Here is a 144,179-nt window from a genome sequence, read left to right as displayed (position 1 = left end):
GGGAGATATGTAATCATTTTTCTGAATAATTTTTAATAGGATTGACTGTCCAGTATTCTATGCTTTCTAATTATATATTCTTTAAAGTTGTGTAATATTTTTATAGATGTTTAATATCAACATCCCAAGTAAGAGAACACTGTAATTTTCATTCTTTATATTTCTACATAGGATTAACTCATTTTTTCCCCAATTGTTATATCTAAATATTTTGTGCCTTAAACTGACTTATACAGAGTTAAATATAAACCTTTTCCTTATTTAAGAGATATTACATAGTTCTGTAACATTCCAGTAGCGCTCAAGTCATCTTTCATCTGGTTACTTCAAGTGTGTATACTGTTTCTTTAAATTTTCTGATACAAATAAAGGTGTGTGCAGGTTACACTTCATGCAGTAAACAAGTGAGCATGCTCACAAAATGCGTCTGCGTTGTAACCTGTCACACTCCAGATGATTTTACCCTGTGTACTTGACTGGCTATTGAGCCAATTCTGTGCTTTTAAATTTATGCCATAATACAGGATTGACTTTTACTAACGTGAGTCTGAGTGCTGTTGGCTGCGGTGCGCCTCTCCTGGATTGGTGTTTGTATACTTTGGCATAGTGAACAGACTTGCCTTGGCTACATAGCAGCACAGCTGACTTTCCTTTTACACCCATTCTCCTTTAAACAGTGGCGGGAGACCGGAGTCTCCGCCTTTCTAATTACACAGCATCTGAGGTACAGAGCACTCCTGGACCACAGTCTACTTGTGTATTTTTATAATAAGGAGTGGTTGGAGGATCAGAGCCCAAAAATGGTTCAGGTCACAGGTCCAGGCAGCTATCTGTGAGAGGATCAAGGTCACGATCCAGGGTCAGCAATCTGTAGGTAACAGAGAAACAGAAGCACCACATGGCTAGTATTGTATGAATAGGAGATGGTGATGAGATATCTATATGTGGTCAATTACACTCACATTTGATGGCGCACCCCTATTGGTGCAAATGGAAAAGATTGGGATCAAAACAGTCACCCAGCAGACTGACCTCCGGTGTTGGTACAGCATTCTGTAGGTGATGTGAAAAAGACAGACACGCCAATATGGCCTAGTACTCTATGATAACAGGATATAGGAAATAAAGGTTGCACTCACTTGTGGTTAAAGGGACACTCAATCAAAATTAAACTTTCATTATTTAGATAGAGCATGCTATTTTAAACAACATTCCAATTTACTTCCATTAACAAAATGTGCAAAGTCTTCTTTTTATTTAAACTTTTTGAGCCATCAGCTCCTACTGAGCAGGGTGGCATTTTGAGCCCTCCCCCCACCCCCTTTGACATGTACAATTTTTGACCAAGTGACTAAAACGTATATGCACTTTATTCTTAAGTGTCTATTTAACCATAAGCTGTGGTACTCATACCATTATATCTGGTTAAATGCAGGATTTAGTCTTGTTGGTATATATTTCAAAATTAAGTCAGCTGTAGTGTAAACTGAACAGTGTTAAGTTAACCTGTCTAATTTCAAACACTGAGCAATCTTAGTCTGAGAGTATAACATTTTATGCAGATGTAAAAATCGTAGATAAAATGCCTCCTTGCATCTGGAAAGTCCTTGCATAAAGGGGCAGTAAACTGGAATGTAATATATATATATATATATATATATATATATATATATATATATATATATATATATATATATATATATATATATATATATATAAAAAGCACAGAAAAAAAATATATACACACTCATAGAGACACAAACCAAAGCACAAAGACAAACACAGACACCCACAGAAACACTCACAGGAGGAAACATTTATGCACCTTGCATCCCCTAAATCAACAGTCTGTGACATGCATGATAAAAAAAATTGTACATTAATGATCTAGGTAGATGACTAGATGAAGAAAAGTACTTTTAAAAGGTTGACATATGTTTGTTTTTTTCCCCCATTTTCCCCAACCAAGAGCACCACTTCAAATACAGTGTACTAATGTTCCCATCTGTCAGCTGTACTTATGGATTTTTTGTACTCTATATGGTCTTGGTGGAACCATAAGCTGTGGTACTCATACTGAGCATGTGCAAGAATAAGTGTGTATGCATTTCTGAATGGCTGATTGCTGTCACATGGTACAGGGGGAGTGGAAAAAGACATAACTTTTAAAATTGTCAGAAAAAAAAATCTACTAATTTGAAGTTTAGACTAAGTGCTATTGCATTGTCTTTTTATCTTGCATTTGTTGATTATGCAAATCTACTGTGTTGACTGGTCCTTTAAGCACCCCTTCTTGGTGCAGATGTAGCAGACTGGGATAAAACAGTCATCCAGCAGACTGGCCTCCGGTATAACAGGATACTTATTCAGCTCAAGAGTAGAGTTCAAAAAAATGGATGTGAGATAAAAATGTAGGAGTGGAAGCAAGTGGTAAGTATAAAAACTTACTTTATTAAAATAAATTAAAACAAGCAACACATTTCTCAGCTGTTAGATAGCTGATGAAACACCATCACCATCTCCCATTAATACAATACTAGGCCATGTGGCGCTTCTGTTTCTCTATGTTACCTAAAGAGCTTTTATATTGGGGTAGAGGGTGCTGTGTATAAAGTTTAATAGCAGACAAGAAACAAGAGCGGTGGAGAGAACAACTCTTGCAAAGAATACACTGATAGCACTCGAGGGTTTAAGATAGTTTAAAGGGACACTGAACCCAATTTTTTTCCTTTGTGATTCAGATAGAGCTTGCAATTTTAAGCAACTTTCTAATTTACTCCTATTATCATTTTTTATTCGTTCTCTTGCTATCTTTATTTGAAAAAGAAGGCATATAAGCTTTTTTTATTAGTTCAGGACTCTGGACAGTACTTTTTTATTGGTGGATGAATTTATCCACCAATCAGCAAGAACAACCCAGGTTGTTCACCAAAAATGGGCCGGCATCTAAACTTGCATTCTTGCATTTCAAATAAAGATATCAAGAGACTGAAGAACATTTGATAATAGGAGTAAATTAGAAAGTTGCTTAAAATGTCTGAATAACAAAAGAAAAAAAATGGGTTCAGTGTCCCTTTAAGAAAGCTGATGAGAGAATACATTGTACATCAAGTGTGAGAAATATGGGGTTGTGGTGCATGCCATTAAAACTTAACTTATATTAAGTAAAATAAAATAAAGATAGTATTCATTAAAAACACTCTTAGGTACTTAAAGGCAGAAAATATGTAACAACCACAGAAATAGTTGTCAAATGTAATTATGAAATAAATTGTCAGCCGATTTAAATATTGCCAACACACCGTGTGTGTAGCTAGTAACTGGAGATTCCAATATTAGTTAATGCACTTATACTAGCCCTTAGCTTCTGTCATTAACCAGATATGTATCCATTATATCATATGTTGAATTGTGGTTTAGCTTTAAATTAATAGTAGAAGCTCAGGGTTAATTTATATAGTAAAGATGAAAGCACTTGGGGTTAATAAACTTTAAATGATGAGACCGTATAAAATAATGATACCCGGTACACACTATTAAATAATAGTATGAGAGATATCCATATTAGTTAATGTACTTGTAGTAGCCCTTATCTTCTGTTATTAAACCACATGTAGCCATAATAACGTTTGCTAGATCATAGCTTTATTTGCATATATGGTATGGAGAGGGTTCAGGGCTTATATATATTATATTATTAGGATAAAAAGATAGGGGTGGTTAAAGGGACAGTTCACCCAAAACTTTTCTCACATTTAAATTGTTTCCAATGATCCATTTTACCTGCTGGAGTGTATTAAGTTGTTTAAAAGTAGCTCTTTTATCCCTAATTTGGCCTTTGGAATAGCCGATTTAGCTTCTGGTTTCCCGATCTATACTGAAAGTTTTGATACTGGAGTCTCAGCTATTAAATAGCCTAAGTAAACACAGCCAGCAGAAAAAAATAAACTCACAGTGGGGTGCAGGATAGTTAAAAGGACACTGAACCCATTTTTTTCTTTCATGATTCATATATAGAGCATGCAATTTTAAGCAACTTTCTATTTTACTCCTATTATCAAATTGTCTTCATTCTCTTGCTATCTTTATTTGAAAAGCAAGAATGTAAGTTTACAAGCCGGACCATTTTTGGTTAACAACCTGAGTTGTCCTTGCTGATTGTACAGCACCAATTAACAAGTGATGTCCAGGGTACTGAACCAAAAATTGGCTGGTTCCTTAGCTTAGATGCCTTCTTTTTCAAATAAACGAAGAAAAATTGATAATAGGAGTAAATTAGAAAGTTGCTTAAAATTGCATACTCTATCTGAATCATGAAAGAAAAAATAATTGGGTTTAGTGTCCCTTTAAGTAATAAAATTATAATTTTCCATTGTTCTCTCTATGTATTGAGCTTTAGTTTTCTGGAGAAATATAAGATAAGGAAGCAAGTGTGTGTGCACAAAATGATAACATAAGATCTGATATTACCTGAAGCTCAACCCATTGTAATAGGCTGTGGAATAAAAGCACAAAACCAGCTAATTCATATACACAAATAAACCTGAAAATCCAATTTCTCATACATTTTATACTATGCAGCTGGTATAACAGGTCATTGAAAATACATTAATATAAAAACAATTTTACAGTGTACTGTCCCTTTAAAAAGGTTTAGATTAATGCTTTTACCAACTAGGGTTGTCGAATAATGAAGCCGTTTAATATAGCATGATTGCCCACTTAGCATGGGAACTCTAGTATATCCTATTATGAGTATATTGTTACTGTTGCAGGTTCCGTAATTGTATTGGAAAAACAAAAGAAGGGCGACTCCTAGTGCAGACAAAAGTGATATTCAGGACCCCATATCAGAAACCCAAGGTATAAGGGTACTCACATTTAGCAGCGCACCCAGTGGTGCAAATCACACAAACTGGACTATTATAGTGGCCCAGTGCACATAATCAGCTGACTCCCAGGTATATAGACTCCGATGTTAATAAGGCAGGTATTTGTATCAAAGACACTCAAAAAAAAGTGCTTGGAATAAAATATGCTTTATATTTAAAAAATTGTACAGTTCATACAATAAAAAAATTAAAACAAACAGTATTATTCGCTACGCGTTTCTCGGCATCTACCATGCCATTTCCACAGGCTTATAATACTGAGAGCACTTAGAGTCTCCTATATACCCATCCACTACCAATTATAGATCAGAGACCTCCCTCTTACACAGGTGACTAAATTGCAATCCCTATTCATAACCTGAGAGGTTAGTAGGGATATTGTAAGATCATACAATATCTGACTTGTTTTCATACACATTGTAACCAATATAGTGAATTAACAAAAGAACACTATTTAGCAAAAAATAAGAATAATAACCCGGTAAACATTTGATAAGATAATAACCTATTGACGAATAACCAACTCCTAGTCATTGTAGCCTACATTCATTTTAAGCATTGTTACCTAAAATACAAATAACAAAGTGGACTATTGTCTATGATAGTATTGTGACAGTGTAAATAGTGATGTCCCGAACTGTTCGCCCGCGAACGGTACACGGCGAACATAGTATGTTCGTGTTCGAGGCTGTGGGCGAACACATGCAATGTTCGATCCGCCCCCTATGTGTCATCATTGAGGAAACTTTGACCCTGTATGTCACAGCCTTCTGACACATTAGAGCCAATCAACATCAGACACTCCCTCACAGACCCTCTCAGCTCCTTGGAAGCTGCCATTTTAGACTCATAACGACCTTGCTTTCTTAGTGAGAGGACGTGTTGTTTTTGTGCTGCTGACATTATAGGGAAATAGATAGCTAGGCTAGTGTATTTAGTGTCCACTACAGTCCAGGACTCATCTCATCTCTGCTGCAAGGACAGCACCCCAAAAAGCCGTTTTTTTTTTTTTTTTTCGTATTTTTATTAGCATTTGCCTGTCTTTCAGCCTGTGTGTAAGGCTCACAGCATATGCTGTAATTACTGCCACCACTGATATCTGCCTAACAACATTAGTTTAAATTTAACCAACCAAAATTTTTAATAATTTTGCTAGTGTAATTTATTTTCATTTTCTATCAGGCCTGTGTCACACAGCATATACTCTGGTTCATTGCTCTGTGCCAGCCACCAGTGTTAATATCCGTTTATAACATTATTTTAAATTTAAAAAAAAAAATTAAATCATTTTGCTAGTGTAATCTAATTACATTTTCTATCAGGCCTGTGTCTGTCAGGCTCACACAGCATTAATATACTTCATTTTTTTCAGTCTTTTGGTTAATTGCTCTGTGCCAGGCAGCCACCACTCATATCTTCTTCACCTTATTTTAAATTTAAAAAAAAAACGTTTACATTTTTTTGTTAGTGTAATCTAATATCATTTTCTATCAGGCCTGTGTGTTTTGCTGACATACAGAGCATACTGTGTTTACTTGCTGCCCTCCTTAGTCTATGAGCCACGACTCATATGTGTTTAACCTTTTTTTAATTCCCCCCCCAAAAAAAAAATTTAAATCATTTTTCTAGTGTAATCTAATTTTATTTTCTATCAGGCGTGTGTGTATCTGACTTACAGAGCCTACTGTTTTTAATAGCTGCCCTTCCAAGGCTATCAGCCACGACTTATATGTGCTTAACCTTTTTCTTTAAATTCCCCAAAAAATCTTTAAATCATTATGCTAGTGTAATCTAATTTTATTTTCTATCAGGCCTGTGTCTAACTGTCTATCTGACTTACACAGCATACTGTTGTTAATTGCTGCCCTAAGTAGCAGCCAGCCAGTGCGACCACTCATATGTGCAGTGCACTTCTTAACATTATTTTAATATTAAAATATAAAATTTTAAATTATTTTGCTAGTGTAATCTAACTTAATTTTCTATCAGGCCTGTGTTTTTCTCACTTACACAGCATACTGTGTTAAATTGCTGCCCTACCTACCAGTCACGACTCATATCGGCCAGCTTGTGTGCCAGGCCCAACTAGCCAATTAGTGCCACCAATCATAGTTGTTGTAACAGTATTGAAAACATTGTGAATCATCACTTTTTTTACTGTGAATCTGCAGTCTAGTAGTGCCATTGAATTGCAGTTCTCTCCTGTCTGCCAGCCTGTGTGCCAGGCCCAACTAGCCAATTAGTGCCACCAATCATAGTTGTTGTAACAGTATTGTTAATCTTTAAAATTACAAATTGTTTGCTTGTGATTCATCAGTTTGCTCGTGCCATTGAATTGCACTTTCCTCCTGCCTGCCAGTGTGTTTTCCAGGCCCAACTAGCCAATTAGTGCCACCAATCATAATTCTTGTAACAGTATATAAAAAATTTAAAATCATAATTTTTTTGACTGCAAATATTCAGTCTCCTAGTGCCATTGAATTGCAGTTTCCTCCTGCCTGCCAGCCTGCCAGCCTGTGTGCCAGGCCCAAACTAGCCAATTAGTGCCACCAATCATAGTTGTTGTAACAGTATTGTTAATATTTAAAATTAAACATTGTTCGATTGTGATTCATCATTTGGCTTGTTGCATTGAATTGCACTTTCCTCCTGCCTGCCAGCCTGTGTGCCAGGCCAAACTAGCCAATTAGTGCCACCAATCATATTTCTTGTAACAGTATATAAAAAAAATTAAATCATAATTTTTTTGACTGCAAATCTTCAGTCTCCTAGTGCCATTGAATTGCAGTTTCCTCCTGCCTGGCAGCATGTGTGCCAGTCCCAACTAGCCAATTAGTGCCACCAATTTTAGTTGTTTAAACAGTATTGAAAAAATTGTAAATCATCACTTTTTTTACTGTGATTCTGTAGTCTAGTAGTGCCACTGAATTGCAGTTCCCTCCTGCCTGCCAGCCTGTGTGCCAGGCCGACTTGCCAACTAGTTACACCAATCATATTTGTTGTCACGGTATTGTTATTATTTAAAATAAAAAATTATTTGATTGTTATTCTGAATTCTCAGTTTTCTCGTGCCATTTAATTGCATTTCCCTCCTGCCTGTGTGCCAGGCCCAACTAGCCAATTAGTGCCAGCAATCATATTTATTTTAACAGTCTTGCAAAAATTGTCAATCATCACTGTTTTGACTGTCAATCTGCAGTCTACTAGTGTCCTTGAATTGCATTTTTCTCCTGCCTGCCAGCCTGTGTTCCAGGCCGACTTGCCAACTAGTTACACCAATCTTATTTGTTGTCACAGTATTGTTAATAATTAAAAATAAAAAAATTTGGATTGTTATTCTGAATCCTTAGTTTCCTCGTGCCATTGAATTGCACTTTCCTTCTGCCTGCCAGCCTGTGTGCCAGGCCGACTTGCCAACTATTTACACCAATCATATTTGTTGTCACAGTATTGTTAATAATTAAAATTTAAAAATTTCAGGCTATAAGGTAAACACAACCAAATCTGAGATCTTATGGATATATAAAAATAAAGATAGTAGGAGTCAATACGACCTAAAGGAGGTCGAGAGTTTCAGATATCTTGGAATTATATTACATAGAGATCCAAATAGCTGGTACAGACTCAATTTTACTCCTTTTTTTACAAATATTAAAGCCAAGCTACAACGTTGGGCACTGTTCCCAATTTCTCTCTCAGCTAAAATCACAATGATAAAAAATATTTTGTTCCCTCAGATACTATTTGTAATGAACAATCTCCCTTTATTTATTAAAGCAAAAGATATTAAATTATTTAATCAGGCTTGTGTTAAGTTTTTTTGGAATAAGTCGAGACAGATGATTTCGATTAAAAAGTTATCTCAGCAGAAGGAGCATGGTGGTTTAGCTTTTCCAGATATTAAGTCATATAATTGAGCTATTTTTGCTCATTATGGGGTAGACTGGCTACATACCGTGGAGGCACTGACGAATATAAGTTTAGAAGAGACTCTTATATACCCGTTTTCATGCAAAACTATTTTACACTGCCCCAGTGTGCAGCTACCAACCAGTATAAAAATGTGTACCAGTATTTATAATGTAGTTAAAGCCTGGCAACTCTTATGTTCTCGGCTTAAGATTAACTTTCATATATCATCCTTTCTATTGATTAGAGGAAATCCTGAGTTCCTACCTGGATGTCTTTGTAAGCCATTCAGAGAATGGGATAATAAAGGACTCTCTAAGATAATACAGCTCTTAGATGAGCAAGCTAATATAAGAACTTTTGAAAGCATTGCCAATGAATTTAACCTTTCCAACAAGCATTTCTTTGCTTACTTACAGATACGTAATTTTTTAAATAAGAAATTACAGCTAGGAAATTGGTCAGAATGCTTTGCAGAAATTGGAGGGTATATAAAGCTATATAAACAAGGAAAACACTCTATTTCACTCTTATATAATATCTTACTGGCTAAGCAGGGTCAATTACACTCTGAACAATATATCTTGTATTGGTCGAGATACTTTGAAGAAATTAATTATGATTTAATTAAAAAGAGTATTAAATGGTTGGTGGAAGCGCCCTTCCGTTTCTCCTGGCACGAATCTCATTTAAAACTACTCAATAAAGCATATATCTCACCGAAAAGACTGGCTCTCTGGTCACAGGATACTATGGGCCTTTGTTATAAATGTTCTCTGCCTAGGGCAGATTTGTTACATTGCTTCTGGTATTGTCCAAAAGTGCGGCAATTCTGGCAGAAAGTTAATTTCTGGCTAAATAAATTCTATCCTGAGCACTTTATCTTTGATCCAAAAATTATCTTTTTCTTAAGTGTAGGAGGTCATAATGCTGACCTGATTATTACGATCATATTAATTGTCCGCAATCTATTATTAAGAAGCTGGAAACATAGGAAACCTCCCTCTTTCAGTATATTTTTGGAAGCTGTAAAACAACAGATTATTTTTGATCAATATAATACCTCAAAATTGTATAACAAACAAATTCAAAGATTCTTTAATAAATTTATGGATTATGGATTAAAATTATCCAGACATATCCTCTTACCATACAATATATCCTTACTAAAGCGTTTCATAAATCAGAGTTCTTTGAAGGTCTAATTTTGAGGGAAATATTCCCAGTAGCTTGGTATTGAAAGATATGGTTCTTTTAGGGTTGTCGGGCATGCAGCAGGGGAGTGGTAAAATATTTTTTTTTTTATTTTTTTTTCTCTTTTCTTTATATGTTTGTCGCACCAGATAAACTGCAGTATAGATATAGTTCTATTCCTTATTGTTTGGATAAGCACTTGTGTAAACAAGATTATGTGCTCTGTTTCATGTGCTGTCACCAGAATATTTCTTTGTCATGTATGTCTTTTGATCTAATCTGTGCGGTGCACAACATGAGCGAGTGTGCTCTACTTTAATTTTTCTTTCTGCCGAAAACTAAATAAACTGTTTAAAAAAAAAAAAAAAAATTTGCTTGTTATTCTGAATCCTCAGTTTGCTCGTGCCATTGAATTGCACTTTCCTCCTGCCTGCCAGCCTGTGTGCCAGGCCCAACTAGCCAATTAGTGACAGCAATCATATATATTTTAACAGTATTGCAAAAATTGTCAATCATCACTGTTTTGACTGTCAATCTGCAGTCTACTAGTGTCCTTGAATTGCATTTTCCTCCTGCCTGCCAGCCTGTGTGCCAGGCTGACTTGCCAACTAGTTACACCAATCTTATTTGTTGTCACAGTATTGTTAATAATTATAATAAAAAAAAAATGATTGTTGTTCTGAATCCTGTTTGCTCGTGCCATTGAATTGCACTTTCCTCCTGCCTGCCAGCCTGTGTGCCAGGCCGTCTTGCCAACTATTTACACCAATCATAATTGTCACAGTATTGTTACTAATTAAAATTAAAAAAATTTTGATTGTTGTTCTGAATCCTCAGTTTTCTCGTGCCATTGAATTGCACTTTCCTCCTGCCTGCCAGCCTGTGTGCCAGGCCCAACTAGCCAATTAGTGCCAGCAATCATATTTGTTGTCACAGTATTGTTATTAATTAAAATTAAAAAAAATTTGATTGTTGTTCTGAATCCTCAGTTTGCTCGTGCCATTGAATTGCACTTTCCTCCTGCCTGCCAGCCTGTGTGCCAGGCCCAACTAGCCAATTAGTGCCAACAATCATATTTATTTTAACAGTATTGCAAAAATTGTCAATCATCACTGTTTTGACTGTCAATCTGCAGTCTACTAGTGTCCTTGAATTGCATTTTCCTCCTGCCTGCCAGCCTGTGTGCCAGGCCGACTTGCCAACTAGTTACACCAATCTTATTTGTTGTCACAGTATTGTTAATAATTATAATAAAAATTTTTTTGATTGTTATTCTGAATCCTCCGTTTGCTCGTGCCATTGAATTGCACTTTCCTCCTGCCTGCCAGCCTGTGTGCCAGGCCGCCTTGCCAACTATTTACACCAATCATAATTGTTGTCACAGTATTGTTACTAATTAAAAAAAATTTGATTGTTGTTCTGAATCCTCAGTTTTCTCGTGCCATTGAATTGCACTTTCCTCCTGCCTGCCAGCCTGTGTGCCAGGCCCAACTAGCCAATTAGTGCCAGCAATCATATTTGTTGTCACAGTATTGTTATTAATTAAAATTAAAAAAAATTTGATTGTTGTTCTGAATCCTCAGTTTGCTCGTGCCATTGAATTGCACTTTCCTCCTGCCTGCCAGCCTGTGTGCCGGGCCGACTTGCCAACTATTTACACCAATCATATTTGTTGTCACAGTATTGTTAATAAATGCTGTCTTGCCTGTTGAGGGACCCTCGTATTAAAAAGCTGAAGGAGAACGACCTGTACTGGGTGTCCACGCTCCTCGACCCCCGGTATAAGCATAAAGTGCCTGAAATGTTACCAAATTCCCGCAAGTCGGAAAGGATGGAGCATTTTAAGAATAAATTAAAAAATATGCTTTACACAGCGTATAAGGGTGATGTCACAGCACAACGGGAATGTAACAGGGGAAGAGATGAAATTAATCCTCCTCCTCCCACGACCACAGCGGCAAGGACAGGACGCTTTCCTGACGTCTTGTTGATTGAGGACATGCGTACCTTTTTAACTCCCATGCATCCCCAGAGCCTTTCGGGATCCAGTCTCAGAGAAAGACTAAACCGACAGGTAGCAGACTACCTAGCATTAACTGCGGATCTCGACACTCTCAGGAGCAATGGACCCCTTGACTACTGGGTGTGCAGGCTTGACTTGTGGCCTGAGCTATCCCAATTTGCAATGGAACTTCTGGCCTGCCCCGCTTCAAGTGTCCTGTCCGAAAGGACCTTCAGTGCAGCAGGAGGTTTTGTCACTGAGAAGAGAAGTCGCCTAGGTCAAAAAAGCCTTGACTATCTCACTTTTATAAAAATGAATGAGGGACTGACATTGGGCGATACATTTGAGTAAAAAAGGCCTGATGATGAGATGAGCTGGCTTGGACTACAACTGGTATACAGGCTGGCCTTTTTTTTTTCTTATAAAGCCGGATGACTTGCTTGACTTATCCGCCAACAACTAGTGTTCAAGCCACAAGCTTTTAGGGCACTTTCTAAATGTTTTACAAACATCAATTTTTCTGGCCGCTGCTACAGCAGTTGCTACAACAATACCCAAATTTTTCAGTCATTTGTACATTCCTAATTTTTCTGGACCCTGTTATAAAAAGGCTGAAGGAGAAAGAAGTGTACTGGGTGTCCAATCAATGTTTTTTTCTATTTCCCAGTTGCCAAAATTTATCTCTGGGTTTCTAAAATCAATGCTGTACCTGTACTCTATTGTTCAAAAGGATGCCATATGTTCTCTTTCCTGCTGGTGTTTTGTTTGAGGGTCCTGGACCCTCTTATAAAAAGGCCTAAGGAGAAAGAAGTGTACTGGGTGTCCATCCAATAATTTTTAGATTCAAATTCCCGGTTGCAACAAATTATCTCCGGGTTTCTAAAATAAATGCTTTACCTGTACTCTATTGTTCAAAAGGATGCCATATGTCCTCTTTCCTGCTGGTGTTTTGTTTGAGGGTCATGGACACTCTTATAAAAAGGCTTAAGGAGAAAGAAGCATACTGGGTGTCCATCCAATCATTTTTTTTATTCAAATTCCTGGTTGCAACAAATTATCTCCGGGTTTCTAAAATCAATGCTTTACCTGTACTCTATTGTTCAAAAGGATGCCATATGTCCTCTTTCCTGCTGGTGTTTCATATGAGGGTCCTGGAAGGAGAAAGAAGTGTACTGGGTGTCCTGTTCAATCAATGTTTTTTTATATTTCACGTTTCCTAACAATTATTTCTGGGTTTCTAAAATCAATGCCTTACCTGTAATCTATTGTTCAAAAGGATGCCATATGTCCTCTTTCATGCTGTTAATTTGGTTAAGGGTCCTGGACCCTCTTCTAAAAAGGCCTAAGGGTAAAGCAGTGTACTGGGTGTCCAATCAATGTTTTTTTTTTATTTCCCTGTTCATAAAAATTATCTCAGGGATTCGATAATCAATGCCTTACCTGTAATCTATTGTTCAAAAGGATGCCATATGTCCTCTTTCCTGCTGTTGTTTCTGTTGAGGGTCCTGGAGCCTCTTATAAAAAGGCCTAAGGAGAAAGAAGTGTACTGGGTGTCCTGTCCAATGTTTTTTTCTATTTCACGTTTCCTAAAAATTATCTCCGGGTTTCTAAAATCAATGCTTTACCTGTACTCTATTGTTCAAAAGGATGCCATATGTCCTCTTTCCTGCTGCTGTTTTTGTTGAGGGTCCTGGACCCTCTTCTAAAAATGCCTAATGATAAAGAAGTGTAAAAGGCCTAAGGATAAAGAAGTGTACTGGGTGTCCAATCAATGTTTTTTTCTATTTCCCGGTTGCAACAAATTATCTCAGGGTTTCTAAAATCAATGCATTACCTGTAATCTATTGTTCCAAAGGATGCCATATGTCCTCTTTCCTGCTGCTGTTTTTGTTGAGGGTCCTGGAGCCTCTTATAAAAAGGCCTAAGGATAAAGAAGTGTACTGGGTGTCTAATCAATGTTTATTTCTATTTCCCGGTTGCAAAAAATTATCTCTGGGTTTCTATAATCAATGCCTTACCTGTAATCTATTGTTCAAAAGGATGCCATATGTCCTCTTTCCTGCTGCTGTTTTTGTTGAGGGTCCTGGAGCCTCTTATAAAAAGGCCTAAGGATAAAGAAGTGTACTGGGTGTCCAATCAATGTTTTTTTTCTATTTCCCGGTTGCAACAAATTATCTCAGGGTTTCTAAAATCAATGCCTTACCTCACCTGTACTCTATTGTTCAAAAGGATGCCATATGTCCTCTTTCCTTTTTTTTTTTTGTTGGTATTTTTGTTTATTTTAGAACATTTAATGTACTTATAGGTTCACTAAGATTATGACTTTGCACACTGCCATTTTCCATGCAGCATTTTGACATGTCGTGTGATATGAATACAAGAATGTTATGTTTTGAATCTGCTGAGCATAATAATAATAATAAAAAAATATAATTTAACTTGAGTTACTAACTGAAGCATGATTTACAATAGGGGTTAGATCTATAAGTAGCAGCATAAAAAATATTAAATCTGCTTCATCAAGAAGGTTAGGCTTAGAAGTGAAGGGGTTAAACACTGATAAAGTATTCCTTTAGGGGCGCAAAGAGATGGCTACCGGAACACTCCAGGAACTTCCCAAGAGTCGCTGTCTTGTGTTTCGGGTGATGTTGGAGACATCTGTGTAGTGTACAGGGAAACCAAAAATCCTCTATTCTCTGTGCACCACAGGACGTCCTCCTTGTCATCCATAAGCACAGCAAAATGCTGGCATTTCCCTTGCTTCAAGAAGTTCAGTTTTTGTGGTGATAGTACAGACTTTACTAAACTTTGATTTCCTACTATACTCAAGACAATCTTGCGGTTCAAGCTTATGACTTGCTGTGGAAAACAGTGGCCTGTCCATACCAGGAAGATTTAGCCAGAAGTAACAAGCTCTTCTTGCAGGTGACACATGTTTAGTGTCAATCATCAAAGGGGTTGCGTGCAGAATATGGCAGATGGCCCTCTTCTTCACATGTTTGTCCAGAGCCACAACATTTTCAAACAGCCAGAAGAAAGGTTGGTTATCACCAGCCTTAAGTCGCGCTTCATTTACCAAATGCTGAAATTCAAAAAATAGACAAACAGTGTCTTGAAAAAGACCTTTGGGATATGGATTCACCAGAGCAAGGTCATTGCAAGGCCTTCCCACGATTCCCCTTCACATTATTATTGTCCCACTCCCTTGTACTCCTATGCCCAGCTCCCTGCTGTTGTTTTTGTTGAGGGTCCGGGACCCTCTTATAAAAAGGCTGAAGTAGAAAGAAGTGTACTGGGTGACCACTGACCAATCATTTTTTTGGTTCCAATTCACGGTTGCAACAAATTATCTCCGGGTTTATAAAATCAATGCCTTACCTGTCATCTATTGTTCAAAAGGATGCCATATATCCTCTTTCCTGCTGTTGTTTCTGTTGAGGGTCCGGGACCCTCTTTTAAAAAGGTCTAAGGATAAAGAAGTGTACTGGGTGTCCAATCAATGTTTTTTTTGCTATTTCCATGTTCATAAAAATTATCTCAGGGATTCTAAAATCAATGCCTTACCTGTAATCAATTGTTCAAAAGGATGCCATATGTCCTCTTTCCTGCTGGTGTTTTGGTTGAGGGTCCTGGACCCTCTTCTAAAAACTTAAAAAGGCAAAAGGATAAAGAAGTGTACTGGGTGTCCAAGCAATGTTTTTTTTTTATCTCCCAGTTGCAAAAAATTATCTCTGGGTTTCTAAAATCAATGCCTTACCTGTAATCTATTGCTCAAAAGGATGCCATATGTCCTCTTTCCTGCTGTTGTTTCTGTTGAGGGTCCGGGACCCTCTTATAAAAAGAGCCTATGGATAAAGAAGTGTACTGGGTGTCCAATCAATGTTTTTTTATATTTCCCTGTTCATAAAAATTATCTCAGGGATTCTAAAATCAATGCCTTACCTGTAATCAATTGTTCAAAAGGATGTCCTCTTTCATGCTGGTGTTTCGGTTGAGGGTCCTGGACCCTCTTATAAAAACTTAAAAAGGCAAAAGGATAAAGAAGTGTACTGGATGGCCAATCAATGTTTTTTTCTATTTCCCTGTTCATAAAAATTATCTCAGTGTATCTAAAATCAATGCCTTACCTGTAATCTATTGTTCAAAAGGATGCCATATGTCCTCTTTCATGCTGTTGATTCGGTTAAGGGTCCTGGACCCTCTTCTAAAAAGGCCTAAGGGTAAAGCAGTGTACTGGGTGTCCAATCAATGTTTTTTTTTATTTCCCTGTTCATAAAAATTATCTCAGGGATTCGATAATCAATGCCTTACCTGTAATCTATTGTTCAAAAGGATGCCATATGTCCTCTTTCCTGCTGTTGTTACTGTTGAGGGTCCTGGAGCCTCTTATAAAAAGGCCTAAGGAGAAAGAAGTGTACTGGGTGTCCTGTCCAATCAATTTTTTTTCTATTTCCCGTTTGCAACAAATTATCTCTAGGTTTATAAAATCAATGCCTTACCTGTAATCTATTGTTCAAAAGGATGCCAATGCCATATGTCCTCTTTCCTGCTGTTGTTTTGTTTGAGGGTCCTGGACCCTCTTTTAAAAAGGCCTAAGGATAAAGAAGTGTACTGGGTGTCCAATCAATGTTTTTTTCTATTTCCCTGTTCATAAAAATGATCTCAGGGATTCTAAAATCAATGCCTTACCTGTAATCTATTGTTCAAAAGGATGCCATATGTCCTCTTTCATGCTGTTGTTTTTGTTGAGGGTCATGGACCCTCTTTTAAAAAGGCCTAAGGATAAAGAAGTTTACTGGGTGTCCAATCAATGTTTTTTTCTATTTCCCAGTTGGCAAATTTTATCTCTGGGTTTCTAAAATCAATGCTGTACCTGTACTCTATTGTTCAAAAGGATGCCATATGTCCTCTTTCATGCTGGTGTTTCGGTTGAGGGTCCTGGACCCTCTTATAAAAACTTAAAAAGGCAAAAGGATAAAGAAGTGTACTGGGTGTCCAATCAATGTTTTTTTCTATTTCCCTGTTCATAAAAATTATCTCAGGGATTCTAAAATCAATGCCTTACCTGTAATCTATTGTTCAAAAGGATGCCATATGTCCTCTTTCCTGCTGTTGTTTTTGTTGAGGGTCCGGGACCCTCTTCTAAAAAGGCCGAAGGAGAACGACCTGTACTGTACTGGGTGTCCAATCATGTTTTTGTTTTCAATTTCACGGTTCTTAATAAATATCTCTGTGTAACTAAAATCAATGCCATACCTGTACTCTATTGTTCAAAAGGATGGCATATGTGGTGTTTCATTCTGTTGTGGCTGTTGAGAGTCGTGGCCGTGGGACAGCGTATAAAACGGCTGAAGGAGAACAACCTGTACTGCCTTGCTGCTCCTTTTAGGCAGGCTAGCTCTTTGCATACATGCCCACAGACTCTGTAACGCATGCCTCTTTTAGGGAGAGGTGCAGCCATAATGCAGGGTCAGAACCTCTGCCTGCAACTGTTATACTCGATTTCGCGAAAGGAAGTAACCTTACCATGGTTCCCTGCACGCACGTCTTGTTGTTAGATTTTGGTGAGGGTAATCATGATGGCCATGTAGACCACCCCCGAGAGGCATGGTAGTAAGGGATGAGATGAAAGTGCTAAGAATAATACTACTTGAAACAACCGAGTTAGCCATGGGTGTTAATCCAAGACCGCTTGGCTTTTTTTTGGTTTGGGTGCGGCTAATCATGCAGGCCATATAGAGCTGCCACCATTCGGTGTTGTATCAGGTATTAAACTAATAAGAACAGTACTACCAAAATACAGCCAATGAAGGGCCTATGAAGACTGAGCCAAGGTTGGATTGTAGTATTTTGTTAGGCTAATCATGATGGCCATGTAGACCACCCCCAAGAGGCCTGGAAGTAACAGGGATGAAAGTGCTAAGAATAGTACTAATTGAAACAACCGAGTTAGCCATGGGTGTTAGTCCAAGACCGCTTGGCTTTTTTTGGGGTTTGGGTGCGGCTAATCATGAAGGCCAGATAGACCTGCCACCATTCGCTGTTGTAACAGGTATTAAACTGCTAAGAACAGTACTACTTAACAAAACCTAGTTGCCATGGGTCCCAGAGCATATGTTTTGTTATTATATTTTGTAAGGGTAATCATGCAGGCCATATAGACCTCCCCCAATAGGGTGAGTAACAGGTATTGAAATGCTAAGAACAGTACTACTTAACACAAAGTTACCATGGGTCCCAGAGCATATGTCTTATTATTATATTTTGTTCAGTTAATCATGCAGGCCATATAGACCTCCCCCGATAGGGTGAGTAACAGGTATTAAAATGCTAAGAACAGTACTAATTAACACAAGCTAGTTACCATGGGTCCCACACCGCGTGTCTTGTTGTTATACTTTGTCAGGGTAATCATGCAGGCCATATAGACCTCCCCCGACAGGGTGTAACAGGTATTAAAATGCTAAGAACAGTACTACTTAACACAACCTAGTTACCATGGGTCCCAGACCCAGAGCAGATGTCTTATTATTATATTTTGTATGGGTAATCATGCAGGCCATATAGACCTCCCCCGACAGGGTGTAACAGGTATTAAAATGCTAAGAAGAGTAATACTTAACACAACCTAGTTAGCATGGGTCCCAGACCGCATGTTTTGTTATTATATTTTGTAAGGGTAATCATGCAGGCCATATAGATCTCCACCGATAGTGTGAGTAACAGCTATTAAAATGCTAAGGACATTACTACTTAACACAACATAGTTACCATGGGTCCAAGACCCACAGCAGATGTCTTATTATTATATTTTGTATGGGTAATCATCCAGGCCGTATAGACCTCCCCAAATAGGGGGAGTTACAGAGATTAACCCCTTAATGACCACAGCACTTTTCCATTTTCTGTCCGTTTGGGACCAAGGCTATTTTTACATTTTTGCGGTGTTTGTGTTTAGCTGTAATTTTCCTCTTGCTCATTTACTGTACCCACACATATTATATACCGTTTCTCTCGCCATTAAATGGACTTTCCAAAGATACCATTATTTTCATCATCTTATAATTTATTATAAAAAAAATTATAAAATATGAGAAAAAAATGGAAAAAAACATACTTTTTCTAACTTTGACCCCCAAAATCTGTTACACATCTACAACCACTAAAAAACACCCATGCTAAATATTTTCTAAATTTTGTCCTGATTTTAGAAATACCCAAGGTTTACACGTTCTTTGCTTTTTTTTTGCAAGTTATAGAGCCATAAATACAAGTAGCACTTTGCTATTTCCAAACCATTTTATTCAAGATTAGCGCTAGTTACATTGGGACACTGATATCTTTCAGGAATCCCTGAATATCCCTTGACATGTATATATTTTTTTTTAGAAGACATCCCAAAGTATTGATCTAGGCCAATTTTGGTATATTTCATGCCACCATTTCACCGCCAAATGCGATCAAATACAAAAAATTGTTCACTTTTTCACAAACTTTCGGTTTCTCACTGAAATTATTTACAAACAGCTTGTGCAATTATGGCATAAATGGTTGTAAATTTTTCTCTGGGATCCCCTTTTTTCAGAAATAGCAGACATATATGGCTTTGGCATTGCTTTTTGGTAATTAGAAAGCCGCTAAATGCTGCTGCGCACCACACGTGTATTATGCCCAGCAGTGCAGGGGTTAATTAGGGAGCTTGTAGGGAGGTTGTAGGGTTAATTTTAGCTTTAGTCTAGTGTAGCAGACAACCCAAAGTATTGATCTAGGCCCATTTTGGTATAGTGCATGCCCCCATTTCACCGCCAAATGCGATCAAATAAAAAAAAAGTTCCCTTTTTCACAAACTTTTTGTTTCTCACTGAAATTATTTACAAACAGCTTGTGCAATTATGGCATAAATGGTTGTAATTTTTTCTCTGTGATCCCCTTTGTTCAGAAATAGCAGACACATATGGCTTTGGCGTTACTTTTTGGTACTTAGGCCGCTAAATGCGCATCACACGCATTATGGGTAGCAGTGAAGGGGTTAATTAGGTAGCTTGTAGGGAGCTTGCAGGGTTAATTTTAGCTTTAGTGTAGAGCTTAGCCTCCCACCTGAAACATCAGACCCCCTGATCCCTCCCAAACAGCTCTCTTCCCTCCCCCACCCCACAATTGTCCCCGCCATCTTAAGTACTGGCAGAAACTCTGCCAGTACTAAAATAAAAGCTATATTTGGGCTTTTTTTGTTTTGTTAAAAAGGCATATTTACATATGCTGCTCTGTAGGACCCCCCTTTAGCCCCCAACCTGACTGATCCCCCACCAAACAGCTCTCTAACTCTCCCCTCTGTCTTAATGGCCGCCATCTTGGGTACTGGCAGCTACCCAGTTTAGAATAAAATTGCTGATATTTTTTTAATCTTTCCCCTTTTCTGTAGTGTAGCTCCCTGCCCCACCAAAGACCAACCCCCCACCCCCTCCTAGATATGTTCGATTTATATTTTTTTAAATTAAAATACCCCTTATTCAAACTTTTTAAAACTTATATTTTCTGTAGTGTAGCGTTCCCACCCGCTCCCGCCCCGTGCACGTGCCCGCCCGCCGCCCCCCGTGCATGCGCGCGCGCGCGCCCCCATCGGCCCTGCCCCCGATCCCGCCCCCCTCTACATTACCCGGCCCATCGATGGCCGCCCACCCGCCTCCCAAGTCGGCTCCCACCCACCAACGATACCGGCCATCGATGTCCGGTGCAGAGAGGGCCACAGAGTGGCTCTCTCTGCATCGGATGGCCATCTAGAGTTATTGCAGGATGCCTCCATATCGAGGCATCACTGCAATAACCGGAAAGCAGCTGGAAGTGAGCAGGATCGCTTCCAGCTGCTTTCCACACCGAGGACGTGCAGGGTACGTTCTCAGGCGTTAACTGCCTTTTTTTTGAGGACGTACCCTGCAGGTCCTCGGTCGTTAAGGGGTTAAAGTGCTAAGAATGGTACTACTTAAAACACAACCTAGTTAACATGGGTCCCAGACCGCATGTCTTATTATTATATTTTTTCAGGGTAATCAGGCAGGCCATATAGACCTCCCCCGATAGGGGGGGTAACAGGGATTAAAGTGCTAAGAAAAGTACTAATTAACACAAGCTAGTAACCATGGGTCCAACACCATGTGTCTTGTTGTTATACTTTGTCAGGGTAATCATGCAGGCCATATAGACCTCCCTTGATAGGGGGAGTAACAGGGATTACAGTTCTAAGAATAGTACTACTTAAACACAACCTAGTTACCATGGGTCCCAGACCAGATGTTTTCCTGTTATACTTTGTCAGGCTAATCATGCAGGCCATATAGAACTCCAACAAAAGGGGAGGTAAGAGGGATTAAAGTGATAAGGAAAGTTTTACTTAACACAACAAAATTACCATGGGTCCCAGACCGCGTGTCTTGTTGTTATACTTTGTCAGGGTAATCGTAACCGCCATATAGACCTCCACCAATAGGGGGAGTTACAGGGCTGAAAGTGCTAAGAATAGTACTACTTAACACAACCTAGTTACCATGGGTCCAAGTTTAATTATTATACTTTATCAGGGTAATTATATATCTAACAAATCTATCTATTTCTCTTCTATCGATTCTATCTAACTATCAATCTATGTATATCTATCTATCCTATCTATCGATCTTTCTTCTGTCCGGACTGTTTTGAGACAGCCACTTGTGTTTTTGACAAATTTGAAGTAGGAGGACAGAACAATCATCTTCTTCCATCTCCCGGTTCCAAAAATGAAGGCCATATAGACCTCCCCCGATAGGGGGAGTAACAGGTTGTAGTAAACTGTTAAGAATAGTACTACTTAACACACCATCGGTCACAGACCGCATGTCTTATTGTTATACTCTGTCAGGGAAATTATATATATTTCAAATCGATTTATCTATCAAATCGATCGAAGTATCAAACGTATCTATCAAATGTAGATTGCATCTATTGATCGATGTACTTCGTATCTATCAAATGTATATTGCATCTATTGATCGATGTAATTCGTATCTATCAAATGTTTATTGCATCTATTGATCTATGTACAGTGTATCGATCATATGCAGAAAAGGAAAAAGACAGAGAGCGCAACCCACACTAAGAGTAATACAGCTTTAATAGTCCAACATACAACGTTGAAGTGAATACAGTACAATGTTTAAAATATAAATAAGCACAATCACCACTCCTCCGTTTCAGTCACCGGCATCTGTTGTGTCAAGATGGTAACAAACTTCCACGCTCCTTCATCCGGCTTCCGGAAAGCCTCAGGACGTCGTGTAAGAGAGAAAGAGACCACTGCAGTATGTCCGGGCGTCGTCGGGCTTGTGGTGTGCAAGAAACTGACAAAAAATTAATTTTAGTCATGTTATTATTGTGAATTTTTAACCCAATTGTAATATGTTTTATCTATTTATTTGTGTATTTGCCATTAGTGACGATAAATTCTTCATACCGGTCTACTCCTTAATGGGCGCGCCAACCCTGGGTTTTTACTTAAACAAGACTGCTTTATTACAAGAACATTATATTAACTCTTGAGAAAGTCAGGCCGGTGCCTGACGAAACGCGTAGAGGTTGTCAGTTCCTTGCACACCACAAGCCCGACGACGCCCGGACATACTACAGTGGTCTCTTTCTCTCTTACACGATGTCCTGAGGCTTTCCGGAAGCCGGATGAAGGAGCGTGGAAGTTTGTTACCATCTTGACACAACAGATGCCGGTGACTGAAATGGAGGAGTGGTGATTGTGCATATTTATATTTTAAACATTGTACGTGTATTCACTTCAACGTTGTATGTTGGACTATTAAAGCTGTATTACTCTTAGAATGGGTTGTGCTCTCTGTCTTTTTCCTTTTCTACAGTGCCTTTGAGAATCAGGAGCACAGCCCTGATCGTTACATGAGAGGAGCACCCTCAGGTCCCAACATCATTTGGGAAGTATAGCATTCAGCAATATCTTATACACACTCTAACACTTTGGGGTGATAAACAGCACAAGTGGTTGTATCTAATATTATTGGTGTATATGTACATGGTACATTTGGTGTTTATACCACATTCACGTTTTATCCACTGAGTATGTACATATGATCTATTGAGCAATGTGTTTATGACTTTTTAAAATACTTGGCTATATGAAATTGATTCATCTATACAGAATTATTTTTATTTATTATTTTTTTATTTTATTTCTGAATAGTCACTCATACACACGGTAAGAAGCGCAGCTTGAGTTATTGTTTTTGTTTATCAATCATATGTATATTGCATCGATTGAGCTATGTAATCTATGTATCTATCTATCTATCAAATCTATCTCGTGGTTGTGCAAGTGGACTGTTTGCGGTTGATTGCGGTGCGTTACACTTGGAGTTTGCTCTGTCACTGTGAAACGGCCGTAACCCTTACATTACCTGATAGATACGACATCATAACTGATGTTTTAAAGCACGTTATTGCAAACAATTTGGGAATGTTAGGTGATTTAGGCCCTTTATGGGTTAAAAGCAGACTTTGCATAAACTATGTAATTTTCCATGGGAGTTTTGCCAGGGATCCCCCTCCAGCATGCCACAGTCCCGGTGTTAGTCCCCTTGAAACAACTTTTCCATCACTATTGTGGCCAGAAAGAGTCCTTGTAGGTTTTAAAGTTCGCCTGCCTATTGGATTCAATGGCGGTTCGCGAACAATACCGGAAGTTCGAGTCCGCCGTTCGCGAATCGAAATTTTTAAGTTCGCGACATCACTAAGTGTGAACCATTAATATTACATTAATTTAAAACCTACGTTACAAAGCAGGTGTTTAATGTGTATACCAAATGCTATACGGACATTAAAAGAAAAACAAAAAAATGTGTATAAAAAATATATGCTACGTGAGCATGGAATAAAATTTTAAACAGAATGCAATAATCAAACCTACGATTCTATCTTTAAACAAATTTATCATAGATAATAAAGGGAATACAAGGCAGTGTGCGAGAGCATGTGATAAATACGGATTAATAATAATGTGAATATCAAGTAAGTTATTAATAGGAACGATCTCTAGTGGTGTGATTTTCATAACACATTTCATAGTACCATGTACTAAAGTATGATGTCTGGAAGTACTATATTTATCTAAGATGTTCAGACCATCTTTGTTGTACCTCCCTGCAGGTGTGACCAATGTATTGTAGCCCACATAATCAGGATATACAATAAACTACAAAGGATGAGTTGCAAGTAATTTTTTGTGTCAGTTGGAATGTTTCCCCAAAGCTAAATTATGTAATAGATGTGGACTCAATTGTTATGTATTGGCACATATGGCATTGACTATGCTGACATCTAAAAGTCCCAATTTTGAGTGTGTTGTATATATTATGTGGTGTCCCATAGGTCGTTTTTTAATAATTCAAACCACATTTACACATTACAACCTTACTGGGGGCCAATCTTTCTTTTAGAGTGGGTGCCCTCCTAAAGGTACAAGTAGGTTTCTTTTCCAAGATTTGTTTGAATATGGGGTCTCTTAGTAATAGGTGCCAATGTTTTGAAAGAATTTCTTTTATTTCTCTATGGCTATTAGACATGTGCGGTTCGTTTCGGATTAATTCGGAAATTCGGTAAATTCGGTAAATTCGGAGATTCGGATCGATTCGGATTTCCGAATTAAAATACTTCCGAATCTACCGAATGATTCCGAAATAGCTGCCGTATCTCCGAATAAATAAGATTCGGCATTTCCCCATAGGAAACAATGGGAGTTTCGGCTGAAAAAAAACTAACACCGCAGCCCCATTGTTTCCTATGGGGAAACACTAAGTCTGCACCTAACACCCTAACATGTACCCCGAGTCTCTAAACACCCCTAATCTAACACTTATTAACCCCTAATCTGCCGCCCCCGCTATCGCTGACACCTGCATTATTTTATTAACCCCTAATTTGCCGACCGAATATCGCCGCCACCTACATTATAGCTATTAACCCCTAATCTGCTGTCCCTAACACCGCCGACCCCTACATTATAGTTATTAACCCCTAATCTGCCTCCCCCAACGTCGCCGCAATCTAACTACAAGTATTAACCCCTAATCTGCCGACCCGATATCGCCGCCGCCTACATTATAGCTATTAACCCCTAATCTGGTGTCCCTAACACCGCCGACCCCTACATTATAGTTATTAACCCCTAATCTGCCTCCCCCAACGTCGCCGCAATCTAACTATAAGTATTAACCCCTAATCTGCCGACCCGATATCGCCGCCACCTACATTATAGCTATTAACCCCTAATCTGCTGTCCCTAACACCGCCGACCCCTACATTATAGTTATTAACCCCTAATCTGCCTCCCCCAACGTCGCCGCAATCTAACTACAAGTATTAACCCCTAATCTGTCGACCCGATATCGCCGCCACCTACATTATAGCTATTAACCCCTAATCTGCTGTCCCTAACACCGCCGACCCCTACATTATAGTTATTAACCCCTAATCTGCCTCCCCCCAACGTCGCCGCAATCTAACTACAAGTATTAACCCCTAATCTGCCGACCGCAAATCGCCGCCACTATAATAAATGTATTAACCCCTAAACCGCCGCACTCCCGCCTCGCAAACACTATAATACATTTTATTAACCCCTAATCTGCCCTCCCTAACATCGCCGCCACCTACCTACAATTATTAACCCCTAATCTCCCGCCCCCATCGTCGCCGCTACTATAATAAGGTTATTAACCCCTAAACCTAAGTCTAACCCTAACCCTAACACCCCCTAACTTAAATATAATTTAAATAAAACGAAATAAGTTTACTATAGTTAAATAAATGAATCCTATTTAAAACTAAAGACTTACCTGTAAAATAAACCCTAAGATAGCTGCAATATAACTAATAGTTACTTTGTAGCTATTTTAGGATTTATTTTTATTTTACAGGCAACTTTGTATTTATTTTAACTAGGTACAATAGTTATTAAATAGTTAATAACTATTTAATAACTACCTAGCTAAAATAAATACAAATTTACCTGTAAAATAAATCCTAACCTAAGTTACACTAACACCTAACACTACACTATCATTAAATTAACTAAATAAATGAATCATATTTAAAACAAAATACTTACCTGTAAAATAAACCCTATTATAGCTGCAATATAACTAATAGTTGCATTGTAGCTATTTTAGCATTTATATTTATTTTACAGACAACTTTGTATTTATTTTAACTAGGTACAATAGCTATTACATAGTTATTGACTAATTAATAGCTACCTAGTTAAAATAATTACAAAATTACCTGTAAAATAAATCCTAACCTAAGTTACAATTAAACCTAACACTACACTGTCATTAAATAAATTAACTACAAGTACCTACAATTATCTACAATTAAATAAACTAAAGTACAAACCCCCCCCCACTAAATTACAAAAAAAAACAAACACTAAATTACAAAAAATAAAAAAATATTACAAGAATTTTAAACTAATTACACCTAATCTAAGCCCCCTAATAAAATAACAAAGCCCCCCAAAATAAAAAAAAATGCCCTACCCTATACTAAATTACAAAAGTTAACAGCTCTATTACCTTACCAGCCCTGAACAGGGCCCTTTGCGGGGCATGCCCCAAAGAAAACAGCTCTTTTGCCTGTAAAAAAAAAAACACAATCCCCCCCCCCACATTACAACCCACCACCCACATACCCCTACTCTAACCCAAACCCCCCTTAAATAAACCTAACACTACCCCCCTGAAGATCTCCCTACCTTGAGTCGTGTTCACCCAGCCGGGCCGAAGTCTTCATCCGATGGGGCAGAAGAGGACATCCAGACCGGCAGAAGTCTTCATCCAAGCGGGGCAAGAAGAGGTCTTCCATCCATCATACAAGTACCAAAATACAAACAAACACTAAATTACCAAAAATAATAAAATATTACAATAATTTTAAACTAATTACACCTAATCTAAGCCCCCTACTAGCTATTAATATAGCTTCAATATAACTAATAGTTACATTGTAGCTATTTTAGGATTTATATGTATTTTACAGGCAACTTTGTATTTATTTTAACTAGGTACAATAGTTATTAAATAGTTAATAACTATTTAATAACTACCTAGCTAAAATAAATACAAATTTACCTGTAAAATAAATCATAACCTAAGTTACAATTACACCTAACACTACACTATCATTAAATTAACTAAATAAATGAATCCTATATAAAACTAAAGACTTACCTGTAAAATAAACCCTAATATAGCTGCAATATAACTAATAGTTACATTGTAGCTATTTTAGCATTTATATTTATTGTACAGGCAACTTTGTATTCATTTTAACTAGGTTCAATAGCTATTAAATAGATATTGACTATTTAATAGCTACCTAGTTAAAATAATTACAAAATTACCTGTAAAATAAATCCTAACCTAAGTTACAATTAAACCTAACACTACACTATCATTAAATAAATTAATTACAAGTACCTACAATTAAATGCAATTAAAAAAACTAAACTAAAGTACAAACCCCCCCCCACTAAATTACAAAAAATAAAAAAATATTACAAGAATTTTAAACTAATTACACCTAATCTAAGCCCCCTAATAAAATAACAAAGCCCCCCAAAATAAAAAAAATGCCCTAACCTATACTAAATTACAAAAGTTAACAGCTCTATTACCTTACCAGCCCTGAACAGGGCCCTTTGCGGGGCATGCCCCAAAGAAAACAGCTCTTTTGCCTGTAAAAAAAAAACACAATCCCTCCCCCCACATTACAACCCACCACCCACATACCCCTACTCTAACCCAAACCCCCCTTAAATAAACCTAACACTACCCCCCTGAAGATCTCCCTACCTTGAGTCGTGTTCACCCAGCCGGGCCAAAGTCTTCATCCGATGGGGCAGAAGAGGACATCCAGACTGGCAGAAGTCTTCATCCAAGCGGGGCAAGAAGAGGTCTTCCATCCTTCAGAAAAGTACAAAAAAACAAACAAACACTAAATTAGCAAAAATAATAAAATATTACAATAATTTTAAACTAATTACACCTAATCTAAGCCCCCTACTAGCTATTAATATAGCTACAATATAACTAATAGTTACATTGTAGCTATTTTAGGATTTATATTTATTTTACAGGCAACTTTGTATTTATTTTAACTAGGTACAATAGCTATTAAATAGTTAATAACTACCTAGCTAAAATAAATACAAATTTACCTGTAAAATAAACCCTAACCTAAGTTACAATTACACCTAACACTAAACTGTCATTAAATTAACTAAATAAATTAATCCTATATAAAACTAAATACTTACCTGTAAAATAAACCCTAATATAGCTACAATATAACTAATAGTTACATTGTAGCTATTTTAGCATTTATATTTATTTTACAGGCAACTTTGTATTTATTTTAACTAGGTACAATAGCTATTAAATAGTTATTGACTAATTAATAGCTACCTAGTTAAAATAATTACAAAATTACCTGTAAAATAAATCCTAACCTAAGTTACTATTAAACCTAACTCTACACTATCATTAAATAAATTAACTACAAGTACCTACAATTAAATACAATGAAATAAACTAAACTAAAGTACAAAAAAAACAAACACTAAATTACAAAAAATAAAAAAAATTACAAGAATTTTAAACTAATTACACCTAATCTAAGCCCCCTAATAAAATAACAAAGCCCCCCAAAATAAAAAAATGCCCTACCCTATACTAAATTACAAAAGTAATCAGCTCTATTACCTTACCAGCCCTGAACAGGGCCTTTTGCGGGGGCATGCCCCATAGAAAACAGCTCTTTTGCCTGTAAAAAAAAACACAATACCCCCCCCCCCCCCACATTACAACCCACCACCCACATACCCCTACTCTAACCCAAACCCCCCTTAAATAAACCTAACACTACCCCCTTGAAGATCTCTCTACCGTGTCTTCACCCAGCGGGCCGAAGTCTTCATCCGATCGGGCAGAAGAGGACATCCAGACCGGCAGAAGTCTTCATCCAAGCGGGGCAAGAAGAGGTCTTCCATCCATCAGAAGTCTTGATCCAGGCGGCATCTTCTCTGTTCATCCATCCGGAGCGGAGCGGCAGCATCCTGAAGACATCCCACGCAGAGCATCCTCTTCTTTCTTGATCCGACGACTAGGTGACTGTACCTTTAAGTGACGTCATCCAAGATGGCGTCCCTTGAATTCCGATTGGCTGATAGGATTCTATCAGCCAATCGGAATTAAGGTAGGAAAAATCTGATTGGCTGATTTAATCAGCCAATCAGATTCAAGTTCAATCCGATTGGCTGATGGAATCAGCCAATCAGATTGACCTCGCATTCTATTGGCTGTTCCGATCAGCCAATAGAATGCGAGCTCAATCTGATTGGCTGATTGGATCAGCCAATCGGATTGAACTTGAATCTGATTGGCTGATTGAATCAGCCAATCAGATTTTTCATACCTTAATTCCGATTGGCTGATAGAATCCTATCAGCCAATCGGAATTCAAGGGACGCCATCTTGGATGACGTCACTTAAAGGTACAGTCACCTAGTCGTCGGATCAAGAAAGAAGAGGATGCTCTGCGTGGGATGTCTTCAGGATGCTGCCGCTCCGCTCCGGATGGATGAACAGAGAAGATGCCGCCTGGATCAAGACTTCTGATGGATGGAAGACCTCTTCTTGCCCCGCTTGGATGAAGACTTCTGCCGGTCTGGATGTCCTCTTCTGCCCGATCGGATGAAGACTTCGGCCCGCTGGGTGAAGACACGGTAGAGAGATCTTCAGGGGGGTAGTGTTAGGTTTATTTAAGGGGGGTTTGGGTTAGAGTAGGGGTATGTGGGTGGTGGGTTGTAATGTGGGGGGGGGTATTGTGTTTTTTTTTACAGGCAAAAGAGCTGTTTTCTATGGGGCATGCCCCCGCAAAAGGCCCTGTTCAGGGCTGGTAAGGTAATAGAGCTGATTACTTTTGTAATTTAGTATAGGGTAGGGCATTTTTTTATTTTGGGGGGCTTTGTTATTTTATTAGGGGGCTTAGATTAGGTGTAATTAGTTTAAAATTCTTGTAATTTTTTTTATTTTTTGTAATTTAGTGTTTGTTTTTTTTGTACTTTAGTTTAGTTTATTTCATTGTATTTAATTGTAGGTACTTGTAGTTAATTTATTTAATGATAGTGTAGAGTTAGGTTTAATAGTAACTTAGGTTAGGATTTATTTTACAGGTAATTTTGTAATTATTTTAACTAGGTAGCTATTAATTAGTCAATAACTATTTAATAGCTTTTGTACCTAGTTAAAATAAATACAAAGTTGCCTGTAAAATAAATATAAATGCTAAAATAGCTACAATGTAACTATTAGTTATATTGTAGCTATATTAGAGTTTATTTTACAGGTAAGTATTTAGTTTTATATAGGATTAATTTATTTAGTTAATTTAATGACAGTGTAGTGTTAGGTGTAATTGTAACTTAGGTTAGGGTTTATTTTACAGGTAAATTTGTATTTATTTTAGCTAGGTAGTTATTAACTATTTAATAGCTATTGTACCTAGTTAAAATAAATACAAAGTTGCCTGTAAAATAAATATAAATCCTAAAATAGCTACAATGTAACTATTAGTTATATTGTAGCTATATTAATAGCTAGTAGGGGGCTTAGATTAGGTGTAATTAGTTTAAAATTATTGCAATATTTTATTATTTTTGCTAATTTAGTGTTTGTTTTTTTGTACTTTTCTGATGGATGGAAGATCTCTTCTTGCCCCGCTTGGATGAAGACTTCTGCCAGTCTGGATGTCCTCTTCTGCCCCATCGGATGAAGACTTCGGCCCGGCTGGGTGAACACGACTCAAGGTAGGGAGATCTTCAGGGGGGTAGTGTTAGGTTTATTTAAGGGGGGTTTGGGTTAGAGTAGGGGTATGTGGGTGGTGGGTTGTAATGTGGGGGGGGGGGTTGTGTTTTTTTTTACAGGCAAAAGAGCTGTTTTCTTTGGGGCATGCCCCGCAAAAGGCCCTGTTCAGGGCTGTTAAGGTAATAGAGCTGTTAACTTTTGTAATTTAGTATAGGGTAGGGCATTTTTTTTATTTTGGGGGGCTTTGTTATTTTATTAGGGGGCTTAGATTAGGTGTAATTAGTTTAAAATTCTTGTAATATTTTTTTATTTTTTGTAATTTAGTGGGGGGGGGGGTTGTACTTTAGTTTAGTTTTTTAATTGTATTTAATTGTAGGTACTTGTAGTTAATTTATTTAATGATAGTGTAGTGTTAGGTTTAATTGTAACTTAGGTTAGGATTTATTTTACAGGTAATTTTGTAATTATTTTAACTAGGTAGCTATTAAACAGTAAATATCTATTTAATAGCTATTGTACCTAGTTAAAATAAATACAAAGTTGCCTGTACAATAAATATAAATGCTAAAATAGCTACAATGTAACTATTAGTTATATTGCAGCTATATTAGGGTTTATTTTACAGGTAAGTCTTTAGTTTTATATAGGATTCATTTATTTAGTTAATTTAATGATAGTGTAGTGTTAGGTGTAATTGTAACTTAGGTTATGATTTATTTTACAGGTAAATTTGTATTTATTTTAGCTAGGTAGTTATTAAATAGTTATTAACTATTTAATAGCTATTGTACCTAGTTAAAATAAATACAAAGTTGCCTGTAAAATAAATATAAGTCCTAAAATAGCTACAATGTAACTATTAGTTATATTGAAGCTATATTAATAGCTAGTAGGGGGCTTAGATTAGGTGTAATTAGTTTAAAATTATTGTAATATTTTATTATTTTTTGTAATTTAGTGTTTGTTTGTATTTTGGTACTTGTATGATGGATGGAAGACCTCTTCTTGCCCCGCTTGGATGAAGACTTCTGCCGGTCTGGATGTCCTCTTCTGCCCCATCGGATGAAGACTTCGGCCCGGCTGGGTGAACACGACTCAAGGTAGGGAGATCTTCAGGGGGGTAGTGTTAGGTTTATTTAAGGGGGGTTTGGGTTAGAGTAGGGGTATGTGGGTGGTGGGTTGTAATGTGGGGGGGGGATTGTGTTTTTTTTTTTACAGGCAAAAGAGCTGTTTTCTTTGGGGCATTCCCCGCAAAGGGCCCTGTTCAGGGCTGGTAAGGTAATAGAGCTGTTAACTTTTGTAATTTAGTATAGGGTAGGGCATTTTTTTTATTTTGGGGGGCTTTATTTTATTAGGGGGCTTAGATTAGGTGTAATTAGTTTAAAATTCTTGTAATATTTTTTTATTTTTTGTAATTTAGTGTTTGTTTTTTTTTGTAATTTAGTGGGGGGGTTTTGTACTTTAGTTTATTTAATTGTAGATAATTGTAGGTACTTGTAGTTAATTAGGTTTAATTGTAACTTAGGTTAGGATTTATTTTACAGGTAATTTTGTAATTATTTTAACTAGGTAGCTATTAATTAGTCAATAACTATTTAATAGCTTTTGTACCTAGTTAAAATAAATACAAAGTTGCCTGTAAAATAAATATAAATGCTAAAATAGCTACAATGTAACTATTAGTTATATTGCAGCTATATTAGGGTTTATTTTACAGGTAAGTATTTTGTTTTAAATATGATTCATTTATTTAGTTAATTTAATGATAGTGTAGTGTTAGGTGTTAGTGTAACTTAGGTTAGGATTTATTTTACAGGTAAATTTGTATTTTTTTTAGCTAGGTAGTTATTAAATAGTTATTAACTATTTAATAACTATTGTACCTAGTTAAAATAAATACAAAGTTGCCTGTAAAATAAATATAAATGCTAAGATAGCTACAATGTAACTATTAGTTATATTGCAGCTATCTTAGGGTTTATTTTACAGGTAAGTCTTTAGTTTTAAATAGGATTCATTTATTTAACTATAGTAAACTTATTTCGTTTTATTTAAATTATATTTAAGTTAGGGGGTGTTAGGGTTAGGGTTAGACTTAGGTTTAGGGGTTAATAACCTTATTATAGTAGCGGCGACGATGGGGGCGGGAGATTAGGGGTTAATAATTGTAGGTAGGTGGCGGCGATGTTAGGGAGGGCAGATTAGGGGTTAATAAAATGTATTATAGTGTTTGCGAGGCGGGAGTGCGGCGGTTTAGGGGTTAATACATTTATTATAGTGGCGGCGATTTGCGGTCGGCAGATTAGGGGTTAATACTTGTAGTTAGATTGCGGCGACGTTGGGGGGAGGCAGATTAGGGGTTAATAACTATAATGTAGGGGTCGGCGTTGTTAGGGACAGCAGATTAGGGGTTAATAGCTATAATGTAGGCGGCGGCGATATCGGGTCGGCAGATTAGGGGTTAATACTTGTAGTTAGATTGCGGCGACGTTGGGGGGAGGCAGATTAGGGGTTAATAACTATAATGTAGGGGTCGGCAGTGTTAGGGACAGCAGATTAGGGGTTAATAGCTATAATGTAGGCGGCGGCGATATCGGGTCGGCAGATTAGGGGTTAATACTTATAGTTAGATTGCGGCGACGTTGGGGGAGGCAGATTAGGGGTTAATAACTATAATGTAGGGGTCGGCGGTGTTAGGGACAGCAGATTAGGGGTTAATAGCTATAATGTAGGCGGCGGCGATATCGGGTCGGCAGATTAGGGGTTAATACTTGTAGTTAGATTGCGGCGACGTTGGGGGGAGGCAGATTAGGGGTTAATAACTATAATGTAGGGGTCGGCGGTGTTAGGGACAGCAGATTAGGGGTTAATAGCTATAATGTAGGCGGCGGCGATATCGGGTCGGCAGATTAGGGGTTAATACTTATAGTTAGATTGCGGCGACGTTGGGGGAGGCAGATTAGGGGTTAATAACTATAATGTAGGGGTCGGCGGTGTTAGGGACAGCAGATTAGGGGTTAATAGCTATAATGTAGGTGGCGGCGATATCGGGTCGGCAGATTAGGGGTTAATACTTATAGTTAGATTGCGGCGACGTTGGGGGAGGCAGATTAGGGGTTAATAACTATAATGTAGGGGTCGGCGGTGTTAGGGACAGCAGATTAGGGGTTAATAGCTATAATGTAGGCGGCGGCGATATTCGGTCGGCAGATTAGGGGTTAAATAATGTTATTATAGGGTTTGCGATGTGGGGGGGCCTCGGTTTAGTGGTTCATAGGTAGTTTATGGGTGTTAGTGACTTAGTGTACTAAATGGGTGTTAGTGTAGTAAAAACATATGGAATTTCGGAACGGAATAGAACCGAATTCAGCCGAATCCGAATAAATCCGAAACGAATTTATTCGGATCCGAATAAATCCGAAACGAATTTATTCAAATTTTGCCGAATCAGATTCGATCCGAAACGAAATTCTAAAAGTCCGAATCGATCCGAACCGAAAACGAACCGAATTTTTTAGCGGTGCACATGTCTATTTAATTGTAGGTACTTGTAGTTAATTTATTTAATGATAGTGTAGTGTTAGGTTTAATAGTAACTTAGGTTAGGATTTATTTTACAGGTAATTTTGTAATTATTTTAACTAGGTAGCTATTAATTAGTCAATAACTATTTAATAGCTATTGTACCTAGTTAAAATAAATACAAAGTTGCCTGTAAAATAAATATAAATGCTAAAATAGCTACAATGTAACTATTAGTTATATTGTAGCTATATTAGGGTTTATTTTACAGGTAAGTATTTAGTTTTATATAGGATTAATTTATTTAGTTAATTTAATGACAGTGTAGTGTTAGGTGTAATTGTAACTTAGGTTAGGGTTTATTTTACAGGTAAATTTGTATTTATTTTAGCTAGGTAGTTATTAACTATTTAATAGCTATTGTACCTAGTTAAAATAAATACAAAGTTGCCTGTAAAATAAATATAAATCCTAAAATAGCTACAATGTAACTATTAGTTATATTGTAGCTATATTAATAGCTAGTAGGGGGCTTAGATTAGGTGTAATTAGTTTAAAATTATTGCAATATTTTATTATTTTTGCTAATTTAGTGTTTGTTTGTTTTTTTGTACTTTTCTGATGGATGGAAGACCTCTTCTTGCCCCGCTTGGATGAAGACTTCTGCCAGTCTGGATGTCCTCTTCTGCCCCATCGGATGAAGACTTTGGCCCGGCTGGGTGAACACGACTCAAGGTAGGGAGATCTTCAGGGGGGTAGTGTTAGGTTTATTTAAGGGGGGTTTGGGTTAGAGTAGGGGTATGTGGGTGGTGGGTTGTAATGTGGGGGGGGGGGTTGTGTTTTTTTTTACAGGCAAAAGAGCTGTTTTCTTTGGGGCATGCCCCGCAAAAGGCCCTGTTCAGGGCTGGTAAGGTAATAGAGCTGTTAACTTTTGTAATTTAGTATAGGGTAGGGCATTTTTTTTATTTTGGGGGGCTTTGTTATTTTATTAGGGGGCTTAGATTAGGTGTAATTAGTTTAAAATTCTTGTAATATTTTTTTATTTTTTGTAATTTAGTGGGGGGGGGGGGGTTGTACTTTAGTTTAGTTTTTTAATTGTATTTAATTGTAGGTACTTGTAGTTAATTTATTTAATGATAGTGTAGTGTTAGGTTTAATTGTAACTTAGGTTAGGATTTATTTTACAGGTAATTTTGTAATTATTTTAACTAGGTAGCTATTAAACAGTAAATATCTATTTAATAGCTATTGTACCTAGTTAAAATAAATACAAAGTTGCCTGTACAATAAATATAAATGCTAAAATAGCTACAATGTAACTATTAGTTATATTGCAGCTATATTAGGGTTTATTTTACAGGTAAGTCTTTAGTTTTATATAGGATTCATTTATTTAGTTAATTTAATGATAGTGTAGTGTTAGGTGTAATTGTAACTTAGGTTATGATTTATTTTACAGGTAAATTTGTATTTATTTTAGCTAGGTAGTTATTAAATAGTTATTAACTATTTAATAGCTATTGTACCTAGTTAAAATAAATACAAAGTTGCCTGTAAAATAAATATAAATCCTAAAATAGCTACAATGTAACTATTAGTTATATTGAAGCTATATTAATAGCTAGTAGGGGGCTTAGATTAGGTGTAATTAGTTTAAAATTATTGTAATATTTTATTATTTTTTGTAATTTAGTGTTTGTTTTTTTTTGTAATTTAGTGGGGGGGTTTTGTACTTTAGTTTATTTAATTGTAGATAATTGTAGGTACTTGTAGTTAATTAGGTTTAATTGTAACTTAGGTTAGGGTTTATTTTACAGGTAATTTTGTAATTATTTTAACTAGGTAGCTATTAATTAGTCAATAACTATTTAATAGCTTTTGTACCTAGTTAAAATAAATACAAAGTTGCCTGTAAAATAAATATAAATGCTAAAATAGCTACAATGTAACTATTAGTTATATTGCAGCTATATTAGGGTTTATTTTACAGGTAAGTATTTTGTTTTAAATATGATTCATTTATTTAGTTAATTTAATGATAGTGTAGTGTTAGGTGTTAGTGTAACTTAGGTTAGGATTTATTTTACAGGTAAATTTGTATTTATTTTAGCTAGGTAGTTATTAAATAGTTATTAACTATTTAATAACTATTGTACCTAGTTAAAATGAATACAAAGTTGCCTGTAAAATAAAAATAAATCCTAAAATAGCTACAAAGTAACTATTAGTTATATTGCAGCTATCTTAGGGTTTATTTTACAGGTAAGTCTTTAGTTTTAAATAGGATTCATTTATTTAACTATAGTAAACTTATTTCGTTTTATTTAAATTATATTTAAGTTAGGGGGTGTTAGGGTTAGGGTTAGACTTAGGTTTAGGGGTTAATAACCTTATTATAGTAGCGGCGACGATGGGGGCGGGAGATTAGGGGTTAATAATTGTAGGTAGGTGGCGGCGATGTTAGGGAGGGCAGATTAGGGGTTAATAAAATTTATTATAGTGTTTGCGAGGCGGGAGTGCGGCGGTTTAGGGGTTAATACATTTATTATAGTGGCGGCGATTTGCGGTCGGCAGATTAGGGGTTAATACTTGTAGTTAGATTGCGGCGACGTTGGGGGGAGGCAGATTAGGGGTTAATAACTATAATGTAGGGGTCGGCGGTGTTAGGGACAGCAGATTAGGGGTTAATAGCTATAATGTAGGCGGCGGCGATATCGGGTCGGCAGATTAGGGGTTAATACTTGTAGTTAGATTGCGGCGACGTTGGGGGGAGGCAGATTAGGGGTTAATAACTATAATGTAGGGGTCGGCGGTGTTAGGGACAGCAGATTAGGGGTTAATAGCTATAATGTAGGCGGCGATATCGGGTCGGCAGATTAGGGGTTAATACTTATAGTTAGATTGCGGCGACGTTGGGGGAGGCAGATTAGGGGTTAATAACTATAATGTAGGGGTCGGCGGTGTTAGGGACAGCAGATTAGGGGTTAATAGCTATAATGTAGGCGGCGGCGATATCCGATCGGCAGATTAGGGGTTAAATAATGTTATTATAGGGTTTGCGATGTGGGGGGGCCTCGGTTTAGTGGTTCATAGGTAGTTTATGGGTGTTAGTGACTTAGTGTACTAAATGGGTGTTAGTGTAGTAAAAACATACCGAATTTCGGAACGGAATAGAACCGAATTCAGCCGAATCCGAATAAATCCGAAACGAATTTATTCGGATCCGAATAAATCCGAAACAAATTTATTCAAATTTTGCCGAATCAGATTCGATCCAAAACGAAATTCTAAAAGTCCGAATCGATCTGAACCGAAAACGAACCGAATTTTTTAGCGGTGCACATGTCTAATGGCTATTATTATATCTAGTTGTGAATGTAGTTTCATATTGTGAACTACACAGAGATTTATTTTTTGTGACAAAGCTTCTCCATCCAGGGAGCGTGCCCTTAAGAAACCAGATTCAATGATTGCATCTGGGTAATGTTTTTCCTTAAATCTATTTCTCAGAATATGGCTTTGTGTGTCATAAGTCTCTAAATCTGTGCAGTTTCTACGTATTCGTCTAAACTGACTATAAGGGATATTTAACTTCCAACTTGAATAATGGTTATATAAAAATCAAGGAAATTGTTGCTGTCTACTGACTTAAAAGGTGCATGATCGTATACTATAGGTCTCATCTCACATTAGGGATACATCTAAGAAGTCTATTCTATCTTTTTGGACATTCTATGTAAATTGGATACCCATATCATTCTCATTGATGACCTCTTTGAAGGTTTCCAAGGATTCTGGTGGGCCCTTCCATATGAATAACAAATCATCAATGTAACGGCCATAGTAGACCAGATTTGTCACCCATCTTGCGTTGTAAATGAACCTGTCTTCAAATACCCTCATAAACAGGTTCGCAAACCTGGGTGCAAATCTGGTCCCCATGGTCGTTCCCTTGATTTGGATGTAGTATTCCTCCAAGAATTTGAAATAATTTATATCAGCTTATGAGCCTGGATATGGTGTTTAATTAAAGCCTCTCATGAATATAACCCAGTTGTGACTAGTTATGCCTCAAGATACCCGAGTCTAAGTTAGTCTAATGATTAGAAGTGCAAGTAACGGGATCTCCTAGTTAAATTATTCTGATCAGCTAAAATAAAAGTGTGTAGTTGAGGCAAAGCATTCTTATAGTTAGTAAGAAATCTGCCTTAAAGGGACAGTCTACACCAGAATTTTTATTGTTTTAAAAGATAGATAATCCCTTTATTACACATTCCCCAGTTTTGCATAACCAACACAGTTATAATAATATAACATTTAACCTCTGTGATTATCTTGTATCTATGCCTCTGCAAACTGCCCCTTTATTTCAGTTCTTTTGACAGACTTGCAGTTTAGCCAATCAGTGCCTGCTCCCAGTTCTATTACAATTTATCAAAAATAAATTAAATTATAATAAAGTCATATTTGCCTTTCACATCGTCTGAGCTAAAAAGGAGCATTGCACATAAATTTTAAAATTCAATGCTGCTTCGGTATTATTAAGGCTCACTGATTACGTGCAAATATATACCTGCCTTATTCTCACTCTTAGAAAGGGTCTCCCAGTGGCTAGATGCTATATTGCAGCCCCTGGTAGGGAAACTTACCAGTTTTTTACAGGACACCACACATGTTTTGAAATTGATGGAGAAACTAAATTGGGATGAAACAGATATGTGGCTTACAATAGACGTCAAGTCTTTGTACACCTCCATACCACATGAGAAAGGCCTCAAGGCCTTAGAATTCTTCCTACGAAGGGAGGTTGGCTTTACTGATGAATTGGTGGAGTATGTGTTGAGGATAGCACAGTATCTATTGACACACAATTACTTCGTCTTTGATGGGGTTTTCTATCTCCAGAGATGCGGGACAGCAATGGGCGCAAAATTTGCGCCGTCTTTCGCCAACCTCTATATGGGGTGGTGGGAGCCCCTTCAAGAGCAGCATACAATTTTACAGACAATATATTGATGATCTGTTCCTGGTGTGGAGGGGAACGGAAGAAAGTGCAAAAATGTTTGTGGATTGGCTAAACAATAATGACATTGGTTTAGAGTTCACTTTTGAACTCAACAAAAGGAAGATCAATTTTTTGGATCTTACCCCGAGAGAGATTCCCAATGTCGGTATTGAGACTGAAGTCTACAGAAAGCCAATAACCGGTAACACGCTCCTCCACGCTAGGATCAGTCATCCACAACAGGTGTTTAAATCTGTTGCAAAGGGTCAGTTCACTAGACTCAAAAGGAATTGTAGCAATGCTGAACAATATGAAACGCATGCAGACCAATTGTCTGACCGCCTTAAGAAGAGAGGGTACAAGTCACATGACATCAGTAAAGCTAGACATCAGTGGTATCTAGCAATAGAGAGAAACTACTAAATAAGGTAGAACCCAAGACAGAGAAAAATGAAGGAGTTTTCTTTGTAACGGATTATAGTGTACAATACCACAAAATCTGCCAGATAGTGAAAAAACATTTCAAACTATTGGCTGCAGACAATGCTCTGGCAGAAACAGTAGACAAAGGATGCAAATGCTCCTTTAGGAGAGGAATCTCTATGGGTAACTTTCTGGCCCCCACACAACTTAAAAGCATACAGAAAGATGAGTCTAGTTCTTGGCTTAGATTCAAGGGCGTATACAGATGTAGCAATATAACGTGCAAGGCGTGTGAACACCTTTTGATAGGTGAAGGATTTAAATGCAGTGTCACCAACAAAAGGTACAGTCACAAAAAGTGCATTAATTGCAGAAATAAATTTACAGTGTACTTAGCAGGCTGCACGGCGTGTAACCTACAGTATGTAGGAATGATGACCAGGGAGACAAGAGTACGCATTAGGGAACACCTCTCTGACATCAAGGCAGGCACTCTGACTACCCCACTCGTACAGCATTTCAAATTGGCCCATAATAAGGAGAGTGTAACTTTTAAATGGACCATAATAGAAACTGTGGATGCTGGACATAGAGGTGGGGACAGAGAAGCAACACTTGCTGGAAGAGAAGTGTTTTGGATTTTTCAATTAAGGACTAAGCATCCTACTGGATTAAATTCAGCCTTTGACCTTATAAATCATTGGCATTAGAGGTTGATGGTGCTAGAATTAGTAATAATAAGGAAATATTTAAGAATAAGGCAGGTATATATTTGCACGTAATCAGTGAGCCTTAATAATACAGAAGCAGCATTGAGTTTTAAAATTTATGTGCAATGCTCCTTTTTAGCTCACAGACGATGTGAAAGGCAAATATGACTTTATAATAATTTAATTTATTTTTTATAAATTGTAATAGTAGAACTAATAGGTATTACAACAAGACACAAATAATCCCTTTTAGATTTAGGATACATCAAATACAGAGATATAAAACTCTAATCCTATTTAAATGGTTTAATATACTTATTAATTAATCAACTATTATTTCCCCTTTATGTTTGTACTATTCAGCACCATTTATACATATATAATGTTTTGGAGTAGAACCTTAGTTAAAATGAAGTAAACAAACTTAACAGGTCATTAAATTGACAGTTTACAGAAGACACCTCAGGTATACAATAGGTTAAACAGTGATGAAAGAGTTAATCCTGTAAATGCCCTTTAACCAATTGAATGTTTTTACACCCTTTAATAAGCCCATTAGCTACAAGGGATTTGGAAAGCTATGAGTACGGCAAATATGCTGAAACGCGTAAGCTGATCTAAAGACTAAAGGGCATGTCTTTTGTCTTTTTGTACCCTAACTGTTTTATGGAATAAAGCTGAAGATTCATTTTATTGCGGCTCCAGAACTTTTTTTTTTTTTCTTATTGATTCAATTGGGCCGTTATATGGAGCAAGCATTTACATCCCAGCAACAGTGAACTCACTTTTTGGATACTGTTCTACGAGGTGGAAGAGCCAGGACCAGTCATTTGTTCTCGGACAACCGGGAACTCCTTACCCCCTACGAGTCGGCAACCAGCGGTGACGTCATACCTGTGAGCCAGGGAGAGCGAGAGGCAGGCGGCATCTGACGCGACAGCTTGTTTGAGCGTGGAGGCTCCAAGTTTGGTGCACGGCACAGCAATCGCCCAGGAAGCAGGTCACTCCATCAGCGGCTCTTGAACAGGTAACCGCTCCAGAAGGTACAGCCGTGAAGACGGGGGTAAGCAGATGTATTAGCACATTACTGAAGTATCCACACAGCTGACGAGCCACGGAAGGTTTTTGCTCCTTCGGGAGCATTTGTTGTTTCTGACATATAATACACACTGTTGACTCAGCTGATTAGGTTCAGCGATGCTATATTGATGGATGTTAATGTGTGAATAAATATAGGAATCTCGCTACTATTATACAGTACAGATCAATATCTTAAACCTGAGCGTGGCAAAGCCACGGCTCTCTAGTACATGATATCCCTGATATCGAGTTAAACCAGCTCTCTTATACTGACAAGTGTGCACATATTACAGCCCATAGGAATTAATGTGAACGATACTTAATATATACTGTGTATACAAACTATAAAGTGATTGAGCCAAGGCTCTCCAAGTGAGATACTTGATAGTGACATAGTCATAAGTGTCACAGCATATAGGAATCATTGGTTTCTTTGATATGTAATAAATACCGCTGATACAAAGTACAAGATCAAGCCATGGTTCTCTTACAAATGACACATTTGATAGAGATATAACACTATACAATCTATTCACCATTACTGAATATTGAGCTATGAAATCCCATCAATAAGAAATTAATCAAGATGGGCGCTTAACTTAACAGTGGGTCATAAATATTAATATATACATAAGCGGAGATGAGAAGCTGATATATTAACTACACAACCCTTTCCTAATAGTGGTTACAGATACAGTACCTTGATCAATGAAACTGAGTTACGTTCAACAGTAGTTATAATAATCGCATGTACTTGCATGTAGCAATATTACCTACACCAATATCTGCTCCAGCAGCAATTTGTCTCTGTATTTACATTCATTGAACATTATAGTAAATTAACCTAATTCCCCAGATACATAAGTGGAATATTCTCTCTCTCTCTTTATATATATATATATAAAAAATAATATATATATATATATATATATATACACATACACAAGGGTATTGGGTTAATACTATTATATGATATACCATCACTGGGTACTGGGTGAATACCATTCTATGATATACTATCACAAATAATATATTCACATTGAGTGTATACTATACCATTACGAGATAGTATGATCTAGTGGGTAGTTGTGAGGTTCAACATATTGTAGGTAATAGAAGTATATAGACAGACACCTGGTGTGACTTCTATTAACCATTGGAGATTAGGAGATTTATATACACGAGTTTATGATACAAACTCCCCTCATTTTATTGATTAGAGATATATAGGTCTGGAAACCTTATCACCTCTTCTATATCTCCTGGGAAAGAGATAGAAATTACTGTACAGTACTATAGTGCACCTAGTACTTCACATGTTCAATACTGCCCCTACTATTAAGACAGTAATCTAACCACTTTATACTTACTGCATAGTTCTCAACCTTGATCACTCATGACCTAAGTTGGTGACATTTACCTATAATCAGGCCATATTATATTATTGATATTGTCACCTTTATGGTCTATTGGTACTTTGAGCATAACATAGTGTGAATTTTAACCTATTTTGTTAGTTTTTTATGTATACTATAATAAAAGTTATGTTTTAACGATACCAGGAACCAATCGCCTTAAGTCTGGGCATAGAGTGCTTAAAGTGCATTCTTTTAGTGGATAACTCTTTATCCACATTTCTTTGGATAATTAACTAATGCACAGCACCAACCCACAATAGTAAAAATACTAATTAATAGATAGCGTAATTATTTAAAGTACGCTACAAAAATACTAAATACTGTGGGGTCTGCCACATAGTTAGTGCCATTGTTAACTCTCCTCTTGTGAATTTGTCCCTTTAAGATAGCCGAAGGTAATCTAAGACACAGGAGCTCCTAGGACTCCTCACCAGTACCCTAGCGTCCCTAACATGTTTCTCCGGCAAATGTGACTCACAAACTTTAGTGGGTAAAGTCACACCACACACACAGTCTTAAAGGGAGCGATAACAGTATGCATCAACATGCAATGCATACAACCTTAAAGGGATACTGTCTTAAAGAGACAGGGGCACAGATACACACAGTACTCACAGCCTCTAAAAGTGACAACTTGCACCACACTCACACAGCGTTAAAGGGACAGTATACTATAAAATTGTTTTTCCCTTAATGTGTTTCCAATTACTTTTTTTACCAGCTGCAGAGTATAAAATGCATGAGATTTGCTTTTTTAAAGGGACATTAAACACTTTGAAATGGTAATAATAAAATGATAAATTGTATATAATACAACTCTGCAATATACTTTTATTATTTATTTTGTGCTCTTTGCCTGTAATTCCATTCTGAAATTGTGAGCTTTTCAGTTCCTGTTAGAAATGGAAGTGCAGAACACTGTTAAATCCAGCACAACCATTGGCTGCACACTCTAGTGACCCATTTATAACTGTCCCTAATTGGCCACAGCAGAGAAGGTAACAAGTTACAACATGGCAGCTCCCAGTGTTTTATAGACACTAAAACTTTACACTTATTTTGTCACTTTTTAAACAACTAATGAAACTTTAAAAAATACATCTACATGTTAGTCATGGACTAATCTTTTCTTTGAATGCATCATTCTATCTAGCATGTATTTAGTGTTTAATGTCCCTTTAAGGCTAATTTGTGTATATGAATTAGCTGATTTTGTGTTTTAAAGCCACAATCTAATAAAAATGGGTTATCTTATATCTGTCCATAAACCAATCACCAATACTTGGAGAGAACAAGGTAAAATTAACTTTGTATTACCTTACCTCTTCTATAACCCACTGGGAGTATAATCTCTTCTGCTGACTGTGTTAGCACAGCTTGGCCTTGATGCCAAAAAACTTTCAGGATGGGTGGGGAATACCACAGGCTAAATAAACTAATTAAAATGCCAATATAAGGTTAATGTAAATACTTGTAAACAATTTAATACACTCCAGCAGGTAAAGTGGATCATTGGGAATAAATTAAAAGTGTAGAAAATTGGAGTAAACTGTCCCTCACACCATGCACACCTTTAAAGGGCAGTTCTGTCTGCTCAGTCTTAAAGGGGCAGGTGGTGAGCTGTGTGAGCATTATTTTCTCAGCAGTTTGTACAGTAGGTACTGACAGGGCTGCTTTAAGTGTCTGTGTACAGTAAACAGTTACAAATGTATAAAAACCTACAGAAATGTATACAATGTTGTAGGCTGAGGGTTTGATGCAATGTATCCATGTAGGCGAACAGAGCTGGCTGGGGAAAGTAGGGAATTTATACCCCAAAATATGGCTCTCATTTCTGTTCCTGGAGACACAAACACTGCTTTATTGTTGGTATCCCTGATTTGAACCCCCATAACAATTTTTTTTAAGTGAAATAAAGCGATATGGCCGAGAAAATAATTTAGAACGCCAATCTCAGATTTTACCCAAAAACATACACTTTACTTTCTATCAGTCTTGCCTACTATTACTCTGTACACGTTATTTAATTCGAGCTGCATTCAAAATTATTAAAGTTAAAAAGTCGATCTTCTCTAAATACAGTATTAAATGAGAAAAAAACACTTGAATGTTATGCTTTGGAGAATAATTAAAACGTAAAGATAAAAACACTTCTCATCCATCTCTGAGGAAGGGGAGAAGCGTATACGCACTGTTCTTTCTTTTGTTGATTTTTATCAAAACTAACGCAGAATGGGAATAAGTGGCGCGTTAGTATTTGTTAACTAGTAAATTACGTTTTATAAATTAAATGAGGGTTTTCTCTGCTAAACACAATAACCGACCGCAACAGAACAACGCAGTTACTACTCGCATAAAGGCAGCAGCAGCAGTTACCACGCCCCCATCAGGCACTCCTCTAGGCTCTGCACTGTGAGAGGCAATACAGTGCTGTCTATTATTTTTTTAAAGGCAACCAACAGCCAATCAAATTCGCATTTGGTTTCTCTCCCTTCCAATCCGAGCAAACTTTGTTACTCTATGTCCCGCTTCTTCGTCGAAAAAGCGCTGCGGCCGTTGAATTCATTTAGCCGACCTAAACCTGTTTCCACCCCCTTCACTTTTATACATTTGAATCTGTTCCTTCCGCTCAAGTCGGAGTTGTAGAGCTTGGGTGAGCGATTACTTTACTTTGTTACACATTCTTATGTGCGCAACATGCCGGAATTTTTGGAAGATCCATCTGTCCTGACGAAGGATAAGCTCAAAAACGAACTGGTTGCCAACAACGTGACTCTACCAGCCGGCGAGCAACGAAAGGAAGTTTACGTGAAGCTCTACCTCCAGCACCTAACCTCCAGAAACCGGGCCACTCCTGAATTCTCCAGTGATGAGGAGAGGGAGAGCACCCCTGCGCGGGGTAGAGGCCGCCCGGCAGGACGGGTAAGATAAAAACACAGGGCATGTTGTTTGTCGCGCGCATTTTTACTTTTTAAACTATCATATTGCATCTGTCACGCGTGATTTTACTCTAATCCTCGCACGTATTTTTGTTAGATAAACGCGATCGTGTGTTTTTAATAACTTTATTGTTCAGTTGTTGCACTCTGCAGGACAACTCGTAAATATGTATTTTAAGTGATTAAACTGATGGTCCTTCGATAAACTAATGTATTGGTGAAAGACATTTAACTCTGGTATTTAAAGTAAAGCGCTGAATGGACCGATTTCGTCCCAGCTGTGGGTGGACGCACTGGTCGTACTACTGAATGTTTCTCTGCTCACATGGTACAGCGCACCCTGGAGGCATCTTTGTGGTTTTTATATTTTGGTTCCCGCCTTTTTCGTCATCAAAACCGTAGTTTTAATTTAAGTCTGACTTGTTCAGCATCCGTGTGAGTTTACCACAGTGAATGGCTGTGTTTTTTTTTTTAAATAGCACCTTGCAAGAAGAAACAAGTGTAACGGTCACTTTCAATACTATGCTAATACAACTAGTACCTTAGTGGTTTTAACTTTTCTGGGCAGCTAACGGTGTATCTTTTTAGTAGCAACAAGAAGTTACATTTTATAAACATAATTGGTAACATTCTAATTCTATTTTGTGCTCAGAGGCATCCTTCTCTTTTCACCCTGTCCTTAGGGTGTATTGAATATTTAAACAGTAGGATTTAGCATTACTAAAAATCAAGTGTAGTTTAAAGGGACATGAAACCCAAATTTTTTCTTTCTTGATTTAGAAACAGCATGTCATTTTAAACAACTTTCTAATGTACTTCTATTATCTCATTTGCTTCATTCTCTTGATATCACTAGATATGCTCAGTAGCTGCTGATTGGTTGCTGCACATAGAGGCCTTGTGTGATTGGCTCACACATGTGCATTGCTATTTCTTCAACAAAGGATATCTAAAGAATTGAGCAAATTAAATAATAGAAGTAAATTGGAAAGTTGTTTAAAATTGCATGCCCTATCTGAATCATGAAAGTTTAATTTTGACTAGACTGCCCCTTTAACCCCTTAACGACCAAGGACGTACGCCAAACGTCCTAAAAAAAAAATAGTTAATGACCGAGGACGTGTGGCGTACGTCCTTGGTCTGGAAAGCAGCTGGAAGCGATCCTGCTCGCTTCCAGCTGCTTTCCGGTTATTGCAGTGATGCCTCGATATGGAGGCATCCTGCAATAACCCCCCTTGGCCATCCGATGCAGATAGAGCCACTCTGTGGCCCTCTCTGCACCGGACATCGATGGCCGGTATCGTTGGTGGGTGGGAGCTTACGTGGGAGGCGGGTGTGCGGCCATCGATGCTGTGTGTTGAGGGGATCGGGGACGGGACCTACGGGGGCGCGCACGGGGGGGGGGGGGCGTGCACGGGGTGGGAGCGGGTGGGAACCGCTACACTAAAAAAAAAAAAGTTAAAAAAAAAAAACTAATACAATTCAAATATTAAAAATGTAATCTAAGCGACCTGGAAGGAGTTGGGGGTTGGTCTTGGTGGGAGGGGGAGCTACACTACAGAAAAGGGCATTTTTTTTAAAAAAAAAAGGCACATTTTTTTTACAAAACTGGGTACTAGCAGACAGCTGCCAGTACCCAAGATGGCGCCCATTAAGGCAGAGGGGAAGGGTTAGAGAGCTGTTTGGTGGGGGATCAGTGAGGTTGGGGTCTAAGGGGGGATCCTACACATCAGCATATGTAAATATGCTTTTTTTTTTTTTTTTTTTTTAAAGGGCCAAATACCTTTTATTTTAGTACTGGCAGAGTTTCTGCCAGTACTTATAAGATGGCGGGGACAATTGTGGGGTGGGGGAGGGAAGAGAGCTGTTTGGGAGGGATCAGGGGGTCTGATGTTTCAGGTGGGAGGCTGAGCTCTACACTAAAGCTAAAATTAACCCTGCAAGCTCCCTACAAGCTACATAATTAACCCCTTCACTGCTAGCCATAATACACGTGTGATGCGCAGCAGCATTTAGAGGCCTTCTAATTACCAAAAAGCAATGCCAAAGCCATATATGTCTGCTATTTCTGAACAAAGGGGATCCCAGAGAAGCATTTACAACCATTTGTGCCATAATTGCACAAGCTGTTTGTAAATAATTTCAGTGAGAAACTTAAAATTGAGAAAAAATTAACGTTTTTTTTTAATTTGATTGCATTTGGCGGTGAAATGGTGGCATGAAATATACCAAAATTGGCCTAGATCAATACTTGGGGTTGTCTACTACACTACACTAAAGCTAAAACTTCCCCAAAAAGCTCCCTACATGCTCCCTAATTAACCCCTTCACTGCTGGGCATAATACACGTGTGGTGCGCAGTGGCATTTAGCGGCCTTCTAATTACCAAAAAGCAACGCCAAAGTCATATGTCTGCTATTTTTGAACAAAGGGGATCCCAGAGAAGAATTTACAACCATTTATGCCATAATTGCACAAGCTGTTTGTAAAAAATTTAAGTTAGAAACCAAAAGTTTGTGAAAAGTGAACGATTTTTTGTATTTGATTGCATTTGGCGGTGAAATGGTGGCATGAAATATACCAAAATGGGCCTAGATCAATACTTTGGGTTGTCTACTAAAAAAAAATATATACATGTCAATGGATATTCAGGTATTCCTGACAGATATCAGTGTTCCAATGTAACTAGCGCTAATTTTGAAAAGAAATGGTTTGGAAATAGCAAAGTGCTACTTGTATTTATGGCCCTATAGTTTACAAGAAAAGCTAAGAACATGTAAACATTGGGTATTTCTAAAATCAGGACAAAGTTTAGAAACTATTTAGCATGGGTGTTTTTTGGTGGTTGTAGATGTGTAACAGATTTTGGGGGTCAAAGTTAGAAAAAGTGTGGTTTTTTTTCCATTTTTTCCTCATATTTTATAAAAATTTTTTATAGTAAATTATAAGATATGATGAAAATAATGGTATCTTTAGAAAGTCCATTTAATGGCGAGAAAAACGGTATATAATATGTGTGGGTACAGTAAATGAGTAAGAGGAAAATTACAGCTAAACACAAACACCTCAAAAATGTAAAAATAGCCTTGGTCCCAAACGGACAGAAAATGGAAAAGTGCTGTGGTCATTAAGCGGTTAAGTGATCATATATGTTAAAAAAAAAAAAGGGGGGTGCTAAACACACCCTGAATGTGCCGTTGCATATTGCTAAACTCATCGGCTCCGGACACGCACGGCACATTGCTCTTCTACCAATGAAATGACGTTTGCACCTCTAAACCAGTAGCCCTGCGTGCATACAGAACGTTGTCAGTTGACATGCACGGCTATTGGTTTAGAGGTGCAAACGTCACTTCATTGGTAGAAGAGCTTTGAGCCGTGGGCAGCTGGAGCAACTGAGTTTAGCGATGTGGAACGGCACATTCAGAGTGCGTTTAGCACCATTTTGTTTTTTTTTTACATACTGTATATGATCACTTAAATTCCACTTGATTTTTAATGATTGTAAATCCTAGAGTTTGTTCTCTTGGATTTACCATCACTTTAAAGGGACTTGAAACCCAACATTTTCTTAAATTATTCAGATAGAGCATGCAATCTTAAAGGGACGTTACACACTTTGAGATGGTAAACTACTTACATTATTTGTGTCCCTATTTTTTTACTTCGATTTCATTCTGAAATTGTGAGCATTTCAGTTCCTGTTAAAAATGAAAGTGCAGAAAACTTATATTCCACACAGCCATTGGTTGTACGTTCTAGTGACCTATTCATAACTGTCCCTAATTGGCCACAGCAAAGAAAGTAAACAATACATCTACATTTTATTCTCAGACCAATCTTTTCTTTGAATGCATCATTCTATCTAGAATTTATTTAATGTTTAATGTCCCTTTAAAAACGTTTTTAATTTACTTCTATTGTCAAATTTTCTTTGTTCTCTTGGTAAGGACACAAGCTCAGGAGCATGCACGTGTCTATTTGCAAGAGCACTAAATGGCAGCACTATTTCCTGCCATGTAGTCCTCCAGACCTACCTATTTAGGTATCTTCAACAAACAATATTGTAGGAACAAAGTAAATTTGATAGAAGTAAATTGGAATTTTTTTTTTTAAATCTTATTTCTGAATCACAAAATATTTTTGGGGGGTTCATATTCCTTTAAATACAGTAGAATTGCATAATCAACAAGTACAGAATAAAGATAATTTACACGAGCAGTAGAATTGTTTTTTGTTTTCTGACAAATTTCAAACTTTATCTCAATTTGCTAACCCCCTGTGACATGTGACAGCCATCAGCTAATCAGAGTCCTATAATATGTATACACCAAACTCTTGCACATGCTCAATAATAGCTGGTGCCTCAAAGTGTGTACTGCATATAGAAATAATTTGCCCAATTTGATAATGGAAGTAAATTGAATAGTCTCTTCAAACTGCATGACTTGTTTCCCTTTTTATATAGTTGAAATAATCAGTTGGCAGTAACAATGTTTTATAATATGCTTTCACCCATCAGATTAATATTTCACCTGTTCTCTAGTTAAATTGAATGAATGAGTGCCCAGTTTTTAAAATATTTTTAAATACAGGGGCACTTTCATTCATTAAACTTTACATTGCAGCTTTTTTTAAAAAAAAATACTTGCCTTTTCTTTAGGAAACACAGACCGCGATCCTCCACCCGCTTCTCATGCTGTACAGCATATCGATGACAAAACCGGCGTGTGCCCCATAGGTGTTAAGCACGTGAGGTCACGCAACAATTGGAGGAAGCCAGTGTTCTGTAATATTTCCCTACCTTGTTACGTTGTCCTACTTCCTTAACACGTACGACCAAGCCTACATCTAGATAGAGAACTTTCATATATGCTATATTTGTTTCAAAAGGAAGCTGAAGTTAAAATAGTGATCTTACTCTGTATGCTTTTCCTACCGCCTTTATATTTCGCTGTTTTGAGTGGAGATCTCACTCAAACATAAATAATTAAAACATAACCACAAAATATTTGTATGGTATTAGCTTGTGACGATAGCGTTCATTTTATAAATGTATTTTTCAATCTATGTTACAAAAAATAATGGAAACGTATCTGTACACTGAAAAAATATATTTATAAAATGAATGCTATCATCATAAGCTAATAACATATATAATATTTTTTTATTTATGTTTTAATGTTTGTTTGAGCGAGATCTGCATTTAAAACAGCCAAATATCACCATCCAATCAATATTTCGACATGGGCCTCCGATTGGTTTTGTCATCGATATGCTGGACAGCATGAGGTAAGTATTAAAAAAATGCTACATTGTAAAGTTTAATGAATGAAAGTGCCCCTGTTTTTAATAGTATTTTTTAAAACCCGGGCACTAATTTATTCAACTTTACATTTACTTTAAAGGGGCATTCATGTCAAAATTAAACTTTCCTGATTCAGATAGAGCATACAATTTAAACAACTTTGCGCATTTTGTTAATAGGAGTAAAATTGGAGTCTCTTTATATTTACACTTTTTAAATCACTGAGCATGTGCAGGAATTCACAGAATATACATATATGCATTTGTGATTGGCTGTCGCATGATACAGGAGGAGCGTAAATATACATAACTGTGAAATTTGTTAGAAAAAACATCTACTACTTATTTGAAGTTCAGACTAAGGGGTATTGCGTTGGGTTTTTAGCGCATATCTGTTAAATATGCAAATCTACTGTTATTTACTGGTTCTTTTAAAATATGAAAATCTGTCCTGTTAGGAGTACTTGATGACTGGAGTTGAGAAATAGTGCATTAGAGCATGTAACGTTTACTAGCAACTCTAACCCCCTCAGAGGGGTTAAAGGGACATGAGCCCCAACATTTTTTTTTCTTTCTTATGATTCAGAAAATTGAGTGCCATTTTAAAGTTTCCAATTTACTTCTATTATCAAATTTGCTTTGTTTTCTTGTTCTTTGTTGAAGTGTTCTCTAGATAGGTAGCTTTCCTATGTCTGGAGCCGCTTGTAAGCCACAGAGAACTAATGGTTACGTTTTCTGTCGTGTTCTGGTTCAGTCAGAGAGATCAATAACAGTAAAATTGTTTAGTTGTGCAGGCAATTGGAATCAGGTGTTGTAAATTCAGCACTTGTGCTACTGCATCAGCTTTTCCGAATTATAGTTGTGGGGACATAAAACCCCAGATTTTGCTTTCATGATTCCGACAGACCATGTGATTTTTAACCCCTTAATGACCACAGCACTTTTCCATTTTCTGTCCGTTTGGGACCAAGGCTATTTTTACATTTTTGCGGTGTTTGTGTTTAGCTGTAATTTTCCTCTTGCTCATTTACTGTACCCACACATATTATATACCGTTTTTCTCGCCATTAAATGGACTTTCCAAAGATACCATTATTTTCATCATATCTTATAATTTATTATAAAAAATGAGAAAAAAATGGAAAAAACACACTTTTTCTAACTTTGACCCCCAAAATCTGTTACACATCCACAACCACCAAAAAACACCCATGCTAAATATTTTCTAAATTTTGTCCTGAGTTTAGAAATACCCAATGTTTACATGTTCTTTGCTTTTTTTGCAAGTTATAGGGCCATAAATACAAGTAGCACTTTGCTATTTCCAAACCATTTTATTCAAGATTAGCGCTAGTTACATTGGGACACTGATATCTTTCAGGAATCCCTGAATATGCCTTGACATGTATATATTTTTTTTAGAAGACATCCCAAAGTATTGATCTAGGCCAATTTTGGTATATTTCATGCCACCATTTCACCGCCAAATGCGATCAAATACAAAAAATCGTTCACTTTTTCACAAACTTTCGGTTTCTCACTGAAATTATTTACAAACAGCTTGTGCAATTATGGCATAAATTGTTGTAAATTTTTCTCTGGGATCCCCTTTGTTCAGAAATAGCAGACATATATGGCTTTGGCATTGCTTTTTGGTAATTAGAATGCCGCTGCGCACCACACGTGTATTATGCCCAGCAGTGCAGGGGTTAATTAGGGAGCTTGTAGGGTTAATTTTAGCTTTAGTCTAGTGTAGCAGACAACCCAAAGTATTGATCTAGGCCCATTTTGGTATATTTCATGCCACCATTTCACCGCCAAATGCGATCAAATAAAAAAAAAAGTTCCCTTTTTCACAAACTTTTTGTTTCTCACTGAAATTATTTACAAACAGCTTGTGCAATTATGGCATAAATGGTTGTAAATTTTTCTCTGTGATCCCCTTTGTTCAGAAATAGCAGACACATATGGCTTTGGCGTTGCTTTTTGGTACTTAGGCCGCTAAATGCGCATCACACGTATTATGGCTAGCAGTGAAGGGGTTAATTAGGGAGCTTGCAGGGTTAATTTTAGCTTTAGTGTAGAGCTTAGCCTCCCACCTGAAACATCAGACCCCCTGATCCCTCCCAAACAGCTCTCTTCCCCTCCCCCACCCCACAATTGTCCCCGCCATCTTAAGTACTGGCAGAAACTGCCAGTACTAAAATAAAAGCTATATTTGGGCTTTTTTTTTTAAAAAAAGAAAAGGCATATTTACATATGCTGCTCTGTAGGACCCCCCTTTAGCCCCCAACCTGACTGATCCCCCACCAAACAGCTCTCTAACTCTCCCCCTCTGTCTTAATGGCCGCCATCTTGGGTACTGGCAGCTGTCTGCCAGTACCCAGTTTAGAATAAAATTGCTGATTTTTTTTTAATTTTTCCCCTTTTCTGTAGTGTAGCTCCCTGCCCCACCAAAGACCAACCCCCCACCCCCTCCTAGATACCTTTGATTTATATTTTCTTGAAATTAAATACCCCTTTCTCAAACTTTTATACATAGTTATATTTTCTGTAGTGTAGCGCCCCCATCGGCCCTGCCCCCGATCCCGCCCCCCTCTACATTACCCGGCCCATCGATGGCCGCCCACCCGCCTCCCAAGTCGGCTCCCACCCACCAACGATACCGGCCATCGATGTCCGGTGCAGAGAGGGCCACAGAGTGGCTCTCTCTGCATCGGATGGCCATCTAGAGTTATTGCAGGATGCCTCCATATCGAGGCATCACTGCAATAACCGGAAAGCAGCTGGAAGCGAGCAGGATCGCTTCCAGCTGCTTTCCACACTGAGGACGTGCAGGGTACGTCCTCAGGCATTAACTGCCTTTTTTTTGAGGACGTACCCTGCACGTCCTCGGTCGTTAAGGGGTTAAACAACTTTCTAATTTACTTTTATTATCAAATGTTTATTTTCTTGAAAAAAAAGTTCCAGGGTGTGCACAACTATGGAGAACTAGATGTCGGCACTATTTCCTGCTATGTAGGGCTCCCGACACCTAGGTATCGCTTTAATAGTTTGTATGCTCTGAATCACAAAAGAAAAAGTTTGGGTTTCATATAACTTTAAGGACTCAATAAGCTTGCATTAAAGGGACACAATATTCAAAATTAAACTTTCATTATTCGGATAGCGCACGCAATTTTAAACAACTTTAAAATTCACTTCCATTATCAAAATGTGCACAATAGTTTTAGATGCACACTAGCTCATACTGAGCATGTGCAAGAATTAACTCTATATAGAGCGTACAATTGGAGTCTTTTTATATTTAGATCTTTTAAATCACTGAGCATGTGCAGGAATTCACAGAATATACATATATGCATTTGTGATTGGCTGTCGCATGATACAGGAGGAGCGGAAATAGACATAACTGTGAAATTTGTTAGAAAAATAATCTACTACTCATTTGAAATTCAGACTAAGTGCTGTTGAATTTTTTATTATACATTTTGTTGATTGTAAATTGTACTTAATGGTCCTTTTAGTATTTGACTGTGTTATCCTTTTTTCCCCTCCAGAAAGCAGCAAAGAAAACAGACAAGCCAAAAGCATTAGAGAAAGAAGAAGATTTTGATGTTACAGATTTAAGTGATGAGGCTCTTAAAGAGGAACTTATTAAGCATGGGATGAAACCTGGCCCTATTTTAGGTATGTCTCCATACTACAATATAGAAACGTTATTTTATGACAGTTAAAGGGATACTAAGCCCAACATTTTTTCTTTCATGATTCAGATGGAACATGCAATTTTAAGCACAACAGGGCTAAAGAGAGCTGGATGGAGGGGTTAGTATACAAACCTCATGATCTCAGCTCCCTAAAGTCCTAGAAACTCCCAACTTGAACTTAATCTGCTCTTTAACAGTGTGTGTTGGCGGTTAGAATTTTTAAACCTCTGAAAAATAAAACCCTTTTAATATTGTTAATAGCTAGGTGATTGGTGTGATAATAGTGATCACCTGGCATGAATAAATGTCCACTTATTTGCATAGAACCCCTATGTTCATACATAATCCCAAAAGGGTATGCAGCTTCATGGCAACACTATGGAAGAATTCACAATAGTGCAGAACGCCAGACCCAAAGTGAATACTAAATGGAAAATATTCACTAGGAATGAAAGGGACAGTATACACAAAAGTCTTGCAGGGGGGGCTGGCTGTAAGCATGCTGGTTATGGAGTGAGGGAAAAATCCTAGAGCTCTAGTGTGTATGACATATGTATACATTTGCAGTGAAAGCACTGCAATTTTCTTCCTCATTTTTACCTGCTTTAGGAGCAAAATTGCTAAATGCGTGTCAATTACAAACTTAGTCTACATCAAAAACTTTATTTAAAGGGATACTCAGGTTAAATTACATTTTCATGATTCAGATACAGCATGTGATTTTAAACAACTTTCCAATTTACTTCCATTAAGAAAAATGTGCACAGTCTTTTATATTTACAATTTTTGAGTCACCAGATCCTACTAAGCATGTGCAAGAATTCAGACTATACATATATGCATTTGTGATTGGCTGATTGCCATCACATGGTACAAGGGGAGTGGAAATATACATAACTTTGAAATTTGTTATACAAAAATCTACTACTCATTTGAAGTTCAGACTAAGTGCTATTGCATTGTCTTGTTATCTTGCATTTGTTGATTATGCAAATTTGTTGACTGGTACTTTAAAGGGACACTCAATCAAAATTAAACTTTCATTATTCAGATAGAGCATGACATTTTAAACAACTTTCGAATTTACTTCCTTTAACAAAATGTGCACAGTCTTTTTATATTTACACTTTTTGAGTCACCAACTCCTACTGAGCATGTGCAAGAATAAGTGTGTATGCATTTGAGAATGGCTGATGGCTGTCACATGGTACGTGTATGCATTTGTGATTGGCTGATAGCTGTCACATGGTACAGGGGTAGTGGAAAAAGACATGACTTTTAAAATTGTCAGAAAAAAAATCTACTACTCATTTGAAGTTCAGACTGTGCTATTGCATTATCTTATCTTGCATTTGTTGATTATGCAAATCTACTATGTTGACTGGACCTTTAAGTAGCCCATATTTGTTTTTGTGTATACTTTCCATTTTATTCCGAGATTCAGTAGGTTTGTTAAAAGCTGTATTCAGATTGCAGCTCCATAGTGTGAACTTTATATCAATACAATTTTATTTAGCCCAACACGTTTCAACCATCTATATCATCTTTATCAAGAGCCCAAATATTTTTTACAAAAGTGTTTTATTCGAAGAATTTGTATTGTAACGTTTGCATCTGCTGGGTTTCCTTAAAGGGACAGTCTAGTCAAAATTAAACTTTCATGATTCCAATAGGGCATGCAATTTTAGACAACTTTTTAATTTACTTTTATTTTCAAATTTTGCTTTGTTCTTTTGAAATTCTTTGTGGAAAGCTAAACCTAGATAGGCTCATGTGCTGATTTCTAAGCCGTTAAACTGCCTCTTATCTAAGTGCATTTTGACACACTGTAGTTCATGTGTGTCATATAGATAACATTGTGCTCACTCCTTGAGTTATCTGAGTCTGCACTCATTGGCTAAAATGCATGTCTGTCAAAAGAACTGAGATAAGGGGTCAGTCTGCAGAGGCTTAGATACAAGTATTAATATAATAGTGTTGGTTATGCAAAACTGGGGAATGGGTAATAAAGGGATTATCTATCTTTGTAAAAAAAAAAAAAAAAAAGTAGACTGTCCCTTTTAAGAAAAAAAAGGGATTTCTCATTGAAAATGGCATACAGTAGAGTCTTATTGTGAACAGCATCTAAAAACTAAAATAGCTAGGCACAAGGGTGGAAATGGCTCAGCAGTTATTTTATAATTAATAATATAAAAAGGCTTTTTGGCTGCATGCACACACAATCATAACATTCATAGTATCTAACTCTAGCTTTAATGAAGCTTTTTGTTCAAATGTTTGTCGGAAGGAAGCAGTACTTAATACATGCCTGTATCTAGCCCTCATTACAGGTCACAAAGGAATTCCAAAAATAATTACATAATTTTTATTGTGTTTTTCAGATAATACGAGAAAGATTTATCAGCAGAGACTTCTAAAACTGAAGGAGCAAGGTTCCATTGTTTCTTCAAACCTTCTTACAGTAGGTTCTTCAGCAGACAGTGGCAATCAAAATGGAAACACAGATTCTGAGCATTATAGTGACAATGAAGAAGGTACTGTATCAACAGTTAAGCAAATTATTTGAAAATATCTGCTTAAAGGACGTGATACCCAAAATATCTCATTAACATCTGTTAGAGGGGGGTGGGTATTTCTTTCTAATGGCAGTGAGGGTCCACACATTTCATCCATAACCTATAGGAAATACTTCACCTGGCCACTAGGAGGAGGCAGACACCCCAAGCAGAGCATTAAAATATCCCTACCACTTCCCTACCCTCTCAGTGGTAGTCTTTGCCTAGTTCATGGAGGTAGGCAGACAGAGGTGCTCTGCTGAAGATTCTGTTTTGTTTCCTGCAAGAGAAGGCAGGCAAGTTGTTGAATGCCATGTAATCCTCTTAGTGGAGTTTTGGTGCATATTAGCTTCTGGATGTCGCAGGGTAGTTCCTATGCCTCTTCCAGTGGTCTTCTGCTATCCTTCCTTTTTAGGCAAACAGTGTTAGTTACACTAATTTTCCATTGTGTTACAAGACTCCTTTTGGATGTCAGAAGCTGGTTAAGTCCTGATTTTATTATATTCCCCCTCTAATGGCTTGTTGTCTAATGAGATATGGTAAGCAGTCAGATTGCCAGCAGACTAGTTTATAGGGACCCTCACAGCAGAGGGGGCTAACTAGTAAACTTTATTACTACAGTAATCTAAGGGGCAATCTGGAGGAAAGGGACCTTCTGGTTAGAGATCGCAATTCTTATGGGGGCACAATACCACACTCAGAAGTGGCACCGGGTCCTCCGACTGGACTTGCCATTCAAACCTGGTGCATGCCGCTGCCATGTGATATGGGACAGCTTTGTAAGAAGGGGCTATGTTTTTAGACTCATGCCCCCAGAAAACCCACGCTATTATCCGGCTCCTGCAGGAGGAGCATTGATGTAATCGGGCAACAAATAGTTTTTACTCGCGCTGTCTGGCAGCTATTCTCATGCACATATCGCCTGCGGCATCGGGCAGGTTACAGGCTCCCGCCCAGGCATTTTTGGCGCCATCCCTGCCTTTTTGATGTATCATTAGTATTAATTGTAGTTTCTGTCCCATAGTACATTATGGATGACTCTGATAGAACCTAGTCAGGAGGACAATTGCCCTATTCTCTTATTTAAATTCTAATAAATTCATGCTATGCAGGTTACATACTGTCGTCCTGCTCAATTATGCAGTTGATGCCTTACATCTGTTCTGCGTACTTGCAGACCTTAGTATGCCCATATATGCCAGTACTACAACCGCAAACTGCGACCCCCTATTCCTGCACATGCTGTCCTCTCAAATACAATCCGGGGTGGAATCTTTTTACCCATGATTCTGCAGCCCAGTTACAATGTGGGGTTTCTGCTGCCCTGAGTGCTATGCTAGTTAAAGGGACACTCAAGTCAAAATGAAACTTCATGATTTAAATAAAGCATGCAATTTTAAACAACTTTCCAATTTACTTCCATTAACAAAATGTGCACAGTCTTTTTATATTTATACTTTTTGAGTCACCAACTCTTACTGAGCATGTGCAAGAATTCAAAGCATATACGTATATGCATTTGTGATTGGTTGATGACTGTCACATGATACAGGGGGAGTGGAAATAGTCTGAACTTCAAATGAGTAATAGATTTTTGTTAAATAAATTGCAAAGTTATGTCTAAGTGCTATTGCATTGTCTTCTTATCATGCATTTCTTGATTATGCAAATCTACAGTGTTGACTGGTCCTTTAAAGGAAGAGGAAGGATAAGCACTGTTCCTCTGAGTCTAGAACCAGCAGTTCTGTTGGAGCTGCAGTAGTCAGCCATATACAACTTTCTGATGTTGAAACCTTGGCTATCTCTGAAGGAGAACTTTCATCCTTTGGAGACTCTTAAAGGGACTGTTTCAATGCTAAAAGTAATATCAGAGGTTTTAAATACATTAGGCGTACCTGAGTATAAAAGTACCAAACAGTTCTACAGGCTCATGGAACAGTGTGACTCAGAAAAGGGCCGACTTACCGCGTCCGGTCCTTGGGGTGATCTGTGTTTCCTCCGATCTGGTCTCTGGGCACAGGATGTCAGTGGTCCTTACTCACCGAGGACCTTCTCCTGTCCTGCGATACCTTATCGCCCGGGGTGCCCTGGAAATCCTCAATTCCGCCAGCTACTTGCTTCCACACAGACCACACCCTCCTCAGACGCGTGCGGCTCACGCGATTGATCGGCAGCCCTGGACGTCACCGCCTGATATCTTATCCGTCCAATCCGGGAGTGGGGGAGGGAAGGAGGCACTCCGCTATGGAAAACCTCGTCCGTGCTCACTGTCAAAGGATCCAGTGGTAATAGAGCAAAAGACAAAAAGGACAGGAGTACCGGCTGATGTGAAAACAGCGTTTATTCCAGAACACTGATAATAATATAGAGCACAGAGTCCTTTATTGACAAAAACCGTTGTTGTACATCAATGCTCAATGAACACTGACAGCAGCTGGTTGTCCAAGGATAGATAAAAGGTGCCAAACAGCTAACGCGTTTCGGCTAAGGAGCCGTAGTCTTAGCTGATAAAAATTGTTAAAAACAAGCGCCCGTTTTCAAGGGCTAACCCTCATCTCATTGGACAGTACCTGAGTATAAACCCACAAGTTGAAAACCCCTGAAGTGTTCCCAGTTGTGGTGGACATTATAACTAAGGAGTGGGGAAAAACCTGGTGTTCCATTTTCTCCTCCAAAAGAATGTTTCTTGTGCCAAATAGTAATTTGAAAGTGTGGAATACTGTCCGTAAGGTAGACGGCGCCGTTTCCATCCTGGCTAAACGCACTAAGATCCCGTACGAAGATAGCACATCTTTTAAAGGACCCTTTGGATAGGAAATTAGAATATCTGAGAAAGGCCTTCCTTTACTTTTCAAACCAGCTATAGGCATTGCTGCAGTGGCTGGGGCTGCCACTTTTGGTGAGACTCCCTTATCAGAACTGATTTTGGTAGAATCCCCTTTGGAGGATATCAAAGAGCACATTCAGGCCCTAAAAACGGCCAATTCCTTCATTTGTGATGCCATGTTCAATTCATTTGTTTCGGTACCAAGAACTCTGGATTTGCTGTGCTAGCTAGGAGGGCTCTCTGGCTAAAGTCTTGGTCAACAGACATGGTCTCCAAGTCTGTTACTTTCTTTGACCTTTTAAGGGGAAATCCTTATTTGGCCCGGGACTGGATTGCATAGTTTCTACTAGCACTGGCGGAAAGTGTGCCCTTCTACCCCAAGATAAGAAATCTAGAAGGGGATGTCGTATGGGACGGTTTTTGCTCCTTTCTTCCCATCAGGTCCATCCTACTTCTCGTGCAAGAAGATAAATTCATGGCTACCATAGATATGAAGGATGCATACCTTCATATTCCAATTTATCGAGATCATTGCCAGTACCTTCCTTTTTGCTTTTCTGGACAAGCATTAACAATTCATACCTCTTCTATTCGGCCTAGCTACGGCTAGGATTTTTACAAAAGTATTGGGGGCTCTCCTTGCTTTAGTTAAACTACAGGGCATTGCGGTAGCACCATACTTGGATGACATCTTGGTTCAGGCGCCATCTTTACATTTAGCGATATATCGCACAGAGAAGTTACTATAGTATCTTCCGGCGCATGGTTGAAAATTAAACCTGGAAAAAAGTTATTTTATTCCCAACACAAGAGTGAACTTCCTAGGGATCATCATCAGACTCTATCAGCATGCATGTTTATCTCACAGAGCAATGCAGGGAGAAGCTTCAGGCTGCCTGCCATCTACTTCAATCCGCTTCTCGGCCTTTGGTGTCTCAATGCATGGAGGTGGTAGGTCTTATGGTTATGGCTTCAGACGCTATTCCTTTTGCCCGCTTTCATCTAAGACCTCTACAGTAATGTATGCTCAGGCAATGGAATGGAAATCACTTAGACCTGTCTCAGGTAATGTCTCTTTATCCAGAGACCAGATTCTATCCTGGTGGATGCCTCAGGAACCCATTCTCCAGGGCATGTGCTTCCTGGGCCTATTCTGGGAAATTATAACAGATCAGAGTTTGACAGGCTGGGGTGCTGTGTGGAGTTCTCTGAAAGCTCAGGGAACCTGTGACCAGAGGAAGCAATTCTCCCGATCAACATTCTTGAGTTGAGGGCCATGTTCAATGCTCTTCTGTTGTGTCCCTAGTAGCCTTCTGTCCTTTGTATTTGATTTAAATCGGACAAAATCATTATCGTCAACCACCAGTGCGGAACTCGCAGTTCTCTGGCGATGCTGGAAGTGTGGTTATTAAAACAAAGTAGTTGCACGCTATGTTAGTGAAATATAAAACTTATGTTTATTGAAACACCTAAAAATACAGCTGTAAACCAAGCCACCAGAATACAAAAAACACTGAAAAGCGCAGCACAGAGGCTTACGCGTTTCGGGAGAGTCCTGTAATCATAGCCTAGTTTGTGCACACCCATACTACTCTTAAAAACCCTATGAAACGAGTTGATTGGATAAAAGTTTGGCGCTACTGCACAGTAATTGTCCGTGTCCACAGCACGGAAGAAATCAGTAAGGAGTATATACTGAATTCCTCGATATATTAAAGTGCTGATAATTGGGTCATACATGTAAAAATACAGGCTGACAAATTACAATACAGAATTGACGTTTAAAAATATCCATGACCTATTGTATATATCACAAGCGGTACATAACAGATATGCAATAAAGAATATAAAACGTATGTGACAATGGCTTATTGGTATAAACAATACAAATATTTCTCAAATATAAGCAATTTCATTGGTACAACTATTATAGTGCACAAGAAATCGTTGCTGGTTGCACTTGAAATGTGCAATAATGGATATGAAAAGTCATGTTTGTAATATGTCTTAACATATCATGTTAAACTGATGCACAATAGTGCGGGGTAAATGTACAATTATACACAGAGCATACAGGAGCAGTGTTTTGTCTTATCAAATAAAAATGTAAAGTAAGAACAAGATAAAGTGACCTATACTAACAGGTACAAAAGTAAACCTATTTGAATAGAGACATTAACTTTGTAAAAATTTGGAAATTAAAATTATGCACGATACTGTTACTGATTAATAGTTCAACTTGCTATATCAGAACTATATGGGTTACTACCCAAAATCTAGAAAAACTGTTAGTGTAGGCCCCAAGTTCTTATCGCAGAAACTGGAGGATCTCTGCAGAAAGAACGGCAGTGTGAGTTAAAAAAAAAATTACCTGCACTTTTAATTTCTGCCTGCGGGTGTCACTGTTCCGTTCTATCTCAATGGAAATATTTGCTACATTCCTCTTTTTTAAATTTCCTCTCACTTCCTGATCTCCAGTGCGGTACAGGGAACAACACATTGCAGAAAAGGTAAGTCAGGGCTTAAAGGGACATAATACTCATATGCTAAATCATTTGAAACTGATGCAGTATAACTAAAAAGCTGACAGGAAAATATCACCTGAGCATCTCTATGTAAGAAAGGAAGATATTTTACCTCACAATCTCCTCAGCTCAGCAGAGTAAGTTCTGTGTAAAAAGTTATACTCAGCTGCTCCCAGCTGCAGGTAAAAAAAAAAAAATGAAGAAATAAACAGCAGCCAATCAGCATCAGGAGTGCTGAGGTCATGAACTCTTTTACTGTGATCTCATGAGATTTGACTTAACTCTCATGAGATTTCATAGTAAGCTGAATAGGGAAATGATACGAGAGTGCACAAGGCTTATCCCCTAAGCTGTCCCAGGACAGACACACTAAAATGCTGCTTAGAAATCCTTTACAATGGGATGTGGCTACTGAGGAACTTTTGAGGTAAAATATCTTTCTTTTTTACATAGAGATGTTCAGGTGATATTTTCTAGTCCGCTTTTTACAGCTATACTGCATCACTTTCAAATGTTGAAACATTTGGGTATTATGGCCCTTTAAGAAATGAATTCTAGAAGTGTAGGAGCCAACCAAAATACTTAGACATATTTTTGTTTTTTTGTTCTTTAATAAGTGTGTGTGTGTGTGTGTGTGTGTATATGGTGGTTGTGTGTATATGGTGTTTTTATTCCCTATTGTGAAATAAGGCAAAACTTAAGTGTGCAGCATGCTACACTGTGCACTCCATAGAAAAATAAGCTAATATTTAGGTAAAGAAAGACAATAACATACTGATCTTCTTGGTTTGCTCGTAACACAATTTCAAAAGTTATAAACCTTTGGTTTTTTTGATGTTTAAATGGTCTCACAGCATTAGTTAAGTGATATTTAATTTTCAGATCCCAAGATAGACCTGACATTTGAGAAGAGAGAACCTCTGAGGGGAAGGCCGAAATCTCAAGTAACACTCCGGAACAGAAGAACTGAACAAAATGAGGTATATGATCTATGCTGGATGATATTTTAGTGGATTTTGTTTTTTACGTTGCTTAATGGAAAAAACTATAACGTAATATTGGTGATGAGTATTTTATTAAATGGGCAGTAAACGTTTTAAAGGCATAGAAAGGTAAAAAAAAATTATTAGGCGTGCATGGGTGTACTTCAGTTTAAAATACAAGCATTTTTGCAATATACTTCCACTAGCAAAAATGCTTCTAGTAAAAGTTATTACTGTTTTTTCTGCATCATACGCACTTATCCTGTAAAGGCCCATGCACCAGTATTCAAACACCACACCTTCTCAGAGAGTCAGCAGTGGCTTGTATGACACAAATTCTGTCTTCAAAAGCAATACATACCACCACCAGCTCTCTGAGAAGGTGTGGGGTTTGAATAGTGGTGCACAGGCCTTTACAGGATATGTGCATATAATGCAATGAAACAGTAACTTTTACTAGAAGCATTTTTGCTAATGGAAGTGTATTGTAATAATGCTTATATTTCAAACTGAAATGTACCCATGCATATTTTACTATTAACCTTTCTATCCCTTTAAAACTGCACACTAAGAAATATGATTGAAAAATAGTTTTTTACAATGTAACGTCAGCCCTTTTCCAGTATATACACCCCCCCCCCCCCAAAGTTGCCCACAATAAGGCACGGCTATCCTACTTGTATTATTGCTATTACAGTATTGTGTAGATATGCGCATTTGCCCATTTGTTTCCTAAATGAATGTGGAATATGGCCAATGGTAGTGGCATTCAGCTCTTTCCAGGCACAAGATTTATTTGTGTGAAAGTGCAACACACAAAGATATGGATTTGTGTGTTGGACTTTAATACAATTAAATCTGGCTCTAGAAAGAGGTGAATGCCTCTACCTGCGGCTATATTTGACATTTTGCAAACAGATAGCTGAATGCATGTGTCTTGTATTAAGTAATTTTATTCTCTTTTGTTTATAAGAAAAAGGGGTTAAACTGTTATGGGTAAGTAAAGCAAAAATGCCGTGGTCCAACAAATTACAGAATGGGCTTTAACCCCCATTGAAAGGGACATTCCAATGTGTAAACTATATTAGAATTTGGATTATACTAAGTCTTTTGTTATATCATAAATATAAGTTAATGGGACAGTATACACTCATTTCTTCTGTTAAGTGTGATCAGTCCACGGGTCATCATTACTTCTGGGATATTACTCCTCCCCAACAGGAAGTGCAAGAGGATTCACCCAGCAGAGCTGCATATAGCTCCTCCCCTCTACGTCACTCCCAGTCATTCTCTTGCACCCAACGACTAGATAGGATGTGTGAGAGGACTATGGTGATTATACTTAGTTTTATATCTTCAATCAAAAGTTTGTTATTTTAAAATAGCACCGGAGTGTGTTATTACCTCTCTGGCAGAGTTTGAAGAAGAATCTACCAGAGTTTTTGCTATGATTTTAACCGGAGTAGTTAAGATCATATTGCTGTTTCTCGGCCATCTGAGGAGAGGTAAACTTCAGATCAGGGGACAGCGGGCAGATGAATCTGCATAGAGGTATGTAGCAGCTTTTATTTTCTAACAATGGAATTGATGAGAAAATCCTGCCATACCGATATAATGTCATGTATGTATACTTTACACTTCAGTATTCTGGGGAATGGTACTTCACTAGAATTACACTGTAAGAAGTACATAAAGCTGTTTAATAACTAGAAATTATGTTTAACGTTTTTGCTGGAATGTAAAATAGTTTTCATTTGCTGAGGTACTGAGTGAATAAATGTTTGGGCACTATTTTTCCACTTGGCAGTTGCTTAATCTTTTTTCTGACAGTTTCTGTTCTCTCTCACTGCTGTGTGTGAGGGGGAGGGGCCGTTTTTTGGCGCTTTTGCTACGCATCAGATATTTCAGTCAGCAGCTCATTGTATTTCCTGCATGATCCGGTTCATCTCTACAGAGCTCAGGGGTCTTCAAAACTTATTTTGAGGGAGGTAATTTCTCCCAGCAGAGCTGTGAGAATCATAGTTGACTGAGATAAAAAATGTTTATTCTGTAATTTGTTTCCTGCTTTCAGAATTTGTTATCTTTGCTAATGGGATTAAACCTTTGCTAAAATTGTGTTGTTTATAAGGATTGAGGCTATAACTGTTTCAATTTATTAATTTTCAACTGTCATAGATCTTCTGTGCTTCTTAAAGGCACAGTACGTTTTTAATATTATTCTAATTGAATTGTATTCCAAGTTGCAAGTTTATTTGCTAGTGTGTTAAACATGTCTGATTCAGAGGAAGATACCTGTGTCATTTGTTGCAATGCCAAAGTGGAGCCCAATAGAAATTTATGTACTAACTGTATTGATGCTACTTTAAATAAGTCAATCTGTACAAATTGAACAAATTTCACCAAACAACGAGGGGAGAGTTATGCCGACTAACTCGCCTCACGTGTCAGTACCTGCATCTCCCGCTCGGGAGGTGCGTGATATTGTAGCGCCGAGTACATCTGGGCGGCCATTACAAATCACATTACAGGATATGGCTACTGTTATGACTGAAGTTTTGGCTAAATTACCAGAACTAAGAGGTAAGCGTGATCACTCTGGGGTGAGAACAGAGTGCGCTGATAATATTAGGGCCATGTCAGACACTGCGTCACAGGTGGCAGAGCATGAGGACGGAGAACTTCATTCTGTGGGTGACGGTTCTGATCCAAACAGACTGGATTCAGATATTTCAAATTTTAAATTTAAACTGGAAAACCTCCGTGTATTACTAGGGGAGGTGTTAGCGGCTCTGAATGATTGTAACACAGTTGCAATACCAGAGAAAATGTGTAGGTTGGATAAATATTTTGCGGTACCGGCGAGTACTGAGGTTTTTCCTATACCTAAGAGACTTACTGAAATTGTTACTAAGGAGTGGGATAGACCCGGTGTGCCGTTCTCACCCCCTCCGATATTTAGAAAAATGTTTCCAATAGACGCCACCACACGGGACTTATGGCAAACGGTCCCTAAGGTGGAGGGAGCAGTTTCTACTTTAGCTAAGCGTACCACTATCCCGGTGGAGGATAGCTGTGCTTTTTCAGATCCAATGGATAAAAAATTAGAGGGTTACCTTAAGAAAATGTTTGTTCAACAAGGTTTTATATTGCAACCCCTTGCATGCATTGCGCCGATCACGGCTGCAGCGGCATTCTGGATTGAGTCTCTGGAAGAGAACATTAGTTCAGCTACTCTGGACGACATTAAGGACAGGCTTAGAGTCCTTAAACTAGCTAATTCATTCATTTCGGAGGCCGTAGTACATCTTACTAAACTTACGGCGAAAAATTCAGGATTCGCCATTCAGGCACGCAGGGCGCTGTGGCTAAAATCCTGGTCAGCTGATGTTACTTCTAAGTCTAAATTGCTTAATATACCTTTCAAAGGGCAGACCTTATTCGGGCCCGGGTTGAAAGAGATTATCGCTGACATTACAGGAGGTAAAGGCCATGCCCTGCCTCAGGACAAAGCCAAAGCTAAGGCTAGACAGTCTAATTTTCGTTCCTTTCGTAATTTCAAAGCAGGAGCAGCATCAACTTCCTCTGCACCAAAACAGGAAGGAGCTGTTGCTCGCTACAGACAAGGCTGGAAACCCAACCAGTCCTGGAACAAGGGCAAGCAGACCAGGAAACCTGCTGCTGCCCCTAAAACAGCATGAATTGAGGGCCCCCGATCCGGGATCGGATCTAGTGGGGGGCAGACTTTCTCTCTTCGCCCAGGCTTGGGCAAGAGATGTCCAGGATCCCTGGGCGCTAGAGATAATATCTCAGGGATACCTTCTGGACTTCAAATACTCTCCTCCAAGAGAGAGATTTCATCTGTCAAGGTTGTCAACAATCCAGACAAAGAAAGAGGCGTTTCTACGCTGCGTACAAGAGCTCTTGTTAATGGGAGTAATCCATCCAGTTCCACGATCGGAACAGGGACAGGGGTTTTACTCAAATCTGTTTGTGGTTCCCAAAAAAGAGGGAACTTTCAGACCAATCCTGGACTTAAAGATCCTAAACAAATTCCTAAGAGTTCCATCGTTCAAGATGGAGACTATTCGGACAATTTTACCTATGATCCAAGAGGGTCAGTACATGACCACTGTAGATTTAAAAGATGCTTACCTTCACATACCGATTCACAAAGATCATTACCGGTACCTAAGGTTTGCCTTCCTAGACAGGCATTACCAGTTTGTGGCTCTTCCATTCGGATTGGCTACAGCTCCAAGAATCTTCACAAAGGTTCTGGGCGCTCTTCTGGCGGTACTAAGACCGCGGGGAATCTCGGTAGCTCCATACCTAGACGACATTCTGATACAAGCTTCAAGCTTTCAAACTGCCAAGTCTCATACAGAGTTAGTACTGGCATTTCTAAGGTCACATGGATGGAAGGTGAACGAAAAGAAAAGTTCACTCGTTCCACTCACAAGAGTTCCCTTCCTGGGGACTCTTATAGATTCTGTAGAAATGAAGATTTACCTGACAGAGGACAGGCTAACAAGACTTCAAAGTGCTTGCCGCACCCTTCATTCCATTCAACACCCGTCAGTGGCTCAATGCATGGAGGTAATCGGCTTAATGGTAGCGGCAATGGACATAGTTCCCTTTGCACGCTTACACCTCAGACCACTGCAACTGTGCATGCTAAGTCAGTGGAATGGGGATTACTCAGACTTATCCCCTTCTCTGAATCTGGATCAAGAGACCAGAAATTCTCTTCTATGGTGGCTTTCTCGGCCACATCTGTCCAGGGGGATGCCATTCAGCAGACCAGACTGGACAATTGTAACAACAGACGCCAGCCTTCTAGTTTGGGGTGCCGTCTGGAATTCTCTGAAGGCTCAGGGACAATGGAGTCAGGAGGAGAGTCTCCTGCCAATAAACATTCTGGAATTGAGAGCAGTTCTCAATGCCCTCCTGGCTTGGCCCCAGTTGACAACTCGGGGGTTCATCAGGTTTCAGTCGGACAACATCACGACTGTAGCTTACATCAACCATCAGGGAGGGACAAGAAGCTCCCTAGCTATGATGGAAGTATCAAAGATAATTCGCTGGGCAGAGTCTCACTCTTGCCACCTGTCAGCAATCCACATCCCGGGAGTGGAGAACTGGGAGGCGGATTTCTTAAGTCGTCAGACTTTTCATCCGGGGGAGTGGGAACTCCATCCGGAGGTCTTTGCCCAAATACTTCGACGTTGGGGCAAACCAGAGATAGATCTCATGGCGTCTCGACAGAACGCCAAGCTTCCTCGTTACGGGTCCAGATCCAGGGATCCAGGAGCAGTCCTGATAGATGCCCTGACAGCACCTTGGGACTTCAGGATGGCTTACGTGTTTCCACCCTTCCCGATGCTTCCTCGATTGATTTCCAGAATCAAACAAGAGAGAGCATCAGTGATTCTAATAGCACCTGCGTGGCCACGCAGGACTTGGTATGCAGACCTGGTGGACATGTCATCCTGTCCACCTTGGTCTCTACCTCTGAAACAGGACCTTCTCATACAGGGTCCCTTCAAACATCAAAATCTAACTTCTCTGAAGCTGACTGCTTGGAAATTGAACGCTTGATTTTATCAAGACGTGGGTTTTCTGAGTCAGTTATTGATACCTTAATACAGGCTAGGAAACCTGTTACCAGAAAGATTTACCATAAGATATGGCGTAAATACCTATATTGGTGTGAATCCAAAGGTTACTCTTGGAGTAAGGTTAGGATTCCTAGGATATTGTCTTTTCTACAAGAAGGTTTAGAAAAGGGTTTATCTGCTAGTTCATTAAAGGGACAGATCTCAGCTCTGTCCATTCTGTTACACAAACGTCTGTCAGAAGTTCCTGACGTCCAGACTTTTTGTCAGGCTTTGGCCAGGATTAAGCCTGTGTTTAAAACTGTTGCTCCACCATGGAGTTTAAACCTTGTTCTTAATGTTTTACAGGGCGTTCCGTTTGAACCCCTTCATTCCATTGATATCAAGTTGTTATCTTGGAAAGTTCTATTTTTAATGGCTATTTCCTCGGCTCGAAGAGTCTCTGAATTATCAGCCTTACATTGTGATTCTCCTTATTTGATTTTTCATTCGGATAAGGTAGTTCTGCGTACTAAACCTGGGTTCTTACCTAAGGTAGTTACTAACAGGAATATCAATCAAGAGATTGTTGTTCCTTCTTTGTGCCCAAATCCTTCTTCGAAGAAGGAACGTCTACTGCACAACCTGGATGTAGTCCGTGCTCTAAAATTTTACTTACAGGCAACTAAGGAATTTCGACAAACGTCTTCTCTGTTTGTCGTTTACTCTGGGCAGAGGAGAGGTCAAAAAGCTTCTGCTACCTCTCTTTCTTTTTGGCTTCGTAGCATAATTCGTTTAGCTTATGAGACTGCTGGACAGCAGCCTCCTGAAAGAATTTCAGCTCATTCTACTAGAGCTGTGGCTTCCACTTGGGCCTTCAAGAATGAGGCCTCTGTTGAGCAGATTTGCAAGGCTGCAACTTGGTCTTCGCTTCATACTTTTTCCAAATTTGACACTTTTGCTTCATCGGAGGCTATTTTTGGGAGAAAGGTTCTTCAGGCAGTGGTTCCTTCTGTATAAAGAGCCTGCCTATCCCTCCCGTCATCCGTGTACTTTTGCTTTGGTATTGGTATCCCAGAAGTAATGATGACCCGTGGACTGATCACACTTAACAGAAGAAAACATAATTTATGCTTACCTGATAAATTCCTTTCTTCTGTAGTGTGATCAGTCCACGGACCGCCCTGTTTTTAAGGCAGGTAAATATTTTTTAATTTATACTCCAGTCACCACTTCACCCTTGGCTTTTCCTTTCTCGTTGGTCCTTGGTCGAATGACTGGGAGTGACGTAGAGGGGAGGAGCTATATGCAGCTCTGCTGGGTGAATCCTCTTGCACTTCCTGTTGGGGAGGAGTAATATCCCAGAAGTAATGATGACCCGTGGACTGATCACACTACAGAAGAAAGGAATTTATCAGGTAAGCATAAATTATGTTTTTCATATATAACTGCATGCAATAGACACTACTATAAATAAGATGCACAGATACTGATATAAAAATCCAGTATAAAACTGTTTAAAAACTTACTTAGAAGCTGTCAGTTTAGCTCTGTTTAAAAGGTAGTTGGAAAGCCCACTGCAAGTGGCAAATAAGACACCCCCCCCCTCCCCCTTCTTTTGCATATGAAAAGACCATTCACACAAACAGGAGCAAGCTGGAGAAGGTAGCTGACTGTATTCACATAAAGCTTTGGGGCTTGGTTAGGAGTCTGAAAATCAGAGCAATGTTATTTAAAAATAAGCAAAACTATACAGTTATTTAAAAAAAAACAAAAAACTTTATGGGCTATATAAATAGATAATCTACAAAACATTTATGCAAAGGAAAAAATGAGTGTATAATGTCCCTTTTAAATGTATCAACATGTCGCCAGTGGAGGATTTGAAAAGGCTACATTAAAAAGAAATATACATATAGCATATGATAAAAATACAGTATCCTACAAAACTATGTAAACTGCCAAGATGTAATCCAATATGACTAGATCAGTGGTTCTAAAACGTTGATATCATAAAATGGGTGCCTACATTTAGGATATTGTATTAGTGTCTTAGGGCTCGATTTATTAAAGCTGAGACGGACAGGGGCGCATATACGTGCCCCAGTACACCTCAGCTCACCTGTGGAGGGGCGAATTTACCCGCAGCAATTCTCCATTGCACACGAGCGCAATTTTGCGCTCGCATGCAATCCCGTCCCCTGCCCGTGCACAGCCAATCACACGCGGGCAGAAGCTGTCAATCTCTTCGGTCGGACTAGACTGCGGAGATTGAATTTCGCCACCTTAGAGGTGGCAAAGAGGTTAGGGAAGCAGCGGTCTGGTGACCGCTGCTTGATAAATACGGCGAGCAAGTTCTTGTGAGAACTTGCAGCTGTAGGGCTTTGATAAATCGAGCCCTTAGTGTCATGCACCATCCCTTTTGTCATTTAGAAATAAAATTGTATGGTAACAATGTCATGTTTTCTTGCTGTTAAAAAAAAACTTTTTTTTTTAGGTGTGGAGGGCGTGGGTGACAACAATTATAACCGCTTATTTGTGAGCGCCATTTGACTTGCTATACGTTTAGCCTACTTAGGCATTTAGGTTTTGTTGACACTATGACACGTCCGTGCACTTTCTGGACTCGGAACGGTTCCAATCTTTGTTCTATAGTTTTGTTATGAATTTTTAATCTTTGTATAGTTGAAGTTTGAAAATACTTGGGGATAGTAGAATCATATTTTATCATGTAGTAAGCAACCAGGTAGTGCAGCTTATCGGAATGTAATCCTCTTGGTATAATATCTGTCCCTATTATTCCTCATTGCTAGGAGGTTTGGGTCTTCATTTATTGAAGTATTTATTGGAGTGTGTATAATATTATCATTGTACTTCACACTGTATGTTACTAAAGTAACAATGTACTGTGGTTTTCACTGATTGTGAATACTTTTCTATACTTTTGATTGACACCCCTGCTAGCGGCTGCGGGGCGGCATTGCGCAAGCATTTCTTTGCAATGATAGATGCCGACGGCGCATGCTGTCGGCATTTATCAATGTGCGGTGGACATTGATAATTCGGCCCCATTGGCTGAGTCAATGACAAGAGGCGTATATGTTAAGCCACCAATCGGCAGCTAGCTACCAGTAGATTACTGCTGCTCCTGAGCCTACCTGGTTTGATTTTCAACAAAGGATGCCAAGAGAGCAGAGCAAAATTGCTAACAGAATATAATTGTAAATTTGTTAAAAATTGTATGCTCTTTGAATTTTTTTTTTTTTTTTTTTAATGTTAACTGTTTTAACTGTGATTTGGAAATTTACATTACTAACGTACCCTTTTTATGCATCTTTAATATGGTGTGGGAGGCGTGCTTCTAAAGTTACTGGACTGATCTGGGTACTCATCAGCGAAATGAGTACATGTTACGTACGTAATATTTTAGGAGTTTTAGGACCTCATAAATTTCATAGAGATGATTTACAGTATTTTCTTCCCCTGATTTTATTCTCTGAATGATTGTAATGTTTTTGATCTGGTTTTTTTTTTTTTTTTTTTTTTTTTTTTTTTTTCCAATTTTTATAAACCTTTTTATTTTTTTGTTTTTATTTAATGAAACTGATCTGATTCTTTTAAAGTCCAGAACTAGTGAACACTTTCCTTATTGTGCATAGTCTTTTTATATTTAGGCAGCTGAAGAGTCAGATGTCATGCCAGTGCTAAATGTTAAACGAAGTAGCAGGTTTCCTCCTAAGGAGTTTACCCTTGATGTTGAAGAATTATCCACCAGTCCTCTTGTAATTTTTTTTTTTTCCCTTCGTTCTCACTGGTATCTGATTTTAAAGGTTAAAACACATATTTTGGTGTATCTTCTTTAGTGTGTTGGGTGTTTGTTTTTTTTAATAAATTATATCCTAATATTTCACTATTTACTATTTCATAAAAGGTAAATACTGAGCACTTTTAAGGGATTAGGTGTTGTCACTTTCATGTTTGTCTGTATATTATGTGTATATAAATTAATTGGGTTTACTTCTTAATTAGAATATATCTGAAGAGACTGTTACTGAAACAACTTGGACAACTGGAGCTTCAAAACTTGGACGTCTTCAGACCGTTTCCAAAGATTCAACCACAGTTGCAAGGCGGACCCCAAGGAAAAGGGTGATTTAGGGTTATTGAATCAATGGGACTTTATTGCGATAGGGCCCATGGGTTTAAGTTTTTAATTCATATAATTTTTTTTATTCCCCCCTGACTGAATAGGTTGTAGCTGCAGAGCCATTGCCTTTTGAGGATGCAGATATTTCTGAGACTACTCCAGTAACTGAAACTATAGTGCCATCAAGCAACCAATCTCTAGTAAATATATTTTCTTAATTTTAATATACATTCAGTACTTCTAAGTATGATTAATTCCTTTCAATTATATTTACATTTATTACTAGTTTTGTAACCAATACTATTACCAGGAACAATTTTGAGCTTTTCTCTCAAATAAGACCGTTTATGATGTTATGTTTGTTTGTCCTAAATAGTTTTTGCCATTGGTCACTTTATTCTGTATAGTCTTCCTTTAGTTATTTTATATAGAGGGAGGTGTTTCAGGACAGAAACACATTTACATTCTCAAGGAACACCAGAGTAGTTAAACAAATTGGAGGCCTAGCAATACGATAGGAGACACAGCAAATTGTAATTTTAAGCTTGAAACCATGCACTATGCCTGCTTACTATCCAACTATATGTATCATTCAGTTACTCTAAAAGAAAATTTTATTTAATTTGCACACAGTGACATATTAAAGAGCTAGAAATGGAAAAAATGAAATATGCTTAAAGGGCCATAATACCCAAATGTTTAAACACTTGAAAGTGATGCAGTATAGCTGTAAAAAGCTGACTAGAAAATATCTCCTGAGCATCTCTATGTAAAAAAGTAAGATATTTTACCTCAAAAGTTCCTCAGTAGCCACATCCCATTGTAAAGGATTTCTAAGCAGCATTTTAGTGTGTCTGTCCTGGGACAGCTGAAAGGATGAGCCTCGTGAACTCTCATATTATTTCACCAATCGGGTAAAGGAAGCTTACTATGAAATCTCATGAGAGTTAAGTCAAATCTCATGAGATCACAGTAAGAGTTCATGACCTCAGCACTGCTGGCTGCTGTTCATTTCTTCATTTTTTTTTTTTTTTTTATATATATTTTTTTTACCTGCAGCTGGGAGCAGCTGAGTATAACTTTTTACACAGAACTTACTCTGCTGAGCTGAGGAAATTGTGAGGTAAAATGTCTTCCTTTTTTACATAGAGATGCTCAGGTGATATTTCCCTGTCAGCTTTTTACAGCTATATTGCATCAGTTTCAAGTGATTTAGCATATGAGTATTATGTCCCTTTAAATGCATTTCATTTTAAATAGCAAAATATTTGTATTATGCTTCCATTAGCAAAAAAATCTAATAGTAAAAGGTTTTAATGTTTTGATGGCATATGCACATATGCCACGTGTGACGAGAGCATCAGGATTCAAACACCACACCTCAGAAAGCTGGTGGTGGTGTGTAGTGTCAGTGACTACTTAATTTGTGTCATACAAGCCATTGCTGACTCCAGATGCTGTGGTTTTTGAGTGCTGGTGCATGGGGCACTCAGTATATATGTATTTGCTGCTGAAAAACAGTTATAACTTTTAATTAATGCATATGTGTATTGCAAAAAATGGTTCAATTTAAAATGTAAATGCAAGTGTGCACATTTCACCTTTCCATCCTTTTAACACTAAAATATACTCACCATTGGCCCTTGACTCCTTAGTGCGGAAACGTTAAGTATTTTCTGGGTATGATGGTCCTCCTGGCACCTGATAGGCCAGCACTAACTGAATGTATACCTTTTTAATTTGCTCATAATAACTTGTTTTCAGTAAGGAAAACTATTATCCCACCTAATTACATTTCTTCTATTTATTTAGGCTTATACAACATATGAGCATATTGAATCCCGGCAGGTTGTCAATCAGGTGCCTGATAGTTTCAAGCATGCAGAGTCATTGTTGTCAGTCAATGAATTCACAGATTTTTCAAGAAGGACCCCAAGGAAACAGCTGATCAGTGAAAAAGTAAATACTTCCAAGTTAAGATGGCTTATTGTGTAATCGGGCACATTTTTATTTTTGAAAAGCTACAGGATTATTGAAAAATTAAGTCATGTATTGTATAAATCTTCAACTTAAAATACAGGTAGCCTTTGTTACATTGGATATTTTACACTGATTCTCAGTAACGTGGATTATATGATTTGACCGCATGTGTGGCCTCTCTTTGAAAGGATAAATTAACAGCCATAAATAATTATCTAAAACTGTGTGATAGACTATTTTTAGGATTTGGGGTTTGTTTTTCTTAGCACAGTGATTGAAGCCTTTGAAGACTTTGCCTGTAACTTGTATATATTATATTTGTTTACAATAACACCTTTTATATTTATGGCATGCACTTCAGAATTTTAAATATAATTACCAACAAATACAGAAAGCTTACTTATACAGTGTATTTATTTATACATTAACTATTGGTAGTGTTGACATTAAAATGTATTTTTTGTAATTAGATTAAAAAATTTTCTTTTTTTTTTTTTTAACATGGCAAAACATGACATTTATTTTATCTTCAATCTGAAGTATTGGTACTTTGTTTTCGTTGGTTCCAATTTTTTAAGTTTGTCATTGTTTGAGTTTGTTACAGTACTTGGAAGCAGGGTCTCTTCATAAAAGGGTTATTGATGTTGATATTATTGGTTGTACAAATTCCATCGATCTTCTGGACACAGCCTTAATAGAGGTGATGACTTGAACATTTTCATCCTCTTCTTTTATTTTTGAGTTGTTTGTACTTCGGTCAAATAACAAGTTTTTCTTCATGTCGAAGGAAACTAAGGACCTCTTTGAAGACTCTGTGAAGACCTCAAAAAATACAAGGCAATTGAAAATAACAAAGTTTGTAACCCCCATAAAGAAACAGGGAAGATTAAAATATATTTAATGCACTTGGGGTGATGAATTCTTTTTTTCTATTCACATTCTTCTTGGGTTGTATGGTTTCCCTGTATATCATATTTTATGTAGATTCAGTAATGCTATGTTAACTTTTTTTTTTTTTTTTTTAAATAGAGAATAGAAACAACTTATGAGAAGAAAACAGAAAGGGATGTTCTGAAGGACATGTTTCCACATGAAGTTTCTACTCCAACTGGAATCAGGTACTCTTATTTATCTAAAAGAATTATTGATTTCCATATGAGTATTTGTTTCTTTATATATTGTCACATTCACTTGTTTTAAACCAGAAGAGTTGGGTTTATTACCTTAAAGGAATACTAAACGCAAATTTACTCCTAGTATAAAAAAAAGTTTTTCATAGATAAAATTTAAAAACACAAAGGCTCTGTGTAAACTGAGTGATAGCAAAAATGCTAAAATTTCTCTAGTACTTTTGGTAAGGTTTTCTCTGAAATTCATGGTAGCAAAGGGGTTAAAGGTGAAACTCGCAGTGAATAGAAATGCCTAAACGGCTTTTTTTTGTTGTCATTTAAGCAAAGCAACCGGAGAAAAAAACCTCAGTACTTAAAGGGACAGTAAACTCACATTTTTTTTTTTTCATGATTCAGATAGACTTCCCAAACTTATTCCTCAGGACCCTTACTCAAGCCGGATATTCATTATATCTTAACTAGAGCACAGGTGAAATAATCAGCTGATGGGTGAGCTTATTGTTCACCTGTGCTCTAGTTAAGATATAATGAATATCTGGCCTGAGTAAGGGTCCCGAGGACTGCATTTGGGAAACACTGAGAGCATGCAATTTTAAGCCACTTTCAAATTTATCCTAGTATCAATTTTTTTGTTCTCTTGTTATCTTTACTTGAAAAAGCAGGAATGTAAGCAAAGGAGTCGGCCCATTTTTGGTTCAGCATCTGGGTAATGCTTGCTTATTGGTGCTACCCAGGGTGCTTAACCTAAAAAGGGCTGGCACCTATGCTTACATTCCTGGGGGTTTTGTTTATTTTTTTCAAATAAAGATAGCAAGAGAACAAAGAAATTGATACTAGGAGTAAATTATAAAGTGGCTTAAAATTGTATGCACTCTCTGTGTTTCCCAACCCCAGCCCTCAGGGCCCTTACTCAGGCCATATATTCATTTATATCTAAACTAGAGCACAGGTGAATCAATCAGCTCACACATCAGCTGATTATTTCACCTGTGCTCTAGTTAAGATATAATGAATTTCGGGCCTGAGTAAGGGTCCTGAGGGCTGGGTTTGGGAAGTCTGTCTGAATCGTGAAAGAGAAAAAATTTGAGTTTAGTGTCCCTTTGTACTGAGGTTTTTCACAGTTTCTTTGCTTAAATGACAAAAAAAAAGCTGTTTTGGCATTTCTATTTAGTACTTTGGGTAAGGTTTTCTCTGAAATTCATGGTAGCGAAGGGGTTAAAAAGGTGAAACGCATAGTGGAGTATTTTTAGCATTTTTTGCTATCACTTAGTTTACACAGAGCCTTTGTGTTTTTTATTTTATCTATGAAAAACATTTTTTTATTTTTTGGGGAGTGGGGCATAAAAAGAGCTTTCAGTGGATGACTATTTCATACGTGTGTGTGTGTATATATCATAACCGCTTATGAAGATTGTGGGATTGAAATTGTCATAGTTTTCCCTCTAATACACTTCATATTGTGTATAAAAACATTGTTAAAACTTACTCCTGTAATAATTATTAAATGCTTGCTTTCTCTTGTAAGATGTATCGAGTCCACGGATTCATCCTTTACTTGTGGGATATTCTCCTTCCCAACAGGAAGTGGCAAATAGAGCACACAGCAGAGCTGTCCATATAGCTCCCCCTCTAGCTCCACCCCCCAGTCATTCTCTTTGCCGGCTCTAAGCAATCGGAAGGGTAAAGTGAATGTGGTGGAAAAAACAGAATTTATGCTTACCTGATAAATTACTTTCTCTTGCGGTGTATCCAGTCCACAGCTTCATCCTTTACTTGTGGGATATTCTCATTCCCTACAGGAAGTGGCAAAGAGAGCACACAGCAGAGCTGTCCATATAGCTCCCCCTCTAGCTCCGCCCCCCAGTCATTCGACCAAAGGTTAGGAGAAACAGGAGAAACCATAGGGTGCAGTGGTGACTAGTTTAAACAAAAAAATTATTTACCTGACTTAATTGCCAGGGCGGGCCGTGGACTGGATACACCGCAAGAGAAAGTAATTTATCAGGTAAGCATAAATTCTGTTTTCTACTTGCAAGGTGTATCCAGTCCACGGCTTCATCCTTTACTTGTGGGATACCAATACCAAAGCTTTAGGACACGGATGAAGGGAGGGAAACCAGACAGGTACCTTAAACGGAAGGCACCACTGCTTGCAAAACCTTTCTCCCAAAAATAGCCATCGAAGAAGCAAAAGTATCGAATTTGTAAAATATGGCAAAAGTATGCAGTGAAGACCAAGTCGCTGCCTTACAAATCTGTTCAACAGAAGCCTCATTATTGAAAGCCCAAGTGGAAGCCACAGCTCTGGTAGAATGAGCAGTAATTCGTTCAGGAGGCTGCTGGCCAGCAGTCTCGTAAGCCAACCTGATGATGCTTTTCAGCCAGAAGGAAAGAGAGGTAGCAGTCGCTTTCTGACCTCTCCTCTTACCAGAATAAACGACAAACAAGGATGATGTTTGTCTGAAGTCTTTAGTTGCTTGTAAATAGAATTTTAAAGCACGAACCACATCAAGATTGTGTAGCAGGCGTTCCTTCTTTGACGATGGGTTAGGACACAGAGAAGGTTAATGTTCTTGTTAGAAACAACCTTAGGAAGAAAACCAGGTTTGGTACGCAACACAATCTTATCTGCGTGAAACACCAGGTAAGGTGAATCACACTGTAAAGCAGACAATTCTGAAACTCTTCGAGCAGAAGATATAGCTACCAAAAACAAAACTTTCCAAGATAATAACTTGATATCTATGGAATGTAAAGGTTCAAACAGAACCCCTTGAAGAACTGAAAGAACTAGATTAAGACTCCATGGCAGAGCCATAGGTTTATAAATAGGCTTGATTCTGACTAGAGCCTGAGCAAACGCTTGAACGTCTGGTACCTCTGCCAGACGCTTGTGTAAGAGAATAGACAAAGCAGATATCTGTCCCTTTAAGGAACGATAATATTCTGGGAATCCTAATCTTACTCCATGAGTAACCCTTGGATTCACACCAACAAAGATATTTTCGCCATATCTTATGGTAGATTTTCCTGGTGACAGGTTTTCTAGCCTGAATCAGAGTATCTATAACTGACTCGGAGAAACCACGCTTTGATAGAATTAAGCGTTCAATCTCCAAGCAGTCAGACGCAGAGAAACTAGATTTGGATGCTTGAATGGACCCTGTATTAGAAGGTCCTGCCGCAATGGCAGTGTCCATGGTGGAACAGATGACATGTCCACTAGGTCTGCAAACCAAGTCCTGCGTGGCCACGCAGGCGCTATCAGAATCACTGAAGCCTTCTCCTGCTTGATTCTGGCGATCAGACGAGGGAGAAGGGGAAACGGTGGAAAGACATAAGCCAGATTGAAGGACCAAGGCGCTGCTAGAGCATCTATCAATACCGCCTTGGGATCCCTGGACCTGGATCCATATAGAGGAAGTTTGGAGTTCTGACGGGACGCCATCAGATCCAACTGTGGAGTGCCCCAAAGCTGAGTCAGCTGAGCAAAAACCTTCGGGTGGAGTTCCCACTCCCCCGGGTGAAAAGTCTGACGACTTAGAAAATCCGCTTCCCAGTTGTCCACTCCTGGGATGTGAATTGCTGAGAGATGGCAGGAGTGATCCTCCGCCCACCTGATTATTTTGGATACTTCCTTCATTGCTAAGGAACTCTTCGTTCCCCCCTGATGATTGATGTAAGCTACAGTCGTGATGTTGTCCGACTGAAATCTGATTAATTTGGCCGCAGCTAGTTGAGGCCACGCCTGAAGTGCATTGAATATCGCTCTCAGTTCCAAAATGTTTATCGGGAGAAGAGATTCTTCCCGAGACCACAGGCCCTGAGCTTTCAGGGAGTCCCAGACTGCACCCCAGCCTAACAGGCTGGCATCGATCGTTACAATGATCCATTCTGGTCTGCAGAAACATGTTCCCTGAGATAGATGATCCTGAGACAACCACCAGAGAAGAGAGTCTCTGGTCCAATTGTATCTGAGGAGACAAGTCTGCGTAATCCCCATTCCACTGTTTGAGCATGCACAGTTGCAGTGGTCTGAGATGTATTCGAGCAAAAGGGACTATGTCCATTGCTGCTACCATTAATCAGATTGCCTCCATGCACTGAGCTATAGATGGCTGAGGAATGGAATGAAGTACTCGGCAAGTAGTTAAAAGCTTTAACTTTCTGACCTCCGTCAGAAATATTTTAATTTCTACCGAATCTATTAGTGTTCCCAGGAAGGGAACCCTTGTGACCGGGGACAGAGAACTCTTTTCGATGTTCACCTTCCACCCGTGAGACCTTAGAAAGGCCAGTACAATCTCCTTGTGAGCCTTGGCTCTGGGAAAAGACGATGCCTGAATTAGGATGTCTAGATAAGGCGCTACTGCTATGCCCCGCGGTTCTTAGCACCGCCAGAAGGGAACCTAGCACCTTTGTGAAAATTCTGGGAGCCGTGGCCAGACTGAAGGGAAGAGCCACAAACTGGTAATGCTTGTCCAGAAAAGCGAACCTGAAAAACTGGTGATGATCTTTGTGGATAGGGATATGTAGGTACGCATCCTTTGAATCCACGGTAGTCATATATTGACCTTCCTGGATCATTGGTAAGATCGTTCAAATGGTCTCCATCTTGAATGATGGGACTCTGAGGAATTTGTTTAGAATTTTTAGATCCAGGATTGGTCTGAAAGTTCCTTCTTTTTTGGGAACCACAAACAGGTTTGAGTAAAAGCCCGTTCCTTGTTCTGCAATTGGAACTGAACATATCACTCCCAAGTAGATCTTCTACACAGCGTAAGAACGCCTCTTTCTTTGTCTGGTCTGAAGACAGACTAGAAATGTGGAACCTTCCCCTTGGAGGGGAGTCCTTGAATTCTAAAAGATATCCCTGGGTAACAATCTCTACTGCCCAGGGATCGTGAACATCTCTTGCCTGAGCGAAGAGAGAGAGAGTCTGCCCCCTACCAGATCCGGTCCTGGATCGGGGGCTACCCCTTTATGCTGTTTTAGTAGCAGCTGCAGGCTTCTTGGCCTGTTTACCCTTGTTCCAGCCCTGTAAAGGCTTCTAGGTTGCCTTGGGCTGTGAAGCGCTACCCTCTTGCTTTGCAACTGTAGAGGCTGAAGCGGGACCGCTCCTGAAGTTACGAAAGGATCGAAAATTAGCTTTGTTTTTAGCCCTAAAGGGCCTATCCTGAGGGAGAGTATGGCCCTTTCCCCCTGTGATTTCTGAAATAATCTCTTTCAACTCTGGCCCGAAAAGAGTCTTCCCCCTTGAAAGGGATATTTAACTATTTAGATTTGGACGACACATCGGCCGACCATGACTTGAGCCAAAGCGCTCTGCGCGCCATTATGGCGAAACCTGAATTTTTTGCCGCTAACTTAACTAATTGCAAGGCGGCATCCGTGATAAAAGAATTAGCCAGCTTTAGAGCCTTAATTCTATCCATAATTTCGTCATATGAGGTCTCAGTCTGGAGCGATTCCTCCAGCGCCTCAAACCAGAAAGCCGCTGCAGTAGTTACAGGAATAATGCAGGCAATGGGTTGGAGAAGGAACCTTGTTGAACAAATATTTTCTTCAGTAAACCTTCTAATTTTTTATCCATAGGATCTTTAAAAGCACAACTGTCTTCAATTGGTATGGTTGTGCGCTTAGCAAGAGTAGAAACCGCTCCCTCAACCTTAGGGACCGTCTGCCACGAGTCTCGTCTGGGGTCATTTATTGGGAACATTTTCTTAAAAATAGGGGGGGGGGACAAAAGGGATACCTTGTCTATCCCACTCCCTAGTAACAATATCCGCAACCCTTTTAGGGATCGGAAACGCATCAGTGTATACAGGGACCTCTAGATACTTGTCCATTTTACACAATTTCTCTGGGACCACCATAGGATCACAATCATCCAGAGTGGCTAATACCTCCCTAAGCAATACGCGGAGGTGTTCCAGTTTAAATTTAAACGCTAATGAATCTGATTCTGCCCGCTGAGAAACCTTTCCTGAGTCAGAAATTTCTCCTTCAGACATCACATCCCTCACTGCCACTTCAGAGTGTTGTGAGGGTACATCAGATAAACCTCCCAAAGCTTCTTACTGCTCATAATCTGTTCTTAAAACAGAGCTATCACGCTTTGTAGGAAAAACTGGCAGTTTGGATAGAAATGTCGCAAGGGAATTATCCATGACTGTTGCTAATTGTTGTAATGTAATAGGGGCCAATGCACTAGAGGTACTAGGCATCGCTTGCGCGGGCGTAACTGGTGGCGACACATGGGGAGAGGAAGACGGGCTATCCTCCTTACCTTCCGTCAGAGAATCATCTAGGGCTACATTTTTAAGTGACACAATATGATCTTTAAAGTGTATAGACACATTAGTGCACTTGGAACACAATTTTAGAGGGGGTTCCACCATGGCTTCCAAACACATAGAGCAAGGTCTCTCTTTAGTGTCAGACATGTTTAACAGACTAGTATTGTTCACAAGGAGGCTTAGAAACACTTAATTCAAATAAAATTTACAATTTGAAAAAAACGGTACTGTGCCTTTAAGGAATAAAAAGCGCACACAATTTTACCAAACCGTGAAAAATGATCCAATCTCTCTGAAATTTTTACCACATGAGCTTAATGCTTTAAAATTATTGCACAGCGAATTTCCCAAACCGGAGCAACCTAAAGCTTACAACCGGTTAGTGAACTACAGCACCTTGCCACAGCTAACTGCTGTGGCCCTACCTGCCCCTGGGGATGAGTTTGGAGGAAAATAAGCCTCTATGAAGTCCTCAAGTAGTCTTTGGACCCTCCACGTGAAGCTGCATGAAGCTGTCTGCAATATCAACTGCGCAACTGAGGCGTGAAATTTAGGCCCCCTCCCTCTCCACTCCGGAGTCGTGGGGCCTTCAAAACCCCAAATAGGTGTCTAAACATATGCCATGTGGAAGATAACCCCAAGTAATACACCAAAGTGCATAAAAAACGTCTAATTATTTTTTCCTTATTAAATAATCGATTGCCCTGTAACAGAGTCCACCAGCCTATTGAGCCCTGTTAAGTAAGCCTTCCTTCTATACTGAGTCTCAGAACATGGCTTACCTTCCCCACATGGGGATTCTTGTCAGTCTTCTAGCATTACTGAGTCTTGTCTAGAAAATGACTGAACATACCTTATAGCAGTTAAGCCTGCAAACTGTTCCCCCCAACTGAAGTTTTCTGGTACTCCTCAGTCCTGTGTGGGAACAGCAATGGATTTTAGTTAAAACATGCTAAAATCATTTTCCTCTCAGCAGAATTCTTCATCACATTTCTGCTATAGAGTAAATAGTACAAACCGGTACCATTTAAAAATAACAAACTCTTGATTGAAGATATAAAACTACAAATCCAACACCACATTCACTTTACCCTCCCAAAGAGTGGCCCTGCTGTCAGAGCCGGCAAAGAGAATGACTGGGGGGCGGAGCTAGAGGGGGAGCTATATGGACAGCTCTGCTGTGTGCTCTCTTTGCCACTTCCTGTAGGGAATGAGAATATCCCACAAGTAAAGGATGAAGCCGTGGACTGGATACACCTTGCAAGAGAAAATTTAGTTTTTATTTTCTACAAGCAAGAGTTTGTTATTTTAAATGGTACCGGTGTGTACTATTTACTCTAGCAGAAAGGAGATGAAGATTTCTGCAGGGAGGAAAATGATTTTAGCATGTTGTATCTAAAATCCACTGCTGTTCCCACAAAGGACTGAGGAGTGCAAGAAAACTTCAGTTGGGGGGAACGGTTTGCAGGTTAGGCTGCAATAAGGTATGTTCAGTCATTTATTTCTAGACAAGACTGTGATAATGCTAGAAAAGACTGATAATATCCCCATGAGGGAAGGGTAAGCTGTATTCGGAGACTAAGTATGGAATTTCAAGCTTACATAACAGGGCTAGTTTATGCTGGTTGACACTACTTTCTTGGCAAACGGTTTTTATGGAAAATATCGTTTTTTTGAGACACTTTGAAGGTTCCTTTGGGTTTCTTTCAGGGGTTGTTACCCACATGGCTATTATTAAAACACTTGGGAGTGTTTCTTTAGGCCTCACAAGCGCCGTAGTGAGGCGGGAGGGGCCTAATTTCACGCCTCAGATGCGCAGTTATATTTGACTAGAAGTTCAGGCTGTTTCACATGGAGGGTCCGGCTGCAGTTTGAGGGCCTATAAGAAGCTTTTTCCCCACAAATCTGGTTCCTAAAGGCAGGTAGGGCCACAGCAGAGCTGTGGCAAGGTGCTGAACGTTTTTTAACCGCTTTTTTTGCTTTCTGTCGATCCGGTTTGGGCATTAAGGGGTTAATCTTTTTTATTGCTAGTGGTGCAATCTTACTAATGCTTTAGGTACATACTGTAAAAATTTCGAAAAGTTTGCTGCATTTTTTCACTGTTTTGCAAAATTGTGTGCCTTTTCTCTTGTTAAGTGTATCCAGTCCACGGATCATCCATTACTTATGGGATATTAACTCCTCCCCAACAGGAAGTGCAAGAGGATTCACCCAGCAGAGCTGCTATATAGCTCCTCCCCTAACTGCCATTACCAGTCATTCTCTTGCACCCAGCGAATAGATAGGATGTGTGAGAGGACTGTGGTGATTATACTTAGTTTCATACCTTCAATCAAAAGTTTGTTATTTTATAATAGCACCGGAGTGTGTTAATCCTTCTCTGGTAGAATTTGAAGAAGAATCTACCTGAGTTTTTCTATGATTTTAGCCGGAGTAGTTAAGATCATATTGCTGTTTCTCGGCCATCTGAGGAGAGGTAAACTTCAGATCAGGGGACAGCGGGCAGATTAATCTGCAAAGAGGTATGTAGCAGCTTATTATTTTCTGACAATGGAATTGATGAGAAAATTCTGCCATACCGATATAATGTAAACTCAGCCTTAAATGCAGTAGCAGCAACTGGTATCAGGCTGTCATGTATGTATATTTTACACTTCAGTATTCTGGGGAATGGCACTTCACTGGAATTATACTGTATGCATAAAACTTTAGCCTAATTTGCAGGGACTAGCAACAGGCTTTTTAATAACACTCAATTTATTAATGTTAAACGTTTTTTGCTGGCATGTAAAATCGTTTAATTTTCTGAGGTACTGGGTGAAAAAATGTTTTGGGCACTATTTTTTTTTTTTTCCACTTGGCAGTCGTTTTATTTAATTTATGACAGTTTACTGATCTCTCTCACTGTTATGTGTGAGGGGGAGATTCAGTCAGAAGTTTATTGTCTTCCCTGCATGATCCGGTTCATCTCTACAGAACTCAGGGGTCTTCAAAACTTGTTTTGAGGGAGGTAATCACTCACAGCAGAGCTGTGAGATTGTAGTTGACTGTGATAAAAAAACGTTTATTTCTGTATTTTTTTTCTGCTATCAGGGTTAGTTATCCTTTGCTAATGGGAGCAATCCTTTGCTAAAATTGTGTTTTTTACAAAGATTTGATGCTATAACTTTTCAGTTTATTAATTTTCAACTGTCATAACTTTTTCTGTGCTTCTTATAGGCACAGTACGTTTTCATATTATAGTAAATTACTTGAAAAGTATTTCCAAGTTGCTAGTTTATTTGCTAGTGTGTTAAACATGTCTGATTCAGAGGAAGATATCTGTGCTATATGTGCTAAAGCCAAAGTGGAGCCCAATAGAAATTTATGTACTAACTGTATTGATGCTACTTTAAATAAAAGTCAATCTGTACAAATTGAACATATTTCACCAAACAACGAGGGGAGAGTTATGCCGACTAACTCGCCTCACGTGTCAGTACCTGCATCTCCCGCTCGGGAGGTGCGTGATATTGTAGCGCCGAGTACATCTGGGCGGCCATTACAAATCACATTACAGGATATGGCTACTGTTATGACTGAAGTTTTGGCTAAATTACCAGAACTAAGAGGTAAGCGTGATCACTCTGGGGTGAGAACAGAGTGCGCTGATAATATTAGGGCCATGTCAGACACTGCGTCACAATTTGCAGAACATGAGGACGGAGAGCTTCATTCTGCGGGTGACGGTTCTGATCCAAACAAACTGGATTCAGATATTTCAAATTTTAAATTTAAGCTGGAAAACCTCCGTGTATTACTAGGGGAGGTGTTAGCGGCTCTGAATGATTGTAACACAGTTGCAATACCAGAGAAAATGTGTAGGTTGGATAAATATTTTGCGGTACCGGCGAGTACTGAGGTTTTTCCTATACCTAAGAGACTTACTGAAATTGTTACTAAGGAGTGGGATAGACCCGGTGTGCCGTTCTCACCCCCTCCGATATTTAGAAAGATGTTTCCAATAGACGCCACCACACGGGACTTATGGCAAACGGTCCCTAAGGTGGAGGGAGCAGTTTCTACTTTAGCTAAGCGTACCACTATCCCGATGGAGGATAGCTGTGCCTTTTCAGATCCAATGGATAAAAAGTTAGAGGGTTACCTTAAGAAAATGTTTGTTCAACAAGGTTTTATATTGCAACCTCTTGCATGCATTGCGCCTGTCACGGCTGCAGCAGCATTTTGGTTTGAGTCTCTGGAAGAGACACTTGAATCAGCTCCATTAGATGAGATTACACACAAGCTTAAAGCCCTTAAGTTAGCTAACTCATTTATTTCAGATGCCGTAGTACATTTAACTAAACTTACGGCTAAGAATTCCGGATTCGCCATTCAGGCACGCAGAGCACTGTGGCTAAAATCCTGGTCAGCTGACGTTACTTCTAAATCTAAATTGCTTAATATACCTTTCAAAGGGCAGACCTTATTCGGGCCCGGGTTGAAAGAAATTATCGCTGACATTACAGGAGGTAAAGGCCATGCCCTGCCTCAAGACAGAGCCAAACCTAAGGCTAGACAGTCTAATTTTCGTTCCTTTCGTAATTTCAAAGCAGGAGCAGCATCAACTTCCTCTGCACCAAAACAGGAAGGAGCTGTTGCTCGCTACAGACAAGGCTGGAGACCTAACCAGTCCTGGAACAAGGGCAAGCAGGCCAGGAAACCTGCTGCTGCCCCTAAGACAGCATGAATCGAGGGCCCCCGATCCGGGAACGGATCTAGTGGGGGGCAGACTTTCTCTCTTCGCCCAGGCTTGGGCAAGAGATGTCCAGGATCCCTGGGCGTTAGAGATCATATCTCAGGGATACCTTCTAGACTTCAAATTCTCTCCCCCAAGAGGGAGATTTCATCTGTCAAGGTTGTCAACAAACCAAATAAAGAAAGAGGCGTTTCTACGCTGCGTACAAGATCTTTTATTAATGGGAGTGATCCATCCGGTTCCGCGGTCAGAACAAGGACAAGGGTTTTACTCAAATCTGTTTGTGGTTCCCAAAAAAGAGGGAACTTTCAGGCCAATCTTGGATTTAAAGATCCTAAACAAATTCCTAAGAATTCCATCGTTCAAAATGGAAACTATTCGGACAATTTTACCCATGATCCAAAAGGGTCAGTACATGACCACAGTGGATTTAAAGGATGCTTACCTTCACATACCGATTCACAAAGATCATTACCGGTATCTAAGGTTTGCCTTTCTAGACAGGCATTACCAGTTTGTAGCTCTTCCTTTCGGATTGGCTACGGCTCCGAGAATCTTCACAAAGGTTCTGGGTGCTCTTCTGGCGGTACTAAGACCGCGAGGAATTGCGGTAGCTCCGTACCTAGACGACATTCTGATACAAGCTTCAAGCTTTCAAACTGCCAAGTCTCATACAGAGTGAGTACTGGCATTTCTAAGGTCGCATGGATGGAAGGTGAACGAAAAGAAGAGTTCTCTCTTTCCACTCACAAGAGTTCCCTTCTTGGGGACTCTTATAGATTCTGTAGAAATGAAGATTTACCTGACAGAAGACAGGTTAACAAAGCTTCAAAATGCATGCCGTGTCCTTCATTCCATTCAACACCCGTCAGTAGCTCAATGCATGGAGGTGATCGGCTTAATGGTAGCAGCAATGGACATAGTACCCTTTGCACGCCTACATCTCAGACCGCTGCAATTGTGCATGCTAAGTCAGTGGAATGGGGATTACTCAGACTTGTCCCCTACTCTGGATCAAGAGACCAGAAATTCTCTTCTATGGTGGCTTTCTCGGCCACATCTGTCCAGGGGGATGCCATTCAGCAGGCCGGACTGGACAATTGTAACAGATGCCAGCCTACTAGGTTGGGGCGCTGTCTGGAATTCTCTGAAGGCTCAGGGACAATGGAATCAGGAGGAGAGTCTCCTACCAATAAACATTCTGGAATTGAGAGCAGTTCTCAATGCCCTTCTGGCTTGGCCCCAGTTAACAACTCAGGGGTTCATCAGGTTTCAGTTGGACAACATCACGACTGTAGCTTACATCAACCATCAGGGAGGGACAAGAAGCTCCCTAGCAATGATGGAAGTATCAAAGATAATTCGCTGGGCAGAGTCTCACTCTTGCCACCTGTCAGCAATCCACATCCCGGGAGTGGAGAACTGGGAGGCAGATTTCTTAAGTCGTCAGACTTTTCATCCGGGGGAGTGGGAACTTCATCCGGAGGTCTTTGCCCAAATACTTCGACGTTGGGGCAAACCAGAGATAGATCTCATGGCGTCTCGACAGAACGCCAAGCTTCCTCGTTACGGGTCCAGATCCAGGGATCCGGGAGCGGTTCTGATAGATGCTTTGACAGCACCTTGGACCTTCGGGATGGCTTATGTGTTTCCACCCTTCCCGATGCTTCCTCGATTGATTGCCAGAATCAAACAGGAGAGAGCATCAGTGATTCTAATAGCGCCTGCATGGCCACGCAGGACTTGGTATGCAGATCTAGTGGACATGTCATCCTGTCCACCTTGGTCGCTACCTCTGAAACAGGACCTTCTGATCCAGGGTCCCTTCAAACATCAAAATCCAATTTCTCTGAAGCTGACTTTGAACGCTTGATTTTATCAAAACGTGGTTTTTCTGAGTCAGTTATTGATACCTTAATACAGGCTAGGAAGCCTGTTACCAGAAAGATTTACCATAAGATATGGCGCAAATACTTATATTGGTGCGAATCCAAGAGTTACTCATGGAGTAAGGTTAGGATTCCGAGGATATTGTCTTTTCTACAAGAAGGTTTAGAAAAGGGTTTATCCGCTAGTTCCTTAAAGGGACAGATTTCAGCTCTGTCCATTCTTTTACACAAACGTCTGTCAGAAGTTCCGGGCGTTCAAGCTTTTTGTCAGGCTTTAGCTAGGATCAAGCCTGTGTTTAAAACTGTTGCTCCACCATGGAGTTTGAACTTAGTTCTTAATGTTTTACAGGGGGTTCCGTTTGAACCCCTTCATTCCATTGATATCAAGTTGTTATCTTGGAAAGTTCTGTTTTTAATGGCGATTTCCTCGGCTCGAAGAGTCTCTGAGTTATCTGCCTTACATTGTGATTCTCCTTATCTGATTTTTCATTCAGACAAGGTAGTTCTGCGTACTAAACCTGGGTTCCTAACTAAGGTGGTCACTAACAGGAATATCAATCAAGAGATTGTGGTTCCATCTTTGTGTCCTAATCCTTCTTCGAAAAAGGAACGTCTGCTACACAATCTAGATGTAGTCCGTGCCCTGAAATTTTATCTACAGGCAACTAAGGATTTTCGACAAACGTCTTCCCTGTTTGTCGTTTATTCTGGTCAGAGGAGAGGTCAAAAAGCTTCGGCTACCTCTCTCTCTTTTTGGCTTCGTAGCATAATACGGTTAGCCTATGAGACTGCTGGACAGCAGCCTCCTGAAAGAATTACAGCACATTCTACTAGAGCTGTGGCTTCCACTTGGGCCTTTAAGAATGAGGCTTCTGTTGAACAGATTTGCAAGGCTGCAACTTGGTCTTCTCTTCATACTTTTTCCAAATTTTACAAATTTGACACTTTTGCTTCTTCGGAGGCTGTTTTTTTGGGAGAAAGGTTCTTCAGGCAGTGGTTCCTTCCGTATAAAGAGCCTGCCTGTCCCTCCCGTCATCCGTGTACTTTAGCTTTGGTATTGGTATCCCATAAGTAATGGATGATCCGTGGACTGGATACACTTAACAAGAGAAAACATAATTTATGCTTACCTGATAAATTTATTTCTCTTGTAGTGTATCCAGTCCACGGCCCGCCCTGTCACTTTAAGGCAGGTAATTTTTCCATTAAACTACAGTCATCACTGCACCCTATGGTTTTCCTTTCTCTGCATGTTTTTGGTCGAATGACTGGTAATGGCAGTTAGGGGAGGAGCTATATAGCAGCTCTGCTGGGTGAATCCTCTTGCACTTCCTGTTGGGGAGGAGTTAATATCCCATAAGTAATGGATGATCCGTGGACTGGATACACTACAAGAGAAATAAATTTATCAGGTAAGCATAAATTATGTTTTTTTTTCAAAGTGTGTTTTTACTTGATTAAAGTGATTTCCAAGCCTGCTTGTTTTACTACTAGTCTGTTAAACATGTCTGACACCAAGGAAAATCCTTGTTCAATGTGTTTAGAAGCCATGGTGGAACCCCCTCTCAGAATGTGTCCCACTTGTACTGATATGTCTATACACTTTAAAGAACATATTGTTGCACTTAAAAATGTGGTCCAAGTTGATTCTCAGGTTAGGCCGTCAACCTCTCCCCAAGTGTCACAACCAGTTACACCCGCTCAAGCGACACCTAGCACCTCTAGTGCGTTTACCTCTTTTACCTTGCAAGACTTGGCGGCAGTTATGAATAATACCCTCTCAGAGTTCTTATCTCAACTGCCCGTGTTACCTGCAAAGCATGATAGCTCTGTTTTAAGAACAGATACTGAGCATTCTGACGCTTTAGTAGCCGTATCCGATATACCTTCACAATGCTCTGAAGTTGGGGTGAGGGATGTGCTGTCTGAGGGAGAAATTTCCGATTCAGGAAAGGTTTCTCCTCAGACAGATTCAGATATGTCGGCTTTTAAATTTAAACTAGAACACCTCCGCTTATTGCTCAGGGAGGTATTAATTACTCTGGATGACTGCGAACCTATGGTGGTTCCAGAGAAATTGTGTAAAATGGACAAGTACCTAGAAGTTCCTGTTTACACTGATGTGTTCCGGTCCCTAAGAGGATTGCGGATATTGTTACTAGGGAGTGGGATAGACGAGGTATTCCCTTCGTTTCCCCTCCTGTTTTTAAGAAAATGTTCCCCATATCTGACCCCATGCGGGACTCGTGACAGACGGTCCCTAAGGTGGAGGGGGCCATTTCTTCACTTGCTAAACGCACAACCATACCAATTGAAGAAAGTTGTGTTTTCAAAGACCCTATGGATAAAAAATTAGAGGGTTTACTTAAGAAAATTTTTGTTCAACAAGGTTTTCTTCTCCAACCCATTGCGTGCATTGTTCCTGCAACTACTGCAGCTGCTTTCTGGTTCGAGGCGCTGGAAGAAGTGCTCCAGACGGAGACCTCATATGAGGATATTATGGACATAATTAAGGCTCTTAAGCTGGCTAATTCTTTTATCACAGATGCCGCTTTACAACTAGCTAAGTTAGCGCCACTTTAGCATGCAGGGCGCTATGGCTAAAGTCCTGGTCGGCCGATGTGTCGTCAAAATCCAAACTTTTGAACATCCCTTTCAAAGGAAAGACCCTCTTCGGGCCTGAATTGAAAGAGATTATTTCAGACCTTCAAGTTAAAGAACAAACAAGATAATTTTCGTTCCTTTCGGAATTTCAGGAGCGGTCTCGCTTCATCCTCCCCTGCTGCAAAGCAAGAGGGTACCGCTTCCCAACCCAGGTCAGCCTGGAAACCTTATCAGGGCTGGATCAAGGGTAAACAGGCCAAGAAGCCTGCAGCTGCCTCCAAGACAGTATGAAGGGGTAGCCCCAGATCCGGGACTGGATCTAGTAGGGGGCAGACTCTCTCTCTCTTCGCTCAGGCCTGGGCAAGAGATGTACACGATCCCTGGGCCTTAGAGATTGTATCCCAGGGATATCTTCTAGAATTCAAGGACTCCCCTCTAAGGGGAAGGTTCCACATTTCTCATCTGTTTACAGACCAGACAAAGAAAGAGGCGTTCTTACGCTGTGTAGAAGACCTACATACAATGGGAGTGATCCGCCCACTTCCAATTGCGGAACAGGGGCTGGGTTTTTACTCAAACGATCATCACCAGTTTCTCAGGTTCGATTTTCTGGACAAGCATTACCAGTTTGTGGCTCTTTCGGGTAGGCCACTGCTCCCAGAATTTTCACAAAGGTGATAGGGTCCCTCTTGGCGGTTCTAAGACCGCGAGGCATAGCAATGGCGCCTTATCTAGATGACATCTTAATTCAGGCGTCGACTTTCCAAAGAGCCAAGTCTCACACGGAAATTGTATTGGCCTTTCTGAGGTCTCACGGGTGGAAGGTGAACATCAAAAAGAGTTCTCTCTCCTCCCTCACAAGAGTTTCCTTCCTAGGAACTCTGATAGACTCGGTAGAAATTATATTTCTGACGGAGGTCAGAAAGTTAAAACTCTTGATCACTTGCCGAGCCCTTCATTCCATTCCTCGGCCATCTGTAGCTCAGTGCATGGAGACAATCGGACTAATGGTAGCGGCAATGGACATGGTCCCTTTTGCACTGATACACCTCAGACCACTGCAACTATGCATGCTCAAACAGTGGAACGAGGATTATGCAGATTTGTCTCCTCAAATACAGCTGGACCAGAGATTCTCTTCTCTGGTGGTTGTCTCAGGATCACCTGTCTTAGGGAATGTTTCCGCGGACTAGAGTGGATCATCGTAACGACCGACGCCAGTCTGTTGGGCTGGGGTGCAGTTTGGGACTCCCTGAAAGCTCAGGGTTTATGGTCTCGGGAAGAAGCTCTTCTCCCGATAAACATTCTGGAACTGAGGGCGATATTGAACGCGATTCAGGCATGGCTTCAGCTAGCTGCGGCCAAATTCGTCAGATTTCAGTCGGACAACATCACAACTGTAGCTTACGTCAATCAAGGAGTTCCCTAGCAATGACGGAAGTAACCAAAATATTCAGGTGGGTGGAGGATCACTCCTGCCATCTCTCAGCAATTCACATCCCAGGAGTAGACAACTGGGAGGCGGATTTTTTAAGTCGTCAGACTTTTCACCCGGGGGAGTGGGAACTCCACCCGGAGGTATTTGCCCAGCTGACTCAGCTATGGGGCACTCCAGAATTGGATCTGATGGCGTCCCGTCAGAACACCAAACTTCCTCTTTACGGGTCCAGGTCCCGGGATCCCCAGGCGGTACTGATAGATGCTCTAGCAGCGCCTTGGTCCTTCAATCTGGCCTATGTTTTTCCACCGTTTCCTCTCCTCCCTCGTCTGGTTGCCAGAATCAAGCAGGAGAGGGCTTCGGTGATTCCTTTTTTTTTTTTTTTTTTTTTTTTAAATATTTTTTTTTATTGAGGTAATGGAAAATAATCACAAAACAGAAAATGTGTCCAGGCACGGATCATAAACTAAAAGAATAATTATACATTTCTCATCTAGAGATTAAACTGAAACTATAGCATTAGAGTACCAACATGACAAGTATTAATGTCACTATATTCAAACAAAAGCAGTGACACATGTATATAGATGAGAACTGTTAGTGAATGATACATCAGGTTCAATAAGAAGAGACTAGCTACTTACATGAGTTAGAACAGTATTCCTGAAGCTATTAAGATAAAGTGCAAGGTAGTTTATGGTAAACAAGAGAGTCTGGAACACAACGAGAAAACCTCATTTTTTATATAATATATCTAATGGTCCCTACCCTGATGCAAAAGGTACTCTATGAACTAATAGCGGTATGGTGTAGGGAGTTGGCTTTCGTCTGGCCTCTCTTGGGTCAGAGTATAAGGGGGGAAGTTCAACGGGCAAGAGCCGTTCAAATATAGTAGGGGGGGGGGCGTGTCCAGGGGTATATTGCTAAGGGAATAATAATAAATATGACATTGTAAATTTGGAAGCATGACTTGCAATCAAGGTCCTATGTTAGATGGAGAATTCAAAGGGTCTGAATCGTGAAAGGTAGAGGGTGTTTTTAAAAGGCATTTAAGAAGAGACGGTTCCATGGGATTGTTAAATTAAGGGAGAGCTTTGAGCCAAGTTAATAATAAGGAATAGGTAGCTATATGGTGTCTGAAAATAGGGGGCAAGAGTGTGTGCTATAATGAGAAAGTATTACCCAGTGCCTGCTGGATATGTAACTATATTAATAGGAAGTTGTTGTACAAATAAGGGCTACAACCAATGTATTGCTGTACATAGGTCTGATATTAGTATGGACTGCTGACAGCTATGAAAATATACCGGTAGAACCAAAGTTATAGGGCTAATAAGGTTGTCACATTCACCCAAATAAAGGTAAAGGAGCAGAGACTGAGGCGTCAGTGTCCTCTACATGGTAAGTGAAACAGTTGGATAACCTAGATATCCTTTGTGGTATGAAAATACAGATAGTTGGATTCACAAGCGTAACTAATTCTCTGGATGTCATATACTATTGTATCTATCTTCCAGGAAGTAGTAAAAGAGCAGTCTAATGTATTATGGTGTGTTATTGTGGCCAAACAACATAGCGGCAAGAATAAAGAGAGGTATCACTAGTACAAGAGGAAGTTCACAACAAAAGGCCAGTATGTGCTTAACTACTAACATATGAACATCTTAGAGAATGTATCAACAATTAGTGAAGTATAGGAGATATCCCACTGGTGTGGATTGTTCAGAACACAGCAGTATGAAATACAGCCAATGGGTGCAGTGAGTAGGTTAGCACATTGTAGGCATAAGTATGGAATAATAAGAATGAGCAAACACATGATAAAGGACCCCTCATAGGACATAGGGTTATGTAAAGCAATCTCGTGTAACAAGGGGTTGATTACTGAAATGTTTCTCACAGCAGACTTAGTGTGAACCTCAACACACAAGGGAGTCATTGTTGATATAGCTCCCCTAACAATTAACTGTTGCTTTAAGATTATCAGAGACTGTGTCAGTTAAATACATATAGTATAAGTATGTCTCAAGTTGAAATAATATTAAGAAGGCTGGGTAGCTTGTGAATATTTGTTAACTTTGACTACATTATGATTCCAACTGTGTATCTTACTATTAATGAATCAACCATGTGAGTTTTGTAGTGAAACACAGAAGTATATACAATATGTTAATAAATCTCATCACTAGAGAAACTTGAGGGAGATTAAATATAGCCCCAAAGAAATATAACATCAACCTAGAAAACAATTTAAGTCCAGTAGTATACAGGGTATTATAGCTCACGTCCTTTAATTTTAAGGAGTCCGTTGCTTTAAGCAGAGGGGAACGTTGAAGAGGTTGTAAATAAAGTCACCAAAGCTCTTAGTTGCATTTCAACGGTCTAACCAACACCAGTTCTTTTCAGGTACTTGCCGTATCGATCAGAGGACAGTCTCCCTGAGAACCGGAAGATCGCAGGGTATGAAGGCTTAGATCCGACAAGCAGAGAGAGAATGGTGCACCTAGAAAAGTCTTTACTGTTCTGGAAATAGGAATCAGCCAGACCTATTTGCAACTCAGCTATTGCTTTCATTAAGATCGCTGTTATGTTACTGGCTGTGAACTGCAGCGCTATAGGCGTTGCGCTAGGCCAGCTTTTGTTTGGAGACCAGGGTTCATGCCGCATATCAGTAGGGACATAAGGTGGGGTTCCTATTGTAGATTGGGGTGTTATGGTGTCCACAAAGACCCCCGTTTGGAGGAATGGCTCTGCCGATGTGTTCCTCTGTTGTGTCAGTGTTGCCCCTGAGACCGTCAGATCTCCAGTGCCCTCTGGGGTACGGTCGCCTCCAAGAGAAACTGCCGGGTGATCAGGAAGAGGTTCATCCTGGGTTGGTACCACTGCTCTCACTAGATTCTGGGTCGTCGGCATGATTTCTAAGGTATGGGGTAGTTGTGGGTGTAAAATACCGCTAGTGTAGTCTGGGTTAGCGACGTGCGCTTGTATGCGCAGGGCTGCAATCTCTTGCTTGAGGATATGGAATTGTAAATCCATACGCATACAGAGGCCCTCAATAACGTCCTTGATTGCCGCCGGCAGAGCCATGATCACTCCTCGGAGAAAAAGAAAAAAAGCAGGGTATAAGTATATGACGCTCAGGAGATGTTTGTTTTTTCCTTCAATGCGATGTTCTATGCAAAACTCCGGGGAAGATGGGAGGGAGCCGTTGGTAGCAAAAAAGGAATAGGCCGCGGCTACTATTGTCATCAGTCCATATTAAAGCTCTTCACAAAGTTATTGGTATAATATTGATAGCAGTCAGCTCAGTGGATGATAGCACCTCTTGTGATCTGTATAAAGGATAGAAATGGCTCTTCTATATCGAGATAATCGTTGATTTTGTTAGAAAAAATGAGGAGCTCCCATTTTTCTGTGCTAACATGGCTGTTGCCTGGACACGCCCCCAGGGCTTCGGTGATTCTGATAGCGTCTGCGTGGCCACGCAGGACCTGGTATGCAGACCTAGTGGACATGTCATATGTCCCACCATGGACACTACCAATGAGGCAGGACCTTCTAATACAAGGTCCTTTCAAGCATCCAAATCTAATTTCTCTGCGTCTGACTGCTTGGAGATTGAACGCCTAATTCTATCAAAGCGTGGTTTCTCTGAGTCGGTTATTGATACCCTGATTCAGGCTAGAAAGCCTGTCACCAGGAAAATCTACCATCAGATTTGGCGAATATATCTTTTTTGGTGTGAATCCAAGGGTTACTCATGGAGTAAGATTAGGATTCCCAGGATTTTGTCTTTTCTCCAAGAAGGATTGGAGAAAGGATTATCAGCTAGTTCCTTAAAACAGTGATTTTTAACCTTTTTTTTGCCGTGGCACACTTTTTTACATTAAAAAAATCCTGTGGCACACCACCATCCCAAAATGTTTTTTAAAAAAATCACACATTGTAGCCTAATACAGCATATATATATATATATATATATATATACACAAACACACACATACTGTATGTATTGTGCTGTTATGCCATGCCTCCTACAAACTACCCCTGCACTGGGAGTAAAAAACAAGCAAAGTTTAAAAAATGTCACACTGTTGTCAGTCTGCCGTGGCACACCTGAGGATCTCTCACGGCACACTAGTGTGCCACGGCACACTGGTATAAAAACACTGCCTTAAAAGGACAGATATCTGCTTTGTCTATTCTTTTACACAAACGTCTGGCAGAGGTACCAAACGTTCAAGCGTTTAGTCAGGCTTTAGTGAGAATCAAGCCTGTTTATAGACCTGTGGCTCCACCATAGAGTCTGAATTTAGTTCTTTTCAGTTCTGCAAGGGGTTCCGTTGGAACCTTTACATTCCATAGATATTAAGTTTTTCTCTTGGAAAGTTTTGTTTTTGGTAGCTATCTCTTCTGCTCGAAGAGTTTCAGAGTTATCTGCTTTACAGTGTGATTCACCTTACCTGGTTTTCCATGCAGATAAGGTAGTTTTTGCGTACCAAACCCGGTTTTCTTCCTAAGGTTGTGTCTAATAAGATTATTAACCAGGAAATTGTTGTTCCTTCTCTGTGCTCTAATCCTTCTTCGAAGAAGGAACGTCTGTTACACAATCTTGATGTGGTTCGTGCTTTAAAGTTCTATTTACAAGCAACTAAGGATTTCAGACAAACAACTTCATTGTTTGTTATCTATTCTGGTAAGAGGAGAGGTCAGAAGGCGACTGCTACCTCTCTTTCCTTTTGGCTGAAAAGCATCATCCGTTTGGCCTATGAGACTGCTGGCCAGCAGCCTCCCGAAACAATTGCTGCTCATTCTACCAGAGCAGTGGCTTCCACATGAGGTTTTAAAAAAATGAGGCTTCTGTTGAACAGATTTGTAAGGCGGCGATTTGGTCTTCGCTTCATACTTTTTCCAAATTTTAAACATTTGATACTTTTGCTTCTTCAGAGGCTATTTTTGGGAGAAAGGTTCTACAAGCAGTGGTGCCTTCCGTTTAAGGTACCTGTCTTGTCCCTCCCTTCATCCGTGTCCTAAAGCTTTGGTATTGGTATCCCACAAGTAAAGGATGAATCCGTGGACTCGATGCATCTTACAAGAGAAAACAGAATTTATGCTTACCTGATAAATTACTTTCTCTTGTGATGTATCGAGTCCACGGCCCTCCCTGGCTATTAAGTCAGGTAGCTTTTTTGTTTAAACTACAGTCACCACTGCACCCTATGGTTTCTCCTTTTTCTTCCTAACCTTCGGTCGAATGACTGGGGGGTGGAGCTAGAGGGGGAGCTATATGGACAGCTCTGCTGTGTGCTCTCTCTTTGCCACTTCCTGTTGGGAAGGAGAATATCCCACAAGTAAAGGATGAATCCGTGGACTCGATACATCACAAGAGAAAGTAATTTATCAGGTAAGCATAAATTCTGTTTTTATCAGGGGTATCTCGCTCTGATTAAATTAAACAGTAAATCGCTATGCTATAGAGTATTCAATTGTTACAGTACCAACAGTGTACCAAGGTTAATATCAGATGAACAATGTCCTGCATAGGGAATCAGCAATTCACAACCCAGCCAGTTTTCAGGTTTAAAACAGAATGATATTTATTAAAAGGCTATGCCTAGTATTTATGCAGGTCTGAACCCCCCCCCCCCCCAGATGGGGGTTGAAAGGCTGTTGTACATTACATGGAGGGAACAAGCCCTTTGACATGATACAATAGGATTATATTACTTAAACACTTCAACCACAAGACACTCTTGGCCCTTCTTATCACTTAGGCGTTTTCTCTCTGGAGGTGATCAAACAATAGAATGCTTAGCACTAATTAGATTATAGCTGGAGCCAGCAACTCTGTCTTTAGAAATTAGTTTCTTAGCTAAACACAATTAACTCCTTCAGTCCTGACAGAAGGGTCTGTCACATATCTCCCCCGTTGTGGAACACTCCGGCAGACCCGGCTTGACCCTTTGGCGGGTCAACCTGGGGATGACCGGACTAGGAGGTGGTAGGCATGTCAGTTTGCCAGGACAATCCATCTGTATTCCCGTTATGAGAGAGAATTCCTGTCCATACAAAGAAGGGTTCAACTTCCTCAGTGCCCAGACTAGGGCTGAACAGTCCTTCAAAATCCCATCAGCTTCTTTACGAGTTTTCTGTACCTGCTCTTTATAGGTATCCACAATCCCTTCATACTGACATAGGGTGCCCTTGAGTTGCTGCACCTCACTATGAGCCAGCGTCAGCTTCTCCTCAAGTGTCGCTAAGTTTGTCTTTAAGGTTTCATGTCCCACTCTCAAGCTGGTGTTTTCTGCAGTCTGTCGGTGCAGCTTGTCTAGCAGAGATTCACGTTCTAAACGTGCTTTTTCCTCTGCGCTCCTCTTCTCCTTCATCAGCGCATTGTAACGGGACCTCCACATATCAATAGCGGATAGAGATTTACTGAGCTCAGCGTCCTGGGGCTTAGCAGCAGGTGGGTCAGTCTCTGCTGCACGGATCTGGGCACGGGTAGTCACAGAGTTAACATCAGCGGGACCCATAGGAGCGTAGGCCGAAACAAGGGGGGCCAAGTCATTTCCAAGAAGAACATCAGCAGGTAAGTCCTTCTTGACCCCCACATTCACAGGTCTAGCGCCCACTCCCCAATCCAAATGTACCCTGGCAACAGGTAGGCTGAACACATCGCCCCTTGCTACCCTCACAGCCACAGTGTCTCCAGTGTACTGTTTCTCAGACACCAAGTTCTTTTGAAGCAAGGTCATGGTAGCACCAGTATCCCGTAGACCACTGACCTTCTTCCCATTCACTTTAACCAGTTGCCGGTTATTCCGGTGGGCAGCTTGCACAAGGTCTGCCTCATGTAGGATGCTCCAGCATTCTTGCGCCTCTACGTAGCGGGCCGCAGGCTGAGGATTACGTGGGATTCCGCCGGCAGGTCTTCTCCAGGACTGCGCTTGGTTCGCTGCGTTTAGGGGACACTCTGGTCTTTTGTGCCCTAGTTGCTTACATCCAAAGCATCGAATCGGTTGTGAGTAGCCCCGCGAATTGAACCGGGCTCTCTGAGGGTAGTTCGTGGCCGGAGGCCGTGTGGTATAGCGGTGCGCCGGGGTTTGGTAACTGGCAGCTGCTGGGGTGACTGGGGGTCTGTACTCCACTCTAGCAGGGGGCTTAGTGGTAGCAGTGTCCAGTTTGCGGGCATCCGTATACTCATCTGCCAAGCGAGCCGCTTCCTGCAGGGTGGAGGGTTTACGGTCCCGAACCCACTCTCGAACTCCTGCGGGTAACTTGTCGAAGCAATGTTCCAACAGGAATAGCTGCAGCACCTCTTCCCCAGATATGGCTTGGCACCCCGCTATCCAGTGAGCTGCTGTGCGGTGCACCTTACATGCCCACTCAAGGTAGGAATCTCCAGCTAATTTAACAGTGTCTCTGAACCGCCTCCGGTATGCCTCCGGTGTAACCGCATACCTGGAGAGCAGAGCCTTTTTTACAGTATTATAATCCCTGACTTCCTCATCTGGAATGGCCCGAAAAGCCTCTCTGGCCCGGCCGGATAATTTTCCAGATAATATCGTGACCCAGTCCTCTGCGGGTACCTTGTGTGGTGCACATTGCCTCTCAAAATCCGCAAGGTACCCATCAATCTCTCCTTCTGTTTCCAGGAAGTTTTTAAAAGCAGCAAAATTTACTTTTCTCTTTTCCATCTTAGTCAGTATTGTAATAATCCCCCTCTTCCTGAGGTTACTGGCTTGTGTAGTTGCTCTTCTGGGCGATAAGGTTCATTCCGTCGCTGCCACCAATGTTACAGTACCAACAGTGTACCAAGGTTAATATCAGATGAACAATGTCCTGCATAGGGAATCAGCAATTCACAACCCAGCCAGTTTTCAGGTTTAAAACAGAATGATATTTATTAAAAGGCTATGCCTAGTATTTATGCAGGTCTGAACCCCCCCCCCCCCCCAGATGGGGGTTGAAAGGCTGTTGTACATTACATGGAGGGAACAAGCCCTTTGACATGATACAATAGGATTATATTACTTAAACACTTCAACCACAAGACACTCTTGGCCCTTCTTATCACTTAGGCGTTTTCTCTCTGGAGGTGATCAAACAATAGAATGCTTAGCACTAATTAGATTATAGCTGGAGCCAGCAACTCTGTCTTTAGAAATTAGTTTCTTAGCTAAACACAATTAACTCCTTCAGTCCTGACAGAAGGGTCTGTCACATCAATGTTTACATAAAGCTGCTGTCAGTAGATCAGTGAGTAGAACTGCACCTGCGCAGCTGAAATTCTAGCCCATCTGTCCTCCAAAGCAGCAGCGCTGGAGCAAGCTGCTGTATAAAATTGGGCATGTGGTGCATCCCCTATTGGCTGCACCACAGACCTGTCAAAGTGAGAAAAAAGTTCAGCTGACACACAGGCACTCATGTTACAGGTATAGGAGCTATATAAAAGTTATTTGTGTGTTTAAGGAATACTTTTAGGCAAAATATTTTAAATTACAAGAATAAAGGAGCAATTTCCAGTTGATTTATAGCTGACTTGTTAGTTGTCATAAGGGACATTTAAATGCTAATATAAAATGTATATGTGTAGAAAAACAACTTTGCAATACAATTTTATTGTTGCCCCCTTAATTCTGAAAGTTACATTTTCCCATTTTAAAGATTACAGGTGCTTATGGTAGACTTCACAAGCCTAACCATGCCACACATCTGTGCCTAGTTGGTCCCAGCAGAGATTATCAGATAAACTGCAAACCAATAGAACTTAAACACTTGCTACTGGAGTAGGATACAGCTAGCCTCTTGTTTTGTTAAAGTTCATAGATATCCATGAGCTGAATATCAGTCACTAAACTTGGCACCATTTCCTCACATTCAACACAGTATGTGTATTTACAGAGAAACTTGTAAAGTTGTTACAATGCTGGTGACATCATCCTCAACATTGCCAGTATCTGGTGTATATGAATTAAATATTGGTTACTACATCTTTAAAGGACCACTCAATGCAGTAAAATTGCATAAGCAAGTGTATCATAAAAGAAGCAATTTAAAAAATGAAGAGACTTTAAGCAATCCAACAGAAAACAAAAGTGTTATAAATAAACTGCTATTTTAGATAGTGCTCCACTACTCTGAAGCAAGAGGAACACAAATCTATGCATTTGTTTAAAGGGACACTCAAATCAAAATTGACTTATGATTAAGATCAAACATTCAGTTTTAAAACACTTTCCAATTTACTTCCATTATCAAATGTTGCAGTCTTTTTATATTCATACTTTCTGGGGAACAAGATCCTACTGAGCATATGTGCACAAGCTCACAGGGTATACTTATACTAGTCTGTGATTGGCTGATGTCTGTCACATGATACAGGGGGCCGGAAAATAAGAAAAGAAAAAAATTCTACTGCTTTCGTGAAATTCAAAGTAGGTGTTAAATCTCTTTTTTTTTATTTTATTTTTATTAATTTTTTTATCTTGTTTGCACAATGAAATTGAATTGCCATAATCATTTTTACTAATTATTTTCTGTTTCCAATATTTTAGTGCCAGTTGTCGCAGACCAATTAAAGGAGCTGCTGGTCGACCACTTAATCCCAAAGATTTCAAAATAGAGGAAAGCTATTCATCCAAATACATCCCTAAATATATGCCAGTGGTTGAAACGAAATCTGAAAAGGTGAAATCTGGAAGAAGTTTACCCATGTGGATCAAGATTCTGTTGTTTGTCTTTGTGGCTGCATTTTGCTTTTTTGTTTATCAAGCTATGGAACAAAATGAAGGGAATCCTTTTTCCAGCTATATCACGGGTGCTCCTGATACACCTAAAAACTGATACATATTTTCCCTTCAATGTATATATCCAGCTTTTTTTTTTCCTCTTTCTAGAATTTGGGAGGGAGGGTTTTCTGCCGCTTGTTAAAAGTCTGCAAATAATGTGATCGCACTTCATATGGGTTGTCTGTACATTAATAAATGATACATATGGACATATGCAAATCATTCTTTACTCTGGACACTTGGGGTTCTTTGTGCCATATAGAGTAATATTTTTTTAGATATCTCTGGGACATTTTGTAGCATTTATTGTATTTAACATGGACTTTTTAAGATCTGAAATTGTTTTGCGAAGCAATGTGAAGCATTTTCTAAGTGTTCTGGAAAAAAGTTGTATTTATGCTTACGGTATTGTCCTCTCGGGGGGGGGTTTATGTGGGTTTTGTTATATCAAGTTTTTATTAGTGAAGGGGGATAATTTGCTTGATATATACCTGCATCTATAAGGTCGACATTTATTTAGAGCAAAAAAAGTACATTGTGTAATTATGATCTCATATTTGTGTGGATTTTATTACAGCGATTTAAGCAGAAGGATTGAAGACTTGCCTGTAGCTTTTTATTATGTAATGCAATGTGATATTTAATTGACTTTACAAGTCTAAGTTATAGAAAGTAATTTAGACACTGTGTGCAAATAATAATAAAAGAGCATCTACACATTTACACTTTTTTATTTTTGAGATAGATATATATCTATCACTCTAGTAGAAAAAAAATCATGTGCATTACTTTTTAATGAGGTGTGTTATTGGTTCTTGTAATGTGTTGCAGGGCTTCTGTATAGTGATGAAATCACTCATTTTCTAAAAATAGGATATACAATTTTTATTTCAATATCCTTCCTGCTAATTTGCATTCTTTTTGCCACATAAAGGGACAGTCAACATGAAAAATTATTGTTGTTTCAAAAGATAGTTAATGCTTTTACTACCCATTCCCCAGCTTTGCACAACCAGCATTGTAATATTAATATACTTTATAACATTTAAACCGCTAAATTTCTGCTTGGTCCTAAGCCACTACAGAGAGCCTCTTATCACATGCTTTTTTGTTGTCTTATTACAAAAAGAGACTGCTAATCCATGTGGGCCATATAGATAACATTGTGATCTCTTCCGTGGGTTGTGGACGACATTGCACTAATTGACTAAAATGCAAGTCAATAAATAAATAGCCATGTGATCAAGGGGCTGTCAAAAGAGGCTTTGATACAAGGTAATCGGAGGTTAAAAGTATATTAATATACTTAATTTTTTTATTGATCCATATAACATGCTTATTAAAGGGATAGTCAATACCAGAATTTTTGTTCTATTAAAAGATAGATAATCCCTTAATTACCCATTCCACAGTTTTGGATAACCAACATAGTTATAATACACATTTTACCTCTGTAATTACCTTGTATCTAAGCATCTGCAGACTGTCCCCTTATTTCAGTTCTTTTGACAGACAAACATTTTAGTCAATCAGTGCTTGCTCCTAGGTAAATTCACGTGCATGAGCTCAATGTTATCTATATGAAACACATGAACTAACGCCCTCTAGTAGTGAAAAACTGTCAAAATGCATTTTAGATTAGAGACGGCCTTCAAGGTCTTACAAAATTGCATATGAACCTCCTAGGTTTAGCTTTCAACTAAGAATAACAGGAGAACAAAGCAAAATTGGTGCTATAGGTAAATTGGAAAGTTGTATAAAATTACGTGCCCTATTTGAATCATGTGGGGTGTTTTTATTGGACTTGACTGTCCCTTTAAGTATGTATAGGCTATTACGCACTGCATTGCAAAAGTATGCATTTGTTTTTAAGTTGTTTAACAATGTTATTTTGTTGGTAAATTTTCCTTTATTTAGTCAGTCCAGGTAATCTGTTTTTCAAATGTCTCCTAAATGTTTATCCTTCACTCGTGCAGTCAGGAGAGAAAATAATGATCTTCTGCACTCAGCTAGCAATTGCTGTGCCCCAAAGCAGAACATGCTGTGATGTGAGATGTTGTTGCAGAAAGAATGGCACACATGCAGGAACTGTTAGCACTTTCACTTTGCTCCACATCAAGCTGTTCTCTTCAAACAACGCTGCATTCTGTAAGCTTTCATTAAAGTGATGGTATAGGTGCACCGTATTAAAAGTGGCATTTGACACATCTTTATACATATACATACGTTTTATTAATCTTTCTTTTTTTATATATATATATATATATATATATATATATATATATATATATATATTAATCTAGTTAATACTTCAAAACCTTAAATTCTATAGTCCAGCATTCTGCCTGGCTCTGTTTAATTTTTTTTTTTTTTTTGTGACTTCTACTCCAGCAACCAGTTGAATGCCTGGCCATTAGGCGTCCATGAGTTTTTCCAAACTGCCCCTCTATCTAGGGCACATGCTCAACTTAATACATTCGGCAAGTAATGCGCACATCTTAGCGCATAGGGAGCGAGTCTAGTTGCTTACGTAGATAGTGGGTGGGGCACTGACCAGGAAGTATATTGAGGGCGGAGCGAGGCGTGGTAAATATTAAAGTAAATACAATTTTATATATATATATATATATATATACACATATATATTCTTTAGGTTAATAAGCACTCTCACCAAACTGGTCAGGTAGGCACCAGAGTGCAAAAATAGGAATAATAGACTGGCAAGAAATATGCACTCTGGTTTTGTAAAACAAGTAGTATATTTAACTAGCGTGAGGTTTCAAGGTATTTACCCCTTCCTCAGGTGAATACCTCGAAATGTCACGCTAGTTAAATATACTAATTGTTTTACAAAACCAGAGTGCTTATTTCTTGCTAGTATGGGTGTGTGTATGTATATATATATATATATACTGAAGAGAGCACTCGCCGTGAAAAAAAGGTTTATTTCAACTATGTGAACGTTATCGGGAGTAACCCTGTCCTCAGATAACAGGGTTACTCCTGAAAAAGTTCATAGTTGAAATAAACCTTTTTTCACGGCGAGTGCTCTCTTCAGCCTTCTATTTTACTACTTGGGAAGCACAGCAGCTTATCATACTAACAGTGAGTGCTGACTTATTGCATTTATATATATATATATCTCAAAACTTAGCGATTTCTTTGATTAAAGGATAGGTTACCTATATGAATGATAGAGCCTCAACTTTATCATCACTTTAAGATAGTGCAACCATAGTGACGCACTGTTGAAGAGAACAGTGAAATATTGAGCAGGACTCCTAGCCCCCTAGCTTTTCCTCATTGGCAAAGCTGTGACTCCTGGATATAATAAACTCATGTGAGCAATGCAACATTTTTATTTACTACATTTCTACCTTATAATTATATGATGTGTAGACCAAGAGCATAGAAAACATGTTTATTTAAGAGACATTTTAAAAACATAACAGTTTTTGCAATTATATTTTCAGCAGCTGCAATATATTCTAACATTTTATAAGTTGCTTTATTCTCCAGTTAATCAACATATTGCAATTGAGAAGGTGCATCAGTGTAACTGCCTAATATAAATTGAATTTAATTTCAAAATGACCTGCCCAAAAATGTTTAACTAAAAAATGTCATCACAGAAAGTGAAAAAAGTTCTGCCTCTGGGCTGCTGTGTAGAAAGTTGCAGGGTAAAGATTCTGAATCTTGCAAGATTACACTCCATTCTTTCTAGAGGTTGTGTAAAAAGAAAAAAATGCAAAATAATGAAGTACATTTACAAAGATTTTTGTTTCTAGATATAAATTAATTTCAGAGATTACATTTTGATTGTAATGATCCTTTTTAGTATTATTATATTATGAAATTGTCTATCTGACATTGGCATAGGTACCAACAGTTTAGTTGTGTATAGACTAAGGCCTAGTTTGTTTTATCAGCCATAATTTTGGCAATGCTAAAACAAAAGTATACTAGATAAGCTATATAGAAGTGGTTTTATCTTACTCAGCATTTTATATATATATTGAATCTGACAGGTTTTTTTTTTTATCTGAAAAACTATTAAGCAAATATAGTAAATTCTTAACACAAAAAAATAAACTCTACTTGAAATCTCCAAAGGCACTAGTACCCTTAGAATGTGTACTCTGGGCAGTTACTTTTGTACAAGCTCTGAATTAGTTGTAATATGGGAGCAACTGCCAGGATTACAACATTTTGAAGTGCCAGCAGCAGTTTATACCTTTTTGTTTATAAGAGAAATACAAAGTTAAGAGAAATTTAGACAATTAAGTGTGGTTTATCAGACTTATCTTGTTTTTTTATGGAGCATAACATAAGTAGAATTGCATAATTAACAAGTGCATAATATAATCGGTTTCAAATATGTAGTAGATTTTTATTTTTTTGAGAATCCCCCCATTTGCTGGCCCCATGTCATGTGATACCTATTAGCCAATAACAGACTAGTATATGCATGCACTGAACTTGCGCACATTATACTCTGTAGAAGTTGGTGCCTCAAAGTGTGCGTATAAGACTGGAAAATTTGATAATGGAATGTTGTTTTTTTGAGTTTTTTTACTTTTAGTGTCCCTTTAAACATTTTAGTGGTTTTAGTTAGCCCTTTTTTTCCTAGGTATTTTGTTTCAGACTGAGTAGCAAATTAATGCAGAATATGGCTGCTGCCAGCAGCATTTGGTTATTTTCAGGGCTTGATTTCTAAAGTGCAACACTAAGATCTGGATTTGCTCAGATCTTAGTGTTGCACTTTCACTAGAAGAAATCCAGCTCTGAAAATAGCCCGAATGGTGATGACCGCAGCCATGTTCGGCATTCATTTGATAACAAACAGTCCAAATGCACATGCCTACTTATCACATAAAATAAAAGTAATTTACACAGTGGTGTTGCTTTTCAGTCATTTATCTATAAAGATAGATTACACTAGCCAAATATTCTATTGTTTTAATACTGATACAAACCAAGTTACTGATCAGAAGTTATTATAGAACATCAGAAATGAATCTGCATTGCAAAAGATGGGCATACAAAGTAAATTGTTTAAAATTATTTAAGTATGCCATTTTTGCTTGCAAAATTTGCATCATATTGCAGTCTGACATACTTCTGCAAAATGCTTTTTTAGTATGTTTATCAATTCTTCCAAGTGGCCAGTTAAAGGGACAGTTTACCCAAAAATGTTTCTCCCTTTTTTAAATTGTTCTCGATGATCCATTTTCCTGCTGGAGTGTATTAAATTGTTTACAATTGGCTCCTTTACCCCTATTTTGGCATTTGAAATAGCTGATTTAGCCTGTGATATCCCCACCTATAGTAAAAGTTTGTATACTTGCCTAAATAAACACAGCAACATATATGTGTACACAAAGTGATAACATAATGAGGTATTACCTGAAACTCAACCCATTGTAATAGGATGTGGTTTAAAAGCACAAAACCAGCTACTTCATATACACAAATAAACCTGAAAATGCAATTTCTCAATATTTTTATACTCTGAAGTCATTGAAAATGCATTAATATAAAAACAATTTTACAGTGTACTGTCCCTTTTTAATTACAGATATAAACGAGCTCTTGCTCTGGGCAAGCAATAACTGTAGAATGGTGTAAAATACTTATATAATAGAAATTATTGCAATAATTATTATTAATAAAGTTTAAAGCACTGCTTAGTGCTTTTTTTGTTACTACAATGAAACACTTGCATCCATTTAAAGGATCAGGGATTGACTCCTGTGGAATTACCTACATGGTACAGTAGGAAAAACCCAAAATATTCAGCGCTAAATTAAAGGAAATCTGTAAAATAATGTACTTTGAACTTTTTGAGATAAGGCATTTTTACAGAGAATTGCATTTATATTTTAATGTCCCTTTTTTTTGTCCCAGAAAATGGTTTATCTTGAAATGAATGTCTATATTTATTAAGTTGTGCACAAACACATTTTAGTCTTATGGTTAGATCGATCAGACCAAATGTAAAAATAGGGAACAAAAAATAATTCCTAAAGATGTATTGCATTCAAACGAGAATGAATCATGAAGTTCTTAATTGATTCTGTTTTTGCTGAACGGTTTTTCTGCTTAACTGCCAGGATCTGTTTTATTGATTGGTAAATTTTAGGCATTCTAAATTCTTAGCTTTGTATGTATGTTTTGTCAAATATTTTTAGATGTAAACATTCATATTGAGACTTGGAAACTTGTTTAATGCAATAAGTTTTCAAACAATTGTAAAATGTTGAAAGTAACAAGTGCTTTTATCTTGTTTGTTGTGGTATGATCTATTTCTTCTGTTATGTGTGATCAGTCCACGGGTCATCATTACTTCTGGGATATTAACTCCTCCCCAACAGGAAGTGCAAGAGGATTCACCCAGCAGAGTTGCTATATAGCTCCTCCCCTCTACGTCACCTCCAGTCATTCTCTTGCACCCAAAGACTAGATAGGAGGTGTGAGAGGACTATGGTGATTATACTTAGTTTCTATAACTTCAATCAAAAGTTTGTTATTTTACAATAGCACCGGAGCGTGTTATTACTTCTCTGGCAGAGTTTGAAGAAGAATCTACCAGAGTTTTTTTCTTATGATTTTAACCGGAGTAGTTAAGATCATATTGCTGTTTCTCGGCCATCTGAGGGAGGTAAAAGCTTCAGATCAGGGGACAGCGGGCAGTTGAATCTGCATTGAGGTATGTAGCAGTTTTTATTTTCTGAATGGAATTGATGAGAAAATCCTGCTACACCGTTATAATGACATGTATGTATACTCTACACTTCAGTGTTCTGGGGATGGTATTTCACCGGAATTACTCTGTAAAAATACATTAAACCTTTAATAGGTATTTAATTCATGTTAAACGTTTTTGCTGGAATGTAGAATCGTTTGCATTTCTGAGGTACTGAGTGAATAAATATTTGGGCATTATTTTTCCACTTGGCAGTTTGCTTGTTTTGATTATGACAGTTTCGTTTCTCTCTCACTGCTGTGTGTGAGGGGGAGGGGCCGTTTTTGGCGCTCTTTGCTACGCATCAAAAATTTCCAGTCAGTTACACTTATATTTTCTGCATGATCCGGTTCATCTCTAACAGAACTCAGGGGTCTTCAAACTTCTTTGAAGGGAAGTAGATTCTCTCAGCAGAGCTGTGAGATTTATATAGTGACTGTGTTTTAGAACGTTACTCTGTAATTTTTTTGTTTAAAATTTAATTAGTGTTATTTTACTAATGGGAACAAACCTTTGCTAAAAAGTTGTGTTGTTTGTTAAGAGTGATGCTATAACTGGTTTTTTCAGTTCATTTTTTCAAACTGTCATTTAATCGTTTAGTGCTTCTTGAGGCACAGTACGTTTTTATTAAATAAAATTGTAACCGAGTTGCATGTTTATTGCTAGTGTGTTAAACATGTCTGATTCAGAGGAAGATACCTGTGTCCAAATCCTTCTTCAAAGAAGGAACGTCTTCTACACAATCTGGATGTAGTTCGTGCCCTCAAGTTCTACTTGCAGGCAACTAAAGATTTTCGCCAAACTTCTTCCCTGTTTGTCGTTTATTCTGGACAGAGGAGAGGTCAGAAAGCTTCTGCTACCTCTCTCTCCTTTTGGCTTCGTAGCATAATACGTTTAGCCTATGAGACTGCTGGACAGCAGCCTCCTGAAAGAATTACAGCTCATTCCACTAGAGCTGTGGCTTCCACTTGGGCCTTTAAGAATGAGGCCTCTGTTGAACAGATTTGCAAGGCTGCAACTTGGTCTTCGCTTCATACTTTTTCCAAATTTTACAAATTTGACACTTTTGCTTCTTCGGAGGCTATTTTTGGGAGAAAGGTTCTTCAGGCAGTGGTTCCTTCTGTATAATGAGCCTGCCTATCCCTCCCGTCATCCGTGTACTTTTGCTTTGGTATTGGTATCCCAGAAGTAATGATGACCCGTGGACTGATCACACATAACAGAAGAAAACATAATTTATGCTTACCTGATAAATTCCTTTCTTCTGTTGTGTGATCAGTCCACGGCCCGCCCTGTTTTTTAAGGCAGGTATATATTTTTTAAATTATAATTCAGTCACCACTTCACCCTTGGTTTCTCCTTTCTCGTTGGTCTTTGGTCGAATGACTGGAGGTGACGTAGAGGGGAGGAGCTATATAGCAACTCTGCTGGGTGAATCCTCTTGCACTTCCTGTTGGGGAGGAGTTAATATCCCAGAAGTAATGATGACCCGTGGACTGATCACACAACAGAAGAAAGGAATTTATCAGGTAAGCATAAATTATGTTTTTGCATCAATAAAGCAACATAAAAACATTGTTTTTTGCCCTAGATTTTTATGGAATTATATGCTGTAAAATGTGTGCTGTGAAAAAAATGCAAAAAAGTCACTATCCAGAATATAAAAATAAACTGGAATATATTTTATTCTTTATCATTTTGTATTTTTATAAGGAAAGTTAGCTGGAATTAAATATAAAATAGCAAGAAAACTTTAAATATACATAAAACGTATACAATTTAGGGCCAGATTATGAGTGGAGCTCAAATTAACATTTTAGCTCAAGCGTTAATTGCGCTAAAAGCTCTTTGCACTTGTCGTTCATATTACGAGTTGAAAGTAAACTTTTCGCTCTTGAGCTAATTCAACAATCGCAAAAAGCTAAAGTTAGAAGTCACGTGCGAGTTAATGTATTCCCCATAGAAGTCAATTGAGAAAAAATGTTGAAAAAAAGCCCACTCTAACACACACACACGATCACATATTCTCATTTGCACCAACATGAAAATATGAATATTCCAATGTTCTTCAAATAACAAAATATGCTCTATTCATAAATAAGAAAAAGAAAGAAGGCGCCACAATAGTGCAGGGTCAAATGGTTCTAGTGTCTCCCCACTCCAGTTTTCCCCTACTTACTAGATACAAAGCACTGTATCAGTGCGCAAAAAGCCTTCTGGGCTCTCAACAGTCGCCCAGCTAACTGCTCAAGGTATAACAGCACGGCTCCTCTGTGTTCCACCCGTCTCTTGAACCAATTGTCCGTACTCTCCTCTGTGGGATACCTCCAGCCAGCACCCAATCGATGAAGGTTGATGTATAAAGGTATATATTATATACCGCTATTTCCTCTATTAATCAGTGTTGATAGACTGATATGTATAAAATTGCCATATGAGTTATAAGTGCAATAATCAAATAAAATACTGTGGCAAGTCTGATAAAATATAAACAGACTTTATTTAAAAACAAACACAACGTTTCACGGTCTCAAACAGTTTTATCAAGTATGCTACATGTTTAAAATACCACGGTTAAATAGATTCATCTTGGCGTCTCAGGATTCCCACTGCGCATGCGCCACTACCTTAGATTCAATTGGCCAATTTCTCTAGGTGTGTCAATGCGTCATCGAGTTCATTCAGAAAATATAATAACGAACAACCATTGGTCATTAGCTCTACCAATAGAGAGCACATTTATCGACAACGCCTTTACTATTGTAATGTCGGGAGTAGCGTATTTTATCCGCTGTATGTATATATCAATACGGTTATTTGTACTGGGCAGTGGCGCAATCACAATGTGATATCCCTTACAATCTTAAATGATACATGTATATATACACCATTCTCAGTATCCACGCTCATCTTCCTATCAATATGAATTTAGATTTTCTCACATAATGAATGGCATATTTACTATACAGAAGAATTTTTATGCATGGTGATTTAGCTTTAACACCTTATCTAGCGTATCTCAAGACTAAACTTCAGACTTCAAATAAAACCAAATATAGCATATTGTTCACATCAAAAAATTCCCATCATATTAAGAGCTAAATTATCTATAGGTTCTACATATCTATAGATCTCCTAGAATGATAGTTTATTTAGGTACTCTTATATTGTGGACTCTAACCATCTCTCAGAGATATTTTCGTCTACAATCAACGGATCCTTATCATAGACAAAGGCCAATATTATCCTAGTTGAAAATATTCCAAACCCTCTAGGTTTAGCATCTAGTGTGTGTTTTTTCATCAGTACCTTACTGGGGGCCAATTTGTTCTTTATAGTGGGTGCTCTTCTAAAAGTGCATATTGGTTGTTTTTCTAGAATAGCCTTAGGAATTGGATCACCTTGAAGGATATACCAATACTTCTTAAGTATCTTCTTGATTTTCATATGGTTATTATTATACTGAGTAATGAATCTTAAATATCTCTTAAACCTTAAAAATAAATCTTGTTTTCTTTCCTAAGATATGGTGAGTCAACTGCTTCATCAATTACTGTTGGGAATCAATACCCAAGCTAGAGAACACAGATGAATAGGGAGGGACAAGACAGGCAGATCTAAACAGAAGGCACCACCGCTTGAAGAACCTTTCTCCCAAAAGAAGCCTCAACTGAGACAAAAGTATCAAATTTGGAAAGAGAAGATTTATCAGGTAAGCATAAATCGTGTTTTTCTTTCTAATGGCAGTGAGAGTTCATGAATTTATTCATTCATAACCTATGGGAAACCAATACCCAAGCTGTGGAGTCCACAAAAAATTTAGGGAGGGAAAGATAGAGAAGGCACCACCACTTGAAGGGTGAGGCAAAAACATAGGAGCCTTGCAAATCTGTTCAACTGAAGCCTTATTCTTGAAGGCCCAGGAAGTAGGTAACACACGGGTAGAATTTGCCGTAATCTGGGATGGAGGCTGCTGACCCACCTCTATATAAGCCATGCAAATCAAACTTCTGATCCAGAAAGAAAGAGTAAAGGCAGTGGCCTTCTGACCCTTGCGCTTACCAAAAAACATGACAGATAGAACTTTAAAGCTCTAACATCATCCAGATTATGCAATAACCTCTCTTTGGAGTAAGAAGGATTGGGACAAAGAAACTGTACAACAATTTCTTGATTGATATTATGAGTTGAAACAACCTTAGGTAAAAACCCCGGTTTTGTCTGAAGTACAGCCTTATCCGAATGGAATACTAGATAAAGCAGATCAGACTAGAGGGCAGACAATTCCAAAACTCCTTTAAAGGTCCAGTCAATACAGTAGATTTACATAATCAACAAATGCATGATAACAAGACAATGCAATAGCACTAGTGATGTCGCGAACCTAAAAATTTGGGTTCGCAAACATCGAACGCAAACTTCCACAACTGTTCGTGAACGGCAAACCGCCATAGACTTCTATAGGCAGGCGAACTTTAAAACCCACAGGGACTCTTTCTGGCCACAATAGTGATGGAAAAGTTGTTTCAAGGGGACTAACACCTGGACTGTGGCATGCCGGAGGGGGATCCATGGCAAAACTCCCATGGAAAATTACATAGTTGATGCAGAGTCTGGTTTTAATCCATAAAGGGCATAAATCACCTAAAATTCCTAAATTGTTTGGAATAACGTGCTTTAAAACATCAGGTATGATGTTGTATCGATCAGGTAGTGTAAGGATTACGCCCGCTTCACAGTGACAGACCAAACTCCCCGTTTAAAGGGACAGTCTACACCAGAATTTATATTGTTTTAAAATATAGTTAATCCCTTTATTACCCATTTCCCAGTTTTGCATAACTAACACATTTATAATAATATACTTTTAACCTCTGTGATTATCGTGTATCTAGGCAAACTGCCCCTTTTTTCAGTTCTTTTGACAGACTTGCAGTCTAGCCAATCAGTGCCTGCTCCCAGATAACTTCTCGTGCACGAGCACAGTGTTATCTATATGAAATACGTGAACTAACACCCTCTAGTGGTGAAAAACTGTTAAAATGCAATCTGAAAGAGGTGGGCTTCAAGGTCTAAGAAATTAGCATATGAACCTCCTAGGTTAAGCTTTCAACTAAGAATACCAAGAGAACAAAGCAAAATTGGTGATAAAAGTAAATTTGAAAAATTGTTTAAAATTACATGCTCTATCTGAATCATGAAAGTTTATTTTGGCCTAGACTGTCCCTTTAACGCACCGCAAACAACCGCAAACAGTCCATTTGCACAACCGCAAACTCCCCATTTGCACAACCGCAAACTCCCCATTTGCACAAGGTTGGATACCAAGCTAGCCATGTCCCGTTCCTTGTCCTCACTGATGTCATTGAAGGTCTCTTCCTCCACCCAGCCACGTAGAACACCAAGGGTCCCCGAAAGGTGACAACAAGCCCCCTGGGACGCCTGCTGTGTTTGGTCTTCCACCACCTCAAAGCCACCTTCCTCCTCTGACTCCTCTTCTTCAGACTCCTCTCTGCGTTATTATAAGTTGTGTTAAGTAGTACTATTCCTATCAGTGTAATCCCTGTTATGTCCCCTATCAGGGGACGTGTATATGGCATCGATTTTAGGAACCGGGAGATGGAAAAAGATGCTTGGTTGGTCCTCCTACTTAAAATTTGGGGCACTGCGCGTGCAATCTAATGTGCCACCAGATATGAGTGGTCTGTTAAGTAGTTCTATTCTTATCAGTTTAATCCCTGTTACGTGCCCTATCAGGGGACGTGTATATGGCATCGATTTTAGGAACCGGGAGATGGAAAAAGGTGCTTGGTCAGTCCTCCTACTTCAAATTTGGGGCACTGCGCGTGCAATCTAATGTGCCACCAGATATGAGTGGTGTGTTAAGTAGTTCTATTCTGGCATCGATTTTAGGAACCAGGAGATTGAAAAAGATGCTTGGTCGGTCCTCCTACTTAAAATTTGGGGCACTGCGCGTGCAATCTAATGTGCCACCAGACATGAGTGGTCTGTTAAGTAGTTCTATTCTTATCAATTTAATCCCTGTTACGTCCCCTATCAGGGGACGTGTATATGGCATCGATTTTAGGAACCGGGAGATGGAAAAAGATGCTTGGTCGGTCCTCCTACTTCAAATTTGGGGCACTGCTCGTGCAATCTAATGTGCCACCAGATATGAGTGGTGTGTTAAGTAGTTCTATTCTTATCAGTTTAATCCCTGTTACGTCCCCTATCAGGGGACGTGTATACGGCATCGATTTTAGGAACCGGGAGATGGAAAAAGGTGCTTGGTCAGTCCTCCTACTTCAAATTTGGGGCACTGCGTGTGCAATCTAATATGCCACCAGATATGAGTGGTGTGTTAAGTAGTTCTATTCTTAATGTGCCACCAGATATGAGTGGTGTGTTAAGTAGTTCTATTCTTATCAGTTTAATCCCTGTTACGTCCCCTATCAGGGGACGTGTATATGGCATCGATTTTAGGAACCGGGAAATGGAAAAAGACGGTCCTCCTACTTCAAATTTGGGGCACTGCGCGTGCAATCTAATGTGCCACCAGATATGAGTGGTGTGTTAAGTAGTTATATTCTTATCAGTTTAATCCCTGTTACGTCCCCTATCAGGGGACGTGTATATGGCATCGATTTTAGGAACCGGGAGATGGAAAAAGATGCTTGGTCAATCCTCCTACTTCAAATTTGGGGCAGCGGCCAGAAAAATTGATGTTTGTTTCCCAGGCAGAAAGTGCCCTAAAACATTGTGGCTTGAACACTAGTTGGTGGCGGATAAGTCACGCAAGTCATCCGGCATTCAGAGATCAAATACAGCAGCGTGTGGACCATTTTTAGCCCAAGGCAGCTCATCTCATCAGGCCTTTTTTAGTCGAATGTATTGCCCACTGTCAGTCCCTTCGGGATCCATCCCTCATTCATCTTAATAAAGGTGAGGTAATCTAGACTTTTTTGACCTAGGCGACTTCTCTTCTCAGTGACAATACCTCCTGCTGCACTGAAGGTCCTTTCTGACAGGACACTTGAAGCGGGGCAGGCCAGAAGTTCTATCGCAAATTGGGATAGCTCAGGCCACAGGTCAAGCCTGCACACCCAGTAGTCAAGAGGTTCATCGCTCCTCAGAGTGTCGATATCTGCAGTTAAGGCGAGGTAGTCTGCTACCTGTCGGTCGAGTCGTTCTCTGAGGGTGGACCCCGAAGGGCTGTGGCGATGCATAGGACTTAAAAAGCTCTGCAATCTAATGTGCCACCAGATATGAGTGGTGTGTTAAGTAGTTCTATTCTTATCAGTTTAATCCCTGTTACGTCCCCTATCAGGGGACGTGTATATGGCATCGATATTAGGAACCGGGAGATGGAAAAAGATGCTTGGTCGATCCTCCTACTTCAAATTTGGGGCACTGCGCGTGCAATCTAATGTGCCACCAGATATGAGTGGTGTGTTAAGTAGTTCTATTCTTAACAGTTTATATGGTTTATACGTCAGTTTATACATGATTATCTCTTTCTCTATCTATCTCTCTCTATCTCTCTCTCTCTCTCTCTCTCTCTCTCTCTCTCTCTCTCTCTCTCTCTCTCTCTCTCTCTCTCTCTCTCTCTCTCTCTCTCTCTATATATATATATATATATATATATATATATATATATATATATATAGGAATATCTATTTAAAAAAACATAGAACATATTTTGCTATATGCAGAACACAGGAATGTGAACTATTTACATTAAATACATAGTTGAAACCTTTATTAAATATGAATATTGCAAAAATATGATTTGACATGTTCTCATCTACTTGACTGCAAAGGGCTCCAATGCAATATATACAGTGGCCCCAAGTTATCAAGGTCTGTCGGACATGATCAGACAGTGCGGATCAGGTCCGACAGACCTCGCTGAATACGGCGAGCAATACGCTCACCGTATTCAGCATTGCACCAGCAGCTCACAAGAGCTGCTGGTGCAACGCCGCCCCTTGCAGACTCGCGGCCAATAGGCCGCCAGCAGGGGGGTGTCAATCAACACGATCGTACTCGATCGGGTTGATTTTCGGCAATGTCTGTCTGCCTGCTCAGAGCAGACGGACAGGTTATGGAGCAGCGGTCTTTGTGACCGCTGCTTCATAACTGCTTCATAACTGCTTCATATTAATAATAAACAACAACATCGATTTTAGGAACTGGGAGATGGAAAAAGATGCTTGGTCGGTCCTCCTACTTCAAATTTGGGGCACTGCGCGTGTAATCTAATGTGCCACCAGATAGGAGTGGTGTGTTAAAGGGACAGTTAACACCAGAATTTTTGTTGTTTTAAAAGATAGATAATCCCTTTATTACCCATTCCCCAGTTTTGCATAACCAACACAGTTATAATAATACACTTTTTACCTCTGTGATTAACTTGTATCTAAGCATCTTCTGACAAACCCCTGATCACATGACATTTTATTTATTATCTATTGACTTTCATTTTAGCCAATTAGTGCAGTGTCTGCCACAATCCACGGGCATGCTTACAATGTTATCTATAGGGTTTACCTGAACTAGCTCTCCCCTGCTGTGAAAAGCAAATACAAAGCATGTGATTAGAGGCGGCCTTCAAGGGCTTAGAAATTATCATATGAGCCTTCCTAGGTCTAGCTTTCAAGTAAGAATACCAAAAGAACAAAGAAAAATTGGTGATAAAAGTAAATTGGAAAGTTGTTTAAAATTACATGCCCTATTTGAAACATGAAAGTTTTTTTTGGACTTGACTGTCCCTTTAAGTAATACTATTCCTATCAGTTTAATCCCTGTTATGGGCCTTTTTTTTGGCTTGGTTTTTGAAGCCACAGTGCAGCACCAGAGGCTAGAAAAATTAGGTATTGTTGCAGCCGCTGCTGTAGCAGCGGCCAGAAAAATTGATGTTTGTTTCCCAGGCAGAAAGTGCCCTAAAACATTGTGGCTTGAACACTAGTTGGTGGCGGATAAGTCACGCAAGTCATCCGGCATTCAGAGATCAAATACAGCAGCGTGTGGACCATTTTTAGCCCAAGGCAGCTCATCTCATCAGGCCTTTTTTAGTCGAATGTATCGCCCACTGTCAGTCCCTTCGGGATCCATCCCTCATTCATCTTAATAAAGGTGAGGTAATCTAGACTTTTTTGACCTAGGCGACTTCTCTTCTCAGTGACAATACCTCCTGCTGCACTGAAGGTCCTTTCTGACAGGACACTTGAAGCAGGGCAGGCCAGAAGTTATATCGCAAATTGGGATAGCTCAGGCCACAAGTCAAGCCTGCACACCCAGTAGTCAAGAGGTTCATCGCTCCTCAGAGTGTTGATATCTGCAGTTAAGGCAAGGTAGTCTGCTACCTGTCGGTCGAGTCGTTCTCTGAGGGTGGACCCCGAAGGGCTGTGGCGATGCGTAGGACTTAAAAAGCTCTGCATGTTCTCCATCAACAAGACGTCTGTAAAGAGTCCTGTCCTTCACGGCGTCATGGTGGGAGGAGGAGGAGGATTACTTTCACCTCTTCCCCTGTTAGATTCCCATTGTGCTGTGACATCACCCTTATACGCTGTGTAAAGCATACTTTTTAATTTATTTTGGAACTGATGCATTCTTTCCGATTTGCGGTAATTCGGAACATTTCAGGCACTTTATGCTTATACCGGGGGGTCTAGTAGCGTGGACACCCATTACAGGTCGTTCTCCTTCAGCCTTTTTATACGAGGGTCCCTCAACAGGCACGACAGCATGAAAGACCCCATTTGCACAAGGTTGGATGCCGAGCTACTCATGTCCCGTTCCTCGTCCTCAGTGATCTCACTGAAGGTATCTTCTTCCCCCCAGCCACGTACAACACCACGAGTACCAGATAGGTGACAACAAGCACCCTGGGATGTCTGTTGTGGTTGGTCTTCATCCTCCTCCTCAAAGCCACATTCCTCCTCTGATTCCTCTTCCTCACAATCCTCTTCCAGCATTGCCGCAGGTCCAGCAAGCGATGCTGATAAGGCTGATTCTGGTGTTGATGGTGACCACAACTCTTCCTCTTCACACTCATCTATGGCCTGATCCAGCACTCTTCGCAGGGCACGCTCCAGGAAGAAAACAAATGGTATGATGTCGTTGATGGTGCCTTCGGTGCGACTGACTAGGTTTGACACCTCCTCAAAAGGACGCATGAGCCTACAGGCATTGCGCATGAGCGTCCAGTAACGTGGCAAAAAAATTCCCAGCTCCGCAGAGGCAGTCCTAGCACCCCGGTCACACAAATATTCGTTAACGGCTTTTTCTTGTTGGATCATGCGGTCGAACATTAGGAGTGTTGAATTCCAACGTGTCGGGCTGTCACAAATCATGCGCCTCACTGGCATGTTGTTTCGCCGCTGGATATCTGAAAAGTGCGCCATGGCCGTGTAGGAACGCCTGAAATGGCCACACACCTTCCTGGCCTGCTTCAGGATGTCCTGTAAGCCTGGGTACTTATGCACAAAGCGTTGTACGATCAGATTACACACATGTGCCATGCACGGCACATGTGTCAACTTGCCCAAATTCAATGCCGCCACCAAATTTCTTCCTTTGTCACTAACCACTTTGCCGATCTCCAGTTGGTGCAGAGTCAGCCACTGATCCACCTGTGCGTTCAGGGCGGACAAGAGTGCTGGTCTGGTGTGACTCTCTGCTTTCAGGCAAGTCAACCCCAAGACGGCGTGACACTGCCGTATCCGGGATGTGGATTAAGACCTGGGGAGCTGGGGGGGTGCCGTTGATGTGGAGCAAGACACAGCAGCAGAAGAGGACTCAGCCGAGGAGGTTATGGAAGAGGATGGAGTAGGAGGAGTAGAGGAGGTGGCAGCAGGCCTGCCTGCAAGTCGTGGCAGTGTCAACAACTCCTCTGCAGAGACACGCATTCCATGCTTGGCAGCCGTCAGCAGGTTTACCCAATACTCAGTGTAGGTGATATACCTGCCCTGACCATGCTTTGCAGACCAGGTATCAGTGGTCATATGGACCCTTGCCCCAACACTGCGTGCCAGACATGCCATTACTTCCTTTTGCACAATCGAGTACAGGTTGGGGATTGCCTTTTGTGCAAAGAAATTTCAGCCGGGTACCTTCCACTGCGGTGTCCCAATAGCTACAAATTTTTTGAACGCCTCAGACTTCACCAGCTTGTATGGTAAAAGCTGGCGGGCAAAGAGTTCAATCAAGCCAGCTGTCAGATGCAGGGCAAGGGGGTGACTTTGTGACATTGGCTTCTTATGCTCAAACATGTCCTTGACAGACACCTGACTGTGGGCAGATGAGCAGGAACTGCTCAAGGCGAGACACGGAGTGGCGGATGGTTGAGAGGGGGCAAGGAGGACAGCAGTGGTTGACGTGGCTGAAGATGCTGGACCAGGAGGAGGATGGTTGCTTTGAGTTTGTGTGCTGCTTGTACTCATGTGTTGATCCCATAGGCGTTTGTGATGTGCGATCATGTGCCTTCGCAAAGCAGTTGTACCTAGGTGGTTGTTGGACTTCCCACGACTCAGTTTCTTTTGGCACAGGTTGCAAATGGCATCGCTGTTGTCAGAGGCAGACACACACAAAAAATGCCACACTGCTGAGCTCTGCGATGACGGCATTCTGGTGGTGGCAACAGCATGTGTTGATTGGCATGCTGTCTGGCTGACCCCGGGTGCCGATGCATGCTGTCTGACTGTGCCACTAGCTCCTTGCGATGACCTCCCCCTCCTTCCAACTCGTCTCCTCCTCCTCTCTGTCTCCCCATCTGAACTTTCCCCCTCTTCTTCTTCTCTTCTAGCGGGCACCCACGTGACATCCACGGATGCATCGTCATCATCAACCGCTTCACTTTATCTGACAAGTCAACAAAGGAAGCAGCGGCGGGTACAACATCATCATCATCACACCGTACGTCCATGTGTGTAATGCTGCCTGACTGAGACATATCCCTGTTATCTACATCCTCTGGCAATAATGGTTGCGCATCACTATCACTCATTTCTTCCAACTGATGTGTAAATAACTCCTCTGACAGATCAAGTGAAGCGGCTGTGGTGCTAGTGTTGGTGGTGGCGGCAGGCGGGCGAGTGGTAACTTGAGAGGTGCCTGAAGATAAGCTGGAGGAGGATGGTGCGTCAAGGTTCCGAGCGGAAGCTGTAGAAGATTGGGTGTCCTGTGTTAGCCAGTCAACTATGTCCTCAGATATGTTCGAGTTCGGGGTACGTGGCCTCTGAACACTGGGCATTATTCTAGGGCCAAAGGGAATCACAGCACCACGAACACGACGGAGTGGCCTGCCTCTGCCTGTCATTTTTTTTTCGATTAGTGGTACTATGCGTGCAAGCTACTGTGACAACAGATATGAGTGGCACTGTGCACTGGCAGAGGTTGGCAGAGTAGACGGTGTAGGCCTGACACATACGCTTGCAGACAACTAACTGCTATTCAATCAATTACAGTCAAAATTGTATTTTTTTTTTTAAATGTACACTACTGTTACACCAGATATGAGTTGCACTGGTGTGACACTGTGCCCTGGCAGGCAGGCACTGAAACGCACACGTGTGAAGGAAACTGACTGCTATTATTTAACACAGTCAAAAATGTGTTGTTTTTTTTAAATCTACACTACTGTTACACCACATATGAGTTGCACTGGGGTGACACTGTGCCCTGGCAGGCAGGCACTTCAACGCACACGTGTGAAGGAAACTGACTGCTATTATTTAACACAGTCAAATTTTTTTTTTTTTTTAAATCTACACTACTGTTACACCACATATGAGTTGCACTGCGGTGACACTGTGTCCTGGCAGGCAGGCACTTCAACGCACACGTGTGAAGGAAACTGACTGCTATTATATTTTTTTATTTATTTTTTTATTGTTTTAAAAACACATACAAAAACAAATACTCATACATACATATAATAAAATGGATCACCTATCTACTATCAACAAAAAAAAAGAAAAACATGCCAAGAATATTCTCATCCCTTTACCCGTTACACCGAGAGAGACGGAGGATCCCTTATTAACTTTTCCCAAATAACCTTTGCTTCCTTAGGGATTTCATAATTATTATTATATAAATAAAAATATTCTTCATTCAACAAATTTTCATTAACTTTATTAATCCAATCTTCTTTTGTGGGGATTTCCACTGTCTTCCATTTACTTAAAATTAAACTTTTTGCACTATTAAGAGCAATTTGATATAAGTATCTTCTAGGCTTGCTGCCTTTAAAGTCCAAATTTTTTAATATTGCTGTGAGGAAATTATTCAATTTCTTCCTATCTTCCTTACTATCTATTACTTGTAATATGTTAGTCCAAAATTGCTTAATTCTTGGGCAGAATCACAAAATGTGAGATAATGTACCCCTTTCTCCACAGGTTCTCCAACAGCTATCCTGAGTGTGTGGATAGATTTTTTTAATTCTAGTTGGTGTAAGATACCATCTTCTTAAGATCTTTAAGTTTTGTTCTAACATTCTGGCTGATATGGAAGATTTGACTGTGCACTGAAATATATTTACCCAAATCTTGGGGTCAATATCCATATTTAATTCCGTTTGCCAATTCTTGACATAAGGGGGGAGGAAATCTATACTATCCTGTAAAATACCATATGCCTTAGAGAGGACATGTTTAATATTTACCCTAGAATTACATAGCATCTCCAATTTTGTTAATGGTCTGAGTATCTTATCTTTTTCCTTATTAGTTAATACATAATGACATAATTGTGTGTACTTAAACCAATCAATTACTTCAAAGCATTCTTTAGCCTGTAAATCTTTCTGAGTCATTATTTGCCCCTCTTCGGTTAGGTCTATTATTCGATATTTATTATCCTTATCATCCCCTTTAAAATAGCCCGCTAAAAATGCATTGTTCTCTACTAAAGCTAGTAGTGGGGATGGAATTGATGAAATCTCCTCTTTTTTCCGGATCACCTTATCCCAGATTTTAAAATTTGCTTTCAGAATACTATAATTCTCTATCCATGTAGATCTGTCTCTTGGATTTAGCCAACATTGATTACTTATCTCTTTCCTATCTAAAAGGTCTCCTTCTATTTTTACCCAGATTTTAGAATCCTTTTTAGTGTGCCACTCTATTACCCTTTGCAACATAGATGCCTGTCTATATTTGACTAGGTTAGGGAGGCCCATTCCTCCCGCTTGTCTTTTCCTAAACATAGTGACTGTGCCTATCCTAGGATGAATTTTGCCCTAAACATAATTATTAATCATTTTTTGGACTTCTTCCATATATTTGGAAGGGAGAGGAATAGGCAAAGCCTGCAATAAATACAGGAATCTTGGTAAAGCATTCATCTCAATAATATTTATTCTTCCCAACCATGAAATTCTTTTAGGGTACCAGGATAATAAGTCATTTGTTATAGTTTTTTTAAGGCTTATATAATTAAGATCATACATTTTACTCACTGATTTAGACAAAAAATTCCTAGATATTTCAATACTTCCGTCCTTTTAAAAGGTGAGATCCTAGATATATTTTCTTGTAACTTATCTATTTCCACATACATTATTTCAGACTTATTCATATTAGCTAGAAAATTAGACATGGTCCCGAATACCTTAAGTTCTTTCATCAATGCTGCAATTGATGCCACAGGATCAGACAGAGACAGGAGAATATCATCTGCAAATAAAGATGCTTTATATTCATTATCTCCTAGCTTAATCCCCTTTATACATTTATTTTGTCTAATGCGGGCTGCTAATACTTCTATAGTTAATGTAAATAATGTTGGTGATAGAGGGCAACCTTGTCTTGTCCCATTATAAATCTCAAATCTGTTAGAAGATTGCCCATTTATTTTTATCCTTGCTGTTGGTTTTGAGTATAATGCCATTATTCTCTTAATCGTAATCTGGTTGAAGTTAAACAACCTTAATGTATCTTCCAGAAATGACCACCTAACTCGGTCAAATGCTTTTTCAGCATCAACCGAAATGAACACTGATGGGATTTTTTTCAATTGGGTAAATTCTAGTAGATGAATGTTCTTAATAGTATTATCTCTAGCTTCTCTATTCTGGACAAAGCCCACTTGGTCCAATTGTATAATTCGTTCCAGAATATTTTTTAGTCGATTAGCCATAATCTTTTCAAATATTTTTAGATCTACATTTAAGAGTGAAATAGGTCTATAATTGTTCACTTCCTCCTTACTCTTACCTGCTTTGGGAATCACAATTATACTAGCCTCCTGCATTTCTGTAGAAAACTTATGTCCTTCATCTATTGAATTATATAGTTTCAATAGAAATGGAGACAAGGTTTCTTTATAATTTTTGTAATACAGGGCCGTATACCCATCCGGGCCAATAGACTCATGAATTTCTTGGAGGCTTATAGGTTCATCTAGTTTTTTATTTTCAAGCTCTGTAACTTTATTTAGTCTAAGATTACTTGTATAAGTTCTCCACTCTGTTTCCTACCTCACTTGCGGATCTATGTTATATAAGGATTTATAAAAGTTTTCAAATTGTGTGCTAATCTCTTTTTGATTCTTACAGAAGTTTTTATTCTCATTCTTTAGTTTATAAATGCCATTACTTATTTCTTTTTTCTTAATGGCTCTAGCCAGGAGCCTTCCATTTGTATCCCCTTCCGTATAGTATTTACGTTTTAACCATATCGCTTTCCTTTTATTTATACTAGACCAGTATTCCTGGATAGTTCTCCTTTCTTTCCCTAGTTCCTCTAGGATATTTTTATTATCTGGGTTTTGCTTATGACTCTTCTCTAAAATATGAATCCTTTTCAGAGTCTCTAGGAACTTATTTTCTCTTAGCCTAGTCTGTACTGCCTTTAATTTAATTAGCTCACCCCTCAAGACGCATTTGTGTGCATCCCAGAGGACTGATATTGAGATATCCTCTGTATTATTGATATTAAAAAAATCTTCTATTGATCCTGCTATCTTGTCCCTATCCTCTGGTGTGCTTAATATAGAATCATCTAGTCTCCAGCTATACTGTTTTCCCTCCTGAATCCCCCATTTTAATTTTAATCTTAATGGTGCATGGTCTGACCATGTCATTGGGAGGATCTGGATTTCCTGTGTCCTTGTAAGTCCTTTTAAATCTAGACAGAAATAATCAAGTCTTGAATAAGACAGGTGTGGGTGTGAAAAAAAGGTGTCATCTCTTTGATCTGGATGAAACAATCTCCATGCGTCTTGTACAGCAATCTGGGCTCTTATTGACTTGGGATACAATATATTTAGGTATAGAAGATTTTTCTTTTGAATGATCTAATTTTGGTTCTAATATCACATTAAAGTCTCCCCTCAGTATAGTAACCCCCTCTTGAAAATCCAAAATAAGGTTAGACAATTTCTTGAAGAAAACATTCTGCTTAATATTTGGGCCATACACATTGAATATCATCACTAATTCCCCCTGGAGGGTACCTTTTATACCTATGTATCTCCCCTCTTTATCTTTTAGTTGTTCCTTTAATTGAAAATTCATTTTTTTATGTATAAGAATACATACCCCCTTCTTCCTTTCTCTATCCAATGCTGAATAGCATATTTTGTATTTTTCATTAATAAACCTAGGTTCCTTATTTCTCATAAAATGAGTTTCTTGAAATAATAATATATCCCCTTTTAATTTCTCCATCTCTCTCAGTGCCATGGATCTCTTCTGGGGAGTATTCAGCCCTTTGGCATTTATAGAAATAAAATTAATATCTGACATTAAAGTTTAAGACTCCCCCGAAGAGCAAACATAGATACATCTTGTTGCCTAAAGATAATTGAAAACTTGGCAATTTTGTTCCAAAGGTGATTCCAGTAACATCTAACATAAACATTCTACATCCAAGCATATCCAAAAAAGCATATAAAAAAACAAAAACAAAAACAAAACACCAAAAAACACAAAAAGGTAGAACCCAGGAGGCAATACTTCCTCCCTGTTGGAATTATTTCCATTTCTCTTATAGAGAGGGAAAAAAATAAATAAAAAAAAAAAAAAATATCACTACAAGTGTCATAAGGAGGGAAGATTCCCATAAAAAAAAAAAAAAAAAAGAATCACTACAAGTGTCGTGTGAAAGGAAGATTCCAAAAAATGGACATCTTCTATTGTGGAAAAAAAAAACTCACAACCAGTGTCGTGTGGAAGGAAGATTCCAAAAGATGGGCATCTTCTATTGTGAAGAGGAAAGAAAAAAAAAATATCACTGCAAGTGTCGTGAAAAGGGAAGATTCCCCCCCCCCCAAAAAAAAAAAAAAATCACTACAAGTGTCGTGTGGAAGGAAGATTCCAAAAAATGGACATCTTCTATTGTGAAAAAGGAAAAAAAAAAAAAAAAAGAAAAATCAGTACAAGTGTCGTGTGGAAGGAAAATTCCCAAAAAGTGGGCATCTTCTATTGTGGAGTTAAAAAAAAAAAACACACTCATGGCACTCAATAAAAACCAACTCGTGACACACATTTATAGTGTATTATCTAAAAAAAAAAAAAAATCCCAGAAAGTGGAAAAATATTCTAATAGCACTATGCCCCTTTGCGGGGCAGTGAGAAGGAGTGAGAGAAAAAAAAAAAAAAAAAAAAAGAATAAGGGGTGCTTGATCCCTGTGCATGTAACAATAAGTTAAAGAAGTGACCCGCCCCTAGGAAAACCCAGGAGCAGGAGCAACTGCATGTGGGAGAAAAAAAAAATTCATATCCCTTTCTAAAACATTTTTTTTATAAGGAGCTATAACCTTAAGTGAAATACAATAACATTAGACTGTCTTTTCTGCTACTTTTCTTCCAAAAAAGTCCTCCACTTTAAGTAGGGGATACTGCTGGTGTATTTTGTCTTGGGTGGTCCTTCTTTTTTTTCCTTACTTCCTCCCAACGGTTTCTTTGATACTTTCCACCCTCATGTAGCCTTTGTCCTGTCTCCGCTTGTTCATCTCTCTCAAAGTCCTCTGGGATTTCTAGTTGTAGTTGTAGTTTAGAGTTAATTTGGCCAATATCGTCTTTCTTTTTATAGTATAGGGTGTTCCCATTATAAGAGATTAGAAGACCAAAGGGGAATGTCCATTTATACCTGATCCCTTTTTCTTGCAGAGATTTAGTTAAGAATCTAAGATCTCTCCTTTTTTTCATTGTTGCCACACTTAAGTCTGCGAATATCTGCAGATCCTGATGTTGATATTTAAAGGTGTGTTCTTTTTTGGCTATCTTTAAAATCTGTTCTTTTAGACCAAATTCTTGTAGTTTTAGGATCACATCTCTTGGTCTCCCTGTTTGTCCTTGGCTTCCTGTTCTGTGAATTCTAATTATGTTTATTTCACTATCCTGGAGATTTAAACTGAGTGAACTGAAAAATTTTTGAGTAAAGGATTTTAATTCTTCTGTTTTGATCTCTTCGGGGATGCCTTTTATTCTTAAATTCCCCCTTCTAGACCTGTCTTCCAAATCAGCTAATTTATTTTGTATTTCCCTTATAGTATGTGTTTGAGCTAAGATAGTTTCATTAGCTTGGGAGAGTTGCTTATCCAATTCCTCCTGTTGTTCTTCTAAGACATTAACTCTTTGGCCCACCTCCTTTAGGTCTTTCTTCAATTCTGCAATTTCAGCAAATATACAGTCTTTTATTTACATAATATCCTCTTTGGTGGCCAATTTCCTTATCTCTTCTATATTAATCTGTATTTCCTTAGTTACAGGAGTATCTATACTTTTTAGACCTGTGTTCTTCGGGCTGGTGTGATTCTCCATACTCACATTTTGGAAGAAGGGGTTATCTTTCATACTTGGGGATTTGTTATTTTTATTTGCTTTATCTAATTTGGTCGCTTTTTTGCTGCCATTCCTCTTAAACTTTCCCCTTTAAAAAAAAAAATATTTTTTTTTTCTGCTTCCCCCCCTTTTTTTTTTTTTCTTTCAAAAAGGTGTAGCTTCTCTTTGGTGTTTAAAGATTACTCTTTTGAGGGGTATCCCTAATTATTTTCCCCCCTTTCTTTTCTTCTTTGTTCCTCTTTTCTTCCTTCCTTCCCCTCTTTTTCACCTTTTTTTCTTCTCTTTTTTTTTCCTTTTTTTTTTCCCCTTCTTCCTTTTTCCACTTTCTTCCCTTTACTCTCCTCTTTTCTTTTCTTTTTCCCTTTCTTGCTTTTCTTTCTTCCTCTTTCTCCTTTTTTATTATGACTTCTTTTCTCTTTATATCTAGATCTTTCTTATTTTCCCTGTGACTTACAGTAGAAGCATAAGTCTCTTATTTGGCAATATTCCTATGCAGCCAATGTTGTTGTATCTGTCCCCCCCTGTTTCAATACGCCAGGTCAGCGCTACCTTAACTCTGAGCTAGCGTGTGAGTGCTGTACGGGCTACAGGTTAGGGCCCTTGTTGTCTGTATTTCCGGTATCTGTCCAGGTTAACTAATACACTCAGGATTTACTTTGAGGGTTATTTCTCTCCCTTCTATTAGGGGTTGTCCCTTCTTCAGCTCCCACACCAAGTACACAGTCTTAACCTAAATATAGCACCTGTGAGGCTATGGTATCATCAGTGTTTACCTGAGCTGACTCCTTGCGGCGCTGCCTGTAACATCTGCTCCTAAGGCCCGTCTGAAAGCTCCACTTCGGCTGAGCTGTTTCTGTTTGTCTGTTATGAAAGAGGGTCTCAGCCAGTGTACAAGCGCCTCTGTCTCCGCTTCCAGCAGCAGCTCTCAAGTCTCCACCTCTCGGGCGTCTCTATGTGGCGGGCTCATTCCAGGTCCGGAGCCATGACCTACACTTGGTAAAGTCTCCTGTCCACTGATCGCCAGCAGTTCCACTCCGAGCCCGTCTCGGCTCCCCTCCTGTCTCACACCAGAGGTGACAGGTTTTAGGATACAGCCCTTCCTTGCGTTGTACGCCTACTTTCCTAGGGAAGCGATTAGAGCGGGTCCTTCTCTCTGCCGCCTCTGCTTGACACTGCCTCCACCTGAGCCTACGCACAGTACCCTCCCTGCTGCTTACCGTTACAGGTATATTTGTTTGGGTTAAGGAGCAGCACTTTTTACCACGGCTCTCCGGCTTGCTTCTTTTATTTTATCTAGAGATTTCAGGGGGGAAATTAACCTTTTTAGCTCCTTAAACATAAACTACGCATTTTAGTTTAGCATTCCGTCAGGGAGGATTACAGGAGTTTCATCTTTCTGCTGCCATCCTCACGCATGCAGCAGGCTCCTCCCCGAGCCATTCGCCTTTTTATCCTGACTGCTATTATTTAACACAGTCAAAAAAAAGTGTTGTTTTTTTTAAATCTACACTACTGTTACACCACATATGAGTTGCACTGGGGTGACACTGTGCCCTGGCAGGCAGGCACTTCAATGCACACGTGTGAAGGAAACTGACTGCTATTATTTAACACAGTCAAAAAAGTGTTGTTTTTTTTAAATCTACACTACTGTTACACCACATATGAGTTGCACTGGGGTGACACTGTGCCCTGGCAGGCAGGCACTTCAACGCACACGTGTGAAGGAAACTGACTGCTATTATTTAACACAGTCAAAAAAGTGTTTTTTTTTTTTTTTTTTAATCTTCACTACTGTTACACCACATATGAGTTGCACTGGGGTGACACTGTGCCCTGGCAGGCAGGCAATTCAACGCACACGTGTGAAGGAAACTGACTGCTATTATTTAACACAGACAAAAAAGTGTTGTTTTTTTTAAAATCTACACTACTTTTACACCACATATGAGTTGCACTGGGGTGACACTGTGCCCTGGCATGCAGGCATTTCAACGCACACGTGTGAAGTGCTATTATTTAACACAGTCAAAAAAGTGTTGTTTTTTTTTTTTAAATGTACACTACTGTTACACCACATATGAGTTGCACTGGGGTGACACTGTGCCCTGGCAGGCAGGCAGGCACTTAAACGCACATGTGTGAAGGAAACTGACTGCTATTATTTAGCACAGTGAAAATTTTTTTTTTTTTTTTAAATCTACACTACTGTTACACCACATATGAGCTGCACTGGGGTGACACTGTGCCCTGGCACGCAGGCACTTCAACGCACACGTGTGAAGGAAACTGGCTGCTATTATTTAACACAGTCAAAAAACAGAATTTATGTTTACCTGATAAATTACTTTCTCCAACGGTGTGTCCGGTCCACGGCGTCATCCTTACTTGTGGGATATTCTCCTCCCCAACAGGAAATGGCAAAGAGCCCAGCAAAGCTGGTCACATGATCCCTCCTAGGCTCCGCCTTCCCCAGTCATTCGACCGACGTAAAGGAGGAATATTTGCATAGGAGAAATCATATGATACCGTGGTGACTGTAGTTAAAGAAAATAAATTATCAGACCTGATTAAAAAAACCAGGGCGGGCCGTGGACCGGACACACCGTTGGAGAAAGTAATTTATCAGGTAAACATAAATTCTGTTTTCTCCAACATAGGTGTGTCCGGTCCACGGCGTCATCCTTACTTGTGGGAACCAATACCAAAGCTTTAGGACACGGATGAAGGGAGGGAGCAAATCAGGTCACCTAGATGGAAGGCACCACGGCTTGCAAAACCTTTCTCCCAAAAATAGCCTCAGAAGAAGCAAAAGTATCAAATTTGTAAAATTTAGTAAAAGTGTGCAGTGAAGACCAAGTCGCTGCCTTACATATCTGATCAACAGAAGCCTCGTTCTTGAAGGCCCATGTGGAAGCCACAGCCCTAGCGGAATGAGCTGTGATTCTTCCAGGAGGCTGCCGTCCGGCAGTCTCGTAAGCCAATCTGATGATGCTTTTAAGCCAAAAAGAGAGAGAGGTAGAAGTTGCTTTTTGACCTCTCCTTTTACCAGAATAAACAACAAACAAGGAAGATGTTTGTCTAAAATCCTTTGTAGCATCTAAATAGAATTTTAGAGCACGAACTACATCCAAATTTTGCAACAAACGTTCCTTCTTTGAAACTGGATTCGGACACAAAGAAGGCACGACTATCTCCTGGTTAATGTTTTTGTTAGAAACAACTTTCGGAAGAAAACCAGGTTTAGTACGCAAAACCACCTTATCTGCATGGAACACCAGATAAGGGGGAGAACACTGCAGAGCAGATAATTCTGAAACTCTTCTAGCAGAAGAAATTGCAACCAAAAACAAAACTTTCCAAGATAATAACTTAATATCAACGGAATGTAAGGGTTCAAACGGAACCCCCTGAAGAACTGAAAGAACTAAATTGAGACTCCAAGGAGGAGTCAAAGGTTTGTAAACAGGCTTGATTCTAACCAGAGCCTGAACAAAGGCTTGAACATCTGGCACAGTTGCCAGCTTTTTGTGAAGTAACACAGACAAGGCAGAAATCTGTCCCTTCAAAGAACTTGCAGATAATCCTTTCTCCAAACCTTCTTGAAGAAAGGATAGAATCTTAGGAATTTTTATCTTGTCCCAAGGGAATCCTTTAGATTCACACCAACAGATATATTTTTTCCATATTTTGTGGTAGATTTTTCTAGTTACAGGCTTTCTGGCCTGAACAAGAGTATCAATGACAGAATCTGAGAACCCTCGCTTTGATAAGATCAAGCGTTCAATCTCCAAGCAGTCAGTTGGAGTGAGACCAGATTCGGATGTTCGAACGGACCTTGAACAAGAAGGTCTCGTCTCAAAGGTAGCTTCCATGGTGGAGCCGATGACATATTCACCAGGTCTGCATACCAAGTCCTGCGTGGCCACGCAGGAGCTATCAAGATCACCGATGCCCTCTCCTGATTGATCCTGGCTACCAGCCTGGGGATGAGAGGAAACGGCGGGAATACATAAGCTAGTTTGAAGGTCCAAGGTGCTACTAGTGCATCTACTAGAGTCGCCTTGGGATCCCTGGATCTGGACCCGTAGCAAGGAACCTTGAAGTTCTGACGAGAGGCCATCAGATCCATGTCTGGAATGCCCCACAATTGAGTAATCTGGGCAAAGATTTCCGGATGGAGTTCCCACTCCCCCGGATGAAATGTCTGACGACTCAGAAAATCCGCTTCCCAATTTTCCACTCCTGGGATGTGGATTGCCGACAAGTGGCAGGAGTGAGTCTCCGCCCATTGAATGATTTTGGTCACTTCTTCCATCGCCAGGGAACTCCTTGTTCCCCCCGATGGTTGATGTACGCAACAGTCGTCATGTTGTCTGATTGACACCGTATGAATTTGGCCTTTGCTAGCTGAGGCCAAGCCTTGAGAGCATTGAATATCGCTCTCAGTTCCAGAATATTTATCGGGAGAAGAGATTCTTCCCGAGACCAAAGACCCTGAGCTTTCAGGGGTCCCCAGACCGCGCCCCAGCCCACCAGACTGGCGTCGGTCGTGACAATGACCCACTCTGGTCTGCGGAAGCTCATCCCCTGTGACAGGTTGTCCAGGGACAGCCACCAACGGAGTGAATCTCTGGTCCTCTGATCTACTTGTATCATCGGAGACAAGTCTGTATAATCCCCATTCCACTGACTGAGCATGCACAGTTGTAATGGTCTTAGATGAATTCGCGCAAAAGGAACTATGTCCATTGCCGCTACCATCAAACCTATTACTTCCATGCACTGCGCTATGGAAGGAAGAGGAACAGAATGAAGTATTTGACAAGAGTTTAGAAGTTTTGATTTTCTGGCCTCTGTCAGAAAAATCCTCATTTCTAAGGAGTCTATTATTGTTCCCAAGAAGGGAACCCTTGTTGACGGAGATAGAGAACTTTTTTCTACGTTCACTTTCCACCCGTGAGATCTGAGAAAGGCCAGGACAATGTCCGTGTGAGCCTTTGCTTGTGGAAGGGACGACGCTTGAATCAGTATGTCGTCCAAGTAAGGTACTACTGCAATGCCCCTTGGTCTTAGCACCGCTAGAAGGGACCCTAGTACCTTTGTGAAAATTCTTGGAGCAGTGGCTAATCCGAACGGAAGTGCCACAAACTGGTAATGCTTGTCCAGAAATGCGAACCTTAGGAACCGATGATGTTCCTTGTGGATAGGAATATGTAGATACGCATCCTTTAAATCCACCGTGGTCATGAATTGACCTTCCTGGATGGAAGGAAGAATTGTTCGAATGGTTTCCATTTTGAACGATGGAACCTTGAGAAACTTGTTTAGGATCTTGAGATCTAAGATTGGTCTGAATGTTCCCTCTTTTTTGGGAACTACGAACAGATTGGAGTAGAACCCCATCCCTTGTTCTCCTAATGGAACAGGATGAATCACTCCCATTTTTAACAGGTCTTCTACACAATGTAAGAATGCCTGTTTTTTTATGTGGTCTGAAGACAATTGAGACCTGTGGAACCTCCCCCTTGGGGGAAGCCCCTTGAATTCCAGAAGATAACCTTGGGAGACTATTTCTAGCGCCCAAGGATCCAGAACATCTCTTGCCCAAGCCTGAGCGAAGAGAGAGAGTCTGCCCCCCACCAGATCCGGTCCCGGATTGGGGGCCAACATCTCATGCTGTCTTGGTAGCAGTGGCAGGTTTCTTGGCCTGCTTACCTTTGTTCCAGCCTTGCATTGGCCTCCAGGCTGGCTTGGCTTGAGAAGTATTACCCTCTTGCTTAGAGGACGTAGCACTTGGGGCTGGTCCGTTTCTGCGAAAGGGACGAAAATTAGGTTTATTTTTGGCCTTGAAAGACCTATCCTGAGGAAGGGCGTGGCCCTTGCCCCCAGTGATATCAGAAATAATCTCTTTCAAGTCAGGGCCAAACAGCGTTTTCCCCTTGAAAGGAATGTTAAGCAATTTGTTCTTGGAAGACGCATCCGCTGACCAAGATTTTAGCCAAAGCGCTCTGCACGCCACAATAGCAAACCCAGAATTTTTCGCCGCTAATCTAGCCAATTGCAAAGTGGCATCTAGGGTGAAAGAGTTAGCCAATTTGAGAGCATGAATTCTGTCCAAAATCTCCTCATAAGAAGAATCTTTATTGAGCGCCTTTTCTAGTTCATCGAACCAGAAACACGCTGCTGTAGTGACAGGAACAATGCATGAAATTGGTTGTAGAAGGTAACCTTGCTGAACAAACATCTTTTTAAGCAAACCCTCTAATTTTTTTATCCATAGGATCTTTGAAAGCACAACTATCTTCTATGGGTATAGTGGTGCGTTTGTTTAGAGTAGAAACCGCCCCCTCGACCTTGGGGACTGTCTGCCATAAGTCCTTTCTGGGGTCGACCATAGGAAACAATTTCTTAAATATAGGGGGAGGGACGAAAGGTATGCCGGGCCTTTCCCATTCTTTGTTTACAATGTCCGCCACCCGCTTGGGTATAGGAAAAGCTTCGGGGGGCCCCGGGACCTCTAGGAACTTGTCCATTTTACATAATTTCTCTGGAATGACCAAATTCTCACAATCATCCAGAGTAGATAACACCTCCTTAAGCAGGGCGCGGAGATGTTCCAATTTAAATTTGAATGTAATCACATCAGGTTCAGCTTGTTGAGAAATTTTCCCTGAATCTGAAATTTCTCCCTCAGACAAAACCTCCCTGGCCCCCTCAGGCTGGTGTAGGGGCACTTCAGAACCAATATCATCAGCGTCCTCATGCTCTTCAGTATTGTCTAAAACAGAGCAGTCGCGCTTTCGCTGATAAGTGGGCATTTTGGCTAAAATGTTTTTGATAGAATTATCCATTACAGCCGTTAATTGTTGCATAGTAAGGAGTATTGGCGCACTAGATGTACTAGGGGCCTCCTGTGTGGGCAAGACTGGTGTAGACGAAGGAGGGGATGATGCAGTACCATGCTTACTCCCCTCACTTGAGGAATCATCTCGGGCATCATTTTCTCTAAATTTTGTGTCACATAAATCACATCTATTTAAATGAGAAGGAACCTTGGCTTCCCCACATACAGAACACAGTCTATCTGGTAGTTCAGACATGTTAAACAGGCATAAACTTGATAACAAAGTACAAAAAACGTTTTAAAATGAAACCGTTACTGTCACTTTAAATTTTAAACTGAACACACTTTATTACTGCAAATGTGAAAAAGTATGAAGGAATTGCTCAAAATTTCACCACAGTGTCTTAAAGCCTTAAAAGAATTGCACACCAAATTTGAAAGCTTTAACTCTTAAAATAACGGAACCGGAGCCGTTTTTATATTTAACCCCTTTACAGTCCCTGGTATCTGCTTTGCTGAGACCCAACCAAGCCCAAAGGGGAATACGATACCAAATGACGCCTTCAGAAAGTCTTTTCTATGTATCAGAGCTCCTCACACATGCATCTGCATGTCATGCTTCCCAAAAACAAGTGCGCAATAGAGGCGCGAAAATGAGGCTCTGCCTATGATTAGGGAAAGCCCCTAGAGAATAAGGTGTCCAATACAGTGCCTGCCGGTTATTTTACATAATTCCCAAGAATAAAATAATTCCTCAAAGCTATGAAGTATAAAATATGCTTATATCTCAATCGTTTTAGCCCAGAAAATGTCTACAGTCTTAAAAGCCCTTGTGAAGCCCTTTTTTTTCTTATGTAATAAAAATGGCTTACCGGATCCCATAGGGAAAATGACAGCTTCCAGCATTACCAAGTCTTGTTAGAAATGTGTCATACCTCAAGCAGCAAAAGTCTGCTCACTGTTTCCCCCAACTGAAGTTAATTCCTCTCAACAGTCCTGTGTGGAAACAGCCATAGATTTTAGTAACGGTTGCTAAAATCATTTTCCTCTTACAAACAGAAATCTTCATCTCTTTTCTGTTTCAGAGTAAATAGTACATACCAGCACTATTTTAAAATAACAAACTCTTGATTGAATAATAAAAACTACAGTTAAACACCAAAAAACTCTAAGCCATCTCCGTGGAGATGTTGCCTGTACAACGGCAAAGAGAATGACTGGGGAAGGCGGAGCCTAGGAGGGATCATGTGACCAGCTTTGCTGGGCTCTTTGCCATTTCCTGTTGGGGAGGAGAATATCCCACAAGTAAGGATGACGCCGTGGACCGGACACACCTATGTTGGAGAAAAGTGTTTTTTTTTTTTTAAATCTACACTACTGTTACACCACATATGAGTTGCACTGGGGTGACACTGTGCCCTGGCAGGCAGGCAGGCACTTAAACGCACATGTGTGAAGGAAACTGACTGCTATTATTTAGCACAGTGAAAAAATTTTTTTTTTTTTAAATCTACACTACTGTTACACCACATATGAGCTGCACTGGGGTGACACTGTGCCCTGGCACGCAGGCACTTCAACGCACACGTGTGAAGGAAACTGGCTGCTATTATTTAACACAGTCAAAAAAGTGTTTGTTTTTTTTTTAAATCTACACTACTGTTACACCATATATGAGTGGTGGCACTGGGCAAGTGGGCACAGTATAGGCTGTGAGCCTGACACATACGCTGGCAGGCAGGCAACTGCAATTAGATTACACAGGAAAAAAAAAAAAAGCAGATGTTCTAGCCCTAAAAAGGGCTTTTTGGGGTGCTGTCCTTACAGCAGAGATCAGATGAGTCCTTCAGGACTGTAGTGGACACTGTATACACTAGCCTAGCTATAGATTTCCCTATTCAATCAGCAGCAGCAGCTACACTGTCCCTCCTCTCACTAACAATGCAGCTTCCAAATTAATCTAAAATGGATGCTGTCCAGGAGGTAGGAGGGTCTGGGAGGGAGGGTCTGCTGCTGATTGGCTGGAATGTGCCTGCTGACTGTGAGGTACAGGGTCAAAGTATTACTCAATGATGACGAATAGGGGGCGGATCAAACATCGCATATGTTCGCCCGCTGCGGCGAACGCGAACATGCTATGTTCGCCGGGAACTATTCACAGGCGAACTATTCGCAACATCACTAAACAGCACTTAGTCTGAACTTCAAATGAGTAGTAGATTTTGTTTCTGACAAAATTCAGTTATGTCTGTTTCCACTCCCTCTGTATCATGTGACAGGCATCAGCCAATCATAAATGTATATACGTATATTCTTTGAATTCTTGCACATGCTCAGTTGTAGCTGGTGACTCAAAAGTGCAAATTGCAAAGTTGTTTAACTCCTTAACGACCAACGACGTACAGGGTACGTCCTACAAAAAAAAGGTTGTTAACGACCAAGGACGTACCCTGAACGTTTTCGGTGTTTTCAAGTAGTGAAAGCGATCCTGATCGCTTTCATGTTATTGCAGTGATGCCTCGATATTGAGGCATCCTGCAATAACATATTTTAGCCATCTGATGCAGAGAGAGCCACTCTATGGCCCTCTCTGCATCGAACATCGATGGTCAGATCGTTGGTGGGTGGAAGCCGTTGCAGGGAGGCGGGTGGGCGGTCGGCCATCAATGGGGGAAGTGCATAGGAGGGGGCGGGATCACGTGCGGGGCAACAGGCGCTCATGGGGGGCGGGAGCAGGTGGGAACGCTACACTATGGCACATTTTTAGTATAAGGTGGGAGAGAGGAGGGGGTTATCTAAGCGATCTGGGAGCGGGTGGGGGGTTGTTTATTGAGGGGGGGCAGCTACACTACAGAAAACTATATATAAATAAAAAAAAAAAACATTTTATCGCAAACTGTGTACTGGCAGACAGCTGCCAGTATCCAAGATGGCGCACAATAAGGTAGAGGGGGTGGGTTTGAGAGCTGTTAGGGGGGGATCAGGGAGGTTGGGGGCTAAGGGGGATCCTACAAAGCAGAATATGTTGGGTTTTAAAAAAATAAATAAAAAAAAAAAACCTTTTATTTTAGTACTGGCAGACTTTCTGCGCCTTCTTAAGATGGTGGGGACATTTGTGGGGTGGGGAAGAGAGCTGTTTGGGAGGGATCAGGGGGTGGGATATGTCAGGTGGGAGGCTGATCTCTACACTAAAGCTAAAATTAACCCTACAAGCTACCTAATTAACCCCTTCACTGCTGGGCATAATACAAGTGTGGTGTGCAGCGGCATTTAGCAGCCTTATAATTACCAAAAAGCAACGCCAAAGCCATATATGTCTGCTATTTCTGAACAAAGGGGATCCCAGAGAAGCATTTACAACCATTTGTGCCATAATTGCACAAGCTGTTTGTTAATAATTTCAGTGAGAAACCTAAAATTGTGAAAAATGTAACGTTTATTTTATTTGATCGCATTTAGCGGTGAAATGTTGGCATGACATATACCAAAATGGGCCTAGATCAATACTTGGGGTTGTCTACTACACTACACTAAAGCTAAAATTAACCCTACAAGCTCCCTAATTAACCCCTTCACTGCTGGGCAAAAATACACGTGTGGTGCGCAGCGGCATTTAGCATTCTAATCACCAAAAAGCAATGCCAGAGCCATATAAGTCTGCTATTTTTGAGAAAAGGGGATCCCAGAGAAGCATTTACAACCATTTGTGCCATAATTGCACAAGCTGTTTGTAAATAATTTCAGTGAGAAACCTAAAGTTTGTGAAAAATTTTGTGAAAAAGTGAACATTTTTTTTTATTTAATCGCATTTGGTGGTGAAATGGTGGCATGAAATATAACAAAATGGGCATAGATCAATACTTTGAGTTGTCTTCTAAAATAAAATATATACATGCCAAGTGATATTCAGACATTCCTGACAGATATCAGTGTTACAATGTAACTATCGCTAATATTGAAAAAAAAAGTGGTTTGGAAATACCAAAGTGCTACTTGTATTTATTGCCCTATAACTTGCAAAAAAAGAAAAGGACATGTAAACATTGGGTATTTCTAAACTCAGGACAAAATTTAGAAACTATTTAGCATGGGTCTTTGTTGGTGGTTGTAGATGTGTAACAGATTTTGGGGGTCAAAATTAGAAAAAGTCTGTTTTTTTCCATTTTTTCATCATATTTTATAATTTTTTTATAGTAAATTAAAGGTATAATTAAAACAATGGTATCTATAGAAATTCCATTTAATGGAGGGAAAAACGGTATATAATATGTGTGTGTACAGTAAATGAATAAGAGGAAAATTACAGCTAAACACAAACAACGCAGAAATGTAAAAATAGCCCTGGTCCCAAACGGTCAGAAAATGGAAAAGTGCTGTGGTCCTTAAGGAGTTAAAATTGCTGCTCTATCTGAATCATGAATGTTACATTTTGACTTGAGTGTCCCTTTAAGCAACAAAACAGCAGAAATCTGACATTTTAAGAGAACTAGCTGACAGGAAACCCACGTTCCACACACCAAGACAGATAAGCCATCCACATTTTATGATAAATACGTCTGGTAACGGGCTTGTGCACCTGAATTAGAGTATCAATAACCGCCTCAAAGAATCCTCTCTGGGATAGAATTATCTGTTAAATCTCCATGCAATCAGCCTCAGAGAATCTAGATTTTGATAATAGAACGGACCCTGCGCCAGAAGATCAGGCCGTTGAGGCAACTGCCACGGAGGAGCGGACAACATTCTCACTAGGTCTGCATACAAAGTCCTTTGTAGTCATGAAGGAGCTAACAGGATCACTGAAATTCCCTCCTGTTTAATTCGAGCTGCCATTCAAGGCAGCAGAACAATTGAAGTAAAAAGATACACTAGATTGAAATACCAAGGAACTGCTAAGGCGTCCACCAACTCCGCCTGAGGATCTCTCGATCTTGACCCTTATCTCTGTAATTTGGCATTGAGATAGGAAGCCATCAGATCTATCTCTGGACAACCCCACCTGTGATTGATCTCACAAAACACCTTTTGGTTTAGAGACCATTCCCCAGAGTGAAGGGTTTGCCTGCTCAGAAAATCTGCTTCCCAGTTCTCCACACCTGGAATGTGGATAGCTAAAATCTGACATTTGTATTTCTCTGCCCATTGAAGAATGAGACACTTCCAGCATCCTCAGAGAGCTGCATGTTCAGCCCTAGTGGTTGACATAACTATGGAAGTGATGTTGTTCAGAATGAAATCAAATATAACACATGGAACGTAACTGAGGCCACGACAGAAGAGCATAGGACATGGCCCTCAACTCCAGAACGTTGAGTGAGAGACTCGCTTCCTCTGCCCGCCAGGTTCCCTGAGCTCTCAACAGCGCCCCAGCCTGTCAAAATCGCATCTGTTGTTATAATGTCCCAGGATGGGCGCAGGAAACACATGCCCTGGAGAATGGGTTCCTGGAACAGCCACCAGGAGAGACTCTCATCTCTGGGTCCAAAGATATTGCCTGAGACAGGTCTAAATGATTTCCATTGCCTGAGTATACATAACTGTAGAGGTCTCAGATGAAAGCAAGCTAAATAAATAGCGTCTGAAGCTGCAACCATAATACTTATCACCTCCATGCATTGTGCCACCGAAGGCAGAGGAGTGTATTGAAGTAGATGGCAGGCAGCCTGAAGCTTCTTCCTGTGTTGATCTGTGAGATAAATATGCATGCTGTCAAAATCTATGATGATCCCTAGGATGTTCACTCTTGTGTTGGGAATGAGAGCACTTTTCTCTAGATTTAATTTCCAGCCATGCGTCCGAAGATATCAAAGTTACTTCTCTGTATGAGATTTTGCTAAACGTAAAGATGGTGCCTTAACTAAGATGTTGTCAAAGTATGAGGCTACCGCATTGCCCTTTAGTTGGACTACAGCGAGTAGATCTACTAACACTTTTGTAAACATTTTGGGAGCTGTAGTAAGGCTGAATGGGAGAGCTATGAATTGGAAATGCTTATCCAGAAAAGCAAACCGAAGATACTGGTAATGATCTTGGTGAATAGGAATGTGAAGGTTCAAGTGCATGGTAGCCATACATTGACCATCCTGAACGAGAGGAGTGATGGACCTGATACTCCACTTTGAAAGAGGGTACCCTTACGAATTTGTTGAGGCACTTAAGGTCTAAGATGGGATGAAACTTTCCTTCTTTCTAGGGAAACGATGAAGAGGTTTGAATAGAATACTCTTCCCCTCTCTGCCTGTTGTACGGAGATCACAACTCCATAGATACCAGATCGCCCACACAGCATAGAAAAGCTGATCTCTTTTCCGGCTTCTCCGAGATCCTTGATAGAAGGAACCTGCCCCTTGCAGGGCGAGATCGAACACCCATTTGGTATCCCTGAGATATATTCAGAACCCAAGGGTCCTGGCTGGACTGAACCCAAACTTCCTGATACAGAGATAAGTGCCCCCTACTCGACCTGAGCCCAGGTCGGGGGCCGACCCTTCATGCTGACTTGTTGTCTCGGGTCTTTTCTTGGGCTATTTGTTCTTGTTCCATACCAGGTTCGGTCTTCCTGGGCGTTTTGGACTTGGGTTCCGACACAATCCTCTGTGTCTTGATCGGATAAAAGGAGAGAAAATGTCTCACAGGACGTCTCCTTAGATCTAGATTTCTTAACTTGGGGTAGAAAGGCACCCTTTTGGACAGTGACAGTAGAAATGATAAAATCCAGTCCCGGGCCAAATGACCGAATAACCTTCCTTTCCTTCTTAATATAAGTAGAGTCCATGGATTTATTCCTTACTGTCGAGAAATACTGAACCTTGCCACCAGGAGGAGGCAAAGACACCCCAGCCAAAGGCTTAAATACCTATCCCACTTCCCCATCCCCCAGTCATTCTTTGCCTTTCGTTACAGGAGGATGGCAGAGAAGTGTCAGAATATTTTAGAGTAGTTTTTTTAGGAGGGGTATCTGCCTTTTCATATGAGTCTGGAGTTTTAAGTAGTCTTGTCAGCCTCTCAGTGAGAGCATTGATGAAAGTTAGAGACTGGAGATGCAGGGAGAGTCTTTCTGCGAACCCATCCAGACTGCCTGCTAACAGCTCCTTAAGCAATCAGTGTTGAGGAGTTTCACTGCCTGCTAGTTTTCATCACTCAAGTCCATGTCAGGAGCGATGCTACAACACACAGAAAACCTGGCACTCACAGATACTCAGTAATGTTTAAAAGCAAAACTGGGGGAAGTCAGTTACATTTTGCACCAAAGGATCAAGCCCAGGACCACGTCAAGGTCTCCCCCTTCCTGGGACCCTAAACCAGCACCCACAAAATGCATACTTTCAAACAAACCAACTGGGAACACTTGAGAGGCTGTGTTTCTGTTCCACAGCATGTATTCTGGTAATATCGTTTCAATTTTTATATATAATGAAAACGCTAGAAGGCTTGTAGCTTGGCACGCTTTTTCTCATAGTAGGGGTGCAGTCTCACTTTCATTTCCTGACCGAGCTGGCTTTCAGAGAAGACGCTTTTTCTCCGTATTGTCTGGGTCCAGGAGGTGGTGAGTGCCCCAGCCATTGGGAGTATAAAGGTGCCGTTTTTGTGAGAAATAAAAAGATTGTTTTATTCTGTGCCCTACTGTCATTAGCTTAAGCTATGGGGGATTCTGATATTCTTGAGGGTACTCCCTCTATTCCAAATAGTAATACCTGTTTATATTGTGAGGAGGCCTTGGTTTGTCCGCCCTCTCAAATATGTTTCACATGCCTCAACAAAGTTACTCTATCTAAGAAGGTTAACCCCTTTAGTACCACTGAGCCGTCCATCTCTGAGGACTCGCCATCCCGTGAGGTGTATACCCATCAGTCATCTCCCTCATCACATGCAGCTTCCCGTACCACGCCTGATCCTCCATCTGGAGGGAGCCTTTTACCATCAGACTTTATCACGTAGTTAAAGACGGCGGTGTCTGAGGCCCTTAGTGCTTTACCTTGCCCTGCCAAGCGCAAGCAAAAGGTTAAACATAGCTCTCCGGTCCAGGGGTCATCAAGTGATTTATTGGATTTATTGTTTTTCAATTATCCAAGGATGGGTCACACTCTGAGTCTTCAGAGGGTGAACTTTCTGGATCAGAGTCTGCTACCTCTAGGCCTCCTGCTGCGGAGGAAACAGCCTTTAGATTTAAGATTGAACACTTACGTTTTATTCTAAAGGAGGTTCTGTCTACATTAGAGGTTCCAGAGGCCAAGCTGCCTGATGAACCTTTGATCCCTAAATTAGACAGAGT

General features: G+C 39.6%; 1 protein-coding gene across 2 annotated transcripts; it reads left to right on the top strand.

The window, feature by feature from the left end:
• Positions 1-45,573: 45,573 nt before the first annotated feature.
• TMPO (thymopoietin) lies at positions 45,574-104,245 on the top strand. 2 transcript variants are annotated; one of them, XM_053716946.1, is made up of 12 exons: positions 45,574-45,988; positions 54,873-55,002; positions 57,404-57,556; positions 63,812-63,909; positions 73,181-73,288; positions 73,536-73,655; positions 73,758-73,853; positions 75,466-75,626; positions 76,228-76,333; positions 76,421-76,513; positions 76,663-76,751; positions 103,289-104,245. In XM_053716946.1, exons 1-12 carry the CDS (start codon positions 45,764-45,766, stop codon positions 103,575-103,577), a joined length of 1,668 nt encoding a protein of 555 aa, XP_053572921.1. In that variant the 5' UTR covers positions 45,574-45,763; the 3' UTR covers positions 103,578-104,245. The 2 variants fall into 2 exon arrangements, with proteins under 2 accessions (XP_053572921.1, XP_053572919.1); XM_053716944.1 differs by lacking the exons at positions 73,181-73,288; positions 76,228-76,333; positions 76,421-76,513 and having other exon boundaries at positions 45,578-45,988; positions 75,466-75,612.
• The last annotated feature ends 39,934 nt before the right edge of the window (positions 104,246-144,179 follow it).

Source organism: Bombina bombina, chromosome 6 (assembly GCF_027579735.1).
Source record: "Bombina bombina isolate aBomBom1 chromosome 6, aBomBom1.pri, whole genome shotgun sequence".
Taxonomy (NCBI): domain Eukaryota; kingdom Metazoa; phylum Chordata; class Amphibia; order Anura; family Bombinatoridae; genus Bombina; species Bombina bombina.
This window is presented reverse-complemented; position numbering and strand designations above follow the sequence as displayed.

Bases quoted from the DNA above. Each gene is read 5' to 3' on its own strand.
- TMPO (XM_053716946.1), top strand. From the start codon at position 45,764: ATGCCGGAATTTTTGGAAGATCCATCTGTCCTGACGAAGGATAAGCTC. The intron at 55,003-57,403 runs GTATGTCTCCAT...TGTGTTTTTCAG, and splicing joins GAAACCTGGCCCTATTTTAG to ATAATACGAGAAAGATTTAT. The intron at 73,854-75,465 runs GTAAATATATTT...CTATTTATTTAG, and splicing joins CATCAAGCAACCAATCTCTA to GCTTATACAACATATGAGCA.